This window comes from Lytechinus pictus, chromosome 11 (assembly GCF_037042905.1).
Source record: "Lytechinus pictus isolate F3 Inbred chromosome 11, Lp3.0, whole genome shotgun sequence".
NCBI classification, from domain to species: domain Eukaryota; kingdom Metazoa; phylum Echinodermata; class Echinoidea; order Temnopleuroida; family Toxopneustidae; genus Lytechinus; species Lytechinus pictus.
In genome coordinates, this window is record NC_087255.1 from 25851465 (window position 1) to 25995643 (window position 144179).

Genomic DNA, 144179 nt, shown 5'->3' on the forward strand with positions numbered 1-144179 from the left:
TCTGAGTTTCAGGTCACATGACCAAGGTCAAAGGTCATTTAAGGTCAATGAACTTTGGCCCTGTTTGGGGTTTTTGTTTAATTACCATCATATCTCTGTAAGTGTATTGGTCTTGTTCATAAAACTTGGACATAAGAGTCATCAAGTATCACTGAACATCTCATGCGAGTTTCAGATCACATGACCAAAGTCAAAGGTCATCTAAGGTCATTGAACTTTGGCCAATTTAGAGGTAATTATTAGACTACTGTCATAATTTTCAAAGTTTATAGATATAGTGTATAAAATGTGGATATAGGGGTAATCAAGTATCACTGACAAGTTTTAGGTCATATGATCAAGATCAAATGTCAATGAACGTAGTATTTTATCATTATATGAATGGTGTTATTTTGTGAACAATTATTTTATAGTAGATTTCAAATTCAGCACTGCTGCTATATTGAATCGCGTGATGCAGGTGAGACTGCCAGAGGCATTCCACTTGTTTAAACTTAAATAAATCATATTTTTGTACATGAATTATGAACACGATATTTCATTTCACTTTTTATCATTATTTTGCCTCCTCGACATTGAAAATAATGTTATCAATTTTGTCTGTTCGATAGAACTCGGCTCTATTTTGTCCCATTTTTAGCCACTACATTGTAAAAATGAAGTGCTAATTTATCACTTACAGTGCTTGTATAGTGACTGCAGGACGAGTGCTGATTTTCTAGTTCAAATTTAAACTAGAAAATGAGCACCCGTAGTGCAATACTCTATACAAGCACTGTAAGTGCTAAATTAGCTCTTCATTTTTTACAGTGTAAAGAAAACACTGATTCTTTTTTATTTTGTTTCCTTATTTCGCTTCCCTAATTTTCATTGATCATCAAGAAAGATTTAGACGATATACAATGAATTCTCACCCGTGTGTATTTTCCAAGAATGCAACCCTTGTGTAAATAAAACTACAAATAAATAGAATAAGATAATAAATAAAGTATGTGTATTTCAGATCTCTCAATCATTTGGTATACCATAAACAGAACTATACTAAATTAGTGATAGTAGCATCAAACTTCAAAGCATGAGTGTACCGAAATCTTGATCGGCTGAAACAAGTACCGATGGAAACCAAGAGTCGGTCATCAACATTACATTGTCTTTTTAATTTAACCACAGGAAATGGGGGACTGTCTCTTTTAATTCATAGACATTCCTTCCCTTCCATGCCCCCTCTTTCTATCATTCGATTCTTTCATGCCAAAGATTTGAAAGTCTATTGTGAGCATGGGTACGATACATGTATATTTACTAGTCTGCAGGCACAGACCCTGATTGGAACTTTGATCAATAAGTGTGCCTCCAAGCAAAGACTAGCACATACAAAACTTGCTGTTCCAATTCCTGAGCGAGAGAGCCTTCAGTACACAAGGCATGAGTAGGCTGCACATTCAGACCCTTAACTCGAGTGAAGGGTTTGCCCAGCAGACTATATATTTACCGTATCTTCATAAACATAATGATACAGGCGCGGGATACAAGCTGAAATATTGACAGATATACTGACCCGATCGAGCACTAATATTTCAAGCAATTTTTTGTAATCGTGATTGCGATACGTATGCTACTAACATTGGTGTTCAGATGGGGGGCTGCGGTACGGACCCCCAAAAAAAATCACAACGGGGAGAAAAAGAAAAACGAAGGAAAGTAAAGGGAAAAGGTGAAATATACTATTTTCTCAACAGACTTATTATTTCAAAATATGTATCACGAAATTAGAATTTGCAATTTAAAAAAATACATCAAAATTTTTGGTCGTTCGCTTCGCTCTCGTACAGCATTTTAGAATGTTTGCCCAACACGCCCTATGCGACCCCTCAAAATCTTTGGCTCATTACTGTCTCGGGCTCCTAAGGAAATTGGCCTACCCGAAGAGAGACTTAAATCAATGACTATTGTACAAATTTGTAAACAGTGTCCCAGTAACACAGAGACTCCAACTCTCCTGCTCTCGGCGGGAGATCTCCCGCCGAAAGCCCATTTCCCCAAAATCTCCCGTTCTCCCGCTTGAGATTTAATATCTCCCGCCCAGACTCTGTTTCTCCCGCTTAAGGACGTTCTACAGTTAAAGTGAAATCCATGTCATTTTCACCAAACTTTGCACATAGATACTTTAGAACCTTAATATTCGAAATATGCAAAAATTAACATAGGTCCATGTGCTTGATTTTTTGCTATAGAGCTTCAAAGTTCACCCAAATTGATGTTCTTAAGAATTGCGCATTCAAAAGAATTTGGCATTTTTAGACCGCCCAAGATTACTACAATGAGTTTAAACCTCCATTACTCATTCAAAATACATGAAAAAGTCATCAAATTTCGCAAGAGAGTTAATAATTGTATCGTTAGAATGGAGAATCTATTAATAGTGCTATTTGTTTGCAATTTTAAGTTTAACAGCACTGTCAGTTCTTAAAAATGGCGTAAAAGATAACAAAATCCCAATCTGAAAAATGTAAAATTTCAGTAACAAAATACAAACGTACAATAAATGCTGCACTTTATTCAAAATCCATGTCATTTTCACCAAAATTTGCAGAGTTGTAGAGGAAGGTATACCTAAGAGGTAGAAACATTAAAAAATAGGGGTTCATGTGCTTGTTTTTAAACTATCAGCATTTTTATTAGAGCAAATGTGTGCTTTTTAAAACACCAAAAATGGGCCGAATGCTTAGTATCTATGTGAAGAAAAAATCAAAACCACTCTACCATTTATTCAAACTCGGGCTAATATTCGTGATTCTTGGCAGCACTGCAGAGTAAAGTATTTTGAAATTGTAGAGAATATTTTTTTGAATGGTCCATGGAATAATTCATTTTTTTAGCTTCATGAAATAACGCATCGGATCTGCAGTTAAAGTGCAGAAGACGAGAAAAATCAGCTCATACCCGCAGCTAATTAATACCTGTTCATCCATTGTGACGTCAGCGCGCAGAGTGTAAACTATGCGCAGATCATAATGCGCACAAATATAACTGTGGAACGTCCTTAAGATGTATTTTCCCCCTTAAAATGATCTTTCATCCGCCCAAACACCTTTTTAAAAACTGCAATTGAATTTTCATATCAAGGTAATTAGAGCGTCAAAGATGTGCGCAATCTCGTTGCGGGCGCGAGCTATCTAGATAGCATCATCCTCCTATAGGCCCTCCTACGTTGCATATACCAAAGAATTGATAACATGACATGTATTGATGACTATATATCATTAGAATGTAAAAAGTGAGGAAATTCCTTCATTTTGGTTTCTAGGAATACCATGTGAAATAATTAGATTAGCAGAAAATTGCTGATAACCAGCTTTAAGCAATCTTACACCAGAGATCATCATCAGGTGTCCGTTTCATAAAGGACTTGCAACTGTTTGTTGTGACTTTGCCATTATCACGATTATGGCAACTACCATGGAAACCTTGATTATGATTGGCTGCTGAGCCCTTTTACCATGGTAGTTGCCATTGTGGCAAAGTTTCGTGTAAGTCCTTAAAAAACAAGCTCAATATGAGACAAGATGGATATGGAAATGTCAATTTAAGGTGAGGTAGTATTTATTATGTCTTTACTGGTTGATACGAATAAAGATATCGCAAAAATGTATGGTTTTGTAGATGCTTATCAAGTTCATATGCGTGCATGAATAATGATATATGAAAAGAAGTTTTGTAAAACCAAAATTTATGATATGATTCATTTAATTGTTATTTACTTAGAGCCATCATATATTGAAAATTAGCCTGAGATAGCACGGGAGAGCATCTAGGACCCTAGAGCTTCCAGGGCCCTTAAGTGGACCCTACACCCCGGCCGCAAGTGACTTTGCGCTCGTGATGTGCGCTTCGCGCAAATCAAGTTGGAGTCTCCAGTCTGCTTGGGGATCCAGGCGGGAGAATCTCCAGATCAGAAGGTGCTTGGGGTTGGAGTCTCTGGTAACTAACAAGCAAAAGCTCCATATAATATGAAGGGTATCTCCTCAAACGGGTGCTGCGAGCGCGAAGTGCTAGTGGAATTTTTATTTTGAAATATATCTTCTATTCATTTTTTTCTTGATCTAAAAAGAATCCAAACCTTAATATTAACATAAAACAATGAAGAAGTCGTCCTTTTTACTATAGCTAGTGGCGTATCGGGGGGGGGGGGCAAGGGGGCACGTGCCCCGGGTGCCACTTTCAGGGGGGCGCCAAAAAAAGAAAAAGGGACGAAAAAAAGGGGGAAATTAAGAGAAAAGGCGAAGGAAGAAAATGTGCAGTAAAGGAATACGACTGAAAGTGATTAATATCCCCGTCTTATGCTATTACCATGGTTATGCAGTTTCCAACACTTTTAGAAAATAATAATAATAATAATAATGATAATAACAATAGACATTTATATAGCGCCATCTATCTAGATATATTCTATTCCGAGGCGCACAAGAAAAGAAAGAAAGTTTGGATGAGTGTCAAAGTGCCAATAACTAATACTGTTTGAAAAGATAAGACTTCAGTTTAGATTTGAAGGTCTCCAGTGATGGTATAATTCTTAAATTTAACGGCAAATTATTCCATAGAGAAGGTGCTGAGGCAGAGAAAGCTCGCGCACCATATGCTACACGTGTCTTAGGAGTATAAGAAGTTGCTGGTGTGATGATCTTAGGCTACGAGCTGGTGTATAAGGCATGACAAGGTCTTTGGTGCCAAACCATTTAATACTTTCCAAGTTAGAAGTATTTTAAATTCATATTTTAAATGAATATTGCATGTCTTTACCCAGGGATGAATATCTGTGCCAACTTTGATTCATGATATATATTCTTACTCTCTTCAAGAATTCCACCAAACAGTCCTTAAAATATTCATTTTTCAAACGTAAATATCATAACTTTTTATCTCTAGCCGCAGGTTGGTATTTTGATACGGTACTCTTCATTAATTCTTACAAACAGCTCTGAAATACATACAATTCAAAAGTACACAAGTGATGCGTTTCCCTGTACAACTAGCCTATGTACAATGCGCCTATAGTAACATACTAGTAGTACAGGGAAACGCATCACTTGTGTCATTCATTTGAGAATGATGACTGGCCTCGTCGAAAATTTGTGAACATCAGTCATTTGAATGATATACGAAGTTTAAATAATTCGAGTAAAATCATAACACAATTAGGACCTACTCACTTTGCTAAGTTCCCCACCCCCTTGACGGGCATCAAACCACTAGGAAGTAGTAAAATTTTACGGAATACTTAATTAGGCCGATCCTGGTCACAAAACTAAACTTGCATGTACTTTTGCATCGAAAGGACCAATAATATATGTTTATGCCGGTACTTTCTTACTGTCTTATGAGTCCGGTTGCCGATTAATTTAGAATTTGTGCAGGTAGGAGCCTATTATACGAGACAAGTGAGTGTATATCTCGACCCAACCAATAAAAAAGAATTGATCGCTCGAATGAGACAAGCTTGCTGAAATGTTGTGTCCTTAACATGCTCTTTCTACGATAAAGTGGCCAACTATTTGATTTTACCAGTATATTTTCTTTCGACATTCCGTCACTTCTCACAGTCCTTCCTTTAAACAAGATTAGTGAGCAACCTGCCTAAGTTTCGCTCTTTTGAGGCATTTCCCTATCACTTTCGTTGTACATCGTTTAGCCGTTGTAGCTAGGCGAGGGGAGAAAAGGAAGATTATATCAATAATTTCAGAATAATAATAAAGAAAATGCCTATTCTTGAGTTCGTCACAAACATTTCTTCCACATCATTGGCGGATGGATTTATGGACAGGACAGCAAAGTTTACAGCAGAGAGGCTTGGAACACCGTCAAAGGTGAGTTGATAAGAGTCCAGTTTCCCAAAATCCAACCTATTTTACAGGGATTAAGTATCTGTTACAAGCTACTAAAGTTGTTTTATGCTTGCATGACAGCAAATTCTTCATATAGATTGTGTATTTGTTTCATAATTAGTTTATGAAAAGTTAACCGGGCGCGTTTTCCCAATTTTTTTTCTCAAGATGTTTGTTTTGATGTCTCCATCATCACAGCGCCTGATGATGGTGGTTATATACCCCAATCTAATTGTATCATTTAAATTGGCTACAATATGAAGAGGGTGTTTTCTTTTATAACTTCTTTTTTTTTAAATTTAATGGTATTGTAAGGAAAAGAAATCATGTTTAACTTGAGATTAATCTATAGATTATAAGTATGTTTGTGTTTTATGATTATATTCAAAGAGATTTCTAGAACATGCAGACGATTCTATTCTGTATGACTATTCCCTTTGTAATAAAGTGTTAAAGAAATGCAGATTGATTATAGGTTTACTTTTGGAATAATCAATTACCGGTAGGAAGTAATTCCTTAAAAAGCTGTGTGCGCTATGAACGCCTAGCTTAGCCGGGTAATATAGGAGCGCCTTGAGCACCTAACAAGGTGGATATGTGCGCAATATAAATACCCTATATTATTATTATTATTATTAAATTGTGTATGTATGAATTCTGATTCAATTATGTTAAAGATTACATGTTATTCGTTATTTTCACAGGTTATTTATAATAAGAAAGTAATAAAATATGATTTAAAAACAAACAAAAAACAAGATTGATTATATATGTCCCATTGATAAAAAGATAGAAATCAACTTAATTAGTTTTTTTTTAGAATCTTCCAGAATTCTTGTTGATTTTGACCAATTTGTTGGTCATCAGTTCGGCATTGACATATTCACCAATATTCTCTTTCAGAGTGAATAGTATATACCCGCTGCCGGCGGTGGTCTTGAAAGTGGGGGGGGGGGGGGGGGGAGAACTGTCCCCAATAAAAATGCTCTTGTTGCCTCTATTCTGTTGAAAGAGTATGAAAATGTCAGAGTCTACTTTTATTATCACCCAGGCTGTTGTCGTGATGATCAACCACGCGGACATGTTTAGATTCAACAGCGACGAGCCGTGTATGCTGATCAAACTGGCATGCGTCGACGCTTTCAACGACCAGGAGAAAAATAGAGAGTTTAGCAAGGACTTCATCGACTACGCTGCAGCAGAATTTAATATACCTGCAGAAAGGTTTGTATATAGATGATCTTTGTCTATTTTCTCAATCATTCTTCTCTGAAAAAAATAGATGTTGGCCATGTGTCCAAAAGTCTCTTGTGAAAAAGCGTAATTTTTCCATTAAAAATAATATATATATATATATATATATATGTATATATATATATATATATATATATATATATATATATATATCAAACAAAAAATAATTTCTTCACTTTTATCGTATCAAACGATTTGGACTTTTTTGCCTTAAATGTAAAATAACTAAGCTTTATTATAAAATGCGAGTGGAATGGGGAAAATATAAAGTGTGGGACTTCTTTTCCCGGGATCGGCGCATATGCTCTAGCCTATTTAGTACACCTTTATTTGACAGAAAAAGAAGAGTACTTTAATCAGCTTAACAAATATTCGGTAAATTGAGGCAGAGAACAGAATGTGGGTGTCTGCTTTTATTTTCAAATAAGAAGATGATGAGATGATAAAGAGTTTAGATTTAATACTCAAAACCAGGCCTGGAAACCAGAGAACTTATTTATTATGTCAGCTATATCGTTGCGCTTGGTTCTCGAAATCATAAGTGAAACGGATTGCTTGCGTAGTTCACTTGACTTGCTTTTGTAAAATGATAAATAATATGTTTATTTTCCTTGCATTTAATCCGAAATATTTTTATTTCTGACTGCAAAAGTTACTTATCAACTGATTCGTACTGTGACATATCAGACATAACAGGGTGACGTAACAGTGCAATTATGATTATGTCTAACAGAACAACTGTAATTCACGTACCGGAATCTTACTGTATTCCAAGCAAATTATTATAATAAAAGAATAACAACAAAGGAAAAATGCAGACAGCCAATAATTCACACGTAGTCGGGGTATCGAGGAGAAGTCCCTTTTTACCAGTTTTTGAAATCATCCATGACGCAAATTTTGAAAATTAGGCGCGATTGTGTTGATGTTCTTGAAGTAATTGGGACAGCTATTTCTTGATCAACATTTATTATTCCCTAATGAACGAGCTTGACCCACTTCCAATAAGAGAAAAGATGACGATGTTGATGGTGAGGTGGTTGTGGTTATAATGATGATGGTGTGATGGTGGTAATGATGACGATAATGCTGGTGGCAATGATGTTAAGCATCATTATCGTCACCACCACTAACACCATCATCATCATCAAATTGATTCATTTTTTGTTACTCATTTATTCTTTCATTTTGTATTTTTTTTGCATGCGCAGAATAAACCTCTTGATGGAAAACCAGTCAGTATGGCGAATCGGTTTACCAGACGGCCGTCTCCTTGGCGACAGGATAAAAGGCGGGAAATAACAATGGAACATCAGACTATCAATAACAAGAGATAGAGCGTCTTGTATAAGAACAGAACACTGGCCATGATGGCAGATTCGAACTGAAAACTTTTTTCGGAGAAATTTTTTTAGAGAGAAATTGAGACCTCTCATTCCCTGAAGTATATGATTATTGTTAATTGCTGTATTTTATAGATTTATTTATTCTGATAATTACTCATTCATCAATTTCATATAACTTTTCATTTTTGCAGATTCATTTGTTTCATTTTTTTCATGTATTCAACTTATTCGCTTTTTTTAATTCTTATTATTTTCTTACTTATTGATTTATATGCACCCACATATATCTTATTTTATCATTTGCTCATGTTGCCTCAGTTTTTCTCTATCTACTTGCTATTTATTCCTGTTATTTCTGTATGTTCCGACTTCATAACTGGTCCAATGATGCAAACATATTTGCACATGCTGAAAAGCAATGATCATCGAATTTATCTACAATGTGTTTAAGTGTTGATAAGTATTAATTATTCTTTATCTATTCATTTATTTATTCAGTGCTTTTTATTATACCTACATGTAGAAGCTTCGCGTTTATGCACGTTTATTATCTTTAGCACTTAATAGTTGGCTGGCAGGGTCCTGCCTTTATATTTAACTCCTCCCCATTCCAATATTCATGATTGTTTTAATATGTCACCTTGAAATACATTTCGTTCATTACCCGAACACTTTAGCATATTGATGGGTGTCATATTGGCAATATAGGCTAGGAATATCTGGCTATTAAGCCCAAGGATGAATTCATCAGTTTATCTTCTATAAATTGCCAGGTATAGGACTAATTGATAGATAATATACTTGAAATAGGATTATCGTTATTGGTTGACTGGAGCTATAGATTGCATTTTCGTTGAATTATGTGATGAGTGATATCCAGTGGATATATTATATGTCACCAGACTATAGATCACAGGTACGATTCCCGCCGAGGGGGGGTGATCACCTCCTGCATCACCACCCCTGATCTTCCATTGATAAGATATAAGATGATAAAGATGTGTAAGATATTAATGTTTCATTAATTGAATTACATTTTAATGTATTCAGTGATCTACAAATAAACATGTAAAACATTGGATTTACACTGACCGAACATGAGGGTTCATTCATTGAAGTACAGCTATTTCAACATTATTTATTATTTCATTCCCATTTTCTGGCACCATGACTTACAATTTGCGACATGAAATATAATTTAAAGGACAATTCCACCCCAACTGAAAGTTTATTTGAATAAAAAGAGAAAAATCCAACAAGCTTAACACTGAAAATTTCATTAAAATCGGATGTAAAATAAAAAAAGTTGATGACATTTTTAAACTTTTGCTTATATTCACAAAACAGTTATATGCACATCCTGGTCTGTATGGAAATGAGGGGATTGATGACGTCATCCACTCACTATTTCTTTTGTATTCTATTAAATGAAACATTCAAATTTTACTCTCATTGTCATGTGAGAGAAAGTTTTATTCCTCCCCGAAAATGAAGAATTACCATTGTTTTAACATTTTATGGTTCATTCAAGTTAGTCCTTATTGTGAAATTGGTAAAACTTGAAATGTTTAATTCAAACAATAAAAAAAAAAAATAATGAAGGACATCATCAACTCTCTCATTTGCATGTTGTTGAGTTGTGCATATAACTGTTTTGTGAAAAATAAGCGAATTTTTAAAATGTCATAACCTTCTTATTTTTCACCCGATTTTGATGAAATTTTCAGCATCATGCTTGTTGAATTTTTCTCTATTGATTCAAATCAACATTTTCCTGGGGTGGACTTGACCTTTAAATGTTTGATTAACACAAGTGTTTTTTTTTGCAGTGCAGTCAAACAGAAAATTTATTGCACGAGAAGGAACAATTTCTTTCTAATCCCAAAGCCTGTTCTGGTATTTTGGGAATAATATACTTTTTTGGCACGCATAGATATGTGCTAAAGAAACATGTAAGCTTTAAAGTAGAGCTGCATTTGTAGGGAATATAACTTAAACCTGATAACTATACTTGTGATCTACCATGCAATTCATTTTTTTACTATTTGCACACGATTGTAGGTCTATCATTTATATGGCAGATTACGCAAAATTGACACTATTATGAGGCTAAGAGAAAGAGAGAAAAAAATAGTGAACCGTACAAGAATGATGAGATAAATAGAACCAAGAATGATAATGGAGACATTAACACAAACAGATAGAGAGGGATGGATGGAAGAGAGATAAAAGAGAGAGATAGAGAAAGTGAGAGGAGAGGGAGAGGTGGTGTGTGTGTGCACACATGTAATAATATTTTAGCCTGGGACGAAAGTGTGACACTCTGCTATCACACTGGGGACGTTTTTTTTTTAAGGAGACAGTCTCCATTTTTAGCCTTTCAAATGACTGTAAATGAAGTTAGATGGCGCTTAAATACCTAGATAATGGCCCAAAATTTGCATGCATTTGTATGCTGTTTAATATATGGAAGTGTGAGTTCCCACTTGTATGTGGTTAAAAGATTGTATGTTGTGTGTTTTTTTACCATCCTGTATGACAGCATTTACAAACATGTAAGTGTAGTGAAAAGTAAACAACAAATATTTTAATTAAAATTTACCCGTTGGATCCTGATTGATATTATGTTTGCATTATGGAGCCAGACAACATCCCATTCCAAGGAGTTAAGATGAAATCTCATGAACCTTTACTGATTTTAGAACTGATAAAAGATGAACAAAGAATTGAATATATCACCAAGAAAAACACTAAAAACTAAAATATCTAAGAGCGAAGTATCAAAGATACTTAAGATGTATAAACTTTATTTCAAAAATCTTCTCAAGATGCTTACATATAAAAATGTTCATATCTGATATAATTATCTACATTATGTACATATAATACATGTCATACAATATATTTTATCTGAGATGAAAGACTAATAAAAACAAAAAAATTGTCCCCCCTCAAGCTCTACTTTACATATCTTTTTATTCCCCTTCCCCAGCTTCCCTTTATGAAATTACATTAGAGCTGGGTGGGAAAAACAAAAAACAAAAGTGTTTTCTGAGAGTATTCTGATTATTAGTTTTACCCTAAATCATGAAATAAATGTCATATACAATATTTCATCTTAGTAGAAAATACAAAAAATGTATATGTTATAAAAAAAGACTTTCAGCATAAAATTGTGTTATGTGACGACATAAAGTCCTGCATTTAGAAGGGAAAGTACAGTCTCTACATATATTATCTCTTTTACAATCACATACCTGTTGATTCTGAAAGCAAAAAAAAAAAAAAATTACTACAAAATTTCAGAAAATTTGAACATTCTTCAATTTCCTAATCAATACTAAAGACTTTTTCACAGAAATAGGAACGCACAAGTTGAAATGGATTTTCCCCCCTAAATAGGAATGTTCCTATAGACCAAATGCATATGACGTCATAATAAGAGGATATAGGAATACATATAAATGGAGTTGTCAGAGATGCGCCAGCAGCAGATCACCAACGCATGCAAGGAAATGGCTTCAGCCTCTAAGATGACGGCGTGATGAAGTCAGCACATAAGGTCTATTTAATAAGAACACTTGGCAGGTATGTGATCACCATTAAAGGGGAATGAAACCTTTGGAAAAAGTAGGCTTGTGTCGATATAGAAAAATCAAAGAATAAGAACAAAGAAAGTTTGAGAAAGATCGGACAAATAATGAGAAAGTTATGAGCATTTGAATATTGCAATCACTAATGCTATGGAGATCCTCCCATTGGCAATGCGACAAGGATGTGTGATGTCACATGTGAACAACTTTCCCTTTGATGGACTGTAAAATACCCCCAAAATGTTTGTTTTTGCTCTTTTTTATGGTGATACAAACTCTTTATCCATGATGTATTCTTTAAAAATCTGTATTACATGCCCTCCTATAGAAAGAACACGTGATCTACTGATAGATGTGATAAAAGAGGCAGTTTAAGTGAAATATATACTTAAGAAATGGGGAGAGTTGTTCACAAGTGACATCACACATCTTTGTCGCATTGCCAATATGAGGATCTCCATAGCATTAGTGATCGCAATATTCAAATGCTCATAACTTTCTCATTATTTGTCCGAATTTTCTCAAACTTTCGTTGATCTGTTTCTTTGATTTTTCTGTTTTCACACAAGCTACCTTGTTCCAAAGATTTCATTCTCCTTTAACACCAATCTCTGAGACTTGGACAGACTTTTAAGTAAAATGAAGTAGTAACACAACAATATCAATATAAGTATAAATTTGACTCTTCTTGTATCAAATAAAAGATATCATGGACGGAAAATGCATTTTTCATAATAAGAAACAAATCTAAACACATTTTGCAATGATTCATATTGCTATCTTTTTATACATGAAAACAGCACATCTCATACGAGATACATCTGTCAAGAACAGAAAATAGGGTTTGGAGATGAAACAAAAAAACTAGACAAAACCAACCACACTTTTTATGTTTTGTTCAACTATCAATATTGATCTTATATTCTGAGTTACAACTCGATGGCCCGAATTCACAAAGGTGGTTTTGAAAACCCACAGTTGAATCCATGGTTTACGCAGATTTCCTGTATAGATTACGCTTATTTGACCGCGTATCGGGCGCGTGTATAAAAAATGTCCAAACCTGATGCGCGCTTTTGTCACAGTGCGCCAATTTGACCCCTGTTACCATGGTTAGATACACTGTTTTATTCATGAGTCCACTGTTTGAAGAGTGGACTGGACTCATGAATAAAAACATTGGACTAATGAATAAAATAGCGTGGATAACCACGGCAACAGGCGTCAATTTGGCGCACTGTGACAAAAGCGTGAATCAGCATTGGACATTTTTTATATACGCGCTAAAATAAGCATATAATTTATACAGGAAATCTGCATAAACCATAGACTCAACCGTGGGTTTTCAAAACCACCTTTGTGAATTCGGGCCCAAATGTCAATGTTACAGAGCAGCCAACCTTTAAAAGTAAAAAGTAAAGTAGTAATCAAGAAGCTCAAAAGTCATAATTTTGACATAAGTCATAATTTCATATGTGCCACCCGGTATTATTAATTTCTTTGAAGAGGTAATATAAAGAACAGATTCCTTAAACAGAAATGAATCCTCTTTCTTTAAGGCTCAGATTCAGAATCATATCTGGTAATCTCTCTTTTGCGTAAATCTAAGTGGGAAAAAACACAAGATCAAGTCAGTATTTAAACGTGTAAAGATAACATTCAGAGGGATGTGAACAAAGATACTCAATCACGCGAATAATGAGCATTATCGGCCGCCTTCAGACAAGTTCACCACTGCCCAATGTACTACTATATAGTATTAATGTTAACATACTATTTGCCCTCAAAAGAGTAATAATTAAGGTCAAAAGCATAATGGCATAATTTGACATGAAAATTCTAATAATTATGACTTTTTTCTTAATAGTTGGCAGCTCTGAATGTACAGTTTCGTACATGTATAACAAAAACGGTGACAAACCCAAGGCAACAGACGGGTGTCTCATTTTCAAAGCTACGAAAGAAAGGCTGGTGACCCTTTCTTGAGCTAAATAATCTATCCCTACGTAGCTGACTCAGCACCTAAGAACATGTTCCTAATGATTGTAAAGTCATGAGTAACTTTAAGAATCGCTTGATGAAACACTCTACTGAACAAAGTTCTAGACATAGTATTTTAGTGGTTTTGATTCCACATCACCATCCTTAAATCCCCAGGCCCGTATTCTGAAGTCGGGTTTAATTAAAACTCTGGTTTAAGTTGTGGTTTAAATATGGAAAGCCAGTTGTTACATAAATCTCTAACAGTAGAGGTTCAATGTATCAGCTCATTTGACTCCACAAACTTTATTAACTGCCTAGGAAGGATAAGTATGGCAGTTGTCTTCACCATTACATAATTAGTAAAGAGCACAGTAAACATGAGAAGCATTCACTGTAAACAAAATTTTGAAACGTTTGGCTTCCCATAATTTTAGCATAGAGTTAGACCATGATCTAAGTTAAACCCGACTTCAGAATAAGGGCCCCAATGTTTTGTTAAAGCTGGAATTGAAGAATCTGGGGACTGTAACACAAGGCTCAGCAATTGATCTTACAGTTGATCATTACATTTGATCCATGACTTCATGGTTCAAACTCGGTAGACATACACACTGATCCAAAAACCTCCACGGATATCTCCCGGGGGGGGGGGGGGGACTCAGTATACAATGCATAGTGGGTATGTGCCGCGGAGGGGACCCCCATTTTTACACTAAAATTTCTGTTCCAAGGCATAGCATTTTTGTCTTATTGAGAAAAAGAACAAAGAGAGTCGCTCCAAAGCATAGCATTTTCTTCTCATCGAGAAAAAAGAAGAAAGAAATTCGCTCCAAAGCTTCGCATATTTTCCGTTACGCCGTTCCGGTCGGAATTTTGGTGAAAAGCGGCCGCAGAGCGTTGTCCGACCATCGCCTCTAGCGCGCCCGGCAGTCGTCGGGCTAGCTGCATGCACATTCCATAGGGATGCAAACGCACTCACACGCAGGCGACCCGTTCCGAGGACCCTCCTTTTTACAACAAGCCCGCTCCAAGGCCCCCGTTTTTTGTCTCGCCCGCGGCACATACCTACTACTTTTTTGGTCGAGTGCCCCCCCCCCCCGGGGGATATCTTAAGAAGAAACCCATCACACTATGTATAAACTAGCTCATCAATTATGTGAAGCTCATCCGGCATCTCGCAACGAAATTTAACACAATTTTGATTTCAGCCCAGTTGACACTGTAGTGAATTACATTGGTGACATAAATTGAGGATATAGAATTGAAATTGATGAAGAAATGACAAAAATTGCATTTTTTGTGATCTATGAATAAATTTCATATAAATTAAGCATAAATAATTTTCTAGTCACAATTTCTAAACTCTGTGTAGAACCTTGGTGAACCTCATGTAGCTCTCAGATGGACCAAAATTAAAGAAGAAGTGGAATTTTCTGTGATTTATGAATAAATTTTGCATAAATTGGTATAAATAATTTTCTACTGAAAATTTCAAAATTCTATGCAGAAGTTTGGTGAACCTTATGAAGTTCTACCAGATGGAAGAAAAAAAAAATCAAAATCGGTCGACAGCTAAAGAAGAAGCATTTTATCTGAATTTTTAAAAATACGCATAAATTAGCATATTTTATGAGCTTCAAAATTCTGTGTAGAAGTTTTGAATCCCCCACCTAATGCTATCATATAAAGCAAACAGAATTGAAATCGGACCTGAAATGATGAAGAAGGAGCATTATGAAATTCAGTCAACAAATAAAGAAGAGGCATTTTCTGTGATTTATGAATTTTGCATAAATTAGCATAAATAATTTTCTACTCCAAATTTAAAAATTATGTGTAGAAGTTTGGTGAATCTCATGAGGCTCTACCAGATGGAAAAAACAAATCAAAATCGGTCAACAAATAAAGAAGAAGCATTTTATGTGAATTTTTAAAAATATGCATAAATTAGCATAAAAATTGTTCTCGTCAAAAATTTCAAAATTCTGTATAGAAGTTTGGTGAACCCCATAAAGCTCTACCAGATGGAAGCAAAAAATTCAAAATCGGTCAATGAATAAAGAAGCATTTTTTGTGAATTTTGAAAAATGCGCATAAATTAGCATATTTAATGAGTTTCAAAATTCTGTGTAGAAGATTTGAGTCCCCCACCTAGTGCTATCATATAAAGCAAACAGAATTGAAATCGGACTTGAAATGAAAAAGAAGCATTTTGAAATTGTGGACGGAAGACAGACGACGCCACGCCACGGCATAAGCTCATCTGGCCCTTCGGGCCGGATGAGCTAAAAATGGTAGAATTTCATTTTTTTCAACCTCACCAGGGCCCCGTCTTATGAAGAGTTACGATTGATCCGATAAATCTCAAAAATATGGAAATCCAACAATGTCATAATTTTTCTTTGGAAATTTGTTTGATGTCCTTTGAAAACAAAGAGAAGCATACTGAATTGACAAGAAAACAGATAATGTATGGATATACATCATTTCTAGTAATTATTTTGAACAAACATTTTAGATGTTGGAGGGCGCCATTTTCCATGGGATGAGACAGTAGCCATGTGATAATGGTGATCTAAATTTCCACCAAAATTCTGACAGAGAGAAGATTCTGGCGGTAAGCAAAGTATTTTTCTGTCGATTGATGATCTGTGGCAGTGATTGAGTAGTAATGGGACCTATAAGACAGTTAGACACTCCTGAAAAGAATAACCCCAAGCTGACGGCCCCAAGGAAAGTTATCGTGCAAGATTCTGACGCGACTCATGCCAACGCCCCAGGGGAGGTTTCGGCGGCGGCGTCTGCAGGGGAGATGCTGGTCGGTACGGCCAAGCACAGTGTTGGTGAGATGAAATCTGACCCACCTCCGCATTGGTTCAGTAGTTTTGTTGATCGATTTGAGTCTCGCTTCACTCGTTTGGAACAGCGCATGGAGTTACTTCTTCTGGAGAGATTAGATGAAGTGAGCCTGAAAGTGTCTGAGAATGAGGAGAAAATCTCTGCATGTGCCATTCAACTTGATGATGTAGTGGCAGAAGTGAAAAAGCTCAAATAAGAGAGAGAAGACATGATTGCCAAGATAGACGATTTAGAGAACAGATCTCGTCGTAATAACCTTGTTTTTCATGGTGTGCCGGAAAGCCCTAGAGAAAGCTGTATCGAAGTACTGCATGATTTCCTCCATGGATTTGTGGGCTTATCTCCAGAAGAGTCTACATTTGAGAGATGTCACCGTACACCAACATCAAAGCGCTCATACCCAGATCAGAAGCCAAATCCAAGGGTCATACATGCGGCCTTCACATCATATACCATAAAGGAGCGAGTTCGTAAGGCATGCATCGCTAAATTGAAGGAGAATATGGGAAAGAAGATCTTTGTATCTGAAGATTTTTCTAAATGTGTTTTGCAAAAGCGGAGAAACAAGTTGGATCTCATCAAGCGCTTGAGAGATGAGGGGAAGAGGCCTTTCTTCCTCTACCCGGACAGGGTGGGCTTCAGAGCTCGAGATGGAAAGTTGCACATCGTTGGTTGACTTAACACGTTATAGTGTATTACTGTTTTTATTTTTTTTACTTCATCAGAAACTTTGAAAGAGATGTAAACTGATGTTGATTTTTATTTTGTATCTTTTCGTTGTCATGAGTGTAATATCACTCCCCAAGGCTGTATACTTTAATTTTTTTTTTACTTTCATCCATTGTAACTGCACTCCAGTGATCTTTAGGAATAGTATTTGATCGACATCACTTCATCTGTGTCTACTCTCTAGTCAGTCTTTTGGTGCCTTCATGTACATGTACTGTTTTGTTCTCAGTTGGTTTAGGTTATTTAATAGCACTCATACACAGGGCTGTGTTTTTTATTTGAAGCCCTTTGTTCGATCTTGTGCTTGCCTTGCTTTTTTTTTTCCATGTTTAATAATATGTATTTATTTATTTTTATTTTTATTCTTATTTTTTAACGTCCTTTTCGGTAATGGCAGATTGCATAACATTCATGTACCTTTTCTTCTTTGTGCTATGTTGTATTCCATATGGTGGTGATGGTTTTGGAATTGGGTGTATCTTAAAAAATAATGTTTATTAAGCTCAGTTCGTTTAATTGTAGGGGGCTACAGGAATATGTTAACAGGAAAAAAGTTTTTCATTTCTTGCGTTCTCTTAAATCTGATATTGCATTTCTCCAGGAAACCCATTGTGATATTAATGATGAACACTTGTGGAAAACCCAGTGGGATGAAATAGCTTTTTTTGCTAGTTTTGCATCGAATAGTAGAGGTGTGGCCATTCTCATAAGAAACTCGTTAAATACAAATATTAAATCCATCTTTAAGGATCCTCATGGGAGATTTTTTATTATAAATGCCATAATAAATGAACTCCCTCTCACTTTAGTAAATGTTTATGGACCAAATAACGATGACCCAGATTTTTTATTAAGAGTGTTTGCAGAGCTTGAAAAATTTGATAATGAATTTATAATAGTAGGCGGTGATTTTAACACAGTTGTTGATGACATTGATTATCAGGGTTCTAGAGATCACCATTCAAATATTAAAACTAGTGAAATGCTTTCTGTATTAATATGGCTTATGTGATGTGTGGAGATCTTTCCATCCAGGCTTGAAAAAATACACTCGACATCAAAAGTCCCCTAGAGTATTATCCAGATTAGATTTCATTTTAGTTTTAAATAACTTTTTTGATAATTGCAAGAAATCACAGATTTTACCAGGGATCCAGTCAGATCACTCAATTGTTTCTGTTGATTTTAATGATAATCAACCAGTGAAAGGTAAAGGTTATTGGAAACTCAATACCCATTATTTACACTTTGATACTGAATTTATCAATTTAGTTAAGGATATTAAGGAATTAAAAATTATTCATCAAGACTCCCAATGTAACAACAACATTATTTGGGATACTTTTAAATGTTTCATTACAGGAGTTTGTATAGAATACTCAACCCGTATGAAAAAACAAAGAAATTCAGAAAAAATAAATTATTGGCTGATATTGATAAAATTAAGATACAATTATCAAATAATGTATATGTAGCTGGTGACCCCTTGTTCTCACAATTGGAGGAACTTGAAGATAAATTGGATAAGATATACGAGTTTGAAACTAAAGGTTTGATTATCAGATTTAAAGTTAGATGGTTAGAAGAAGGTGAGAAAAGTAGCAAATATTTTTGTAATTTGGAAAACAGATCCTGGCAGAGGAAAAATATAAATAGGCTTAATGATAATGAGGAAAATTTGATCACTAATTCCACAAAGATCTTAGAAAGTATACATGATTTTTATGCCAAGTTATATTCATTACCAGATGATAATTCAGGCATAGATGATGATGATCTTAATGGGGCAATTTTTGCTAATATTTCAGTTCCAAAACTTTCTGAGGATGATAAGAAGTTCATGGAAACACCTCTTACCAAAAGTGAATTGTATAATGCAGTTAAAGCAATGAAAATGAACAAAACTCCAGGGTTAGATGGCCTGCCAGTTGAATTTTACATTGTATTTTGGAATGATATATGCGATATTTTAATTGATTCCTTCCAATTTTCATTAAAGAATGGTGTTATGTCGTCTTCTCAACGAAATGGAGTTATAACCCTTCTCCCTAAAAAAGATAAAGATCCTTTGTTCTTAAAGAATTATCGACCTATCACATTATTAACCACAGATTACAAAATTCTAGCCAAATGTATAGCAACTCGTTTGAAGCGTTCTTTACACACCCTTATACACAATGCCCAATCTGGTTTTATGAAGGGAAGAAATATTGGTCATAATATTCGTTTTATTTTGGACATTATTGAATATACAGATTTTAATGATATCCCTGGAACTATTTTGTTACTCGATATCGAGAAAGCATTTAATAGTGTTTCTCATAATTTTCTATTTCAAACTTTGAAACAATTTAATTTTGGCGCAAATTTTATTGATTCAATAAAAACCTTGTATTCTTCTCGTCAAAGCTATGTTTTGAATAATGGTTTCTTAACTAATCGTATTTCTATGAGGAGAGGAATTTTTCAGGGTTGCCCAATTTCCCCATATTTGTTTTTATTGGTTATTGAGATAATGGCTCTTTCTATTTGTCAAAATGATCAAATTAAAGGTATCCCCTTGCAAATCGATTCTGAAGTTAAAATCTCTTTATTTGCAGACGATTCAGTTTGTTATCTAGATGGCTCAAATAATTCATTTTCCAAACTCTTTGATGTTTTGTCAAATTTTGGTAAATACTCTGGTTGTAAAATAAACTTTAGTAAAACAGAGGCGGTCTGGATTGGATCTAAAAAAGGATGCCAAAATTTTCCTTATTCTAACCAGGGTGTTTCATGAAAAACTACAATTTAAATGTCTAGGTGTACACTTCTCATTAAACTTAAGTCTCTTGTATTGTTTGAATTACAAAGAGAGATTGAAAAAAATAGAAAATACTGTAAATTGTTGGCGGATGAGAAATCTCTCTTTAATAGGCAAAACTTGTGTAATCAAAACTCTTGTATTGCCACAATTGATTTATCTTTTCTCAGTTCTTTGTATAAAAATACCTCACTCCTTTTTCACAGAGTTGAACAAGAATTTTTACAAGTTTATTTGGAGTGGAGGTAGGGATAGAGTGCAGAGAAAAGTTGTGTAATGAGTATAGAAATGCTGGTCTTAAAATGATTGATCCCTTTTTATTCGCCATTTCCCAGAAATTGACTTGGGTTAAAAACCTTCTTGATGATAATTTTGATGCCCCCTGGAAAAAAATTGAGTTGACCTTTTTGGAAAAGTTTAATCAAGATGTTTATCTTTTGTGGAAATGTAATGCGCCAGAGTGTGTTTTGAACTCTCTTGGCAATATTCAGTTGGCTGATTTTTTACGTTTATGGTATTTATACAGAGAAGAAGCCACTAAGGAATTTTATGGTCACAAATTCTCAGAACTAAGTGCATGTCAGTCATTATGGTATAACAAATTAATTCGTTCAAAATCAAATCCTTAGTCTTATTATGAAGCATGGTTTAATAAAAACATCCTTACAATTTCAGATTTGTTTAATCCTCCTTTTCCCGGACATAAACTTTTCGAAGAGTTGGTACTTGATTTTTGTATATCCTTGAGAGATAGAAGAAAGTTTAACTTTTTGATGAAAAATATCCGAGAGCTGGCTGGTGGAATTTGATGTTGACATTGTTGGTGTTCATGATACTATTGTGTTTAATTTGTTACAATACAAAAAAGTTCCTAAGAGTGTTTACAACATCCTACTTAGCCCCCATGTTCCAATCAAGAAATATGCATACTGGAATAATTTATTGTTACCTGTTGATATTAGCTGGGAGAAGATTCATTACACTAATTTCTTTTGTACTATTGACACTAAATTAAGGTCTTTTTATTTTAAAATTTTTCATAAAACTATTGCAGTCAACAGTTTCCTATTTAAGATCAAGAGGAAAGATTCTCCTGACTGCTATTTCTGTGGAAAGAAGGAGGAAACCTTAATCCATATGTTCTGTGAATGTGAAAAGATTACTCCTATTTGGCATAACCTTATCACTGTTATCTCACACAAATTGAAATCGAACTTGTCTGTAACTAACTTTGAAACGCTTTTTGGCATCAGCACTGACAGATTTCTTTCATATTTATTTTTACTTTTGAAATATCACATTTATTCCTGCAAGTTTAGAAATATTCTTCCAAATTTTATTTCATTTAAATCTGTTGTTAAAAAACAAAAAGAAATTGAATATCCTTTAGCTAAAAAGAAAAATAAACTGCATAGTCATTTTAAGAAATGGCGTTTTGAACTTTAAGTATACTTTACAGCTAGTGGCCATGCTCCATTATTTCCTCTAAATTACAGAATTCTCTTGTAGAATTGTCCATGCCAACCTCTGTATTTATTCCTGTGACCCACGATTCTGATTCTGATTTTTTTACAGATTGCTGGTACCTATATTGTTCCCCTTACCTAATCATCTCTAAGTTAAAATCCATACTGCCACTGTATTATAATATAGTGATTATTGTTTGTACATTATTTTTATATGAAGAAAACCATGTTTATCTTTGAACTGTTATCTTTCAATGCATAGTACGATGTAAGAATGTGCTGCTTGATTTGTCCGTATATTATATACATACATGTTTGTACTTTCAAGGGCGACCTCCGAGACTTAATTTATGCAAGCGTATTCTGGAGAGTGTTTGACCTCCTGACCTTTTTCTCGAACTTGCAAAGTGTTTCCAAATTTATGAGATTGATGGTCCATATTTGGCAGGATCTCGGATTGGATGGAGCCACGTGGCTGAGGGTTTCCTCCCCTTTTCTTTATGTGAGCGTGTGTGTGTGTGTGTGTCGTATGCAAGATGGGGGGCAAAGATATTTGTGTTTGTACGGGGATAAGGTTCTAATTTGCGTGTGTACGAGTGAGAGGGAGAGAGAGAGAGAGGGAATTGGGGCGGGGGATCCTTCAGCTGCTTGTCCTCATTCTAGTCTGATTTCTTTATTTTGGCTTCTGTTCTCCTTTTTTTTAGGGCGGTCTTTTTTGTTTCTATCTCGGCGCTTCCCTCTTGAAAACTTTTAGATAATTATAATCTTATATCTGCCTTTTTTTATTGTAATGTTTCATGATTTTATGCTTTTTCATCATACAAATCATTTGTAAATGTTGTGATTGTTATGATTTATTTCAATAAAAACTTAAAAAAAAAAAAAAAATGTTGACATTGCTGGCTTTCCATAGTTGCGATCAATCAGATCAATCGCAACTCTTTGTAAGATGGGCCCCAGGGTTGCCACCAAGGATGGTAAAGTGGTCAAGATTTTATCATTCAATAGTTTACCACAGGGTTCAGGTGGAGAACTAACAAGTAGATTTTCAGAGCTTACTAAAAGTATAATTTTCATTTTACAATAACTAGTTGGTTTTTAGGGCCCCAAACAGTAAAGATATAATGTTCATATAATTTTCTTAGTCAGTGGGGTAATTCAATGCTGGGCAGGCAAGTGTGTTAGTACTGCATTGAGATTTGGTTTGGAGAGTTTGAGGGGCGGAGGATTCTAACTAGCGCCAACCATCACAGAGACAACACTGTACTTTGTCGTGTCGGTGCAGAAATGCCCTTATGCAATGCACTTATGCGCGCTGCTAAGGGTGTTTTTGCATGCATGTGATGCGTGAAAGTGTGGTGTTTAAGGGTATTCTTGCACCAACACGACAACTTACCCTTCCCCTCGAGTCTGACCTGAGGAATATTTCATGACAAAAATATTCACTGACTATTGTTATAAGCTACTAGAAATCTTGAACTCTGATTGGCTGAGAGAAAATTAGTCAGTGGAATCCACCAGCTGAACTCTTCATGAAATGCATTTAAGAAAATCATATTTCGGGGAGGGTGCGGTACTTGCGGATGGATTGGGGTACGTGGGCGAGCCGGGGGTCCCTCCATCTTGAATGTCCATAATCGTCGGTCAATCCAAGCAAGTCCAACTGGTCATCCATTCCGAGCTGTCTCCTGAGTCTTCTGATCTCATCTTTGTATCTAATCAAAATAAATTGAATTCAGAGTTGATACTGAATAACTGAACACATTCCAATAGTTTATTTATTCCACAAGAGAGGGCTTGTGAAAGTGTAAGTGGGTCAAACAAATTTTCATTAGTTTTATAGAAGCAATTTTCTTAAAGAATATTTCCAACATGCATATAATTTCATTAGTGTTTAAATCTATTAACCTTATTTCTGTCATAATCATTATCATTATTATCATTGTTTTTTTTTTTTGGGGGGGGGGGTATTTCTTTAAACCTAGTCTAATATATATTTACATGTATGGTTATGATATTGTGAATGAACTAATATTCGAAATGGATCACAAGTATGTATAATTCAACAAAAGAAAGAAGTAAAAGAATACTTGTAATAAAAAGGGGAAAAATGTTTATTCAAAACATGACCTTGAATCATACAAATTCCGTTACATGCATATACCACACATTATCTATATCATGACATACATGTAAATCTTACCTTGCCATATGAGTTTGTATGTAATCTTGACATTCGTTGAGTTGTTCTTCTAAGACGGAATTGTTGGCAAGGAGATTGGCCCTCTCTGCTTCAAGTTCATTCTGCAAAATGAGAATAGAAATACAAATAATGATATTTTTCTTTTATATAGCAATTAAATACATCAGAATGATGTCTCAAAGTTCTTTGCAGATATATCATTACAACGGTCATCAGATCCAGGATTGCCTGCACTTTCTCCACTCCCTTGGGAGAAATATCTCAAGTAACCAAGTAATATGTCTCATAGGTCTATCAGTCTGGACTAACTAAGGCCATGGTCTTATTCTGTATTAAAATGATGGAACACCAAAAATTTCAAAATTGTATTTACATCATAATGTTTCCTATCTGACTTGGCTCTTTCCCCATGTTTTATCGTTGAATAGATCTGTTTCAGTAACTATTTCCAATCATTTTATGAATGATTTGAGGGTCAAATGAGCTTTTAGAGATAACTGTAACCATAGGCTTTCCATAGTAAAACCATAACTTTATAACATAATTTACATTAAACCAGGTGGGTGTTTCATAAAGCTGTTTGTAAGTTAAGAGCAACTTTAAGAACAACTGGTGATCCTTTATGCACTAAATATTCATCAATGAACAGTTAGTGGTGACTATCATTTACCACAGAGTTCAGAATGTGGGCCATAGTCATAGTGTTCAATATGCAGTCAGATTTGCCTATTTAGGTTACTATAAATTAAGAAACAGAAATGTGACTACGATGGCCAGGTAGCATACCTATACAGGTTGTAAAATACATTTCTTTTTCGACCTTCAAATAATGTTACATCAACATAAATATGTGACCTTTCTATTGATTCGAAATAAAAAAAATATTCTCCATTAACACAATACAATTATTCTAATAATTTCTACAACATACATAATTTTTGCATGGTTGACAAAATACAAGGAAACTCCAGCATGTATCCTTTCTATAAAGGTTCTATTCTATAACAGGCATTTCATACTCTATTGAGACAAATGTAATAGCGGATTTGAAAAAAATTGAGAGCATCAAAATTGATTACAAAATAAAATCATTTCACGCTATTGAAGAGTGACTGTATTCTGATCTTCCATATATACAAGTGGAAGGATTAAACATGCAACTTTGTAATTACGTAGAACTTCAGTTGTTTCTTGACCAATTGACAGTCAAATTCTTGGATACCTGTAGTTTCAGGCCATATTTTTTTGTTCTGCATGTTATGAGTTTGGATAAATCCTAAATTTGGCGTTAAACAGTCAAGCTCTAGTTCTTTGCTAACTACAAGTTGAATGGTCAATTTATGATTTTGTGAAAGAAATAGAAACCTACCTGCGTCTTGAGAAATTCATCCTTCAGAGATTTCCAGTGTTCATCAGAAGATCTATTTATATAAAAAAAAGGAATAAAAATCTTAAATTCCAGTATTAAAGTCTATGGGAGATGAAATTCATAAAAGGGTGATTATTTTTCGTTCTAATCGGTCTGCCTAATTAATTTAGGGTTTAATTTAGTTGTTAAATGGTCTGTAATTATTTCCATCGAAAAAAAAACAATAAAAAACAAAAGATGAAAAAACAAAGAAATACATAAGAAATTCTAAAAACAAAGAAATACATAAGGAAAAAATTGGCTTTCACAATTTTTCTGTGTGGAAACCTTTTATTACAAAGATGAGATCTGCAAAAAAAGAAGAAAATTTGAAGTGAAATTGGGTGTTAAATATGCAAACAATGTTTTCATGAATAAATTTGCATATTTTATTCATAATAAATAAAAAAATAATTATTTTCAGATTTTTTTTAAACACCATCTTGTAGTTTATGTGGTAAGGAATGTGTGTGCCAAATTTTGGCATGATCGCGCGAACGGTGGCCGAGATCAGAAGGGGGGCCATCATGACCCCCCTCCCCCGGTCCTCAATAGATCTCAAATAGCCCAGTCCTTATAGGGTTAAAGGGTGGGTAAGGGGCAAGGGTTATGCTCCCCCCAAAGTCAGGACAATCAAATGGATTTCTTATGCCACCAATTTGATATCTCCTATAAGATGCAAGCACAGAAACAGCACCTAAAACAAACATGTCTATTTCTTCATGAAAACAAAAAGGATGTGATTGCAGACACCTGTAATGCCTGTACACACAGTCATTTCAAGTCATAACGTATGGACAAGCAAGGACAAAAACACCAGCATCGAAAAGTCAGAGCAAGCGCCATCACTGTGCCTACCCCACTGCCGGCTTTTGCTTGTCCACACTGCACCAGTCATTTTCAGGCGAAGACTTTTCTATTAAACCATCTTCGAACCCACAGGATTTGTTAAGCTGTGGTCGTCTTCGCAAGCGAAGGACGAACATCATCATCATCACTACCTGTACGCATCGTCATTCCAAGTCAACGACTCACACTGGTGACCTACCCTTCTCTTTTTATTTTGTTCAGTTCGGTTTCTGTTTCTCGGAGCTGTTTCATTACTTTGGTGAGTTCTCTCCTGTTGATGGACTCAACTTCTTCTGAATCCAACGTCAGTTGATCTTCATCAGGTCCCATGTCCATCCCAGGAAGGTTCTTCTCCTTCAACTGTTGTTTAAGGAGTCTATAGGGAGGAGAGAGAGAATTTAATAAGTGTTTTAACAATGAAAATTGTTTTACACAATACAATATTTGCAGATATACGTCCACTGAGGAAGTAGTCATGAACTCGCAAACAGAGTGGCATTGTTGCCTGAGCCCAGTCCATGCCTTTTAATCTGGTACAGATAGGATGCAGCACAGATAATACTTACAAAGGTATCATTGTTTAAAAGTTTTTCTTCTACTCACCTTTTCTGAGAAAAGTTTGTTATTTGCAGTTTAGAGTTGCCAACGATGAGGTGAAAATTATAATGAAATAATAGCAAGATGTGTTTTGAAGGTGAATTCAAAGTAGCTTCATCACACAGGGAACCAACTACCTTAGGTTCAATAGGCCCAATCTTGATAAACGTACATTTTCATAACACTATTGGAAATATATTGCAAATTTTAGTTAGAAAAAATAACAATAATAATATCTATTAAATCTTCATGTAGAAATAGGATTGCACTGCAATCCTATCATGCCTTGGAAAAATATTATGGTATCCGTGTTGTAAAGAGGAACATGAAATAATTCATAATTCTGGTGGGTGTATTTTGTAAGACCACATGATCAAAATGTTGCACACTGAATAAGAAACCAGGGGGGTGTTTCACAGGATTTAAGTGTGACTTATAGTCGCACTTAAATATCAGTTCTGCATTAGTCAGATCATGTGCACAGAACGCAACATCCATCTATAAGATGACGCATTAAATAACATGCGCACATTGGCCTTTAAGCATGACTCTAAGGGGGTGTTGCAAGAAAATATTTGCAATCAAACGCAAATATTCTGTTGCAATTTTACAATTAATTGATCACTTATATCTATGGTAAATCAGATTACACTCCTTTTTTCATGGAGCAGATTAGCAATCAATCACAAATTTACAATTAATTGCACGGCATATGCTTGATTTTGGGAACGAAAATAGACTTGCAATTGATCACAAGTTTCTTGCAATGCCCCATTAGTCACACTTAACTCTTTGTGAAATACCCCCCTGGAATTATTTCAGCAGTTTGGGCCATGAGCTGGTGCTTTTTTAAGTGGCAAATGCAAAATGACATTAATAGGGACCAATGCTCTTCCTGTATGTAGCCTCACCTATACTCTACAATGAGCTGTTGATGTTTCTTGGCTACCGCATCGGCAGTGCGTTTGTACTCCCTGGCTGCGTCGCTAAGCTGGGATTCCCTGGTGCGGTACGTCTGCTTCAGATCCTTCACCATGGCCGCTATCTGGCCGTTAAGACCGTCTCCCGTGTCTCTACCCGATGATCGCTGGGACTTATCAATGTGATCCTAACAGAAAAATAAGATTATCATCATTTTCATAATGAAAAAAAAAAGATATTTTTCTAAAACAAAGCTGAAAAGGACATCTTTTTCACTGTATTACTGTAAACGCTGTTATTTTCGCGGGATTAATTTTTCGCGCTTGGCGGCTTCAAAACATATTCGCAGGTTCTTGAATTCGCGCTGCACACTCCATAATCAAAAAGTCATGTCCTTTTTGCTCATCTGCGAATGGTTTTAATTAACATTTCAGCAACGAAATTGTATTTTCTGATCATAATTCTAGCTCTAAAGCGGCATAATTCAGCATTGTTTAGATCCAATCATGAGCTTTTGTGACATTTAGCGCAACTTTTCTTTGCGGGTCGGACATCGGGGAAGGCAAAACGGAGGCGCTGCTGGCCTGGTATGGACGGCCGAGCACCGGGTAAGGACCGGGGGAATTACGGCTATTCAAGGTGCATGGGATCAATCAACAAACGGGCAATCGACCCAACGTCTTCTTAAAAACTAAACAGATCTAAACACTCACCAATCAAACAGCAAAAGCAATTTATATTTCAACCAAAATCATAATTTAAATACCGATCTGCGACTGTTAAAAAAATGATCGTATTGCTTTGGAACAAATTCTCGCGATGCATATGATTTTGGAGCTCAAGCTTGCTTGCTTAAATGCCGCCCTCTATAGGTCAAATTATGCAATCTCTTTGCCAAAACGATACACGCAATTGAACCGCGGCTCAAAACTTGCATAAAAATAGATGCTCATAAATTCGCGCTTGCCGATCTTGCCGCGAAAATGTCCACACCGCGAAAATTTCCACTTTTACAGAAGTCTAGTAACATCTTAAACTATGGATGCTTTCTAGCTTCAGAAGCTACCTCCTGCGTCTTGACCCAATGACTTTTCAATGTGATCCTAAAAAAAAAAAATGCAAGAAATAAGATATTGATCTCAAACATGGATATAGTGGTCATCATTATCACTGTTTAGGTAGGTTGTACCTTTCACCATGGTTAGTTTTAAGTAGAAAACAATTAAATCGAGTCCACTCCTATATTTTTTTGCAATATGATCATTTGCAAAATTAAAACAAAGTTGATAAAATCTATGCCCTTTTTCGAATAAAAAAATTCAATGCTATCATTAGATTTAATCATCTGATTTTGTATGTAAATGTATCCACTTTTATACTTCTCTTCAGCATGGCAACAGTGGGCTGTAAAACCCTGGAATATCAAAATTAAAATAATTTGATGACAGCTTATGACAGCTATGACATAAGTGGCAACAATCTTTTGCCTAGATAGAGTTGTCTACAGGAATTAGGAAACTATTTTCAAACAATGTAAGGTTCTCATCATTGCAATAATTCTAATATACAGCTTTCTCAAGCTGTCCTTGATATGTTTAGTATTGAGGTTCAAGCTTTCAACACCCCAGATAAAATGTACATTCTTATTAAAGTAACAATTATCATTTTTACCGCAATATCTTGGAGGTACTTGACAAGCCTGGCTCTGACCTCCTCATTCTTCTCTTTCATCTGAAGCTGTAGTTTACTATTAGCCGACTGAAACTCCTTAGACTTGGATCGGAGCACCAGCAATTCCTGAAGATGAATTGTAAAAAAAAAAGAAAAAGATATGAATGCAGGATTTAATATACACTATGGCATCGATAAGTAGGTACATAACGTGTAAATAACAGTAAATTGCCACCTATATGTACATGTCTAGACAAAATACAGGGTTTTGGAAAATGTTTACACACACTGCAGTACAGGCGTATATGATCTGGGTAAATTTGAAAAATTCTTTGTTATTTCACATTGTATGAACTACCAATGTAAGCCATGGTGCCTATGAATCTTATTCAGAAGCAGTTCCATAAGAGTGTTATATTCATATTTTTTCTTAGACAAGTTGTCAAATCTGAAAACGTTCTCTGATGTTGACTGGCTGAGAAGCAAACTTCCTCTGGTAACTGTCAGATAAAACATTCCTTGTCTGATAAATTTCCAAAAAGTCCTTTCGCGAAACACTCCCCTGATGTCAGTTATTATGAATTGTTAATATGTTGACGTGTCATTGCAAGATCACACTTCTCATGACATAGAAATGCCCTTAAACAATCCGGAAATATACAGAACCAAGTCGCTTTTTAATGCTAATAATTGATAAGCAGTGCTCAGGATGTTCTTCCAGCATTCTTATAATTCAATAATGTTAAATCATACATTTGGCATGAGAGATACTCACAACTTCAGCTTCAGTGAGCTTCCGATGGGTCTCTCGGTCGGCCTGTCTCATATTCTGAACATCTTGGTTCAACTGAGATCTGAGAGAGAGAAGATTGAGGAAGGAGTGATAAGAGAGGAGATAGGGGTCATCATCATAAGGTTTAAAAACAATATCACCCTTAAAAAAAACATTATTGCCATCCGCATCATCATATAATTGATACAACTATCCTCATCAATCCAGCTAGTTACATTAATATTCTCTATACAACCCAAGTCATTAAAATCACCAATATTACCACCATCACAAAGAAAAAAAACAGCATTACCATCATCATTCCCATCACTATCATCATAATCAAAATCATCATCATCATCATCATCATCACCACCATCACCACCACCACCATCATCATCATCAGCAGCAGCATCATCATCATCAAAATCACCATCATCAAAGTCACCATCATCACCACCACCATCATCATCATCATCATCATCATCATCACTATTACCACCACCACCCCTCCCATCTCTACCACCAGCCTACAATCTAATCTGCGAGTTGACACTTACATAATGCCTTGCAGCTTGTCCTGTTCTTTGTCGTAATGGCTTTTCATTTGATTGATCTCTCCACGGAATCTATCGTGGTTTCCAAAGAGCTATCAAATCACAAACAGAGATACATTATTTATTTTCCCTATACTAAGGATGCTTCTGTTGGATTAGTGAGAAGCAATGTACATCATAAGTAGATTTGTCCATGAAAAACAATGTGGTGTTGTAGGTATTTTTTTCTTTTCTTATGAACATTTTCTTGTACTTTCATCACTTAAACCCCCGTCACACTAGAGGCGGAATGAGCCGGAATGCCGTCGGAATGAAAATTCTTGGTACATTCCTGGATATTCGAAGCGCATTCTAAAAATTATGACTGCATTCTGAGTGCATTCCAGACATTCGAGTCCATTCTTGTGACCGGCCCGAATGTTTTGCTCATGTTCAAAACTTTCGAAGTGGAGAAATATCGAACGACATTTGAAGTGCAATCTGACTGCTCTCTGACTGCATTCTAAATATTCTTGCTGCATTCTAACAGCGTTCTTAATATTCTTCCTGTGTTCCGACTGTATTCGAGCTGCATTCGACAGTCAATACACCCGGAATGTGCAAGAATCATTCGAGGCGGGATCAAAGGACGTTCTAAGTATTCGAACGACATTTTTGCTAAAGTAGTGAAAATTTCAAATTCCCTCCCGAATGTGGCACAAATTTTGAAAGTTCTTCGTTCCGGCTGGTTCTGCTCGGTTCCGGCTGGTTCTGCTCGATTCCTGCTGATTCCGAATAAGTGTGACGGGGTATTACCGGAACTCTGAGCCAATATTTCTCTGTATTCTCAATTGAATGGGAATGGGTATTAACACATATATTCTGTGTATTACTTCTTGTACCTAATTATTTCTCAGAACTCAGTGCAGGACTTTCACCTTGGTACATTAATAACAATTGATTCTAATGCATATTTCATTGCCCAGAAGATTAATTCTCACATAAATTACATTTTTAGATCAAGGATATGATTACGAAGATTTATATGATATACTTACCTGCTTTTTTAGATCATGTCTATCATTATCAGTTGCAGCAACCTAAAGAGATAAGAAAATAGAGACAAGACAGAAAGTGAAAATGACCTTCTATGGACATTCCATCAATTAAAGCTAAAAAATACAAATATTAACTGGTGCAATCGTACATGAAATAGATGCAAAAATACAGATCAGTAAATGTGAAAATTTATAGATTTCAATGCTTGCATGCCAAACTGGTGACTGGGCTAAAGACAAGGTATCAATGATAATTGAACATATAGCACTCAGGACATTACATTTTATCATTATGTTTTTTGTAGGTTTTATTTTGTCTGTTATCATGATCATCCTCATTATAATCATCAATATCATTATCATTATATTCATCATTATCATCATTAGAATTATCACTAATGTCATCATCATAATCATATTGATCACCATCATTACCACCACTACCACCACCATCACCACCACCACCACAATCATCATCATCACCATCATCATCATCATCATCACCACCACATACCTTCTGTCTCTCAGCTGATAACCCTAGAGCAATATCCCTGACCCTTGATAGATCATCACTGCCTCCATTCCTTGCGGCCTGTCCAGCCAGTCCTAGGTTGTCTCTCTGCTTCAGGAGGGTCACTTCAGCATTCAATAGGTTCAGAAGCTCCAGACCAAGCTCTTGGTTTCTTGCAACCTTTAGAAATGAATTCATTGATATTGGTTAACCTTTTTAGAATAAAGAAAGCTCATTCAGCTATCTGAAAAAAAAATGATGTACTTTATAAATTCCAACCTAATTATTGTAATATCTTGAAGTATTTTTCAAATATTGACAAGTATGAGACAATATGATATAGAATTTCATCTATGTTGGCAAGAAATATTCCATTTTTTAACTCAAAACATAAGAAAATTTACCAAAAATTATTCTGCTATCCACTACACAAGTACAGCCCTTAACAATATAAGGTCAGATCGGATCATATTTTTGATAAAGGCTACAATGGATTGCCAAAAATTTCAAGATAAATTTTCTAGTGTGTTGAAATCAAAGGTTGACTATCTCATACCAACACAAATGAAATTATTTTTAAATTATTAAATATGAGGAGGCAACATTTGAAAAACAAGGCAAAAGCTATTTTGTGTCTCGCCCACTTATGAAAATAACCAGAAATATCGTGATTTGCGAGGGCACGCAACAGAATTGTATTGAAACTTCATTGTGAAATGACTGGGTTGGAATAACACTTGTCATAAGAGCCTTGCACGTAAACTTTAATGATTACCTGAAAATGACCTTTGACCTTACCATGTGACCTCTGACTGCAGTATAACATGCAAGTCACCTAAGTACATCGACCATCCAAGTTTTGTTGAAAAGTGACTTACGGTTGCAGAGTTAGGTGTCATAAGAGAGGCTTGCATGTAAACTTTAACGTTGACCTGAAAATGACCTTTGACCTTACCATGTGACCTCTGACTGCAGCATAACATGCAGGTCCCCCAAGTCCATCTACCAACCAAGTTTGGTTGAAAAGTGACTTACGGTTGCGGAGTTAGGTGTCATAAGAGAGTCTTGCATGTAAACTTTAACGTTGACCTGAAAATGACCTTTGACCTTACCATGTGAACTCCGACTGCAGCATAACATGCAGGTCCCCCAAGCCCATCTACCATCCAAGTTTGGTTGAAAAGTGACTTACGGTTGCAGAGTTAGGTGTCATAAGAGAATTTTGCATGTAAACTTTAACATTGACCTGAAAATGACCTTTGACCTTACCATGTGACCTCCGACTGCAGTATAACATGCAGGTCCCCCAAGTCCATTTACCACCCAAGTTTGGTTGAAAAGTGACTTACGGTTGTGGAGTTACGTGTCATTAGGTTTGTGACGGACGGACAACATTTGGATCCCTAAGTCTCGCCTTCACCTCTGGTGGGCGAGACAAAAAAAATCATTCTGTTTTAACTTCAAATTCTTGTAACAGCAGTGTTAATTTCATTTTTAGAATTGATAAACTAATTTGTCACTTAAAATAATGTTAACATATGATTTAGTGTTCAAGGAATCTAATCCAATGGTCTAAAGCTGAAATATCCATGGGAGGTATCTTCAAATAGTGAAAGTCTTAGCAAATATTAAAAAACAAATATGCAATCTTACCTCGCTCTCATATTTTTTAGCCAATGCCTTATAGTCTGCATTGAGGTAGACATAGCGATCTCCAACATCCTGCCTCTCCTTGTCAATCTCATCAAAATGGCCTCTGATCTGACGATAGTCTCTAAGAAGTCGATCCCTCTCAGATTCTGCTTGAATCATACGGTTCTCCAGGGCCAACACCTAAGCATCAGTGAATGGGATCATCATTGTTATTATCAAGGATATCTTTTTTGTTATCAATATCATCATCATCATGTTATTGTCTTCATCATAATCCTCATCATCATCATCACCCTCCTCCTCTTATCATCATCACCATCACCATCACCATCACCACCATCATCATCACCACTACCACCAACACCACCACCACCACCATTCTTATTCCCCTCTTCATCTTCTTTATCATAACCATCACCATTAATATTGTTTTCATCATCAACAACACCACCCTCCCATCTCCCTCATCACCAGCACCACCCTCATCATCATCATCATCGTCATCATCATCATCGTCGTCGTCATCATCATCACCATCATCACCACCATCATCATCATCACCACAAACACCATCATCATCATTTCTCCCCCTCCTTATCATACCCCTGGGGAGTGTTTCATCAACAATTTCATCCGACAAGTTGTCAGATCTGACATCTTTCTCTGATGTTGATTGGCTGAGAGGTACAGTAACTATGGTAACTGTCGGATAAAATGGGACTTGTCGGTTAAAACGTCCGACAAGTCCTTTCATGAAACGCCCCCCTGATATCCCTTCTTTTATCTACCTCTTATTCTACATCCCTCTACATCACCTCCTGTTATCCCCCTTCTATCTATCCAAGTGAAGTATCTTACCTTGTTTCTAAGTTCAAAGTTCTCTTGGGCTCCCCTCTCTTTCAGTTTGTTGTTTTCAATTCTCTTGTCAACCAGCATCTTGGAAAGCTTTAAAAAAAGGATACATAAAATGGTGATATTCAACACATACAATGAACTTCAATCATGAATATGACAGCGGATTAACCAGCAGTGGCTTCAAGTTATGTATGCTCTCGTACAAAATATCCAACAATGAACGATAGTTTCATGAAAGTTGTCTGCACTGACAAGTTGTCTTTGTCTAACCATTACCATAGAGGCAGTCAGATACTTGTGCCTCTCAGACAGTCAACACCAATATCAGCTATAACAACATGTCAAATGATTAATGTTGAAGAACATACCCTTCTCAAATGCTCGATCATTGTACTCGCAATAATAAAATCAATAGATGAGGAAATATTTTCACTTTACTGAGTACTTTGTCAGCATTTTTAGGAAATACTTTAATGCCATTTTGACTCAGAATTATTGTGGAAAGCAATTAATCTTACACATTTTCTAGATACTATGTAGAAAAGGGAAGCCACTTTATAGGCCTACTGTTTTTTTTCCTAATTGTCATTATTTAGAACTTCAAAATATAATTTCTTAATCTATGTAAGATAGAGATGGTTGAAAGTGGGCCTTGAGAATGAATAGCAGTAAAAGGTTAAAAATTTCTTAAGGTATGACATATAAATACAATGCACACTATCTGCAAGAGTTGCAATGCAAACTGAAAAAAGCCCCACTATATTGTCTTACCTTCAGTTTCTCTTCCTCACTGCCAATTAGTCTAGATGAAAGGTCAGTCTTAGCTGAGGCAATGTCTCCAAACCGGCTCTGAATCTGATCCAGTCTCCGCCTTAGGTAATCATTCTCTTCCTTAAGCTTTAACTATGAACACAAATTTTTTTAAAAGTATGATATAAAATGTATTAACTTCCTCTGTGTTGTGGCATGCGCGTGTAATCCAAGCTACGTGGGTAAGTAACAAATTGATGCAGAGGTTCGAGCCCTGGTCACGTCTTTTGGATGGCGGCGTTAAAGGTCGGTCCCAGACGTAAATAATCATATCTGATTGATACACGTCTGACAAAACACAAATACACACACACACCCCATCAATGAATGAGGTATAATATAATTAATACATTTAATCACTTTAAAACCAAGGAATTAAAACTTTGTGATAAGGATATCAAATTATTGCAATCACATCATTACTGTTTTCACAAATTGTCACAAGGGATTAAAATCAAAAGAAAGTCAAGAAATAACTAAGTACAAATCTTAACTTGACTGCTTATGGTCTATAATCTCACAAAATCTCAGTCTATAAAGATATTATGAATATTGTACTCCCAAGATATGAAAAAATAAATTGATTTATATAATTTCAGTCCTCCAAGATAGCAAAAAACAAAAGTTATAAAACCTTAAACACATTTATCCACTGAAACCATATTGGACAATGAATGAAACTATATATCTTTGCATGTCCAACTAACTAAATTCAATTTACCAAGCATTAAAGAAAGATGCCCATCCGTGTTCTTAGTTTCAATTTGAGTTTGATAACTCCGCATACCTATATATTATTTTTCTTTGTAATCATATTGTATTTCAATTCATAAAATGATCCCTTTACTCTGTGCTACTGGTTGATATTTTCATATCAAAATATGAATACATGAATGGCTGAATAAATGAATAAATAAATAAATAAATAAAATATAAAATAAATAAAGAAATATATATAAATATATATATATATATATATATATATATATATATATATATATATATATATATATATATAATGAATAAGTAACTTTACTTTTCAGATGTATTATTATTACTATCATTATTATTAATAATTTTATCATAATTATTATTATCATTATGGTGTTTACCAGAAGAAAGCTGTCTTGCCGAATTCTACGGGAGTTACCACAAACAGAAACAAACAGATAAACAGAACTATTATTATTATTATCATTTTTATTACTATTATCATTATTATTATTATTTTCATTTTCACTGTTATCATTATTTTCATTAATTTTTCATTTTGGATATATCTCGATGGTGACCTACATTGTCTCTTGCTAACTTGGCTTGGTCCTCTGTCACATCGTCTCTTGCCAGCTCGGTTGTCATGGTGACACCCAGTTGACCTTGAAGGCTGATAAGCCTCGCACGATACTGGGTAATGAGGGCCTACACAAAAGAGGCAGGTGATTAGATGGTATATCTTTACAAATAACGCTAGCAACAGTAACCATGACACATCCTGTCTTTGAAAAAAAGTATAAAGCAATATCCTGAGGTTTAAGAACATGCATTGGTCCATGTGGTTTCATCTTTATGTAGTTCATGCAGCAATGAATTTATGTGTGTCATTACGCTTCTCTTTCTGTGTTAAACATCTACATAAGTTCATTAGATATTATGACATGATTTGGTATAAAGCACAAACTTCGGGGGGGGATGACTGTCCCATTTAATGGAATATAATTTTCATAGACCAAGGGCAAGATATGTTTCCAGTTGTGTGTAAATACAAAGTGTTGGAACTCTATGAAAAAAAAAATTGTCTCACCAATCAAATCACACTTTCCAGAGCTTTTAATAGTAGTTTATAACCTGTCACTGAGAACAAATCTCACCTTAGCTGCCATATCATTCATGATGAAAAAATTGTTGATCCTTACAGAGTTGCCCTATACTGGAAGTTAATGACAAGTTTGTCTCATCCAATCAAATCACACTTTCCAGAGCTTTTAATAGTAGTTTATAACCTGTCACTGAGAACAAATCTCACCTTAGCTGCCATATCATTCATGATGAAAAAATTGTTGATCCTTACAGAGTTGCCCTATACTGGAAGTTAATGACAAGTTTGTCTCATCCAATCAAAATACAGCTTCCATAGCCTTTTAACAGTAGCTTATAACTTGTCACTGAGAAAAAAATCTTACCCTAGCAGCCACATCATTCATAATGAAGTAGTTGTTGATCCTTGAGAGTTGTCCTGATACGATGAGAGATGTCTTGAGATGGAGAGGTTGGGGGTTTGGAATGAAGTGCATGATGGCCTTGGTCTTGCAATTGCCTCCAATAGCATTCTCCAAAAGACTGGTCACTTTAGATTCACTGGAACAACGAAGGACATAATGAGGTTTATGATAATGATGAGCATTATTTGCATCAAAGGCGTTGGCTCCAAATATGTCATATATTATTCACACAGTTGTTCAAAATGACAAGCCATTCGTTCAGATTAAAAGGTCTCTAGGTTGTTACAATTATGAGGTTGGATTGTTGAGAATTGCTAAGAGATGGAGCAACCAATGAAATACCAAAACATACAATTAGTAAGGAGACAAAAAAAGATAATGATCTAAACCATCTGGACCATGTGACATAAGAGATACAATCAACTCTATAATCAAGTATAACTGCAAGTCTTACGATGGCACGACCATATACAAACACTTACAATAAATTGTAAATATCAGTTGTAGTTGTATCTTTTTATATGACACCCCCTGCACAAGCTTTCTTTCAAGTTGGCTAAATACAAATGAGATAAGATTAGATTCAACAACGATCTTCTCCTACCCCCAGTTGCATAATCTTTTCTTTACATCATCAAGATGTTTGTTTCATTGGTGTTATAATTCTATTGAACAAATAATAATGCCAAATACTAGCAAATACTAGATATTCATTAAAGGACACCCCAACAAAAAGTTGATTTGAATAAAAAGAGAAAAATCCAACAAACATAACACTGAAAATTTCATCAAAATCGGATGTAAAATAAGAAAGTTATGACATTTTAAATTTTCGCTTAATTTCACAAAACAGTTATATGCACATCCTGGCTGGTATGCAAATGAGGAGACTATGACATCATCCACTCACTATTTCTTTTTATTTTATTATATGAAATATGAAATATTTTAATGTTCTCCTTATTGTCAAGTGATACAATGATTAATTCCTCCCTAAACCTGTGGAATTAGCATTGTTTAATACTATATGGTTCAGTCAAGTTGGTCCTTATTGTCAAATCTAAAAAAAATGAAATATTGTACAATTCAAACAATAAAAAACAAAAGAAATAGTGAGTGACGGACATCATCAACTTAGTCACCTAGTTGTGAATATCACTGTTTTGTGAAAAATAAGCGAAACTTTATAATGCCATAACTTTCTTATTTTACATCCGATTTTGATGAAATTTTCAGCACTATGCTAGGTTGATTTTTTTTCTATTTATTCAAGTCAGCATTTTCCTGGGGTGGACTTGACCTTTAACAATGTATATATTGATACCACACCCAGATCACAAGTACTAACCATGGAATTAATTTTCTAGTATCACATAGCAATTTGCTCCACGTTTTAAAGAATGCTACATAAAAAGGCTTTTGTGTAGCAGATCCTTACTGAGGACTGTACATTTGCTCTTATGACCAAAAATGCTAATCAAATTTGGTTATCAAAATTATGCCATGATTACCTGTAATTTATCACCCTATCTGGATTCTGTCTAGTGGAAAGGTTGCTGATCAGCTGACCAAATGATGATATCGATCTATTTTGAACAGCGCCCTCTTTCTTGCGGAGCTCCTGCTGGTTTAACGCTAGTTTTTCGACACCAGGCAGCTCAACAAACAGGAAGGTTGATTCGTGGGGATAACCAAATTCTTCTTTCTCCTAAGAACATGGATAATGGTATTGAATTTAACAAGTATCTTTAGTTTTAGTAAAACCCTCAAAAGGTCACATAACTATTCCAATTTATTACTAGATTATATGAATACATATGACCATAAACAGTTATCATGTGCAGGATATAAATTAAACAAGCATTTTATTGGATATTTTTTTTGCGATTTTACATCAAATTTTATTTTGCTTGGGTGTCGATCAAAATAAAATATCTGCGCATTTTTATCTTCTTTCAAATAGAAAGCCTCTTCTCAAGCATGGAATGGACTGAAAAAAATGTTGATTTATATCTTTTTTTGTGCTTTCTAACATCAAATTACTTTAATTTGTAAGAAAAGTACTCAGAAGCCATTTTTAAACACAAGTCCTACATGACATTTCAGAAACCACAACTCAGAATACTATGTTTGTTAAATAGCTTTTGTTGACAGAAAATTATGTCTCTGAAAAGACAATTTCCGAGACCTTGATCTCAAAAGTTGAGAAGAAGTCTCACTAAAAACCTATCTGAAATTTTTCATATGACATCTAACTTACTCCAACTCACTCACCATCTTCAATTTAACCTCCACAAAGAGAGAAGACTTGGCTTGAGTGCGTCCATAGTCTGTAGACGCCTGTGTTCTCTCATTCAATCCCCGACTCAACTCGGAATATGCATCACTCTCAGTCCTCAATGTAGATTGTGTCAGTTCCTACGGTAATACAGGGTTAAAGGGATACATCAACTTTGTCAAAAGTAGGAAAATATGCTTCTGACAGAATAAGAGGCAAACCTTGGGGATGTGTCAAAAAGAATTAAGTGTGACCTATGGGGTGTTGCAAGTCAGATTTCCATCCCAAAATAAATTAGAAGTGTACATTTTAACTCGGTGGCCCCTTTTTATAAGCTCTGCTTTCTCCGGGGTCACCAAACCATCATTATATTGTTACATTTAGTATTTGCATAATTATCTATATTGGTATGTATTTATGTAATTGTTTGTACCTAATGATGGTTGAATAAATAAATTAAATTGAATCAGTCTTAATTAATTGCAGATAAGCAATTGATTCATGGTCTGCTTCTTGCCTCACCAAGAATATATTGATTTGCCTTATTTAAATTTGATCCATCACTTGTGAAGTACCAATAGAAATTTGCAACTGGTTGCAACTATTTTGTGAAAACCGTACCTTGACATGAACCCATTTCTTTGCATTGACAGTGAGTTCTCTGGGTCCTCCTCCAGTTGGAGTGCCTTCTGATTGCCCAAGAAGATCTCTAATGATCTCATTGTAGACTTCGTACATGCTGATTGTAACCTTACCATTCATCAGGGCATCATTTCTGCTAGCTGTAAAACAGACAGGTTGATAAATTAATCAGTAATTGCATAAATACAAGAATACAAAATAGAGATAAAAAGTAATAATAATAATATTCAGTACTTGCATAATGCCATTTAACGTCTCAATACCCTGCCAAAGAGAATTCTGTCTATGCCGCTGTTTCAATGCTGAACCTCTGGGCAGGTATTCGTTAAAAACATTGATAGAGCAAATAGTTTGCTAAGTATTTTACTTGGCTTAGAAATTTACTGACTTTGTATGACAGTTCAATACTTAGCAATTTACTTTTATTGATTCAAAATATATGGCTAAATTCTTACTTAGAATAATTGTGACATTATATCATAGTGCACTAAACAAGTATTGTTGATTATTATTATCATGTTTTTTTGTGTAGACGAACCTAGAATTTGATGCATTAACTTTCACAAACAACAAAAGGAATGATTACATGTACATGTATAATAATAAATGTGCTAATTATCTACTTGCCTACCGTATTTTCTCTTAGTTAACAGGAATAAACACTTCTAATCTTGGGTTGGTCTATCTTCTATACTCACCCCTCTCTCTGGTATTGCCTAGCTGATCAAAGATCCCTCTCACGGCCATGTGGACCACACCCGATCTGGATTTCCCATCGCCAAAAAGGGTGTGGCTCTTTCCGGAACCGCTCTCTCCAATGCTCAGCAAACTGCAGTTGAAGCCTGCCACCACGAGGTCCACCATGGATGACACCGATTCCTTGTAGATTGTATCTGTGGTGCTGTCATCATCGAAGATGGCATGGAATCTACAGGGGTGGGAGTGGTCACAAATAAAAAGATCTGAAAAAAGCTGAAGTGTACAAAAAGTCTGAAATAATACTACTACTACTAATAATAGCTGGATTTATAAAGCGATTTTGCCTGAGGATACAAAGCGCTGCTTTTATTAATATTATTATTATTATCATTATTATTACCATTATTATTTCCATTGTCCACAACTTGATGTTCTGTTGGTATATTAAACAGCAACCGGACTTCTTCCAGAAATCTAGGGTTATTGTTCTATATTCTATCAAATGGGTCCTCTTCTCATTGTTCACTTCTCTTTCTAATTCAAGACCTTCCGTAAGATATGAGCTGTTCCAAGCAAGCTTGCCTTCTGTATCGTTTCAAAGGACACCTCGACTCCCGGAACAGCCAGAAAGCTTCTGTGTCTTGTTGTCACTGTTCCTAAGGCTCCGATGACTATTGGTACCACCTTCGTCTTCACCTTCCATATCCTTCTCAGCTCCCATGCCAGATCGTTATACTTCTGTATCTTTTCCTCCTCTTTACGCCAAGCTCTGCAGTCTCCCGGAATCGCAATATCTATGATGAGACATTCCTTTACCTTCTTCTTTAAGAGAACGATGTCTGGTCGTCTAGCTTCAATGACCTTGTCTGTCTGGATATTAAAATCCCATAAAAGTTTTACATCGTCGTTCTCTACTACATGCTCTGCCCGATGTTCGTACCATTTTTCCGCATGGGGTAAATGGTACTTCTTGGCCAGACCCCAATGAACTGCAGCTGCTACTCTGTCGTGCCTTCCTTTGTACTCTGTCTGTGCCATTTTGCTGCATTCACTCACCAGATGAGACACCGTTTCGTCTTTGTCATGACACATTCTACATGAGGGAGATGTATGCTCCTTTTCAACTTTGGCTCTTCGGTAATTTGTTCTAATTGCTTGGTCCTGAGCAGCAACTAGCATACTTTCCGTCTCCTTCTTTAAACTTCCTCGTTTCAGCCACTGCCAACTCTCTGGTCCAGCAAACTCCTCTGTCTGTCTTAAATGCTGCCCGTGCATCACCTTCTCTTTCCATCCTTCCAGTCTCATTTTCCTTTGATCAGCCTTCAGCTGTTTCGCTGTCACATCCTTTCCTTTCCTCATCGACTCTTTGACTGCCGTCATGATGCTATCAATCTGGCCTTTAATATAGCAGTATAGGCTTTGTTCCTCATATCTTACAGTCTCCTCTATTCCAGCCAGACCACGTCCTCCCTTCTCTCTTGACACATAAAGTCTATCTACATCAGACTTTGGGTGAAACATCCCATGCATAGTTAGCAACTTCCTTGTCTTCCTGTCCATGGTTTCGAGTTCAAGCTTGTTACATTCAAATATGCCAGCAGCATATCTCACTAGGGCTACTGCCCAAGTGTTAACAGCCTTCACCATGTTTCCAGCATTTAGTTTGGATTTGAGCACCTTCCGAATTCTCCTGATATACTCTGCCTCAATCTTCTTCTTCATTTCTTGATGTTTCAACTGATCTGCCTCTAATATTCCGAGATATTTATAGCTACCACCGTCTTCGATTCATCTGATCTCTTCTCCGTTCGGCATCTGGAAGTTGTTGTCATTGGCTGGCTTACCTCTCATGAGAGTAATCATTGCACATTTATCCATCCCAAACTGCATACCGATGTCTTCGCTGAAGATCCGCACAGTGTTGATGAGAGACTCCAAGTCACTTTGTGTCTTACCAAACAGCTTCAAATCGTCCATGTATAATAGATGGTTGATTTTTGCCTTGCTCTTGAACTCATATCCTAGCCTGGATCTTCTGAGTACCTTAGTTAATGGTGTCATTGCCATCACAAACAGCAATGGAGATAGACTATCTCCCTGAAAGATTCCTCTCGATACCAACCTCTCCAAGCACTTCACCATTACTTTCCAACTTAGTTCTCCATCTCGTCATACTTGTAATGAGGAACCTTCTGATATTGTCTGCTACCCCTAACATTTCCATAGACTCGATGATCCAAGAGTGTGGAACCATATCGTATGCTTTCTTGTAGTCAATCCATGCCATTGCGAGGTTCGTTTTTCTTTTCTTGCTGTCTTTCATAATTCCTTTGTCGATGCATAGTTGTTCTTTTGTTCCTCTACTTCCTTTTCTACATCCCTTCTGTTCCCATGGTAGTATGTCTTGATCTTCCAGGTGTTGATATATTTCTTCTGATATTATGCCAGTCAGTAACTTCCAGAGAATCGGCAAGCAGGTAATTGGACGGTAGTTTGACGGAATGTTGCCTTTGGTAGGATCCTTTGGGATGAGAACCGTTCTTCCTTTTGTCATCCAATCAGGGGGGTTACCATTCACGACAATCTCGTTCATTTGCATGCTCAGCCTTTCATGAAGATTTGTGAACCTTTTAACCCAGAAAGCTTGCACACCGTCTGGACCGGCAGCTTTCCATGGCGCCATTTTCCGAATGATCTTTTCTAGCTTGCTTTTGTTGATCGTCAGATCATCCTGTGCAACTATAGTTGCACATTCCTCTTTCGTTGTTTTCAACCACATAGCTTTGTGGTTGTGATTGTGTGGTTGGCTCCAAATGTTGCTCCAGAAGGCAATTGCTTCAGCTGGATCTGGTGGTGGAACTTCGCCTTTCATCTTTCCATTTATTTCTATTATTATTATTATTACCATTATTATTATTATTATTATTATTATTATTATCATAATTGTTATTATTATCATTATTATTATTACTATTATTATTATCATTATAGAGTTGATATTATTATTTATTACATAATAAGAAAGAGCTCCTATAATTTTTGTACAGAGGAAAGCCAAAAATAAGCTGAAATTAAGCTGAAAATCAAAACAAAAAAAAAGCTAAAATCAGCTAAAAATCTCACACCCCTGAATCTACGATAAGTTGCAGAAATAGAAGTGTGTTCAGAGAGACATAGTGAAAAGCAAAACTGGTCTTGAAAACACAAAATTCTTAGCAATTCAATTTAGCATATAAAATATTCAAAGAAATATTTAGAAGTGATGAATAAGATTGCACCAGGTAACAACCAAACATTATGTTAGCCAAATATTTACAAAGTGATAAACCAGCTGAATAGACATATGTATTGATCTGTCATGGTAATGATTTACTATGGGGTTCAATTTATCACACAAGACATTACCTGGAAAATTTACAAATTAGAGCATAAGTTTAATAAAAGGAAATCTAAGATTTTAGACCAGTGCAACAAACATTCTTTGACAGAATTGCAAATTCTCTAATTGTTTAGAAATGATCATGAATGATGCCATCAGGTTTAATACCACTACCATTATAGAACTGATCTTAAAGTAAAGATATAAGGAAGAGCCTGTCTCATGAGAAAGTGAGGGGGGGAGGTTTCAATAATATTACAAGAATGTGGGGTAACTCAGACCTGCCAACCTTCTAAAAAAAAAAAAGGATTCTTAGAAGGAAAAAAAAAATTACAAAAAAGAGTACCGTTATTTTAAAAATTAGTCTCAACGTTACAATCACCAGCCAGTTGTAGTGAGATTGGTGAAAAAATATGTGAAATGACTCTACTTGAAAACTTGATAATTCATCCTTTAAAACATGTGCTCGAAGGCAAGAATTTACTTGTTCTTTTCATGCAACAAGTTACTGGCCCAACAGTGATTTTTACTGGTCTGGGACTGTCGGACTGGCGCTAGTGTCACACGCTGTATATAATACATACTCAATGGTCAGAAATAAAAAAAGGAACAAATCATACAAAAAAGTATTGGTTGTATTCAGAGCAAAAAAGAGGAACAAATACTCTAAAAAGGGAACGATTGGCATGTCTGGTAACTGCTAATACTTTTACCAGGAACAGAGAATACTTACGCATGGGCAGTATTTGTCTCATCCTGCTTGATTTTGCTGCCTTGTATTTTAAGATTATGTGCACCCTCTCCCCTCTGCGGTGGGCGAATTCTAGCAAGGACATCTATGTTCATCTTCTCAGTGGCACCTTGGATCAATGTTGCGTAGATGTCATCGTTCTACTGGACATCTGTGACTTTGAGAGTCGGTTGAAAATAACAGAAAATGAAGTAAAAAATTATGAGCTCACTTTCACCTTCTTGGGAGTGTTTCATGAATCTTCTGGGGCCCGTCTTACAAAGAGTCGCGATTGATCCGATCAATCGCAACTATGGAAAGCCAGCAAAGTCAACAAATAAAATGCACGTTTGCTCAAATATTTTTCTAGATATGAATGTATATCCATCCATAAATTAATTGATTTCTTGACAGTTCAGTGTGTTCTCCTTTGTTTACAAAAGACATTTTGCACATTTCCTGTATAAAAAATTATGACACTGATGGATGTCCATAGAGTTACGATTGATTCGATCAATAGTAACTCTTTGTAAGACAGGGCCCTGGTGATTTTCACTAAGCAATTGTTTTGAGACAGTAAGATGTAATGATTTCAAATCAATAACTTATACCGTAACAGTTATTGGTGGAAATAACTAACGGTATGTCTATTTTTTCTTCACTTTTTTAAAGATTTGGAGATGTAAACCAGTTTGAAAATGAATGAGGGTTGTTTAAATGACATGTAGGCCTAGAGTGAATCTGTACTACAACACATGAACTCTTTTGAACTTTTTGAATTTGAGAAATCTGGGCATATAAAGTTGAATATGTCTCAGAGGCAGTTAAATCAGGCCAATAAATTGCTATATAGTGCGTTTCAGAAAAAAGGTAATCCAAATCTAGAGGGCCAATATTCAGATCTTATTTAATTCTATGAAATTATTCTGCATGGATATAAAAGAGAAACTTGTCAGCTTTCCATTGATATCTTATTTGTACCATTTGCGCCACACATGACCAAATTAACTGATGTTGAAGACAAGAGGTGCAGGTACCACTTTTTCCAAGTTTTAGTTGAGTGGGTATAATGTGTGCTTGATAGAAAAAAAATGTAAAAAAAGTAATTTTTGGAAAGAAGAGTCAAGGCATTCCTCTGAAATGATGATTTAAAGGTTAATGTCTTATTCACCCACACCTTCAACATGTCCTCTTCTCCTTTGCACACAAAACCAGTAGCGTGGGGGAATTAAGGATATCTTGGACAGCTTGTCTAACCATTGCCAGATCATTGCAAAAAGAGCATCCACCTCATGTCAAATTTGGCCCAGCAAATCACCAAGATCTTGAGAAGGAATTACAAATACCTTATTTTAAGTGTCTCTAAAGGAAATAATCACAGGGCGCGAGGTCAGGGGATCTTGGTGGCCATTCTATGTCATGGTTGAGGGCAACAACTGGATGTCCAAATAGTTCTTTGAGTCTATCTCGAAAGATATTGGATCCAAAGACAGGAGTGCTAGTCCTGAATCCACTAAAGATGCAGGTACACTCCTCGAACCTGCCTCTCAAAATGTTGGTCCAACGACTGTGGTACGATCTCCTTGCAAATCATGTGCAAGTACATTTGCCCACTTACACTCCTTTTGAATAAAAAGGTCCAATCAAGATTTTTTGCCAACTCAGGCATCGATGAAAGTATTCACATTGTCATCTGCCCTTTCAGTTTCATCAAGTTTTTGAAAACTTGGAAAAAGTGGTATCTGCACCTGTTGTCTTCAACTTCACTTAATTCGTTCATGCGTGGCACAAATAGGGTATCAATGGAAAGCCGATGAGTTTCTCTTTTACATCCATGCAGAACAATTTCACAAAATTAAATATAATTCGAATACCAACCCTTTAGATTTGGATTACCTTTTTTGTGAAACGGAGTGTGTTTGTCTAATTTAGAGTAGTTTTTCATTGTATATTGTGGGGGTGTTTCAGGGTTTTTTAGGACAAGAACTTATAGTCATACACATGTTTCATCCCCGGAGGGCTAATTATAATGTATGATACGTGTAACATATGTGCCGTGGTCGAGAATCCCATTGTCAGCCTAAATTCCCGTTCAAGAGCATCATTAATTTAGAAGGCCATAGAAATTCCTATTTCTCCCTGTTCCAGCAACCCTCAAATTTGTGGTTTCTCGTTCCAGTGCACACCAATCAGGAACTTCTTAGCCAGTCAGAGCGGCGAGCTCGACCAGCGCGGAGTCATACATGTATGCTGAAGCTCCCTGCGGCCGCAGCTGGCTAGCGCTAGCCCATTATGAATCTACAGCATTACGAATTGCATTTTTAGCAATCGTTGATCCAAGAGTCGTTCCGGAGATCCCAATTTTATTTTAAGACCAAGACCGAAGTTCAAACTCGACCTGTACAGGGACTCAATGGCCATATGTTTATGTATTAAGTTCGGATAAAACAGAGAAGTGAAGTTGAGCGACAGCCAAAGTAAGTCACTGTTTTATTCCCTTTTAAGGTTATTTTTCCCCGTTTTGGTGCATTTCAGGCCAAAATGGACTAATAATCTTTATTTTGGTACAATTCTTTTTATATATATTTATGAAATAAAGACAAAAATCGATGAGCCCCGTCGGGAGGATTTTGCATTGTTAACCCCCTAATGGTGGCTGCACGATAGCCAGCTGTCTGTGTACGAGGAGAAATAAAAAAAAAAATTAAAATGTTAAAAACTCCTCGAAACAGACAGCTGGCAGCTGTCTATACGTGTGAGTGAACCGACTGGCTGAGGCCACTCACACGTATTGCGAGGTATTAGTATACTAACCTCGCACCATGAACCGCATTAGGCAGTTATTTTTAACTAGTGGGTCGCGCGTGCTGCGACCCCACTTATGGAGTCCACAACACACGACTTTACTAGTTCTATGGCTTGATTTTTCTGTGCGCGGCGGCATGTAATGAACCCTTGAGTGACCTGAGCCGAGGCAGCCCGTCACACAGAGCACTCAGTCTCGGCTGAGCCTCTCGGACTCGGGCTAACTGCTCGAATCAGAGAGGCGACATGAAATTGGCAGCTTAAAAAGGTATGAATGTTTCCTAAGTCATAATTTTTATCGCAGTTGCACAATGATATCAATCAAATAATAAATCACAGCTCGACATCTAACGTACTTACAAAACACTGCAAAATATGCAAATTGATTCAACTCCAGCTCCCAAGTTGTCACGCAGCTGCGTCTCCTGTTGTCATGATACGGTAGCTTCGAGCAATGCTATGCAAGGAGGAAAAAGTGTGTGGATTGGGAGAAAATAAAGAAGAAGAAAGGGGGGGGGGGGGGGAATAAGATGTATGGGGTAAATGAGAGGAGGGGGTAATTTTCGTTTGAAGTTTGAACTTAAAGAACACATTGCATTTTTTTCCATAAACCTTTTAGGTTTAAGTTTTATATCATGTTTTGAAATATTTAAAATATTGTGCCCCCTTCAAATCCGCTGGTGCATGGGTATCACGTTAATGGTTTTATGTGAAATAAATTTGAATTTCATTTAATTGAATAAACATGATAAAAAGGATTCAATTTGTGTTAATTTCCTCGAAAAGAGACAATGGCAAATAACAGACATACATGGATCTTTTTTCATACAATAACAATGAAGTTTATGTGATGGAGTATCGATTTCATCTATGACAAACAATATTTCAATGCGAGAATAGAAAATGCACTTCTGAGCAGGTTGAAGGAAGTAATTTGGCAAATAACCCTCCCCGATACCCCGCACATGAATTTAATGAAAAACAAAGGAATTTCGTCTCTTGCCGTCATTAAAGTTTCATCAAATTTTTTTTTCGAAAAATACTTTTCTTATTCAAGTTTCCATCCCCTAATTATTTGAATGGGTTTCTCAAATAAAATTCCATATCAAGCGGTCGGTGTAAAGAGGGCAGACGTAAAAAAATGGCAGTGGTAATAATCATGGGCGGATTCAGGGGGCGAGGGGCCCGCCGCCCCCCTCCCTATTGGCGGAGCAAAAAAAATATAAAAAAGGGGAAAGAAAGCAAAAAAAAAGGAAAAGAGAGGGGGAAAGAAGGGAAACATAAGAGAAAGAAGACGAGTGATAGAATAAGATGAGGGGAAGACTTATGCTTACAAGCATTCATGCTTTCTTAGCAATCAGGTAAAAAATCACCACCACCTAATTGGAAAATAATCTAAAAAATATTTTATGTCACTGTATAAAATTTTCGCTCGCTCTTCGCGTTAGGAAGAGAAATAGGAGGATAGTCATTATTTTCATGTGATGACATAATGTTCTTAAAATGTCCCAGTCGTATGTCAAAACTCAAAGTAATAATAATGAAAAATATCAGCTCTTTTTTTAACTGTGATCCATATCTACCTCACAAATTTCCTACAAAATGCTTGAAATACAGACCTTAAATTGACCCTTTTTCAGATCGGAATGCTAGATGTTTTAAGCTCGCGCTTCGCGCTCGATTTTTGATTTTCATGATAAAAAAAGGTCTTCGACATCTGAAACACGCGCGCGCATGTTTATTCAGATAAGCAGCTTGTTCTCTATTTAAATCATTATCCAGTTTTAGATCAGAATATAAAAAATTTTCTGCTCGTTGCGCTCGCATTATTAACGTAGGAAGATTTCCAATTACTCATCCTTTTCATGATTTACAATAGAGTGTCCCAGTTTTGGATGTAAAAGTCGATTTTTTCCGCTCGCGCTTCGCGCTCCCATCCCTAATACCCTTCCAACCTAATACTAACAATAAGTCGCTCAATCTTGATTTTGAGGGTTTTGGTGTGCTTGAAAAAACATTTAGCATCTTTAAGCCTTCAAATTATATATAACTTCTTAAAAGAGTAGCCTTCTCTGACAAGTAGGCCCTACTTGATTGAATGGAGAAGAAATTCAGAGAGAGCCGCAAAATATAATATAAGGAGAAAACAAGGTTTGAAGTTTGGGTTCACTCAAGCATGAGATATACACACTGTGCAATCTCAATGAAACTCCCAAGTAGTCCAGAAAAAATGGTGTTAAAAACCCTCCTGTTTCTTGTTTGTTATTTAATTTTACCATTTCAAATTTTACAGTATGAAGAAAAAGAGTAATCATTTGTATAAGCTTTTTTTTTCAAATTTGGAGACCAAATTATTGTTTTATCTATTATCGAGAAACTTCCCTGGCGATACATTATTGGTTATTGGGTGACTGGTCACCTAAAATATTATCTGCCAAGTTTCAGAGGAAGACCCAAGGGGGTCCACTTCCATTGACGAGTGGATACCACGAGTGACGTACGTAAAAGGGATATCTTTTTCAAGATAGGGCACCTTACGTGCTTAATGTGGGAAGAGTGTTTTCATGCGACATGAGGTCCTTTTTTATTCATTGTCTGCCTGAAGCGCATGTCACGGTTAGGCTCAGAAGTGCATTTTCTATTCTCGCATTGAAATATTGTTTGTCATAGATGAAATCGATACTCCATCACATAAACTTCATTGTTATTGTATGAAAAAAGATCCATGTATGTCTGTTATTTGCCATTGTCTCTTTTCGAGGAAATTAACACAAATTAAATCCTTTTTATCATGAGTATTCAATTAAATGAAATTCAAATTTATTTCACATAAAACCATTAACGTGATACCCATGCACCAGCGGATTTGAAGGGGGCACAATTTTAAATATTTCAAAACATGATATAAAACTTAACCTAAAAGGTTTATGGAAAAAAAATGCAATGTGTTCTTTAAGTTCAAACTTCAAACGAAAATTACCCCCTCCTCTCATTTACCCCATACATCTTACCCCCCCCTTCTTCTTCTTTATTTTCTCCCAATCCACACACCTTTTTCCTCCATGCATAGCATTGTTCGAAGCTACCGTATCATGACAACAGGAGACGCAGCTGCGTGACAACTTGGTCTTGGGAGCAGCTGGAGTCGAATCAATTTACATATTTTGCAGTGTTTTGTAAGTACGTTAGATGTCGAGCTGTGATTTATCAAGGAGATATCATATCTCCTTGGATTTATTATGTGATTGATATCATTGTGCAACTGCGATAAAAAGTATGACTTGAGTTACAATAATTACATCAGAGAAGCAGACAAACACACAGCTTTTTGAGCAAGTTTCCCGGGACCGCCCCATCTCCCACAGGACCCTAAACACGTAGTTTTGGTGCAAAAAGAGAACATATTTTATGATAGCATTTTAATCATTTTATACCCTCGCAATTTGGACCATAAACACGTAGGTTTCCTTGCAAAATATATACTCATTATTATAACTCTTTTAACACCCTTATTACGTTACGCACGTAACTCAAAATATTAAGTGCATGTATTTTTTTAATGAATTTTGTTTACTGTTTTGTTGGAAATGAGAAAAAATAAAACTAAAACTGAAACTGAAAAGGATTGCTGCTAATGGGGCTGTTAAACTATCGCTGTACTTGTTTAGGGGGTCAAAGTAAGGGAATACTTGTCAAAAGTATCGTTTTGTTTCCAAAAATTGTTAAGGGTAGGTTTTCACACGCCAGTATTTGTTAAAGGGTGCATTTTCAGAAGATGGAAAATACTTGTTCAGGGTGCTTTTCAAACCCCATGGCCAGGCGTGGTATCCATTCGTCAATGGAAGTGGCCCCCGGGAGGAAGAGGGATGTAATGCAATTCACGGTTGAAGAATTTGGTTGATTCCATTGGCGATTTGTTTGTCTGGTTTATATTACAAAATATCATCTTTTTGTTTTTGGCGGGATTGAAATGTGGGAAGAGTGTGTTTTCATGCGACATGAGGTCCTGTTTTATTCATTGTCTGCCTGAAGCGCATGTCACGGTTAGGCATTTTATTATATCATTATTTCTTCATCGGCCTAACAATGCTATTTACGAATTCGGTGGAAGTGCATGTATCGTGAGGGTTTTTAAAAAGAAATCAAAGGACAGATATCTTTTTCATTCAATTTATCAGAAGCAAAATGAAACTGCACTGCTCCCATTTATATATATTGTTTTTAAGTATAACATTCCTTTCTGTCTGACCGGTTCTTTTGATCCAAATTAAGCTTCGCCAGGTTTACTGATATAGTCCAGTAGACCGCCCCATAGCACATGTAAATGATCTGGAGAAGTTTTTCAGGGCAAGGTCTTTTGGTTGATTTGTTTTCTAGATAGCATAATCATGTAAAATAACATACTTCTTTTATGTAGTATGCTACTAAATATTAAACCAGAAATATGGGAAACTTTACCTAAATGATACAATTTTTAAGGATTCCAGTGACAATGAATTCATTCATAACCTTAGTTTTTATTTTTAAGTAAAACAGTCATTGTAATAAGCATAATTAGCATAATGAGCTAATTAGCATAAGTGTAATATATAGACCCTTTTATGAATGTATATACAGAAAACACTAAATTATAGATAATACATCTCTTCTAAGGTTTTTCTTTGACGAGGAGTTCATTTATGACAATGATTTTTTATTCAGTGAAATTTACGTAATTAGCATAATTCACCAAACATACGCAATACATAGAATTGGTTGTCAAGTGTTATTTAGAAAACCTGATAATACAAATACAACTCTTCTATGGTTTTCGACAATGGAAAAATTATACTAATTATGCAAATTACGACAAATTATTCACAATTTAACATTATGTAATATACAAGGATTTCTTTGTCATTTTATATCTAGAAAGCCTTAATCTGTGAATAATACAGCTCTTCTATATAGAGTTTTCTATAATGGGCAAATCATTTATGACACTATTTTCCCTTTCGAGCCTTAGCTAATTTACTAATTAACCTATATGTGCAACACACACATTTCTTTGTCATTTTATTTCCAGAAAGCCCCAAAACATGAATTATACAGCTCTTTTAGAGTTTCTTTGTGATGATGAATTCATTTATGACAAAAACATTGCTTAAAAAGGAAAGCCATTGTCATAAATTAATTCATTACCACATTAAACTTTAAAATAGCTGTATTATTCATGTTTTCAGGCTTTGTGAGTATATAATGAAAAATAAATATATTTATTGCACATGTATGTTAATTTGAGAATTACGGTAATTATACTTATTACGTAAATGTCACTGCATAAAAATCATTGTCATAAATTAATTCATCGTCAAAGAAAACCTTAGAAAAGCTGTATTGTCTATGTTTTGGTGTTTTCTGCATATACATTTACAAAAGGGTCTATATGTTACACTTATGCTAATTAGCTCATTACGCTAATTACGCTGATTACAACCACTGCTTTACTTTAAAAAAATACCAAGGTAATAAATTAATTTCTCGTCACAAGACCCCTTAGAATAATGGTATTTTTTGTATTTTTTTCAGTCTTTCTCGTTTAAGATTTGTAGCATATACATAAAAGAAACATGGTACACATGATTATGCTAATTAAAAAATTCTAAGCTTTATAATGGTAGGTCATTTGTCTATTGTATTTGTGATTAAGTTATTATAAATCATTGATAAATCTCGGTTTCGTTTTTTTGTGGGACGCACTGTATAGTCAGTAATGATAATTGAAAAGATTCCTTGGCTTGCCAGTTTAGTCAGCCACAATGATGTCTTTAATTACTTGGCAAAGATTGAAAGTAAATAAATGAATAAAATTCATTGATCCTCCCTCAGAAAGTCTATTAAAGGTGTGTATAGATTGATAGGAAGACAAGACTTGGAACTTACCCAGCTTTATCACGGGAGGTCCTTCCCCACATTTTAAAGGAAAACAATTATTAGATGTTTTTCGTACAATAACCCATGATTTTTTTTCCTCCACTAGTAAAAAGGATTGGTCAAAGTAACCAGTGTTTTTGTGAATAGTAGATGGTAGATTTTAAACAATAATTGGTTGATATTGATAATTTGTGTCAGTCGGACACATTCGAGGCAGCTGATCGTATAGCCTAAGACGTCACAAATGAAAAATTAAAATTTTCTTAATATCTGATGGATGTTCTTCAAACCTTCAATATATATATATTTTTTTTTTCTGCTATTAAAAAAAAAAAAAACTTTTTGTCAGGGTGACACCCCCTTAAAACAGGTCAATGCGTCCCCAAGAAAGAAACATCCACAGTAAATTTGAATTCCTGATTTGCAACCCATTTCCACATACAGGCGATAACCGTTACCATATACTTGACAAACAGTAAGCTCAACAAAGACAAGTTTGGGAACCTGACATCCACTTTAGACTAGCTGCTATGAGGAATACCAAAATGGACACAAATTGCTATAATTGAATTAGTAACATACAACTATGCGTGTCATGTCAAAATCTATTCGGTAATTTGATTCATTATGATGTGAAAAATAATAGAGAATTACTTTTATTGAAGAATGTCTTGTTATATTTTATGTTATCCATGATCAGTGGCGTAATTAGCAAAAAAAAAAAAATTGCGAGCGAAGCGAGCGAGCAAAAATTTGAAAATTATCCAACAGAAATCCAATTTTGTGATAATTTTCACATAATATTTAGAAAATGATATCATATTTCACCCTTCTCTCTTTCTTTTTTGCTTTTTTTTTTCTTGGTGATGAAAATTGGGGGAGAGCCCACTCCCCCCATCTGTACGCCAGTGTCCATGTTCATGCAAACCTTTTTACAATGGCACTCTTCACATTGGCGCGTATAACCTGGCGGGAAGATGTCATGAATTAACTCGTGTAAGTGGAAAAATTATTCCGAACCTGTCAGTTTCAGTGAGTTCATGGTAGCTCACATTGATGTTTAATATCATTTGATATGCATGGGGAATGCTCTTCTACTTACGAAATCGCTTACTTAAGATAAATGCTTTTATCACTCACTTAATTTAAGTCTTTTTGAAAAGAAAGTGTTGGATAAAGTAAAGACCTATCACGAAAAAAAAAATAACAATACGAATAAAATATATTCAGCCTATTTCGCCCAAAAGAGTCCGTTCAAGACTTAATGTCAATACGATATCGACAGGAAAGGCTCACTCTTTTCCTCGTATATGTAGCATGCCATTTTTACCTGTGCCTTTTTTCCTCTGCCATTTTTACCTCTGCCATTTTAACTTCTGCTAGTTTTACCTCTGCCATTTTTACCTCCGTCATTATTACCTGTGCCAGTTTTACGTCTGCCATTTTTACCTTTGCCATTATTACCTCCGTCATTATTACTTCTGCCAGTTTAATGTCTGCCATTTTTACGTCTTCCAATATTACCTCTGCCATTTTTACCTCTGCCAGTTTTACCTCTGCCATTTTTACCTCCACTATTTTATCTTTGCCATTATTATATACATCTGCCATTTTCACCTGGCATCATATCAAGCTACCCTTATGATGACGCTTTCAAAAAGTGTCCCATAACAAATTGTTAATACCCTGACAGGTGCGGATCAGGGGGGGGGGGGGTGGAGGAGGCTCAAGCCCCCCCCCCCCACACACACACACAAACTCACTGACATAACACCAACTATTCTACTTTGACCTCTCGAAACAGATTTAGATCTAACGAATGGTTTCTACAAAAAAATATAAAGAGGACGAGTTCATTATTATCTATTATGTTCCACCAGTGCGAGATGGTCTAATCGTCTAACAACAAAAGTCATTCCCCGTTATAAAGCAACAACCTGTCAATTATATTAGTGACGTCTGAAAAATATCATATAGTGTGACGAACCGAATGCAATAACAAACTGTTCCTGAAAGAATCCCTCATTAATCAAGCCCTGGTTCCACTGGCGTTCATATTTTGTGGCGTAGCCCCTGAGGACTTGCAGACAGACACATTTAAATAAAAGAGTGGCACAGCTTTCTTACAGGCTTTGGGATTAACTTTAATCACTTGATTCGTAGTAGTCAACTTGCCAACCGTCAGCCGTGAAAACTATGTAACCAATCATATTAAAAAGAAAGCAAACAAAACGTTACACATAATTCAATAATAATGATGATAATAACAATAATAGCTGGGTTTATAGAGCGCTTTTTGCCTCAGGATACAAAGCGCTGCTATTATTATGTGCAACGTATTATCGTGTGCAATACATGCACATGAATACAAGCCAGAGCCTTTACTCCCAGAAACCTGGCAATGATGTTAAAGCAAATGTCTGTTCATATCATTCATACATCCCTATCAATTCAGCAAAATTACAATGTTAAAATCGAGTCCAGAAAAACTTCAGGCATATGCATAATACAATATGATCATTGAAGAATATATTAGTGCAATGCTAGCACTGCCATAACTCCACCTTGACTGGTAAAATGTAATACGTGTATCAAACTAAACTCCTCAAAAAAGTTCGGAAATCTGGCTTTGATCGATAATTCCCGTTCGCTTTTATTAAATATCAATATGTAATTAATATCAATGCATAGAACCTTAAATTTTCTTTAAAATGATACCCTACATGATATGATTATGGTTCACATGGAGGTGCAGTGCCTTGGAATGTGGGGCAAGGTCAAAATTCAAAAGTTGCAAAATGACACAATATTGAAAGTCACTGTTCTTTTTTCCGTGGTGATGAGTGAGTTTCTCAGCGGTTTCTTTTGACTTTGGTCAATAATTCCCTGCCCAACGACTTTAAAGAATCTACAAACCTTAATATTTTTAAACGCAAACTTTAAAAGATGCTCATTTGTCAATACTCCACACCAACAAGTCAAGCTAACACATAACCTAAACTAAAACTACATAATAACTTAACCTTTAACTGCCAATAAATTTGTCAAACTTTACTTATAAAAACACCAACAACACTACAACATGATACAAAACATTACGACCTGTGCACCTGCCATGTTCCTCTTTTCATTTGCACTTTTTATTTGCACCTCCCTTGTCTCCCTCTTTCTTTCCTTTGCCACTTTTCCCTCCCTATTATGATTTTGTAAGTACTTTTTTGTTTGTGTTACCACTGTAATTATTATTATTTGAATTACTTTCTTTTATTTTTGTTGTCGCTTATTCGTTTTATTTTGATATTTGTGGATTACTTGTTTTAAGTTTGTCTTCTGTGTCCGTCTCGATTTTTGTATAGAGTTGTATATAAAGATTGTTTATAATTAGTATTGAAACTAAGTTTAGGGGCTTGCCTTCTCTACAAGCTTTTGCTTTTCTTGGCAAGTCCCTCCGTTCATTTCTTGTTTCTTTTCATTGATAATATTACTGCAACAAATTGTAGATTTGTTAAATTTATATTCAACATTTGTTACGAAATTTCATTGATTTGTCTGTATTATCGATTATATTGAATATGTATTGTTACTTTGATTATATTTTGAAAAAAATTGTTGAACGGAAATAAAATCTAAATCTAAAAAAAATCTAAATCTAATTCCTCATCGGCTTTGTTAAATATCAATGTGTAATTAATATCAATGAATAGATCATTTAATTTTCTTTAAAATGATACCCTACATAATATGATTATCGTTCACATGGAGGTGCAGTGCCTTGAAATGTGGGGGCAACAGCAAAATTCAAAAGTTGCAAAGTGACACAATATTGAAAGTCACTGTTCTTTTTCAATGGTGATGAGTGAGTTTCTCAGCGGTTTCTTTTGTTTTCATGCACCTTAACATCAACATTAACACGGAATCAAACACACCTCTGCGCAAGCAATCACATAACAAACAGACAAACAAACAAACATGCATGGTATTTCAAACCACGACTCAAAGTCTCACACCATGTTATCTCACAGAACCTTCAGCAGGGGCTTGATTTGAATGGATATTCATCTCTATTGACACAGACAAAAGAATCATGTTCTGTATGACTATTTCTGCTCGTTTTGCAGCTTTTCAATTCAGACCTCATCCAACACTTGTGAATCCTGCTCTTTTTGTGAAGGCATGATCATAACAAGCATGGTATCATTTAAAAAAAAATCAAATGATATTTTGAATGATGTAAAATATGCGTTGTGTAGAATTGGGAGTTGGTAGAAATTAATGGCCAAACTCAGCTTTCCAAACTTTTTTTGCTCGTTTTGCAGCTTTTCAATTTAGACCTCATCCAACACTTTTGAATCCTGCTCTTTTCATGATGGCATGATCATAACAAGCATTGTATCATTTTATAGAGAATCAAATGATCTTTTGAATGATGTAAAATATGTGTTGTGCAAAATTGGGAGTTGGGAGAAATTAATGGCCAAACTTAGCTTTCCGAACTTTTTTTGAGGGGTTTAGAATTCAAACCATCAATATTTAGAATTTGTGTTGCCGGCCTCATAACGATTTCAATCTTATCTGTAATCCAAAAATGCAGTATAGGCCTAATATTATGGTAAGTATTAATATTGTAGCGTATTTATCCATGTAGCAATTCTTAAGCTTTTCACTAACAATAACATCACTAAATGCATGCCTTATCACAACATACTGAACTGATCAATAACATGTTATGCGTACTTTCTTTATTGTACGTTCGCGTGTAACGATAATCAATCACTGCGTAACAAGCGATAAGCACAAATGTTTTATAAATATACAGTATATTCATTACCAATTAGTTTGCCTTTAACTCAAACAATTGATAAGATATTATTAAACATACCACTGAACCTCTTGTAATCTGTATTTTATGAACTAACCAAGAATAACCTTGAATCTTGGAAGTTTGGGTTACCATGGTTACAACCATAGTAGTTTAATGAAATTTATGCAAGGTATGGGAGGCGGATAGCTACAATATCTTTTTTAAAATATTATAGTATAGTATTTATTTTCCGTATAAAAACAAAACGGATGGATAGCCCATGTTCAGTTTAGTCGACATGACAATACTTTTCTTCCATGGGGTCCATATACAATAAAAAGTAAACACATATGAAAGAAACATAACATATACGGTAAATCAAACAAAATAATAAAAAGTGATATAATATATCATGTTACTAATAGGAAAAAGATAATAAAATTCAATAGTTTGGCAAGAATTTACACGAAATATTTTATAAAATGAATGAATTTAATGAATTAGGCTGCTATCATATTATTGGAATAAGTTTTCGCGAGGAGCAAACGACTGTTGTAGGTAAGGAATAATAAAATGAATATATCAGGGTTAATGAGAGCCATGTTAAAAACCAATCAACAACAACAACACGCTGTGAACAGTCACACTGTTTGGGAGTCCACAGTGTGAAAATATCTTCACACTGTTGAATTTGAACAGTGTGAATAATATTTTGACATAGTCCACACTGTGAACACACTGTGATCACACTGTGTGACTTTGTGTTCTTTCTAGCTGCAGGAAAAAGTCAGTGCAAGTTTTGTTTACAAAATGCCCACAGGTCAAGGATTTTCGCGCCAAATAACTATTATCTCCTCGCCTTTGAGAAAGAGAGAATATTTGTTTGAATTCAATCTCAGGACTTCATAACCGCAAATAATGAAAATTATGGCCTTGCCATTCTTCATACATAATTGAAATGGTGAATAAACTTATAGCGCACGTACGGGCAGGTTCATATGTTGTAGCTTATAGTGCTTCAAGATAAACAACAACAACAACATGGAACTGAGGACTATGGGAATTAAGTTATGATTACAATATATTTACAGCCTCTCGCTCTATTAATAAGGCATTGTCATGCCGATATCAGTTCGCTGTGAAAATAAGCCTATAATATTTAGCCTTTACTTTAGAACTATTTAGGACGTATTTGCGGTCGTATATGTTTGTGCACGATTTCTCCGTTTATACCATTGAAATTACGCCCTAAATCAGTTGGGAATTAGCATAACCAATGTTATATTTTATTCAATGTTACAAGTTTGGGACCCAAAAGAAGCAGAGCTTGTGAAAGGGGCCCCTAATTTAGAACATTATAACAAGTATATATTGATGAAAAAATATTTACAATGAAAGTCTAAAGAGTAAATGAGAAAATTATTACCAAAAAATCTACACACACACACACCGCACACACCCCACACACACCCTCTCCCTCACACACATACATACACACACATGGTTTATCAAGATTAAATTAAAAATATTATCTCACAAATAAATAATTTTGAAAATAATATTTTTCTGACGCGTATTGTACATATGGACCTTTGAGTAAACAGTTACCCTTTTAATCGAACAAATTCTGATTTTAACCGGGGTCTGATACTGTATCTACCTCAATAAATCAGAATCTATTTACTACAGGAGGAGGAAGGGGTGGTGTTGAATAGTACTGTTAATAAATTAGAATATAAATAAAAAGCAGGACATCAAAGCGTGATATTATGTTATACTTTATGTTTCCAAGAATAGAATGCACATAATAAGAGTAGAATGAATAAAGTTGAATCTGTGAGCACAAACTTATTCTTTTGAAATGGGGCGTCGTTTCGATGCACGGCGCATCAATCTTACCAGGCCATTGAAGGAATATTCATTAAATAAAACTCCGTCCTGAACGGTTTAGCTTTGAACAAGCTATTGATCTATTGCGCTCCCACAGAAGGAAAAAATATCAGTTCTAGCATTCTCCAACCTGGCAAAGCATTCAAACTTCCGTAGAAGCCAGCTATTATTGATCGAAGAAAGACCTAAAAAGATTGCGAATCCAAACGAATTTTACTGTCAATTTGTCTCACACAGCTTTTAAGTGATCAGTTGTCTGAGACTTTAATTTGAGAACTTGTAGTCACTATAAGTAATCAAACATGGCTGATACAGAACTGGGAAGAAATGGTGAAGGAGATTCCCTGACACAGCGTTCGGAAATGGAAACATCATGTCAGAAATTAACCGAGTTTCTCTTCAAGAACCTGCTCCTTATTCTCATGATCTTGTCACTCGTTCTTGGATGCTGTGTTGGTTTTGGGATCAAGCTTGGATCTGATCGCGATTTCACTTCGGACGAGATCAAATATATCAGCTTTCCAGGAACAATCTTTCTCAATATGCTCAAGGTATGGAATGACTATTAAAGAAAGGGAGAGAGAGAGAGAGAGAAGGGGTGGTACCTTGAAGCTTCAAAGCTATTCCGGGATGAAAGAAAGAGTGAGTAAAAAACAACAACAACAACCAAACAAAATAAAATGAGAAAAGAAAAAGAAACATGGGGATGGGTAGATGAGTCGACGAGGCGTCATACCACAAACCTCTGCTGGTGAACGATTTCCTTTATAAGAAGCAACTTTCATCATTACTGTTATCATTGTTATCAATTTTATTATCACGGGGGGCGACTGCCCCTGTAATTATTAGAGAAGTGAGAAAAGAGGAGTAAAAAGGGGAAAAAGGACGAAGAAAGACAAACGGAAAAGCATAAAAGAGAAATTGAGTCTTTACATAAAAAAATTATGAGTGAAAAAATGACGTCATCCTTAGATCGTCTTGCCCCCTCTCCCCTTTTATTTTTTGGCACCCTCAGTGATATTTATCACTATTAATAAATTGTCATTATTATTTTGTTCCATCATTATTAACGTCATAAACCTCATCATCGTCATCATCATCATCATCCTCCTCCTTCTCCTCCTCATCATCATCATCACCACCACACTCCTCTTCCTCATTCATTCCCGCTCTGTGTTAGGTCATGATCATCCCCCTGGTCGTTTCAAGTCTCATCGCCGGTATGGCGTCGATCAACAGACAAGCCTCTGGCAAGCTGGGTCTCCGAGCTGTCCTATACTACTTCACGACCACCTTCATCGCAGTCGTCCTCGGGATCATCCTCGTGATGACCATCCGTCCAGGGGCTCGTCACAGCAAGGACGACATCGGTACCACGGGAAAAGTCGAGAAGGTGAATACGGTCGACGCTTTCCTCGATCTCATCAGGTAAATTGTAATTCCATGCTTTTATCTGTAATCTGATCTGCATTATATTTACAGAAGTTTTCGAAAAAGCGAATCAGTCGCTCTTCCTGCATGAATTAATTCGGAAGAACAACGGAGATTAACAATGATAGAAGTTCTCATGCGCCAAAATCTTTGATGGCCCTGAAAGGACATCGCAAGTAGACCAAATCGCAAATATTGACGACGAAATTCAGGACATCGTGAAATTCGCGACGATATTCACGATGTCGCCAATTTCGTGGGCAATTTCGTCGTGAATTTGTTTTGCTTGCTTGGGCGGTACGTGTAGATGGAACTCTTGTCGAGACTTTTAACCATGCTCTCTGTGAAAATGGCCGTAGGTTTAAAGTTATCATTATGACCCCTTTGTACAAAGTATGTAGATTTGTCAGATCTAAGGCTGCCATCGCCTAGACTAGCTAATTCTAAATAAGTCGTTGAAGACTACCGGTAAGCTAGATCGATATTCAATTCAGTGCCAAGCCCATGCGAACATGCACGTGTTCGACTCGAAATCATAGTCGTCTTCTGGCGCTTGTACGAGGACCGCCCAAGCAAGCAAAACACAATCACGACGAAATTGGCGAAAAAAATCACGATGTCGTGAATTTCGTCGTCAATATTCGTGATTTGGTCTATTTGCGATGTCCCTTCAGGGCCACCATGAAAATCTAGTTGCCTATTTAATAGTGCATCAATGGGCGAGGGGTTGAGATCGCGTCTTGGCAAGAAAATCGTAATTAAATTGAAGTCTTTCGTGAGAGCTATAAAAAGTTGATTGCAATAATTTCACCTCACCTAGGTTGATGCAACACAATATGGATCATTTTCTTGCTGAATTACGACATGGCTGAGGTTCGAATTCATAACCCTCTGTTTTCCAAAGGCGAAAGTCAGAAACATCAGAGATCACAATTGCTGACAACGGAAAATAATAAGGAATTACATATTACCATATTTTTTCTCTTTTTAAGAACATAATGGTTAGTCGCGTGTATTTGAGTGTCCGAAAGTCCACTGTTATATATAAGTAGAATTGTAAAAGCAATTACACTCATTTATTCAGTTATTTCCTCTTTAAGGATATTCATAGCGCATAATGATTAAGGATATTCCAGAATGTCTCAGTTAAGCTTTGTTAGGCATGCTATTTAATAGGCTGAATAATCTTTATTATTTCTGGAATGTACTAAGATAGACAATAGACTGCTAGTGGCAGTGAAAAGGACAAAAGGATTAGCTATATTATTAATTTCACTGAGGTCATTCAAGAGGTTTCTAGTAGTGGACTATTCTAGAAAGAAGGATAATGTTCTTTTTAAAGACAATACTAGAAGCTTCCAGAATAGTGGAAATTTGTATATATAGGCTGGCAGTTTCTTCAAGGAGATCATCACATCAGATCAGAACTTAGAGTTTCACACCAGACTTTATGTCAGAGCATAGTTTATTTCCAACTGGAATACAACATTTATCTTCTGTGTAATTATTTGCAGGCCATCAATAAACTGTAATAATTGTGATATGCGCTATACAAGAACTGTATATTATTATTATTATTATAAATATCCTTAAAGAGGAAATAACTGAATACATGAATGTAATTGCTCTTACAATTCTACTCATATATAACACCACACACACACAGTTTCAAAACATTCGTTTTTACGAGCGTAATATTGCAAAAATCCGGGTATATCTTTATAACTATTAATTTTCTCACACCAGATTGATAAAAGTGTAAAATTTGTATCCAATTCCATTAATTTGATGTAATATTATTACAATTAATTAACTATTTTACGTCTTGCTGTTCATTTGAAATTGTCCATGTTCACAACTCTTTTTATGGCAAACGGTCCGAAACCACCCATATTTTCGAGACACTGGCATCTTTGTTTTCCCACTGAAATATCCATAAAGGTAAAAAAGGTCGAGATTGATTGTCATCTCAATGCTAAATAGATTACCTACATGTTGATGTACAATACTTTATTACTGGTATAATGGTTACATCTCATTTTTCTCCCAAAATTTGAGATCGAGCAGGCAGAACATGGCATATTTCTGTGTACAACGTCACGTGACTAACATATGATAGTTTCCGTTCCTAGACACTTTTCATTTGGAACAATTAATACAATCCAAACAAAATTAATTAACACATTTAATGTTCAAAATAACAATGTTCTTGTACTATATACAGCTTTGTCTACTGATATTTATAATAAAGCTATAGTTTGAGGGGGCAAATATTTAGTAATATCGAGTCCGGAATCCATTTTGATTTGTAATAGGGTCTGCGTATAATTATGTAGTATAAACTAGCAGGCTGCATCGTATGCTACGTGAACCAAATGAGCGAACATGACCGAAACTAACCGTTATGTGAAAATAGAGCCAAAAAAGTCACAAAACATTTTGAATAGAGCGTGGAATGCTTTGGCGGTATGCATCAGCCACGGTCACAGCCGCGGGGGCAAGGGGGGGGGGTAACTTGCTTGTTACCCCGGTTAGGGGTCTGAGTATAGCCTGAGAAACCGTTTATATTATAACTTTATTTGCCTTCTTTTTCATGAATAAAGAATTGATACCATCATCTATAATCTTCCCTTTTCCACAAAAAAGAGAATTCGGGTTTCATAACAAAACAATAAATGATTGGTATTGACGCATAATAATTGGGGTATGAACAATCAGCAACAATTGGCTTCCAAGCTCTCCCATCGGGTTATTGAAATACAATATTACTGCATTACAATGGTATCAGTGGTTCTTACATTTTGATAAGCATTTTTTACTTGATTAGAATTGCCTATTAACCTCCTGCATGCGCTATCATATCTCTTAAAATCTGCTCTCATCAAAATCTTATGGGCGCTCATTTTCCCCTACATCCAAAAGTGTTTTAGGCCTTTTCCAGTATCCCTGGTATGGGATCCTTCACCCCCCCCCCCTCAGCAAGCGAAGTCGAAGGGTCTCAGCTTTTATTATTTCTATTTTTTGGGGAGGGGGGGGGGTAGATTGATACAATCATGCAGGTCTATATGGTCTATCTTTCTTAAGAGAACTATATATAAAAAGTTGATTGCATTTATACAAATTTGACATTGCATCGGATGCACCCACTACTCCAATGAGAGTAATAAATTACCGCCCCAGACGATGCCCTCAAGTGATGAATAACATAAAAGTTGAAATTTGTGAATTATGAACAAATGTGTTATTCTTATTATTCATTCAGCCATAAAAACATAAAAATCGTGCAATGCAAGTTCAAATGCAATATTTTGCATCATCTGTATATAAGGGGCGTAGAGAGAGAGAGAGGGGAGGGGGGGGGGGTGGGAGAACAAACTGAATGATTCGAAAGTTTGCATGATTGAGAATTATTTTAAAGTTGAAGTTCAATGCTTGTTTGTGCTTGTTGTAAATCCAAATAATGTGTACTTTTCTTTTAATGGAAGACGTCAAAGGGGTGGGCAATTTGTGCCCCTTGAAGTAGTATTACTTCATGTTTTTATGTTTTATCAGATGTGTGTGTGTGTGTGTGTGTGTGCGCTCTCGCGCGAGGGTGGATGCGCAGGTGTGTATGTGTGTGAAGGAAGGAGGGTGCGTGATTATTCATAATCATAATGCCGTGTGTGGGAGAGTACAAAACAGATACATGGGAATATGTGAGATGTACTTGTAACACAAATTGAATACAGTTCAATGCATGCCCAATAGAATTTGAACTGTATTAGTACAGTAAGTGACGCTTCTTCTCTGTGTTATGTTCAGTCTGCTAGAAAAAAAAAGATTAATGGTACTATGGTACAAGGAAGTACTTTTATCCATTCCGCGAGAGGAAAAGGATATCTCTAGGTTGCATTTCTATTATTTACCATTTATAACTATACTATAACTACAGTACACCTCTGCATTTTCTTATTTCATAAGTTTCCCGCCCTTAATCATCTTGCTTGATTATGGTCAAAGGTCATTTAGGATCAATAAACTTTTGCCATGTTGGGGTAACTACATTTAAACCTTTACCAAACATGTGATTATGATTTTTTTTTTTTTTTTGAAAATACAAATCCATATTCTGAATCATTATAAAGCAGGACCCTGGGAACAATTTTTTAAGTGGGGTGCTGATGTGAATTTCAAAAGCAAAAAAAAATAGAAAAAGAAAAAAGGGTTTTCACTACAAAATGGAAGTCAAAATTATCCCGAACAATCTGAAAAGGCAAAAAAGGGCTTTCAGTACATAATGGAAGTCAAACGGGTCCCGAGAAATTCGAATAAAAAAATAGAAAATGAAATTTAAAAAAAGGGGGGGGGGAAATAAAGGTTTTCACCGCTAATGTTAAATTGGTCCCGAGAAAATTGAAAAGCAAAAGACAACAAAAACAAAATTAAGGTCATTTTCGTTACATTTTTCAACTTTTTCCACATCTTCTAGAATACATGGGGTTGCTGTCTAGGAAAATAATACACGCAGGGGGGGGGGGGCTTCAGCACCTCCAGCACAACCGCTTTCCATGGCCATGTTATCAAGTATCGGCAAATTATTTTGTATTTGATTATCAAGTGAATGTTTTTTTTTACATATTCTTCTTTTTGAAAGTTTTCACTGCTGCTATATTGAATCCCAGAATGCACTCAGGTCATACTGTCAGAAGCGCTCCGCTTGTTGTGGAGTTGTTCACTTGCCCATGCTTCCATGGTATTTTATAATTTGTCATATTATGAGTTTTGTTGAATGTCAGAATGGTTGGGGCAAATAATTTTGGCAGCTAGATGTATTTCAAATTTTTACGGATTAATTCTAGTCAATATTCGATTTTGAAATATTTTCATTTTTTCCCTAAAATGATTTTCAATGACTTTATTATCTTTTTTTTGCAGTGTCACTTTTTGCTTATTTGCAAGAGGCATCGTTATTAAATATATATTCATAGGGGAAGGTCTGTGCTGCGAGAAAGCAGAAGGGGCAGGGGGGGGCTTTGAAGAGAGAGGTAGTCGTACAAGAGTAGATATATGCTATTTCCTATTGTGTGCATGAATTAAATTGGAAAGAAAAGTTCTCAGCCATTAACACGTATACTGTAGGATGAAGGCCTATAATTTATCCCCGGTCCCTATATAAATGAATGATATTTGAATAAACGGAAGGGGGGCGAAAGAAAAACGAGAAACAGATTTACAGAAATTCGCATGAATTCTTAAGCCAGCAAACGTAACTTTATCTAATGCCGTCGGAGGTTGGGAAACTGAATGAATATTAATTGTAAATATTGTTCGCGGATCGATGCATATCATTTAAATCATATTACACAACTCCCAAGAATGTTCTGTAATGTGATTGGTCCAAATCGGATCACATGATATTCAGCGAACTGCACTATAGCATCCAAAATGCACTATCCTGCACTCTGACAACATATACCAAATGTACTATCCTCCACTCTGACGTCATACCAAATGCACTATCCAACACTTTGACGTCAGAGTGCAGGATAGAGCGAGGTCTGCACTTAATTCTAGATCTAGAATTTAGATCAAATATAGCATCCGGGGGAACTCAGTAAATGGGGGAGGGGTGTATAAAACATACAATGCTCGCATTATTGTGCATAGAGGACCTAAATAATGAACTCTGTGCTCGACTCTCCGACTTGAAATACCGCTGCGATATATCTATTCCCGACCTTTCGTTGGAAGAACGCGAACGCTTATTTACGACGTTAGTTGATTTTGGAAGAGACTTTTGGGCCCGTCGTCATGGTCTTTAAACTCTGTCTTGCAATGCAAATTGTGTGACATGAGAATTTTTTTTCGTTTCGCATCTGGAACGGGAACATTCAATTTGCGTTTCGTGTGCAAAATTCTGGTTGCTACTATGGTAACAGCGATATATCTGATTTAGGACGACTTTCCAAATCCACATTTGGTTCCTCCCAGAGTTCGAGAGGCCGCCCGGGGGGCCCACTTCCATTGAAGAGTGGATACCAGGCGCAACCACGCGTAAAAAGGGAAAGAGTGGGTAAGTACGTTACGTATAGGCCTATGTAACGTTATAAAGGTGTCAAAAACGATGATTAAAATACTAAAAAAAGGGATATATTTCTAATACTTGTAGGGTTTCACAAGCCAAATAATTGTTAAAAGATGCATTTTCATAATCTGGAAAAGACTTGCTTCCCTTGTTTAGGGTACTTTTCGAAACCCCATGGTCGTGCCTGGTATCCACTCATCAATGGAAGTGGTCCTCCCGGAATTTGAATCTAAACCCCATTTCTGGGGAAAGTAAAACATAATGCCCATTACATCGTGTGCTAGAGGCGTATCGTTTGTGTAGAAGGAGTAAACAAAAGAAACAAAAGAACCCCCCATGTTCAAACGTATTGCATACGCTGTGTACATATCAACGCATCCGAAATGGGTTCGGCTGGAGAGGTGATCTGACCCATGTAATCAATTGCCAGTCATCCACCAATAATCCACATTAAATGCAATATCGATTCGATGGACTGTAAGGATCTATATCTAAGCCTTAATTCAGTAACTTTTTCCTCACTCAATATGTACTCGATTTGTTTGAAAAAACACTTTCTTATCCATGTCATATTCTATTTTAGGTCCTGCATTTCGAATATCTCCAGCCATCAGTCGTAAAACATGCACGTATGGTGCGGGTGTCGCGGGAAAGAATTTTGCACACGAAAAGCAGATCTGTATAGGGCCGCTGTAACCCCCCTGTAACACAAATCTTAGCATTGATTGTAGAGCAGTTTTCTACGTTTGATTCTATTGACTATAATGTACAATCAATCTTAAAAATCAAGTGTATGATTAAGCGTCAACTTTTGTGTTAGGGGACCCTAATTTTAGCGTCCGTGAGGATTGCGAAAGGTGGCAATTGGCTATTCTGGCACTCGTTCATTTAGCCCTGCATGCACGCGCTTACGTGCATTATTTTGTATAATTTAGGGAGTTTTCGCAAACAAAAAGTTTTCGCGACACCATGCATGCCTTTTCAAGATGCGATGTTAAATCCCGCTTTCATGCATGTACGACTGGTCAGCAGTGTATGCCCGCCTGAGCCTGCGGTGGGCTTCTACTCTGGCAGCTGGCTGGAGATGCGAAACGATAATTAAGCCTACATGGTAGATTATAACATGGATAAGAAACGGGTTTTTCAAACAAATCGAGTACATATTGAGTGAGGAAAAACTTACTGAATTAAGGCTTAGATATATAGATCAGTACAGTCCATCGAATCGATATTGGATCTAACAACTTTTGTTTAATTTTTTTAAACAACTGCTTAAACTTTTAAAACAACTGTTTAAACTTTTAAATCAAGTTGTTTAAATAGTTTAAACAGTTGTTTAAAAAGTTTAAGCAGTTGTTTAAAAAAAATAAACAAAAGTTGTTAGAGTGACGGGCTTAAACAACGTGCTTAAAATTTTAAACAGCGTTTTTACAGTGTAGGTACACAGCATATGCAATAGGCCTATCCGTCTGAAAACCATCCGAATTTGCGGATTTTTTTTCTTTTGCTCTCTCCTCCTACACAAACGGTAAGCAATCTAGCACACAATGTAATGGGCATTATTTTTTACTTTCCCCCGAAATGGGGGATTAGATTCAAATTCCCGGGGAGACCACTTCCATTGACGAGTGGATACCAGACGTGACCATGGGTTTCGAAAAGCAACCTAAACAAGGGAAGCAAGTCTTTTCCAGATTATGAAAATGCAACCCTTAACAAGTATTGGAAATTTGACCAAAAATACGTAGCTATCCTTACAAAATATATCCCTTTTTTTCAGTATTTTTAATATCGTTTTTTACACCCTTATAACGTTATATAATACGTGCCCACTCTTGAAAAAGAAATATCTTTCTACACATGGTCGCGCCTGGTATCCACTCGTCAATGGAAGTGCCCCCCCCCCCGTGCGGCCCCTCGAGCTCTAGAAGCTCGTCCTAAATCGGATATATCGTTGTTGCCATATAGCAGCAACCAGAATTTTGCACACGAAACGCATATTGAATGTATCCGTTGCGGATGCGAAACGTAAAACGATGATGTCACATAACTTGCATTGCAGGACAGTGTTTTACGACGGGCCCAAAAGTCTCTTCCAAAATAATATACCGTCGTAAAGTCCTTCCGCGTTGCACAGCGAAAGGTGGGGAATATTTAGTCGATATCCAACCCCGGGGGGCCACTTCCATTGACGAGTGGATACCATGCGCGACCATGGGGTCTCGAAAAGCACCCTAAACATGTATTTTCCATATTCTGAAAATGCACCCCTTAAGTATTGGCGTGTAACCCACTACCCTTAACAAGTATTGGAAACAAAACGATATTCTTTGCAAGCATTCCCTGAATTGAACCCCTAAACAAGTACAGCGATATTTTAATTGTTATATGTCACGGACGTCGGTTTTACCTTTACCTACATCTACATCATTGGGTTTAGTACGGCCCCACCCCCACACCTCGCCGCAAATCGGACTCTAAACACGTAGTGTTGACTGTTGGGACAGGAAGAACATCCTTTATAAAACATTTGTCTTTTTATATTCTCGCAAATTTGACCCTAAACACGTAGCTTTTCTAGCGAAATAGATAACCCTTTTTTAGATATTATTTTAGTGCTTTTGACACCCTATTACGTGACGTACGTAACGTGCCATATCTTGAAAAAGACATTTTTCAAAAAGTAAGGCGTGTTTTTTTTTGGTCGCGCATGGTATCCACTGGTCAACGTAAGTGCCCCCAGGTATCCAATAGAAGTCGGGGGCGCTGTCATCTTCCGTAACAACTTTTCTGAAGCGAAGCCGACAAACTTGATCTGTCTGATATTCGTATTCTACAATGCAATTTTTAAATACCTGAAATGATACAGCGAATTAATTTATAATTATCATTGCATTTTGTGTGATATTTTCATTGTGATTATGAAATAAACCAGCCCACCTCGGACTCCCTATAAAATAGAATTTTATATGAACAAACGGCGACGATAAGACGATGAACACAAAAACACATTAACAAATACTGGCATGATTTATTACACAAACAATGAATTTTGGTAGCTTTGTGTATAAGAAAAGTTACATCCCGTTGGTACTGGAGGGTGAGCAGCGGAATGAATAGGAATTTGTTCACAGCTTGATGCATATTATAAAAAAAAATCATAATAATACATGTATAGTTAATATTCAATAGAATTCGGGGCTGCCGTCATCTTCCGTAACAAATATTTCTAGAGCTGACAGACTTGGTTTGTTTTTATTTTTAATGCTTTTTGTGATTTTTTTAAACCTGAAATGATACATTGCATGAAGAGATAAAGGACGGCATTTTTTTATCTTGAAAACACCGTTGCATGTAGTGCGATTTTGTGTACTAACCCACCCCCGCATACGTGAGTTGTTTGTTAAATATTACAAATCATTCATGAGGCACCAATTATATAGCTGCTTATTCAATAGACAGGAATAACCGTCGTTTTGGGGGATTTATTCAACAATTTCTGACATTTTACTATAATCCCCATTTACCGACGGTAGTGTGTTAGTGCGAGCCTGCATGTGTAATCTGGCTCGACAATTCGGAGGGTGGGTTTTGTCCACATTTTTCATTTCTTTTAGATTCTAAATGACATTATATTATCTTGAACGAAGGCCCACTATTTTCTTTAGACTCTAATCTTTCTATTGATACGATGTAAAATCTATAAAATATCGAAAATATACGTTACCGATGAGTTATTCCCCGGGTTATTCCTTATTTTTTAATTTTCTGCCGGAGAGGAAAATATGGCAGCCGTCAACGAGTTGTGCTTTTATCAAGGCTTTCCGATTAAATTTTCGATATCTTGGCCAATCAATGCGAGCGACAAGTTCCGAACGCACGCACATCTACATGTACAAGCGCAAAGCAGCGGCACAAATCGTGATATATAGCGACTGGTAAATACGTCTGTAAGGATGATGACGTCATCCAAGATGGCAACTTTCGTTGACCAACGAAAGGATCGAAGATGACGATGTTTCGATCATCGTTTGAAAGGAATTAGCGGTAACTGCGGTCTAAGGTACGATATTTCTGATTTTTTTTTTTTTTTTCGTAAATATGGATTTTCATAATGTGACATTTTATGTACATAAAAACGATCGGAAAATCGGGTTTCCGCTGTTAGATCTAACGTAACTGCTAAAATACGTTGTCTGTACGTACGGGCCTCCAAGCTCTTCAGTCTATGTATTGGTGAGTGAGCCAACGCAGTTCAGCGGAACAACCAAAATACAGAGACTGAAGCTTTTGGTCTACTTATTCAATATAATCTGGGGCCTTTTCACACGTGAATCTTCAATGATCATTGTAATGATGATTGCAATTCGTCTTTAGAATCATCGGACCTTTAATTCACACGCTCACTCGAAAACTGTGATTTGAATTCGCATTCCCGAGCGAAGGCGGCATGTGTCCTTGGCGACTTGTCAATCAAAGCGCTGCATCGCAAATACAAACTACGATGAGTGCATGACAATTGTATGAGCTACGGAAGTGCTTGAAAGGTCATGTAAGCTCCGCCCCCCCCCCATAAAAAAAAAGAAGAAGATGTTTTGGAGGTCAAGCCTTTCACACGCAAAATTTGTACCGTAATTTGTGTGAAACTTAACTGGAATGCACCCCCGGAGTAGAATTTTAAATTCGTGATTGTGATAAGCGTTCATTATTCTAATCATGCATGTTCTAGTTTGGTTTCACACGTGCTAATAATTCGTCATTAGCCTTAATTTTCACTGGAATCATCATTCAAATTACGATATTTTTTTACCGTGAGAAAGAGCGGCTGGATACTTTTTTATACAAGGAGGTCAATAACGTATTTTGGGCCCCGTCTAACAAAGAGTTACGATTGATCCAATCAATCGTAATTCTATGGAAATCCATCAGTGTCATAATTTTTTTCTACAGGAAATTTGCACAATGTCCTTTGTAAACCAAGGAGAACACATCAAGTTGTAAAAAATTAATGAATTTATGGATACACATTCATATCTATTTTTTCAAAACAAACATGCATTTTAGATGTTGACTTTGCTGGCTTTTCATAGTTGCGATTGATTGGATCAATCGCAACTTTTTGTAAGACGGCCCCCTGGTTATTATACTGTTTTCATGACTCGATTTCTTATTCGGTTTAAAATAATAGATAAGGAAACAGACTAATGGAGAAGGATGCTACGCTGGAAATCTAGTTAGCCAAATTTTGTTAACCTCGGGACGCGGACATTAGGGTCCAGTAACGCAAGATTAATCGTACACTCGATTTTACGATTGATAGTACATTATAGTCAATGGAATCAATCGTTGAAAACTGTTCTATAAAAATTGCTAAGCTTTGGGTTACAGCTAGGCCCTAGATCTGCGTTTCGTGTGCAAAATTCTTTCATGCGACACCATTCATGCCATCCCGTGCTTTCATGTACATGTACATACGACTGGTCAGCATGCCCGCCTGAGCCCGGGGCTGTACTCCGGCAGCTCGGCTGGAGATATGAGGAACGCTTGCCTTACGTGGTAGATTATGACATGGATAAGTAAAATGGTTTTTCAAACAGATCGAGCACATATTAAGTGAGGAAAAACTTACTGAATTAAGGCGTAGGTATATATCATTACAGTCCATTGAACGTGCCCACTCTTTAAAAAGAAATCTCTTTTTACGCGTGTTCGCGCCTGGTATCCACTCGTCAATGGAAGTGGCCCCCAGGCGGCTATCTCGAGCTCTGGGACCATGGAGTAGGTCCATGCTGGGACGAACCAAACGTTGCTCTGGAAACTCGTCCTAAATCGGATATGTCGCTGTTACCATAGTATTTTGCACACGAACCGCAGATTGAATGTTTCCGTTGTGGATGCGAAAGGTAAATAAATTCTCATGTCACACAACTTGCATTGTAGGACAATCTTTTACGACGGACCCAAAAGTCTCTTCCAAAGTCAACTACCGTCGTAAAGGTCCGTCCGCGTCTTCCAGCGAAAAGTTCGAATGACACGAATAGGAGATGAGAGAAGATCGCGCCATCATTCTTTTCTTCAATTAAATCCTGGGATTTTGAAATTCCTTTTAACGGTGTCCTGAGAATTTCTTCACATTTTCTTGCTTTGACTTTATTTTTTCAAGACATTGAAAAGGTTGAATTGATACCAGATATAATTCATAAGATTTGTCCAAACTTACCACGTTTATCGCATTATTATGGTAAAGTAGAGTATAATAACTGTATAATCATCTATTACGAAAGTCACTTTTCTCATGTACTTAACTCATATTACTCTATGATTCGCAAGATTCCATAGTTTTTCCATAGCATTTTAGATATTTATATGTTGTTTTTGACATCTTATTTCATATTTTTATTCAGGTTTTGTTACCATGTATTACTTTATTCGTTTTCGTACTCCGAAAAGGGTTGATTAAATAAAGAGAAAGTTTAAGCTCATAGCAAAATATGAAATATTCAGCCAATGGTCAGACCCAAACCAAATTCTTGCACAACCCAGAATTATGATTATCACTATCTGTAGTTGCTACTTTAGCATTTTCTTTCATCTTTTTCATTCTCCGACAGAGTGATGTTTCCACCGAACATTATCGAGGCTACCTTCAGGACTGTAAGTCTATTAATTGATTGATAATATTAATTAATTAATTAATTGATTAATTAATTAATTAACAAAATTGATTTAAGTAAAAATATTAGCGGGCATGTATCATGATACTGTTCCAGTCCGTGAGGTATTATGTTGAGCAAACGCGGGTGTGAACTGGGAGGGGGGCAAAGGGTGTCTCCTTTTTGCTAAAATTTATAAGCCTAAATTATTACTACTCTGATGAGAAGTTCCCCACCTTTTATTTATTTATGTTTTGTTTACCTAAGATATAGTCTTTTTAGTACGAAATTGTTTAAGAGAGCCATAAGCCCCAAGTTGTAAGTAAGTGTGGAAATCGGGTTATTTTAGCAGTGAAACCAATTTCTGCTTATAAAAACCCAAATAAAATGTATCACCTTTCCGTGCCCCCTAAAATTGCCCTCCCCCTCCCACGAAATTTGGGTTCGCATCTGAATAGTAGGTTGTATGGTTGATTTCAATGATTTCAGTACAAGACACGACAGGTTCCAGTGGACGTAGAACCGACAATGATGCCGATGATGCAGAGTACGGCCACGATGATGAACTCGATGATGAATACCACGGACACAATGGCGACGGACTCGATGATGAATACGATGATGAACTCGACAACCATGAAGACCCCGATGATCACCAACACAATATCGGTAGGAGGATACGAATTCAAGTCCAACATCCTCGGCCTGGTCGTCTTCTCCTGCATCTTCGGGGCCGTCCTCGGTCGCCTTGGTGAGAAAGGGGAACCCCTGAAGGATGTCGTCGAATCGCTCATGGAGTGCGTCATTGTCCTCATCGGCTACGTCATCTGGTAAGTGTTGAATCTTCGATCCATCCTTTTGGCAAGGTGGTAATGTACACTTATTCAGTCTCAACCCAAGTTGTACTCAGTAGAATGTGAAGATCATTGTAGCTTTGTGGGTGCCTAACAAGTCAAGGCGACAGGCTGTAATACCCCTCAGTCAGAGTGGAGGATGTCAAATATTGTGTTTAGGAAGGACTGTTTGAATCCGATGACCGGTTAGATAATGTATATTTAGCTTTAGCGCGCTATAAACAACCATAACTATGTTTCGGGTTCATTTCCTAAACAGAAGGTGAGGACAATTTCTTGTATTTCTTTCAGAGAAAGAAGATCAGGGCCCCATCTTACAAAGAGTTACGATTGATCCGATCAATCATAACTCTATGGAAATCCATCAGTGCCATATTTTTTTTCTACGAAAAACTTGCCCAATGTCCTCTGTATGCAAAGAGAAGCGCAGTGAATTCTCAAGAAAACAATGAATGCATGAATATACATCATAGCTAGAAAATATTTTGAATAAATATGCATAATACATGTTGACGTGGCTGGCCGTCCATAGTTACGATTGATCGGATCAATCGTAACTCTTTGTAAGACAGGGCCCTGGAGAGCTTTTCATCAACATTTTCGTCCGACAAGTTGTCAGGTCTGACAACTTTCCTTGATTTTTATTGGCTGGGAGGTATACTGTTACACGACGGATAAAACAGTAGGCCTACTTGTCGGATAAATCGTCTGACATGTCCTTTCATGAAACGCTCCCCGGATATTTGATTTAGACGAGAGATAAATCTTATGCTTTCACCATAGATTAGATAGATGATGATTACCAAAGTTAATTTAGAGAAGCCATAATGTTGTATCCCGTTTATCTTCCTTTTGAAGTTCAATCTACTTGAAAAGCGTATTACTAGTGTGATTCTGAACGGAGTACGTACAGCAAACCATGGACCTACTAGCCCGGCTAGTAGGTCCGTGAGCAAACCAACGCAGAAACTGATCAAACCAACGCAGAAATTTATCTCTATATGGGGGGGGGGGAGAGAAAATGTGATTCTGAACGGAGTACGTACAGCAAACCATGGACCTACTAGCCCGGCTAGTAGGTCCGTGAGCAAACCAACGCAGAAATTTATCTCTATATGGGGGGGGGGGGGGGGGAGAGAAAATGTGATTCTGAACGGAGTACGTACAGCAAACCATGGACCTACTAGCCCGGCTAGTAGGTCCGTGAGCAAACCAACGCAGAAACTGAGCAAACCAACGCAGAAATTTATCTCTATATGGGGGGGGGGGGAGAGAAAATGTGATTCTGAACGGAGTACGTACAGCAAACCATGGACCTGCTAGCCCGGCTAGTAGGTCCGTGAGCAAACCAACGCAGAAACTGAGCAAACCAACGCAGAAATTTATCTCTATATGGGGGGGGGGGAGAGAAAATGTTCGAAAACATATGTAAGAGGGTGAGCAAAGCGACCGAGCTTCTCAGTGTGTACCTTTATAATCTGTATTGCATTGGACCCTGATTTATTATGTTGAACTTTTAAGAAAAATAGTGAAAATAACAAAATAAAAATAACACCGACAGGTTCAATGATCATCCTTTTTTGTTCCTCCTTTCGACAGGCTATCCCCCATCGGTGTGTTCTTTCTGATCTTGGGTAAGATCCTCGGCATGGATGACTGGGCTCTGGTCTTCCAACAGATTGGGTTGTACTCAGCCACAGTCATGCTGGGTCTCTTCATCCACGGGTTCATCATCCTACCGCTCCTCTTCCTCATCTTCACCCGGTCTAACCCTTTCGCCTTCCTGAAGGGCGTGGCCCCTGCCATGGTAACGGCCTTTGCCACTGCATCGAGGTAAGATGATATCCTACCAAGGTTTTCTTTCGATGATTTTTGTACTTGTCACTCAGCGGAGAATGGAGCATTCGACGACAGTGCATGAAGTCATTGGGAAGTTTCCTCTCAGCAAATCGATTTGCGTATTTTAGCATCCACTTCGCGGACGCTTTCTGCAAAGTTCATTAACTCTTGCAAATGCCCGTCAAATCACAATGGACAGATTGGAGGTCATTGTCGAAAGTGGGTGTACCGGGAGAGCACATCGTCTTTATATTCAAACCGGACAAAAATATTGCAAATATGTCGTTTATCCAGAGTCCATCACGACACTGCTGTTTTGATTCACCAATTTTCGACAAAGACTGCTTTGTTATGAAGGGCTGTTGACAAAAGATTCTCTGCGTTATAGAAAGCCTCTGCGAAGCGATTGCTAAAATGTCCTTTTCACATGACGACGGGTGCCTATTAAGCCTTTGTCAAAAACTGAAGAAACAGAACAGCAGTATAACACGCTGTATCATCTTTTATATATTTCATCCTGATTAAGATCGAACGGACGAAATGTCCGCACTGTATTCAGGACGAAATGCTGTTGCGGTTTTTCTTCTGTCTTTAATAATAGACTTACTTTGTAAATTGACACTGCACTACGTTTTATGAATACTCTATCTTTATCATATTATCTATCTTCTATCTATCTATCTATCTATCTATCTATCTATCTATCTATCTATCTATCTATCTATCTATCTATCTATCTATATATATATCTGTCTATCTCTCTGTTTGTCTGTCTGTCTATCTATATATCTACCTACCTACCGACCGACCTACCTTCCTACCGATATATCATTCTGTCTGTACACGCTTTTCTAGTTCATATGACTTTTGCTTCTGGTGGAAACATAAAAGCAAATAGGCCTATACATGTAATGGTCTAGTATCAAATCACAATTCTCATGTATTATCCCTTTTTATTCGTATGTTTAATTGACGTTTATGATTACAAGCAAAAAAAAGATCACACAATTACCGTAAAAAAATGGTTTAAAATCTTTCTCTGCTTTTCATCCTCAGCTCTGCCACTCTCCCCGTGACCATCACAAGTCTTGAGAATAATAATAAGATTGATAAACGAGTCACTCGTTTTATACTCCCTATTGGTGCGACCATTAACATGGATGGAACAGCCCTTTACGAGGCAGTGGCAGCAATCTTCATTGCGCAGATCAATGACTACGACCTAAGCGTCGCCGACGTCATCGTCGTCAGGTATGAGCATGGAGTCTGATTGAAAGATTTTAAAGTTCGGGGTACACAAAGTTGACCGATTGTTTTTTGTGGAGTGATTTGACAACCCCATATAATTCTCAGAAGCACTTTGTTGTAAAAATCTTCTGACTAGCCACCCCCCCAAAAAAAAAATGAAAAGAAAATGAAAAAGTAAAGAATATTTTCCTCAGAAATACTATTTTAACGGATTGAATTTATCTATTCCTCCCAGTATCACAGCCACTCTTGCTAGCGTTGGAGCGGCCGGTGTCCCGCAGTCTGGCCTTGTGACTTTGGTGATCGTCCTCAATTCCTTAGGTCTGCCAGCCGATGATATCACTCATATCATTGTCATTGATTGGTTCTTGTAAGTGACGTCATTTTGAAAACATTCCATTTAGTAAACACTACCCTAGGAGATACATATATGAAAAGCAATAAAAGCGTGAGAGATTTATTTTTTGTGAGAGGTTACGTCACGAACTCAAGAGGTAGCATTTTTCGCATCTCGGGATTATTGGTGACATCACTTTCATGGCAACGAATAATTGTGCAACATATTGTGCATCAACAACAAATTGTGCGACAATATATTGTGCCCATTCTTTAAGTTTCTTTACCAGCCTTTTATTTCTTTAATATCGTAGTGGGTAATATGTAACAACATTTTCGGTATGGATGGAGACACGGTGACTAAAAACAAATTATTGTTTGAATTGCAATCTTATGACCCCCCAAAAAAAAATCACAAAGATAGTCACAGCAATATGTTTTCCTCACCAGTTCTCAATTGCGACTACGTGTATTCGTTATTCATTTCATTTCACTCTCTCGTATTTGTATTATTATGTGACGTAATCAAGTCAAAATCATGATCATCTAACCATGACCCATATACCTTTGTGACCGTCCTTTCCAGGGACCGTTGTCGCACCACTGTTAACGTAGAGGGCGACTCATTTGGTTGTGGCATCATCTACAAGTTCCTCAAACCTGACTTCGATCGCATCGACGAGGAAAACATGACCAAGGCTATGATCAATGGTTACGCCAACGAAAAGAAGATCCCAATCGACGTCCAGGAAGGGATCAATACCGGAGAAAATACCCGCTTGTAATTCGACTTCGCCGTTGACTTCAAAGTCCACTTCGATATTGGCACAATGAGGCAAAAATGAAAAAAATATAATGGTTGAATAATTAATCACGAACACTATCTTAGAAAAGCGGATAATTTTTTTAGATTATATATCATACGTTAATTACAACAAAGTATATATATCTTTACATCTAATTTTACTTGTTTAGTGGTTACGTGTTGCATTAAGGAGATTTATATTGATTCTGGTGATTTTATTTTATTCATTCATTTATCTATGTTTATGATAGAGAAACATTTTGGGATAAATAGTCGTTTTGTTTTAATGTTCTCATGTTCCCCGTCCCATCAATAATGTGACCATATTCTAGGGTCTTTTTAATTATTTTTAATTATGTAATATTTATATTACAATAACATAATCAACTTATTGATAAATTAATTTTCAATGAATTTTTTTCCATCATGAGGTACTTTAGTTGATTTATTCTCATTTTAGTAACTCTTACATCATGTCCAAACTGCCTTGCTTACGTCAATAATGTGACCATATTCTAGGCTCTCCTGAATTATGTCATATATTAATGTATAAAATGTATTTGTACTCTAACAGTTATTTTACACGGTTCCTTTATCAATCTTCATACATCAGAGTGATGCAAAACAATGATGTCATGGATGTGTGATTTTATCAATATAAATCATGCCTACTATTTTTTTTTGCTTTACTCTAATATGTGTACTTTCATTATGTTTTTACAAAAACTGAAATAAAAAAGTAAAATAAAAAAGTACACTGCCACTCAATCATTTGCATGCATTATTCGCGATTCTGTAATCATTGCAACGTGAATATTCAAATGCCATGCACTGTTATTTTACTGTGTGCTTTATACTGTCATCGGATTTTATTTCGGTATGCTCACGATTTTAATTGGTGTATTATCAATCATATGAGAATATATAGTGGTATTTTCGCGTACCCATTATAGTTTGAGATATTTTAATGGGGTGCTGAGCTTCTGATAATCATCTGGGGCCCATAACACAAAGGTTAGCGATTAATCGCGAATTTGAAAGAACAACAATTCTGATTGGTTCCTGTTCAGTCTACTGAGTAAAATGCGCATGCAACGATGATCTTGATAGGCCATTTCTTTGTGTTACGGAAGCTCTGGACATTGTATCAATAAATGACATGCCTTTTTCTGGAAAAAAAGACATTATGATCATGGTTGAAAATGATTTTTTTGCTTTAAAGAATGATATAATATTATTTTATACTCAGTATGACAAATATTTATTTTTTCCTATTTCTGGACTGACAGACGCGATCGCATAACAAAGTAAGATTTTTAAATGTATATGAGTAAATAGATGAATTGATATTCTAATTTCAGTCTTTTCATTGAATAATCATTCCAGGTACATGGATGCATATAGATATTTCTAGTCTATATTCACTTTACATCCACTTTATAAGACGACATAATTAATGTTCCCATGTTCCTTCTAATATATTTTCACAAGAATTATCATAGTTTTTTTTTAACTGATGCAACAAACAAAACTCCCCATTTCATGTCTTTATATGCTTTTAATGATTATATGCCAATTTCTTCAATCTTGAGTGCTTTGTTTCTTTTTCTTTTATTTGAATTAAAATTCAAATTAATCATTTTAATCGCATCCATGTAAGAGGGTTCTGCTTTTATATACAGAAACAGTATACTCTATGACTATGACCAAAATAATTATGAAAATAAAACAAATAATTTTATACAAATATTAACAGTGTCTTAGGAATTTAATTTCATTTGCATTTAATAACGTAAACAAACCATTTTAAATGCAACATATTTCATTGGTAAAATTCACATCCAAATTCCGAAGTTGAAAAAAAAAAACCACCTCAATTATGACTTTGGCAAAAATAGATCAAAGATTGGGGAATCAGTGCCATACAAAATAGAGGTACTGATAATTGAGGATGGTAACTACTGCTAAATATGACCCTATTTTGCACCCATGCAGGTCCACATGTTTGATTCGAAAATCACTGTTTACAATATTGATTTCACAAGTGAGCGCAGCGAGCGAGAAAAACAGAGAATTTTGACTATCTGAATTATTGTGATTATCAGTAACTAATATGATTTTAATGAACCATTCCTCTAAACTTAAAGCATAGGCCGGGGGACTTATCCAGGGGGACTAGAGCCCCCCCCCCGAGAGTTTCAGGGGCTCTTATTTATTAATTAGTTCTCCGAGGACCAAACGCATATTTTTTTATATCTGTACAAAGTGGTGTTATGCCAACATGGGCATAACGTAACGATACTGGAAATCTATAGACAAAACTGGAATTGGGCTGAATAACGAGACCGAATGGTATACCACATGTGGAATAAGGCCCCCTGGGCGCCTGATAGGCAAGGTGGGTGGTTAGACCAAATGGCAATTTGCCATGGGGATCCGCTGGTAAATGCAATGCAGTTCTAGAAGAATGACAGTCGGCCATTAAAATCATAATTGACAGATTGAAATCTCCGTTGTTGTCAATCGTAATTTTAAAGAGTGTGGATCTTGCAACATGACTGTGGCGCGGGGTGGGGGGGGGGGGGTGCAGAAGTAAAGAATAAGCGACAGGGGATAGTATTGATCTACTCAAGGCATTTGATTAAATCCATCTTTAATAAAACGGCAACAATAGAGTTAGGCTAAAACAGTATACCCGCAGAGGGACTACATAGTGGGGCATTTCCTTTTTTTTGCTGTCCTATACCAGTGCAGTATGCAGCAAGACAATTTCAGTTATAAAATGAAGAAAAAAAAAACGGGGGAAAAATCAAATTAATAATAGGCCTATACGGTACTCCCCAATTTCCTATTTGAGATCCACTAGAATACTCTGTCTGCCGGCAGGGGGTTCGATTAAATTGGCCTTTGGCTGATGGGGGAGGGGGGATATCGTCCCACCTAGATTATGAGGCTAGTACTAGTATCTTAGGGGAGGAGGGCGGGGGTTGGAGGGGCAATACAAAATTCTTCGATCGAACTTGCCAACCAGTACGACAATACACCAGACGGTGGACTGTAAGGGGCCCGTTTCTCAACACCGTCATAAGTCTAACTTCTTGACTAAATCGGAGATAGTGAGCTACTTGTCCGCTAACCGTTTCACGAAGCCCTCTTTACCAAGATCGGGTACAACAACCTCACTAAATATTTATGACACCTCCGAACCTGTCATAACTTCTTTCTTAATGACGTAGTGGCATCACGTGGGTAGACTATGACATGCGAAAGTGCCTAGATATTTTAAAATTATAATCTTACGTAATCAATCATAGAGGTTGAAATTACATCACGAAACAAGTGGGTTAATGCATTCAATGATAATTGTAATACAAAGAAACTATAAAAACTGTTGGTAAACGCCACAGAACCATTCATTTTGAAATAGTTAAATGATTTAATCGATAAAGATTCTACCACGTCAGGCCATCCATAACTGAACTCGTATTTGCTGTTTTCAGACCCCTATAAACAGTTGGATAAATTCTATCTCTAATTTATGCATATGATTTGTCCAATATCGTATCTTTCGGTATCAATGATTAAAAATATTTCGTTAAACTATATTTTGATGACGTTTGGAATCGTAAAAGTCCGTATAATTATCATCATTTTACAGAGAAAACCGTTATGGTTTACTTTCGTAAACTATTAAAATTGGGTATCCCGGGGGTACCCATCTCAACGTCCACAAGTGATTTTTTAGTCATGAAATTAAGTATTCATAATTTAATTTTCTCTGCAATTGAATGCTCCAGTCTTCATGGTCTAAGTATGTATGATGCATAATTCACCTGTGCTATTATTTTGAAAAGATTTATTTCCCAATTCATCATAATATTTGCAATTTTGTCATAATTATTCTTTTGGAAAATTATGCTCTGTTGTGACTAAGGCTACGTCTCGTCTGCTCTTTTTACCGATAGTATCGATATCAAGGTATTCTAGTTAGGAAGCCTTTCGAGAAACAGGTTTAGAAAGATTGGAACTAACTCCGTGGTTGGTGGATAAAGATATGACTAACTTGTCCATGTGTTGAGAAACGGGCCCTTAAGAAGAGAGCCGAACGCACTGCACTGCACTCAAGAGGGCGTTCTCACATTACGAAATCAACAAACGAAGCTAGGCGAGCCAAAGCCAAAAAAAGGCGAAATTGTTACTACTTATAGTCTTGACTCTTGTATTCTCAATTAAAAATGGCTGATACAATTATGAAATTCGGTGTGGAGCCATGGAATTTTGCCGAGCTTGTCGAAGCCTTCAAACAGGTAAAATGTTTTCCCTTATAGGTCTATAGCCGGTCGGATAGATCGATGTGCTACTGGAGTATTGATGGGTGAGGTTCGGTTAGTCCCACATGTGTATTTTTTTGTTTTTTCATTATTTCCTTTTATCAGTTGTCAACGTGACGTTGCAGTCTCGTATTTCTCTTTTTTGGTGTCCATTATCATTACCACCGTAATAACACGTTTCCTTGATATATGTACATACAGCATGTCCAATTAACAGAGTGCGAGTGCGACTTATTGTTGCAACAAATTGCTACTTTTTGCTAGTAAATCATTGAAAATAATGTTCAAATTAGAACTTGTAAAAAGTTGTAATATTTAATAAATTATCATTCAGAATATGTTCAAACACACCTAATTTACATAAAAACAACATTTTTATAACACAGAATGCTAGTTATGGATAAAAGTAAATTTTAAACCTGCCTACCTTGACTGGAGTTTTTCAATTCTCGGAGTGGCAGAAATTTATGAACCTACGCGACTCAATAACATTACGTCATCCTATTCCTAGCGAGCAACACGGCAGCCAACGCGAAATTTGTTCGCGGGCTCCGACGGGGCGCGAAATTTTCATAATCTTGTAGATGCAAGCCCTTTTTCATGCAGAACGAGCAATCAGTGAGCATTGGTGAGTACGATTGATTTTGGTTTCAAAAAACCAAAAAACATTTCTGAATTATTTCTAATCAGTAGAGGCGCACGGCCAATATGGGAGACTCTTCCAATAGGGGAGACAATCTCCCACATTGGAGACTTGCTTTGCAAAAGGACAAAAGAAACAACACCAACAAAAGCATGATTTTTTCCACCCAAAATTTTGTCTCACTGAGGTCAGAAGCCCATTTGTTTTGTGTGTGATTGAAAACAAAAATCCTTATCAAAACAAAAGTAGACGGTGAATTTTTACAGTAGACGGTGAAAAGGGGTAATTTTTTATGAGGAATCTGCTTATCACATTTTTATTTGCCGCCAAGGTAATCCTTTTGCAGCAAATGTAAACAAAGGAAATTGGGCTCCAAAACTGGCGACTGTCTCTAAAATTGGATACCAAAATTCTTTACAAAAGTCTCTGATATTGGAGATAATCTCCCACATTGGAGATAGTCTCCAATATTGGTCGTGCGCCTCTACTGCTAATACAGTCTTTTAATTGCCAAATGTTGCCAGATATGGATAAGTGTACAAATTACACAAACTTAGTGTGAAAAGTGAAGAAATTTTGACATACCTTGTCAGGTTGAGTCGCTCGCGAGGGGTTAGATCAATGTGAATATGGAAAACTGCATATCGTACGAAAGAGAAAATAGTTTAGGTTAATGATATGCGGAGATTTTGGAAAACGACCCAATCACTTTTAAATGAGAATGGTATCAATCCGCACATGTTGAAACACCGATAGCAGAGAAGCTCCGTGGCTGCAGCAAAAACCTCCGCACACTCTACGTACAAAATATAGTACGAGCGTGAGAGCGCCATCTTGTGGTGAATGACGATGGCTACTAAAAATATATCCTGAGGCTGAGGCTGAGGCTGAGACCAAGTCGATCCGATTCAGTCTTTTTCAAGAAATGTCTCATAATGATTATGTTAATGTGAAATTATGATTATTGTCGTTGAAAATTTTGGCAAGAATTCCATTTGCACCCAACTTAAATTGAAAATAAAAACATGTCATGGAGAAGGTTCAGAATAATATATCTAGCCCTGCCTAGTCTAGAACATGTTGGGGGAGTGGAAATTTACATACCAACATATGGCTTTATTCCGTCAAATTTCGAGCAGGATCAAGTGCGTATAATTGTCCACAGACATCGGTTTATTTAGTCAGTTAAGGGTCTGAGATTCTAGACTAGTCGAACTATCAGCTGAACGTTAAAATAAAATACCCCTTCCAGTATCAGCGCTTTTAAATCTTGCTAGCCTTGCGGGAAGAGGTCTTGACTGCAGATAAAACAAGGTGAGTTCGAGTCCCAACTAAGGTAAGCAAGAGTTAAAAAAATGATAGAAAAATCTGAAATGAACGAACTGGAAGTCTCAACAATCTTTCGTTATTTTTTGGTGGGGGTGCATATGGAACTCTTCCAAAATTTTATTGGACCTACAGTGTATTCCTTGAAAAATTGTAAATTGTTACATGTATATGTACTTTATAAAATGCGAAAATCGTATTCAAAGTCTACTGAATGAAGCAAGGCCAATTTAATTTTCATGAAGGTCACAAAATTGAATGGATTTTTCTACTTTTGAGTGCAAAATTGTGAATAATAGTTAATACTTGATTTTTAACATATTCAACAGGTTTAATATCAGAGGGAAATCTTTTCTTGGACATGCTGTATTCAAATAGCACATTAGCCTAATTGACATGTAAAATTATTATTGAAAAATACAATAAGAAGCAAAATAAGTTTTCCCCAATCCTTTCTTATAATAAATATTGAATTGATATTTAGTTTGATGTAAAAAACTTTAAAAGGCATAATATCTCTGTTTCTCAATTCACAGGCTCCACTCTATCACTTGGCGTTTGAGGTGATTCTTGTTGTCTTTATCATTCGTCTGATCTTCTCAAAGAGCTACTCAATTGAATCAACTGTCAAACTAACAGAAGCAGTAAGTATTTGTAACAAAATAAGAAATAAATTGACCTGGAAACTGTCTAACAAAGAGTTGCGATTGATCTGATCAACCACAACTATGGACGGCCAGCAACGTCAACATCTAAAATGCATATTTGTTTAATATATTTTCGAGATAAGATGTATATTCATACATTCATCGTTCTCTTTAATAAAGATTCAGTGTGATTCTCTTTGTTTACTATGGAGATTGTGCAAATTTCCTGTAGAAGAAATTATGGTATGGATGGATTTCCATACAGTTGAGATTGATCTGATTGAACTTAACTATGGAAAGCCAGCGATCCCAACATCTTCAGAACAGTCTATGTCTTTAAAAAGTGTATGGTGTAAAGTCATGCATGCAATTGATATGCTCACTCTCTTTTTCACAAGAGAAGATGTCTCCATTTCCTGTATGAAATGATATTGCTGAGATTGATCCAATCAATTTGGTGGATTCACAATATGATCCGCCATCTATCAGTTGCAGCGAACATGCCAAATTTCTAACTTCGGGGTCGGCTTTCCATACAGGCACACATAGCGCACAGTTCTACATGTAGTCTACTGCAATGTGACTGTGATGCTTCAAAAATGATAACCATATAGCAAGAATGAACCAAAAATGGCCTAAGTTTCGCAAAGAAATATGCAGGCAAATTTCTCTCCTACATCCTGGACCCTAGTAAACAGCATATGCCAGCCGGTCGAGCCACGTCAGCCAGCACTGAATAATCGCATGCATGCATCATGCATAACTGCTAGCGTGCACACCACAATTGTCGTCTTTTTCCCATGAGGCATTGCAAATTTTGGCCTGTCTGCTCCAATCGAAAGATGGTGCACCCGAATCGCATCTCTTTGTAAGACAAAATCCAGGTTATTATGAGGCTTGTTCCATTCTTAAAAAAAAGATGATGATAATATTAATCAGGTAACTTAACTAAGGTTAGACTCATGATTATCCTGGCCCCCATGATATTTATAAAATGGTGGAATGGTTTGAAAACTAGGAAAGATTTCAGAAGATATCCTCACTAAAATAATCATATTTTCTGCTGCTTTCATTCCCAGGAAAAAGAACAGCTTATCCAGGAGTGGCAGCCCGAACCCTTGGTCCCACCTGTAGACAAAAACCATCCAGCCCTTCACTATAAAGTAATTACAAAGTAAGTATTTGTGCAAATTGATTTTTAACAAGCAGTATACTGTACATGTATAAAAAAAAAACCAGACATACAGTAATATTGGTTAGTGTTCATGTATATCTAGATTTTTTAATGTACCGGTATGTTGAAACATATTTTACACTTTGATTTCTCTGATTACATACATGAAATTGAAATCCTGGTATGTAAGTACGGTATTGTTGTATTCAAATGTATGTTTGTTTTAATCATTAGCGTTCCCCTTCATGTATTAAATTTACCCTTTTGACCAGAATTATTTTCTTCTCTTTTTAAGAAGATGATTTTAATGATTGACATTTGAATTTACATTTGTGGAGCAAGGTCAAGCTGAGTGAGACACAGTCATCCACTAAACACCTATTCAAACTTTTGATATGTTTTTTTTTCATGAAGGAGATTTTGTTACCATGGTTCTAGCCACGTCAGGCAATTCTGGGCGGAGCCGCCCAGCAAGGCAAATAACTGTCAGGCTGTTGGGCTGAAATTGAATGCACTGCTCATCACAAATTTTCCATAAAAAGAGATAAAATTACCAATTCTGTCTTATTTCAAGGTAGCAAATTCATAGTTTTTGCACAATGCAAATTCTGCATGCATTATTTTGCCAAAGACACTTACACTGTACCATTGATCTTAAAATTATTTTTGTTGCAAAATGTCTGCTCACTCTGCTTCACAGCTTTGTCTCTTCATATTTTACTTGGCACTGAATTGGTCGTAGCTAGAACCCAGGTTTTTGTGACAGGATTTACATGTTCCTTTGTTTATCATTTCTTTTCATTCTTTTTTTAAACAAAGACAAGGCAACAACAAGCTTATAGTGGATGGCAAGGAAGGCATTAATGTTGGGACTTTCAACTTTTTAGGAATGCTTGGAAGAAAAGAAACAGAGGTAAAGTTTGCGAAGAACTTGAACAAACTAGAATCAAACTTGATCAATCTAGGTTAACTAACTATCAAACATCATTGTTATGTGGATGATGATATCAATGGTGACTTCATATATTTTTGTGAGTTTGGCGATTAAAAATTAAATCATTGAGGTTTTTAATATTATTTTGGCCTTGAGAATGTAAATCAGCAATACCATCAATATTGAAAAATATCAAAAATGTTTTCCGATAGAAACAACATTTTCAACTTTACTTGACAAGATACATTTGTTATTATCCAAATGATTAACTTTACACTGATTGAATAATGAATAAATAGATCCCATTAATAGGACTTACACATTAGGGAAGAGAAGGTTCCATAAACCCTCTATAAAGAAATATAAGCAATATACTATTAACATTGTCTAGCAAACAAAAGTTCTGTATTCTTCATAATTTTTTTCTTACATGTAGGATGCAGCAATAGAGACAATGAGAAAGTACGGAGTGGGTACTTGCGGGCCTAGAGGATTTTTCGGGACCATGGGTGAGTCTATAGTGTACCAAAGTGTGATGTCATGATTGTAATTTTTTTTATGTATTTCAACAGTTTCATGACCATATTTTGGTAAAGCGTGATGAAAAATCTGAATGCAGTAAATTTAAATGAATTGGTTTATGGTGGCCCGATGCTGATGCTTTTTGAAATAAAGTTAATTTAACATTAATTTTTTCTGGGTATTTTCTTGTATATTTCATAATTGTACCTTTAGGGCCTCAAACACAAGCACAGGCTGCTTTTAAGAGGTCCTGGCTCATTTATATTTATCTATAAAATTTTTACTATGTAACTTCTTGATCGTGATATTTTGCTAAATAAATTGAATTGAATTGGTACATGTATATGGCCAAATGAATACCTAGAAGGCCCTTTTGGAAACAGTGGAAATTAGAATAGGTTGGTATCACATCATTCCAACTAAATTTGGATGTAGATCATGTTTTTTGCCAAGGTCCTCTGAGAATCGTTTCAAAAATGCTGAAATGCAAAACAAGGTTTTTTAAAATAAAATTGTATAACAACAAGAAACTTGAAACCATTTTCCCCACAAATAAAATTAAAACGGTAAATAGATACAACATAGCAGACAAAATCACATAATTGTTTCGCTCAGGTTGCTTACAAATGGGAAATATACAAACCTTGTTCCTGTACATAATTTTGTATAACAGATGTACATCTAAACTTTGAGGAGAAGATGGCTCAACACATGGGCGTGGAGGAAGCCATCTTGTATTCCTATGGATTCTCAACGATTGCCAGTGCTATCCCAGCCTACGCCAAGAAGGGTGATCTGGTCTTCTGGTGAGTTTTCAACCCATTACCAGGGGAACATTTCATGAAGAGTTCTGTCTGTGAGTTTCACTGACACATGTTACCAGCTACTGAAATCTGCATGTCTGGTTTGCTGAAAGCATATTAGCTGGTAAAAATCACTGAGAAAACTCTTCTTGAAATGCCACCTGCTTACTTTTCCTTTAAGATAAAAATCATATAAAGTAAATCGCATATATCGTATGATGTATATCGTCACAAATAATTCCTGCAACTGCTGACAATTTGGACTTGGTCCCATGCATGTTTATCTGTGTGCAGTGCATGTGACCTGCAGAAGAATCAAGTGAGGTTGATACGGTTAATCATAATGATGGTTTTCCATTGTTTTACAGCAAATACCAGTGTTTAAATGTATTCTTAACAGCCTTTCAGAATCACAATGAGACAGATTTCTGTATTTTATTACTTCAGATCCAGAACTATAAAATTGTGTGTTATGAACCTGGTTCTGGACCGATGAAATTGTATCAAACAAACTATTTTCTTTTCTGTTTTGATCCCTTGTCAGTGATGAAGGGGTTTGTTTTGCCGTTCAGATGGGTCTGTTAGCCTCTCGAAGCAAGCTCAAATTCTTCAAGCATAACGACATGGAAGACCTAGAAAGACTCCTGAAAGAGCAAGCTGTAGAAGACAAAAAGGTAAGTTGATATAGCTACAGTAAGACTTTCACATTGGCTGATTTCAAGTTTTAATCTTTTGGTTTTGGTGTTTGGTTTATTTTACATCAGCAAAGCAACAAGAGTAAAATGAAGCTGGTCGTGGGACACATCACGCTAGCTAGGTATTGAGCTATCATTAATGTTATTTGGATAATTTTTGTCAACTAACGTTAGGTGTTAGGGCAAGAAGGCAATCTGAGTTGTGCTTGTAATGGCATCATCAAACTTGAAATCCCCAATGACATATAGCTGCAAGGTTGATAAAACTTCTAACTCAAAGTGGGTAAATGTTCTGCATAGTGATTCATATGAAGTCAAAAGTAAATATTTTGGCTATTTGAATGTACTCAGAAAATGCATGGGGACCTATTTTTTATATGAACTACTTGTAGATGGATAGATTTATAATGGATAATTCCAAGTGCGTAACAAGCATATAAAATGCATAAAATACTTCCATACTCAAGTTTGAATGATAATTTTTTTTTCATTTTTTTTTTCTTCTTCAGAATCCTAAGAAGGCTAAAGTGATGAGGAAATTCATTATAGTAGAAGGACTATACGTGAATCATGGAACCATTGTCGATGTGGAGAAATTGGTAGGTTGAAAACAAAGATTATTTCTTGTCATTGTGTGAATTGTAGAAGAAACTGTCTTGTAACATTTCGAACCAGGCCAATAATACATTAGGTATTCATGTGGTCATATCTAGGGCCCCTACGAACCAATTCCTACTAAATTTGAGGTGTTAGTGTTTTTCAGGATGCTTCTTTTAGGTATGGTATAAAAAATGCTAAAATGTAAAATCTGTTTATAACATCTCCGTTCGCTACTTTATTGTTCTTGGAATGATTTCAACCACTCTTTACTCTCCCCCCCCCCCTTCATGCAGCTCTGGCTGAGTGCTTCAAGGACGTGGAACAATTACAATACTGTACTGCATTTTAACATCATTTGAATATCTCTTTCTTTTTATTTGTCATTTGATATATCTTTAGATTGAATTGAAGTACAAGTACAAGGTGCGTATCTTCATGGATGAATCCATGTCATTCTTCGTACTTGGAAAAACAGGGAGGGGTGTCACGGAGCATGCTGGTGTTGATGTGAGTACTATGGAACTGCTATTTGTATTTCATGTGAAATAGATAAGCCTTTTCTAATATCAAAGTTAGAAATATAAAAAATGTTTCTGATAGAATAAAAGTAATCAACAATATCTAGAATTTGAGACAAATTTGAAATGATAACCTATCAAGTTAAAAGTAGATGAGTTTCACCATACACCATGGTTGAAAGCACCCACTGGACACTGAAAGTGTGTGACTTTGCATAGTCCACCTTAAACAGATAGAAGTAATACCTACTGGAAGAATCTTTTATGGGTTGGAGGTTTGAAGTCTATCATGAATGTATTTATGAATATCTGGTTTGTAAGGCCCATGCAGTTCTGAGCCAAAAGTTTGCAAACATGATTATAACAGTAGCTGTAATGTTGACTTTAATAACTGTTGAATCCTGGACAAAGTTACTAATTATCTTCAATGGTGCTTTGTAATGTTTGCATTTGATCCAAAACGCAACACATCACCTAAAATTGAATAGTGATTTGTCTGTTCTTGATCCCTTCCGAACTACAACAATAGCAAGGAGGACGAAAACAGAGGTGAATATTTCACATACTTTGTTATATCAAGTAGCCAACATGGATGTAAATGTAGGGACATGATGAGGATTAAATAAGAATAGAATTAATTGATTATATATGTACATGTATGATTTGATGTGTTGATCTGACTCTTATGTATGCCTCGCAATTATTTATCTTTGTGTCTTTGTCATTACAGATAACAGACATTGATCTTATATCTGTTTCAATGGAAGCAGCTTTAGGCACCATGGGAGGATTCTGCCTTGGTACTAGATATGTAGTAGATCATCAGGTACGTAGCCACTACAATAAACTATGAATATGAGAAATTTGCTGATCTATTTGTGGTCAGCATTAGTCAAATAATTGCTAAGACTAATACCTCGGTCACATTTGCTCTACAGCGGCCGTATGCGAGTCAAAGAAAACAGCCATTTTATTCATTTTTATTCAAACCGCTATATGTAGCTGATACAAAAAATGTTGTAAATGGCTGTTTTCAACTCGCCGTACGGCCGCCGTAGAGCAAATGTGACCGAGGTATAAGTTAAACCAAATTTTCAGAAGAATGTGATGATTGTGATACTGGATTATGCAATCCATGTGAATTATAGCTCTTCTCAGTTAAATTTCTCCTAAGTTGAACAAATTTCTGTGTTCTCATAGTATTCAACTAAGGCAAATTCACTTGTATTGCCATTTATTCATGTATTTTTGAGCCTGTCTAACAGACTCCAGAATTAACAAAACTAAGGATAACCTTTCTCATATTTCTCCTCCAGCGTCTGTCCGGTCTTGGATACTGTTTTTCAGCCTCCCTTCCTCCCATGCTTGCCACAGCAGCCAGCACGGCAGTAGATATCACACAGAAAGAAACAGATATATTCAACAAGCTGAGGGCAAACAGCGAATTTGTTCATGTACAACTTTCAGGGTGAGTTTTATTGGTCATTGAGTGATTTTCAAGTTTGGTGTTGATAGTGGTGTTGATGGGCGAATCACAAGTCGATGGTTTCCCCTAGTTCTAACATATTTAATTTTATTACATTTCATCTCCAGGAACACAATTACACTCATTACAATAATAAATGTCAGTACATTGAAAATAGTCATCATACAATATTCAAAATACAATATCAGCATGAAAGAAAGAAAAAAAAGACTTAAAAGGAAATAACACCAGCTAATGCCTGGGGATTTAATATCAAACAGATCATAAAGACATATGAAGACACAATTCGCAAATGCAGGCCTACAGGTTTATCAAGAAAAAAAGAAAGGAAAAAAGATAGAAAGAAAGAAATGAAAGAAATGAAAGAAAGAAAGAAAGAGGGGAAAATAAAGAAAGGACAAAAGAAAATAGAAATAAAAGGAAAGAAAGGGAAAAGTAAAGCCGGGTGAGAGTGAAAGAGGAAAATGGTGAAAGCAAAGTAAGAAGATAGAGAGAGTGAGAGATAAAATGGGAGCAGAGGCAGGGAAAAAAGGCAGATCACTGATATGCATAATTTTGATAATGTTTGATGGGTTACGAAAAAGAAATTACAATGTTTAAAATGCCTTTTCGAATAGTGGAGTTACATAAGAGCTCTTGAAGAGCAATAAGTATTATATTGACATTTGGTTCTAAGCACAGATCTCTCTCAGCCCTAGGAATAGTTTCCCAGAAGTGGGCCAAACTATGAAAGCAAGTATATTTTAAGGTATTACATTGGGCAAATTCATGAGTAAATCACTTCTCTAGAAATATTTTTATATTTCAACTACATTTCTTCTTTCCGTTCAATGTGATATTGTTTGCTTTCTTTGCCTTCTTATATGCCCTTCGCTTTCGTCTTGACATTCTATTTCCTGAGTGATTCACCGAGCTCGATGACGACCGTTAGATTAAAAAATTGGTACGATAAAAGTGGTGTATATGATGTTAGTTGCATTGTAGAAGTATCATTATTAAGTAGAATTTTAGTTTTTAAATATCAGCCCTTTTGTAAATGTCTAAAATGAATGGATTCCATAGAACCCCTGCGTGAAGATGTAGAAGGGCTTGAATGTTAAGTACACACAATACATACCGTAGAGCCATTTTCAAATTTCCAAATTATTTTGTTCAAATATAAATCCAATCGAATCTTAAAAAATCATTGCAAATCAGTTCCACAAACTCTCACAAAACATACAGAATAATCAAAATGATGAAATTAGAGGAAAGATTATGAAACGGAAATAGTAATTTCAGCTTGGTAAAAAAAAATCTCAGGAGGAAATAACAAAGACGTAAACCTGCAAGAGCACCACCAAAAGAAAGAAAATAACATACATATATATATTTATATATATATTTTATTTTTGGCTGCATGCTTGTGATGTCCTATATATAAATAGTAAATAAATATATCAGGCTTTGAGAAAGTATAGTGGAATTATTTATCCGAGGTTGGTCTGGCAATTACTATTTTTCCCGAGGGGCGAAGCCCTGAGGGAAATATAGTAGTTTTGCCAGTCCAACCGAGGATTAATAATTCCCACTATGCTTTCGAATGAAACGCCTGGTATATTTGTTTTATATCCTACTTTTGATAATTTACAACCAAAATCTATGTGTTGAGCTTGCAAAGTCCGGTTACTTGAGTTGAATTACCTACTTTTCTCCGAGCCACCGTGCTCAGCGGAAAGCAGGTTAGTGCCTGCGCCGACGCATCGCTGGACTTGCCCGGGAGAGAGAGCGCGCTGGCCGGTGCGCCCGAGAGTTAAGCTCGATATCCAGTTTTGCGAAATAATGACGTCAGACCTCGATATATCCAAAAATATATCGAGGTCTGACGTCACGCAACATCATAGTTGAAATATATTAGGTCACATGATGCTACTTGAACCAATCACTATACAGGATTTACTCTATGTAGGATATAATGCTAAATAAATCCAGCTATCATTATGATTACTATAATAAAAAGAAGATGTGACCTCTAAATCTTTGTGGACATTAAATATGGAGGGGTTGTTACAAATTTCCACTGCGAAATCATATAAATTTTCCATTTTATAAAACAAATAATACACAGGATTAAATTTGTAATGTTAATGCCAATGCATACATCTTGCGTATAACCAATAGAATGTGATTGAATATGTTGTGATCCCATCTCACTGTCTCAGGACCAAGGGAGATTGGCAGAAATAGAAAGTGTTATTACTGTTATTATTATATATCCAATAACCTGTGATATATCTGTTTCTGTTACAATGCCTGGTCATCGGTTGGATGGTGATTCCATTTCGCCCATCAAGAATCTCAGGTTAGAAGAGACTGGTAGAGATTGGGAGAATGGTAAAGATTGTGATCATTATCGTTATTATTGTTCTTATGAAATAATTTCTAATATATCTGTTTCTATTAGAATGCCTGGCTATTGGTTGGATGGTGACTCTATCTCACCCATCAAACATCTCAGGTTGGAAGAGACCAGCAGAGATTGGCAGAAGGCAAAAGAGTGTTATTACTATTGTTATTATAACATTTAATAATCTCTAATATACATGTATCTGTTTCTAATAGAATGCCTGGTTATCGGTTGGATGGTGACTCTATCTCACCCATCAAACATCTCAGGTTGGAAGAGACCAGTGGAAATTGGCAGAAAGATCAAGCTTTCCTAGAAAAGATTGTAGTCAAGGTAAGACTATAGAAAAATTGAACATACATGTATATGACATATGAACTGCTTGCCATAAATCTCACAATTTTAAACAGTAATGTAATATACATGAATGATTATGATATGTATATGGACGTAATCAAATTCAGGGGGGGGGGCGCAATTGTTAAGTCAGTAGTCTAGGATCCTTTTTGGGGGGGGGGCATGTATGGGATATTGTCCCATCTGTTCAGTATATCCTCAATAGCAGCAACCAGTAATAATAATAATAATGAACCATTCTTTTATAGTGAATATCAATTTAGTCCATTTGCGCTAAGAAATAGAATAAAACGGTGAGATAAAATAAAAAGACAATACCTCCTCTTATGTTACTAGGACTCTGAGGGTTTATATATTGTTTGTTGGCTGTACATCAAAATTAAAAAAGAAAGGAAGCTTCCTTTGTATAAAAATTTTCTCTTTTCTTGATTGAACATTATTATGTGATTAGTGATAATTGTCCTTTCAATTTGACACCCTTGCAGGCGCTAGATGAAGGTGTAGTTCTTACTGTAGCAAGATATCTAGAGGAGGAAGAAGCTTTCTTACCACCACCGAGGTAAGTCTAGTCCCATTTTTATTTTGGGGGGCAACGTTTTGTGTAATAAAATACAAATAATTAGTGTCTAACATCATCAGGTATCTCTGTTTGCACATCATTTTGGCTGTGCATATCATTTTGGCTGTGCATTTAAACATTTTGTGAAAGTAAGTACAACTTTAAACTGAACACTCTGAAGGGCGAAATTGACAGATTATTATTATCATTAAAGTGTAATAACTACCTCACTTGAGACTTGATTATAAAATTTTCAGTGATATGCAGTTTTGTGTATCTATTCAAATGAACTTTTAGGGGTTCACTTTACCTTTGAAATACGTAAAAGCTAATTGCAATGGTCAGGACTCCTCTTGAATTTGAAATAAAGGGAGAAAAGTCATTTCATGTGCTGAAATGAAACTTTCCAGAACTATAATTTTCACTTTAAAGAAAATTATTTGGTAAAACTTTAGATGTTATCATGCTTTCAGACAAGACTCATCCCTCTTTTATTTGTTGACACAACCTTATCGCAAATCCACAAGCTTTAAAAATGTATGAAGCTTCATTCATATGGTGTAATGAGTATTAATGTACAGGCAGCAATGGGCTCTATACTGCACAATCATTCACACAGGAGTATGTTTTTGTGGAAATAACCATATCGCAATATTGCAATGCACAAGATTTAAAGGGATATACAATTGATATTGTGCAGTGATATTCATAGCATTCAATTTGTGGCTGGTACAGAAAAAAGGTTAATTTAAGGCTAGTTTGTGAACCTCACATTTGTCTATATCGTCCTGTACGACATGCAACGATTTCACTTCTAATTCACCAATAGACAACATAATTTTTGTTGGTTGTCATTTTTTCACATGACTACCCAGTAATACTCTATTATTACCACAAAACAAATTCGATTTCTTGTTTGTTTGGACAGCTGGTTGAAAAATGTTTTGAAATTGACTAATTTTTCTAGCATGGAATCACCCCAATGATGGTTGCTCGTAAAAGATCACAAGGCCGCTAATTTGGGTGTAGCATTGTGCCTGGTAGTGACAAGCAGGCACTCATGTAAATTGTTTCAAATATTAACCCCAATTACACAGCTTTAGGTAATAATTTCAATATCTACTGATTTCTAAAAGAACAATATTGCCCTCGTCTAAAGACTTGAGCCAATACGATTATGTTGCAGGCAATATGTGCGATGTTCCCCTCAAGGCCAGTCGATATCATACTATTGTTATTATTTTATTTATGATCAATTTGTTCTTCTAGTGTACGTCTTGCGGTCAATGTGACGCTGACTGATGACCAGCTAACCAAGATTACATCGGTCATCAGACTCTTGGCGGCGGCTGCTCTTAGAGAGAAATCAGGGGAGGAATAGATACGATTGAGGTAGAGCAAGAAAGAAAAAGAGAGTGGGATAGAGAGCAAGAGATAGAGATAGAGAGGAAGATTGGTTGATAGAGATAGAGAGGTAGACTGATAGAGAGAGAGAGAGTTAGAGAGTGAGGGAGGTAGAAAAAATTGGGAGAGAGGGAGAGATAGGGAAAGAGAGAGAGGGGGAAGGGAAGAAAAGTATTCAGAGGTAAAGTAGAGAAATAGAGAAAGACAAAAATCACCCAAAAGACAAAAAATTTCAATGAATACATGTACAAGGTTTCGCTCCTCACCAGCATATTATTGTACACAGAATCATTTGTAATAAACACTCAGATGTTACGCAAATTCAAAATGTATTTTTATATCAAACTTGTTGTTATTAAGATGTTGTCCCCCCCCCCCCTTTTGGTAATGAATATCTTTAGGAAAACAACAGTTGGATTAGTAGACGAAACATATTACTCATACCTGAAATATCATGCACATCTGCATGTACATGTGCTAGTACCTTCAAGTGCTCCTTTGTTAATGTTAATTATTTATTTGTTTTAAGTGTTTTGTTCTAAGCATTTAATTGTTTGAAAAGAGGTTGACAAATTATATTTTAAAAACCACTTCTTTCATACAAAGGCATTTCCAGATAATTACTGATAATTATTGATATAATAATAATCAATTTGATATACATGTATATCAAATTAATCTGCTTACTAACCCTGCATAAGCTTGGAAGCGAGAAAAATATCCGATTAAGTATTTTTATATTTCCCTGTATTCCTGGTCAAAGTTTATTCCTCAGAACACTATGTGCTTCAAACATACAGTATGATGGGCAAGTCATGGTATTTCAGTGGCATTTTTTGTAGTTTCCAGTTATACATTTTCTTCTTTTACAAGAAATATAACTTGTTTCAGTGTGCCATTTGAACTGTTTTCCACGGGTTTCATACAGGGATGACCTGGACCTTGTGTCACAAAAAACTGTGATTAATCCAATTAATCTAATCTGTAATAATCTCATCTGTAATCTCATCAATAATGAATTTTGTTCAATTTCCAAGGTCTCCCATGCAATAAAACTGCATGTTTAACTTTCACAAAGGCACCTTAGTACTTCATGTCTCCCATTCGTTCTGGTCATTCTGTCTTTCCCTTCTTGAAATGATATCCAAAGTATGTATTTTTATGTGAGATAAGCAGGTATTTTGATTAATACTTTCCATGCTTAATAATGCAAGTAATATATTCATTAACTTGTATTGAATAGTATTTGATAAATTGATCTGTTCCTTGTTGCATAAAAGTTTGTTTTCTTTTGATATTGTTGCATAAAAGTTACTCTTCCTTTGCATAAAAGTCACTTTGCCTTTAAATGGTAATAATAATGGCAATCGTGCTCATCATCAACCAATCACAATAAACCATTCCATGCAAATTACCATAATTGCAAAGTTAGCAATAGTTGTTTGTCTTATGAATTGGGCCCCCATATCAGTTTTGTAGGTCATATAATAGTAATGTACTTTAACTTCCAGTCATTTCAAAGTCTTATTGCAATAGGGTACTTTTTTATGATTAAGTTTGTAATCTAGATGACCATGTATTCTCAAATTTTCAACTCATTAAGATTCTGCAATTATGATGCATTATGTAGATATATTGAAGTTGAAGGTATTGATGAAATTAAATTTGATGATTTGCACAAAGGGTTGTATATACTGTATTTATATATTTAAGGTTTGTATGGGTTACTTTGCATATGACATGGTTGAAAGTTAAAAGCTGGTGTAGAAAAATACATCGTTTGTTAACTTAATGATGCTCTTTGATATGGACTACTAAACTGAATAATGGTGTTTCCTGATTTGGGATTACTTTCCATTCTTGCAACGTAGAATTAATTGATCAGCACAAGTTGAAAAGCTGTGCTGTAATGATATGACTGGCTGTTGTCCCCCTTTCTTTGATTGATGCTCATGGTGTATTTGTATATCTGAAATGCTAATATGATTTTAACAAGGGTACACAAATGAGAGACTTTCTCTCTGTCATTGTATGTTATGAATTTTGTCAGCTTTGATATATGGGAGAGCCCCCTCTATGTCCAATCCTTTGATGTGTTGCAAGAACAAATAAATTAGACTTGTTAAGTGTTCATGATGATATACATACTAAAGGCATGACATCTGATCAAAGAATATTATGCTTTGGCAAACTTGAGGCAAGCAATCCACAATAATCTCTGTCTCATTTTGCGAGCAAAATGCCACAACTTAGTTGACCCCAACACTCAAGATAATAAATCTGTCAAGACTTTGCAAACTTGTCTAACCAGTTCTTTGAGATCTTTTATAATGTCCATATGTTCAAGATCTTATTCGATATTTGCTTAACCTTAATTCAGTTTTTTGGCAGTAACCACTTGTATGTAATTATATTTCTCAATTTTATTACCCTGCTTAAATTTGAAGCAGTGTGGGGAATGGCATTGATAGATGTATCGTATTTGAAAGGAGAGGGTACCGGTACATGTAATTAAAAATATAGTTTTAGCATCTATGATATTCAACATAGAGGCTTCTAGGTGTACCACCTAGGAATAGCTCTAACCAATGTGTTCAGATCACATCTGTGATTTTATTTCTTATTACATTCATTGATTTCATAAATGGATGGACAGAACTATGATATGGTAGTAAAGTGCATAGTTTTTTGCTTTAATAATAATAATAATAATAATGCTCAATTCTTGTATAGCGCATCACACATAGCATAGCATGTCCCTATGCGCTTAAAGAAGAAATAGTGTAAGGTAAGAATAAAGTAATATATTGGACCATTAGTTCAAAGTGCTTTCTTTGACAGTTTTAATCATTTGTACTCAGACAATTTTCGACTGCTCAGAGATATTGGAACACTTATCACAAAGAGTTCTTCCGGCTAGAGATGGCCTCCAACATTTCGTGCTAGAAAAGGAAACCTGTTTTCAGAGACAGATATGTTAATCATTAAATACACTTTGATGGTAAATTTAAATCACTAATAGTGAAAATGAAAGAATGCATGATGGATAACAGACAATAAATACTGAGGCATGTCAGAAGAACAGATTTGTGCTGAGATTGGTGGAAGAAAATTACAAAAGAATGCAAAAAAAATGCTATTGAGTCATCCTTTTTAGGAAATGTATCCTTAACCAATCTTCGTCAGTTTTTCTGTGCAAGTTTTCCTACTGATCCATGTGCAAACATTTCTTATGCTTGAAAATGAAGAAACACTCAGTTTAAATAATGCAAGTGAAATAATGTGAATCATTTGCCTTTGTTGAAGTGATAATGGGGAATCCAGGTTTCCTTTTTCCGGGGTACAACATATGCTGTTCTATTGGTTAATTGCATTAATGCTACCATTGAGTTCTGTCTGCATGATGCCTTTATGAATCATATTATCTACAGACTGCTGTATTGATACTTTCACATTGGGGACTTCATGTTATAAGTAAGGTAGAACTTGACATTTGAAATAGATGAAATAATTAGATGAAATGTTAAGACTTGATTTTATGTATGGTGGTGTGGTAAGATATTTGGTATCTTAATTGAACATATTTATATGCATATGATCATATAAAATCACTGGACTGTGATATAATGATACAATTTGATAATGATATGATTTAAGTATAATGGTTTTGAGGAATGATTTGTTTTTTAATAAAAATTAAACTACATTTGAAAATACAATATTTGATTTATATTTCATGAACATCTTATCATTCTGTGTGTAAAGTGTAAATGAGTTAGCCCAGCCCATGTTGATGCAAATGCAAATAACAATTTACTATCCTTTGATTGTTGTACAACTTCCATGAAACTTTAATTTTATTTGTTCCATATTATGGTCCCAGTAATGACAACTGTAGGTTGAAATTGGTAACAAATTAAGATGAATTTATTACCTAAAAGTAATAATTAGAGGAGAATGAAAGCCCTAAAGTAATCAGAATCATACAATCATTAAAGCATTATCGATGATATTTGATTAATAAACGAAGGAATAGAAGACATATGGATATTTAAAATCCTAATTCTTGAATTGTATGATGATCTGAAGTAGGAAATCTATATTGGTAATCAATCCAGTGGCATATTGGGCCAAAACTTTTGATGAGGTCAGCCATGGCATACATGGCAAAATTTCTAAAAAGCTTAGAGAAAGCAAAGCAAAAATCTAATTTTGTAATAGCTTTTTACATAATATTCATAAAATATCACATTTCACCCTTTTCCCTTTCATTCCTTCTTCTTCTTCTTTGTGGTCTTGAAATTTATTATTGTTATTATTATTTTTTTTTTTTGGGGGGGGGGTGTCCGTGGCCCCCAAAGTACTCATCTGTACACTAGTGGTTGTCTTTTTCAGACAACTCATTTCATGAATTTATTTTACTTTCGTTCATGAATCCCCCCTCACAATATACACCTTTAAAACAGTTTAATATGACAAAAATCCATTCTCTTTGTTTTGAAGCTGCTGATTGTTATTGTGTATTATTGTCACTAGGATCAAATGTGTCATGACGTTTCATTTTCAAATTGAGTACTTGCCAAATAATCATACACAAAAAAGTCGATGATTAATATGCTGCATAGCATGAATTCAATTTACTTTATTTGACACTTCAGAATAAGAAATAGAATATTTACATGATTTTATTTAGAAACAATGCACTGTCAAATACGTCATGAATACAAGTTTTCTTGATATGAATGATCAAGCACATTTAGTCTCCCGAATAACTCATTGCATTTATAAAACATAGCATATGTGCAGTTGTGGCTAAAAGGGATTTTATTTTCATGGTTAAGGAAACAGAGTTATCATACATGAATATATGATGGCATTATTAAGCAATTAAAAAAAGTCAGATATGATATGTAGGCATATTGTTGTCAAAATTTTACAGATTCTTTAGACAAAACACCATACCTAATGAATATTATAACTGCAAAGGAGTACACAAATGTGAACATTAATTTCATTTGATATTGAGAATTTACATTTAGGATGGCTAAGAAGAATACGGGTTGTTTTACAATATTTATCTGAAAATTGTATTTTGTGTGTTATTGTAATAACCTACAAGTGGCAAAGGCGAATAATTTGTGGGTATAGAAGGAGATATAAACATGGGCGGATACAGGATTTTTCAAAAGGGGGGGGGGCACATTTTTTGTAGGAAAAATTTGACAAGCAAAAAAAAAAGGGTCTTCACTTTCGAAAGAGGGGGCACACCTCTGTTTTCATGGCATTTTTACATAACAAATTTTAATTTTGCTTCTTAAAGGGATCCGCCAGTGGGTATAAAGATATTTGAATGGAATGGGCTGATAAAAAAGTGAATATTCACAGACGTTAGATAGAGAGAGAGAGGGATGGGCAATAAAAAGTAGAGAGAGATCAGATTCGAAGAGTAAAAGCTTTCATGAACTTTTTGAAAAAACAATTTGATTACTCAAAAACATGCTTGCTACCCGTCTTTGGAATTTTCATAGGGACTTTCCATTACAGGACGGGAACTTTAAAAGGACATAAACATACATGTACAATAGAAGTCAGTCAAGCATGTACGTACATCATTTAGGCCGACAGGCAATGTATAAGATAGAAATAACCACAGTTGTGATGTCTTATATCCTTCACCGACCAACGCTATTTTGTCTGAATGAAAACGTCATGAAAATGCAGAAGACGAGAAAAATTTCGATGGCGCATGCGTGGAAGTAGAATCGATTTGGCGGATGAGTTTTTGCTCCATTGAATCACATTGCAGTATTAAGCGTTCTGAAAAAAATCCCATCCTTTATGCATAAATTCTCTAATATCATCACCACGACAGAGGTATCTGCCACCTATCCAAAAACCCATGATAAAAGGGAAAAGATGTTATTAAACACTTATGATTTTCAAGTACAACTGAGCAATTACTTTGAATAATTAATATGCAAAATATAAGAAGTAAAATCTCGGGACGAAAGGCATGTTCATATTAGATAATTGAATGTAGAATAAAAGGACCTTTATTAGGTCAACAGCACACGGCACAAACAACGAACATTGAATAAAAATAAAGTGAAGCTACAATATGCTGTGCACGTGTGTTACATTAACTTGCATCACATTATGTTATTTGGTATGGTTTTGCATTCCTTTTTATTGTTTTGTATTTTTATTCTTTTTCTGTTTTGCATTTCTTATTCTAGCGATTGGTTTAAATCGAATAAGGGCGAGACAAAAGATTAAAAAAGAAAACGACAACTAAAAAAGGTTCCTTGTTTAATTCCTTCGCTCTATTCATGTTTCAACAATAGTTATATTATGTACCGCTAATGAAAATACATCAAGATGGAGGTTATGATTATTTTCATCTCTGTTGTAAAATAAACTTCTCCTGTAAAGAAACTTTTTCTCTAAAGGACCCTAACTTTCACTTAATCAAAACGAAACGGTCCATCTGTCGTTGGCGCCCGACGCGGAGGTGTGTACCCAATGATAGGTACTTCAGGTCTTGACGAATCTAAGGCATGGGAAGTTTCAAAAAGTGTCCAGGAAAAAAGGTCTCTGCGAGGATTCATCACCTCTGTTCGTGATGACAGTCATTCATATAGATGATTCCTTTCGGCCGGTCTTTGCGTACGTGGTTCTTTTAGACGTGATACTCGCTGGTGGCACACTTTCTTCCGGATCTGTAGGGACGCGACTGTACTCCCCTTTCCTGTTCTTTCTACTGCCACCCGTTGTACTTGCAGCGCTGCTTTTGCTGCGGGTGGCGTTGACGTGGTTCTGTATCACTGGCCCATTCGCCACCGGAAAACTATTTGTCACTATGAGCTTTGTCTTCTGTTTGTCCGTACTTGATATAATAAGACGGTCCGTGACAGACGAAGGCGGTGTTGTCACCGTGGTCGGTGATCGCGGGGTATTGGTTGTTGATGATTTGGGAAGAGATTTCACCGATGATGCCGATGGCGATCGATTTGCATTGTGTATGGAAGCGGTTGACGATGACGATGGGGATCGTGGAGCCTCTTTTGTGGGAGACCTCGTCGATGATACTGTGGATGATGATGAGGAAGATCGAATTCTACCTCCCGGGGATGTTTTCGAAGCTGTTGTTGGTAGGCGTACAGGAGAATTCGCCGCTGATGGACTGAAGTATAAGATAAAGAAATGCGCAACAATGTTTTGTGAATCTTTTGAGTTATACATGCGAAATATGATACTGCAATTACAAAGGTATTGTATTTGAAAAGAGTAAAAGGAGTATTAAAGAGTATTTTTTACCATGAGATAAGGACTGAGTAATTATTAAAGTGGCATAATTGTGATTTTCTTTCTTTTCAAATGTAAACTAAATATATAAAACTAGGGTGTATAGTACATTGTTCCAAAAGCATTCAGTATAGACTACAAAATTATTCAATTTTTACTACATTTTATTAGGAAATGAAACTGTATTTGCACCACAATCATTAGGACGATACGTCCATGATTCCGTCAGTCCCAAACAATCCTCCTTGTATATAAACAAAAAATGACATATAAAACCAACCCAAAATAGAAACCCTTGAATCCCCTGTTTAAGGACATCTACCAAATTGACCGATGGTAAGAATCAAATGTCTGCGAATATACATTATATATTAGACGATACTAAGCTTCGGCTTCCCCATAAAATCAATTTCGCTATTTCAAGAGGACAATACCAGCGCTTATACGACAACTAATTACCTTTGCGGAGAGCGCCCATTAGAGACATCGTCTTCCTTGATGAAATCGAGTTTTTTCCTGGCTGATCGTCCTCTTACTGGTTCTTCTTTACTCGAGCCATCCTGTCTACCGACGACCGCGTAACCATCCACGTGGTCGTGCATGACGACATTGACGTGGTTGCTCGTTCCCATTGACAATGATTCCCGATGGCTCCGGACGTTGGCTTCTCGAATACAGTCGTGACCGCGGCCTGATGACCGCCGGCCGCGGGTACTTCGACGGCGTAGGCTTTGTCTTGAGTAGGGGACGTCCCTATATGCAGGTTTTCTACAGGTAAGTCGCATCCAGATCTGCTCATGGCACAGGATGTACAGCCAGGGACAGAAGGCGGGGTAGAACTCGGCCCAGTGCATGGCAGCCATATCCTTGAAGTGGTTGATTCGCTGACCTGAGACATTAGCTATTATCCTCATCTAGGTTGATAAGAGAACAAACAAAACTGTTGACCTTGGCAGATTGAATAGGAATCTTACACGCTGACATTTGTTGACCATTCAATATCGAAAAGAAAACATTGGAAAAGGATTTCTAATCTTGCTTTTGTTGATGAAATTCAATTAACCACATCAGAGAATCGAAGGGTTTATTGTATATCCACTATGAAACAACCTCTAAGTTTATAACTTATCATGCTATACATGCTTTAATTGCGATGAAGCTAGGATTATACCACGCTATTTCAATATATTTCCTCCTGACCATTATTCTTTTAATTACTAACATTAAAAAACATAAGAAATGAGGCAGAAGACCTGCATTATACTCACCACTATTGGAATGTAACAAACTAAAAATCCACACGCGAGAAGAGCATAGTGGATGGTGGCCCATAAAAGAGCTCTATCAGCTGCAAAGAATCGCCTTGGTATCCGGTGAGAGTTATCATCAATCGTCAAAGTCAAACTATAGCGCCCTCTCTCATTCTCTTTACCTGCCGTAGTGTCTTTGCACCTCTTGCAAGTCCTTAATATCGCCCCGATTGTCGCTGCTAAAATGGAAACAATCACGAGCAGGATGATTGCGATGATTATTGTTGCGAGCACGCTACTGAATAAACGACCGACCGTCTCTTCGTCTCTCCAATTGATAAAACACCATGTTGAAGGGTAGTGTAAAGAGATTTGTCCGAACCCTACAAGAGGTAGGATTCCTGTGAAAACGGAGACGACCCATAGCAGCACAAGTACGAAGGGTATCTTCCGGGGTTCAACCTTACGATTGTACGTTAACGGCCGACAGGCAGCGAGGAAGCGCTCAAACCCAAGGAAGCCTGTCATGTAGGCCAGGGACATTCCAAAGGATAGGACACAAAATCCATGAAATTCACACATCCTTGATCCTCCGATCCAGTGCAAACCATTGATGTGGACAGCGATTATAATAGGATAGATAGTCAGATATCCGACAAGACTGGTAATGAAGAACCCACGAAGGATACCATAAAAGGCTGTGGCTCGATGCCACGATGATGAGCAGTAGTACACTCCTAAGGCTATTATATTTCCTATCAATCCTATGCTAAACATAATGATCGGTATCAAGATGGTGGTACTGGGCTGAAGGGCCACCATTGCTGTAAAGTTTAACCCTGGTGGCTCCGCAGCCGCTCGACGGCTCAATTGCAAAACATTGAATCCTTCTTGTAGATCAGGTAGGAGCCCGCCCTCTCCTGCCTGCAGGATGGACGAATTCAAAGTTGTAGGCGACATGATGAAATCAATTATCCGGCGAACTCTTGAACTGAACTGAAATTGAACTGAAAAATGATATCATCCAAGAGGACATCGTGTATAGTCTGTATAGATCTGCTCTGTATCTATTTCCAATGCATGCTTGACTTTTGTCCCTTCAGGAGGTAAGGCGATGTAAACATAGCTGCTCTATCGTCTTTCTTTTTTAATGCGAATTCAATAACGTTGACCCAGAAAGGCAGCAGATGTCACTCTCAACCTTATGTTAATCTACACAAGGCGATGATCACTCCTTGTATCAGTTTCTTTCGATTAAACCCTTCTAGTATGGATTATGTTCGCTATATAGAAATGGTTTCGCTCCTTTCCTTTGACCTGTACAAACTCCGAGCTTCTATGTGTTCAGAGAAGGATAGAGAGAGATTATGAGAAAGAAGACGAGAAGGTGAAAGCATCACTTGCGAAATCACGGCACCCTGAACGTCTGGTGTACCGCCATGCATAGTAATTTCCGAAAGCCGCCACCAGGCTTTACTGACAACTCCCTGGTGGTTGTGCCGCAATATCTACCGGGTCGATCAGCGCGTTGGTAAACGTAGCTACGCTCAAGACAAATCGCCTTTTCTCGTCAAAGTATGGCTTAAGGGTACTCAACCTTAATGAATATCCTTTAAAAAAATCCTAGATATACAAGCGAGTAGAGGAAATATGGCCCATACGCGTAATGGATAACGTGTTTCCTGTCCTCATGTGGAATCAGATGCAAAGCGGCTTGGCAATCGCTAATCCAAATTCATAATAATGGTGCCGGGTAGCTTCATCTCCTCGGCAAATTCTGATTTCAGTTTTTCCAATGAAAGTGCAAATATCATAGATACCCAACTGGGAATAAAGGATAAGTTCGTGTTTCTCTGTCGTGGATGATAATGAAATAGATGGAAGTATCCGGTGCAGCCTTCCTTCGGTTCTCAAGCAGTTTATGCCGCCTTTCACATAACTGATTTGAAGGTTATTCCCGTTTTAAAACCAAGGTCAGTCCGCTATCCATTTCATTTTACTTAAATGAATAAAATATCCGATTGTTCACATCTGAGGTACTTCGGACAGGTCTTTATATTGACAGGAATACGTCCAATATTCAGATTTTCTGTGGAAAGGGGGAGAGGGAGAAAAAAGAAAAACATTAATCATTGCTTCACTGAAAGTATCAAGAGCATAAATCCTTATAACCATTATTGCAGAGAAATGCGATGTTTACGAAGATGGATGGGGAGGGGAGGGGCTAAGAGAACAAATGAATTGATGTGATTGACGAACATTATCTTCTTAAAGTTGCAGAAATGGGAGAGATACTTTATCCTCATTCAGCAAAGGATAAAGAAACTTGAATAAAACAAACATAGCCTTGGTAAGGTATATACATTACGAATGTCATATACATGTGTAGTGTTGTTTCCTGATAATTTTATAATTATTTCTTGTGATTTATGCAAGAGCGCGGAAACAAATTGAATAATCAGACATTACCCTTATGTTCAGGATAAGCCCATCTTAACAATACTAGCATGACAAGCAATCTGCTAAAATATTGTACAAAAGTTGCAGGAATACGATCATATAATGATTAATGACATAATCCGTTTGAATATTTGCCTTCGAAAATACTGAATATGTTTTACGCACGTAATCTCTCAGACATATACGAATTTAAGTTAATAAAGAGCAGGCTTAACTGTGTGTATAACCTCGCTAAAATTATATAGTTTAGGTGTGAGTATTAATGGGCACCCTTTTACCATGGCAACATATTGAATAATAGGCTTTCAGAAAAGTGATTTATTTTTGCTGTCACCTAGAGCAGAATTGTCTGAGCAAGACATTTTAAAATAGTTATTCCGAGATGATTATAAGTGTAATCAAAATCGAGCAAGAACATGTAAAAAATGTAGCATTAAAATCTATATATGACAAATGAATATGGAAATGGGCTACCCTGTCTACACACCTCTTTCATACACTACACTCTTACATATCCCTTTTGAAACGTGTTTTCAATTCGCCTTTTGAAGTATATTCTATTTTGTGTCACATTTCTTCATATTATATCCTACAGAATACTGTGAAAGTCCGTAAAGACGACAGTGGATTTTTTTTAAGCAGTTAAAGTAAACAAGAGGACGAAGAAGGGGGATGAGGAAATGAGAAAGCATAAAAACGATAGTCATTATTCAATCCAGGGGAAATGACGTCACATTTAAGCTGTCTTGTCCTCTATTAAAAACACAGGTGCCGACCCTGTATATATACAGCTATTATTATAATCAATATACAATAAAACAGTTAACCCTCTCTAGATTATTAACCTAACTCTCGTCAATATTTGCATCGATACCATTTATTGTGAGAAAACGGGGCACATGAGGGCATGTTTGTCTTAGACATCACCGATACCATGTCCTTTCTTGCGTATTATTGATTTCCTGGTTGATGAAAATTTAATCTACATTGTAAAAAAAAAACGGATGAAAGGTCAAAGTGAGGAGAGACAGAAACCAATTTTGCGAGTTATTTATTCATTTTTATTATTTATTATTTTTTAATTTTAATTTTTTTTTAATTATTATTATTTTATTTTATTTTATTTATTTATTTATTATTATTTATTTATTTATTTTTTTTTTTTTTTTTGGGGGGGGGGCGGCTTATTGTTTTAAGCAGTTATTAGGCTTTTCGTTTTGGCAGTGAACGTTCTTAAAACAACCTTTCCGGGGCATGGATATACTTGAAATAGGTAAAATGAGTTAACCAGGTGCAATTTATTCTCGATATATCCACTTTTGTCTTAAGGTACGAAAAGAGAGCCTTGGGCCATGTTCGGCTAACTTCGGATCCACAGATCCATGTCACATAATGTACGTCTGACAACAACAGCAGTGGGTTTAGCAAAACACCGTTGCACTCTCCATTCCGGATGGATTCATGTTTGCCATGCTTTATACCCAACCGTTTGACTTTAGTCCCACACACGGCGATAAGTGTTGTTTTCACCTTTTCACGCTGCCTGCTATGCCAGTTGCTCAACTAATTAGGAGCCGTTGAAATCTTAGCTTGAAAATGCCTTCCGCGGTGGTGGAAAACTATGTATGTAGAACTGCGACCAACTGACACGCGTGTGTGCAAGAGGGTGGGTTCATATAAGTGCGTGCTTACACTTTTGTGATTGATCAAACATGTCATTACGCGTTCTATCTCCCCTTTACAAGTTCTTACGAAAATCGAACATTTTCCTTGAATCTGTCTATATCTTTGAAATACACCAAGGGAGTCTCTAACGATAGGTGATAACTTAATCTGCGAACAAATATCTCGATATAGGTCTCTTTTAAAGCTAACAGATGGCACATTGTTGGATAAATCAATTTAATTTGGGAATTACTATTGTAGATTAGGAACAGATTGCTTTCCGTTGAATCACGAAATGGCGAGCTGCCACTTATGTACTATAACTGCGTTGGCGAAACCCCGGGGGTTGAAATAAATAACCCAGTTCTACAATTCGGTAGTGACCTACACATTGAAATATTCATGCTGTCTAGAAGAATTTTTTTTTGAAAATTGCTATGGCAATTCCTTGAATCCTTTGTAAGCAGCGATCAGTTAGGAGTTGATGAAGGTATCATAATAGGACAAGCCGACATAGTTTACATAACCCATCGATTCTCTATCCCTTTGTAAATTGTCTTTGTAGTCACCGACATACCGACACGCCAGCACACGGGAAGCCCTTTCTCATCCCCGCCTCTCCCTTTTTTCCAGTGAAGTCGAGATGGCTACTTTGACGTGATCACGTCACATTTCGAAAGCTATTTCTCCAAACGCGTTGATACATCGCCATCGCATCAGGCATTTGGAAAAGTCATCGACATGCTGATTGATCTCCTTCCGTGGAAACATCCCACCAGTGGTCGCAGAAAACTCGAGCATCGTTTTCACTTTAAAGAGAAATTGGAGTTTACTTGAAATCTTATATTTGAAATTGTTATAGAGTGATAAATTGCATGAGCATTCAATATGAGCAGTAAAGAATAAAAATAAACAATGATGGAATGTCAGATAACTGTCAGGTGAAAAATGTTAATGAAAACTCTCCTAGATTAAGCAGTAGGGGCTCACAAGGGGACCATCCTCTGTTAAAAATCACCACATTGGGAACACTTTCCCGCGCAAATTATCTGACAAGCCTCGCAATTCTCGGATCGGCCACTGGGTTACCTCATGACATCTACCCACATGAATATTTTATTAAAAACTTTTTACTAACAAAATAACTCCTATGAATTTAGTGTGGAATTTTTTCGATTCAACTGGAAAATAAGAGATGTGAAATAACAAGTAAATTACAAATTGCCACCAGAATTGTTTTGAATTTTGGGGGATATTTTCGGTTCGGAATACGGGAAACCATTCTTCATTGTTGCCGACAATGTGCTTAATGTCATGATAAGAATATCTATGCCAGAGGTATAAATGCGTAAATTACCGTGACGGTTATCAGGTAAGCTCATAAAAAGCTGGTGAATGTAATTTCCACTATATGTAAATCATTTATAAATCATTGTTCATGAACGTTACTCAAACGAAAACGAACTCATATTAATCGTTCTGCCCTAAACTTTTTCAATTCTATCGCTTACAATCCTGTAAGAATAAATTAAATCATGGTATTCATATTATTAGAATTCTAATTAATCATCCATGTATGTCTGTTTGGTCTATTTTGTTTATTTTCAGGTTTGTTTCATTTTTTTAATATGAATACCTTATAATAATAAGGAAAATGTTTGGATATAGCATCTTTCAAAGGGCGCTGTTTAAGACTCAACACACTGTTTACAGAACCGTTTAAGGCGCAAAGCAAGTCGAGATTTACTACATAATAATGCTCCTTTTCAGTAGGTCAAGTGATGTGCTGTTGCGTGAAATTGGAGAGAGTTCTCTGTTGTATCATCAATATTAATTGTGTGGTCATCCTCCCTAGAACACTTAAAGTCAGTCAGAAGTACATCCACATTCCACGCATTCAGCGACCTTTGATTCTATACGATAATTTCAGCTTAGAATTTAATAACGCTTCAGTGTTCTTGACCGACAGTAATGTAGAGTGTCTTTAATGTCGCAAGACGGTGGGGAAAATAGTTTGGACACATTAGCACGTCAGCCATACGTGATTTTGGATCGTCGGACAGAGAGAGTGACCTTGCATTCCATGTGCGAAAAATTAGGGCAGATCTGTCGAGCAGGGCTTTGCACTTGGAGGGAATGCTCCAGATAAAACCTGCAACTATTCTTGGGGATTTCCTCTCTTGCTTCGTTGTGCAATGTGCATCATTCTGCATCATCTATCCACCTTCTCCCTTCATCTTCCTCTGAAAGCTCTTCGACTTCGTTTCTATAATTTACATTGGCATCGCATCTACCATCTGTTAGGATCAAGCAAGTTTAGGCTCAAATAACTATGCTCTCTGTATCACTTTGAACATTCTTAGAGTCTTAAATTGCAAAAAAAAAAAGATCGACACCTAAATCACTTATTTTTCAAATTATTTGATGAGGTAATTAATGAACTAATTAATTCATTTATTCATTCATCTATTCAGTCAGTCAGTCAGTCAGTATTCATTGATCTCTTTATTAATTTAGCATTTTTAAAGACATTAATTTATTGATTTTATATTTTGGTTAGGGGGAGTCTTGAGCAACAAAATCGTTTGACTATCGAATTGGTAATATATATCGATATTTTTGATCATTCATAAACGTCAAAATTCATTTATTAAAAAGAAATCCATCAAACGAACTTTAGCCATCGGAAAATAATCTCATATTAGTGCACTAACTTGTGGTTTTGCCATATCAGTCAGTGGTATAACCGCAGTTATAGTGAAGGGGTATGATTTACATCCATGCAAAAAAGCAGCTGAGCTATTATGATCCAAGTATACGTTCATATCTACTCAAGATGAGTGATCAGGTTACAATACCTATATCTAATTTCCATACAAATTAAGGTACCCGCATAGAACTTCATACTCGCATCATCCCCCTGTCCCTTTCACACACACCCCACACCCTCGCTTTCACCCACACACACCCTTACACACACAATGCACCAAAACACACCCTTACCAAACCATCGTTCAACAACCACATGTACGCTAAGAACACACAAGCACATATTACGCTCTTTTCTCTCAACAACCCACCTTCTCACCACCCACTCACACAAATCTCATGCACACACCCACACACACACCTTACACACATGAACGTCACCCGGTCCTTTGGAATCAAATGCCACAGGTCTCTGAATTTAAAATGTTTGTGTCACATCCATGACACTTTGGAAATTGAAGGAATTTTTTTTGCTGATAGGAAGGGGAATGACATCAAAATTAGGACGCCAAAATATTATCATAAACAATTTTGCTTCATTATCAATCTTAAGTAAAACAAGCATTTTCTATTAACACGGTTAACTTCAACAGCGTTGCTCAAAATACCCATCATTTTCGAATGTAAAATGTCATGTGCTACTACAGTGGGAATCGTCATGTACCTATTAAAGGACTTCTCCAAATATGGAACAAGGGCGAACGGCATGGAGTACTCTAGGAGGGGGATATACATGAAGAGCATGTGTGCATCGATTTCTGTTCTGACCTGACTTCGCCCTAGATTTGGTTTGGAAGTCCAAATAAACATTGTGACTGGGTAATCACAGATAATGAGCTGTCGTGATAAGACGAACTTGATGAATACCGCTTCCTACATCCTCTTTTTTAAGATAACAGACCCCGGCATGGCCCAAAAGAGGAACATCGAAACAGAATTTAGTCAATACCGATAATAAAACCCAACCACTTAAACCCCTCTAATGATTCCATAAATTTCTTTCACAAAGATCAGTTGAACAAGGAATGTACAAATTAAAATATTTCCACATTCTTCAAAACTAGAAAAAATGGAACACTTCACAGATTTTGTGACCACGATTTGAGTGTCAATTTCAATATCGATTCCAGGGGCTATTTGTATAAAGTTTTGCGTAATGAGTACATAGAATTAGCGTTTGAGAATGAAAATAACGATGAATGCTATGATGTAAACAATGTTCAATCTATTGACTTTGCGTAAAAGGCAGGAGGATGGAAATCTAGGGAGAGGGGAGAGTGTTGGTTTTCTTTTCTTTGGATCCTATCTTGTGATAAACGAAATAAACCAATCGAAAGTCTTTTTAAATGAAACTCAATGAACACATCACGGACCTTCTTTTCATCATATTATGATGGCAACATCAGGCCCATATAACAATCTAAACGCACTGTCAGTGAGAAAATGTACACCAGACTGGATGCTACGGATAAGTACATGGCCACAGGAAATTTGATTATTTGCCATGGTAACAGTTATTTATTTTTCTTCCAGCCAATATACTCTGCTGCAAAGAAGAGTGTTAGTTTTCATGCTAATCAACGGCTTAGCAAACGACTGAGAAAACAATGTCGACAACTGACTTTGGGCACACGTGGAGATAAAAGACTTAGTTTAAAATATCTTTCTTTCACAAGCACGATAATGGACTTTTCCGGCAGTTTCAATATTTTCAAAGTTAAATGTCTTTCATTAATGTATTTTCGTATCAGATAGAGACAAATAATGTTACTTTTTTTTCTTAAAACAGAAAGTACAAAAGCTAGTGCCATCAATATAAATTTACATATTATGGATAAAGTTTCTTTAAACTCAAATGGATAAGTATGTTTCCCAACGTGTTGAAAGACAAAGTTCTCATCATTCGTTCTTTATTTTTGAAAGATACTACGAAAGGTCTGGTAATCTAAAAACTTGCAACACAACCACCAGCGTCAGAAATGGCGGCGAAAGCTGACAAGTGACCGACTTATGCAGCAAAGTCGAGATGAAAACGCCGCTTTTCTCTCTTGTATTTTTTTGGCAATTAATCTTCAAATGACATCCTTTGCCAATCCATCTCCTCCGAGTAGGCCATTATGAACGCCAAGAGCCCGTGAATAATTCATACACCTATCCCCCTATCGTCGGCCTAGACAGCTGGATGGTATTGATACCCTGTCAAAATGGAAAAAACGAAGAGATGTCAACAAATCCACCGACAAGGAAATTATGATAATGTCAAGCTGCGTTGGACTAGGAGGAGATCGGGACTGACAATAAGACCTTTTATCTTTTGCATAGTCTTCTATTCTTCTTAGATGTATATCTGTCAAAATCTAACACATGACGATGTGATATTATATTCATGTGCTTTTTCCCTTCCTGAGAGCGCATTTACCAGCCTTTGGCAATATGTTCGAAAGAGGCGCATATTTTACTTTCCCTGTGGATGTGGCAGCAAGACCCAAGATACGAAGGAGGTATTGTAGGAATAAAAAAAATATATATTTGCAATCAAAATCAAACTTCTTGTGCAGTTTTAGAATTGATTGAACAATCCTAGCTGTAGCAAATCAGTCAAAACTTCATGTTGCAAGAAGCTGATCAACAGTCAATTATACATTTCGCAATTAATTTCAATGATATGATTGAATTGGGTATCCAAAACAGATTTTCATATGAATGCAAGTTTTTTTGAAAGCGTCCGATAAGTCCCCCATCCCCCATAGTTCATGTATCATGTATCATAATTATCCCAATGTCATAAGGACTGAAATATGATAATTCATTTAAAGCAAAATTTTGCTGAAGCCAAATTGGATAGCATCAGCTGGAGTTCTAAAGAGCTCAAATAGTTCCCGCTTCTTTACCCACAATGCAACATTTCGATCATGTATTCTTTACGAAAAAAGAATACTCATATATTTGTCTACTTTACTCATAACAGTATTCATATGCTAAGAAGCAAAGGAAAAAGATTACCTTCAAGCATTCTCATTTACCAATAAAGTTGGAATGGCCATATAAAAATCATAGCAACCTTTAAAAATACTTTTTAATTTCTTATCGAAAGGTACGTGCAGAAAGACTATTTTACTTTTCAGCACATGAATCTACTAGGTTGTTTTCCTTGTAGGCGAAGTTGGTAGCAACAAGCATAAAAACATCGTGTATTTGCTTCTATTAATATGAACAAACGAATTACAGCCATTATTATCTGGTAAAGAAATTATACACCCGGGTTAAGAGCGACACTAATATTTAGAATGATTTGTTAGAGACCTTGGAATATAAAATATACAGATTTTATGAACTTGCCCTTCCAACTCAGCATTAAAACATCGATAAACCTTAGCTTACAATCACTGATGTGAAGCCATTGTAACGAAAATATACTCACAAAAATTTAATCGCATTGCTTCCCAGGGGATGTATTTTGTGGAAATGGTAAGAGTAATTCAAACAGATCCCTGTTCGATCATTTGTCATTTGGGATAGAGAAATTGATGCAAATGCATTTAAGTGTCGTTTCCTATCAGGAATACGCTCGATCTAACATCGAGACCCGCTCTGCTAGCTTTTATCTCTGTGTACTTTATGTTGAAACCAAATTTTTTGTAACCAATAATGGCAAAGAATTAACAGAGATAGATAGGAAAAGCAAAGAATGATAGATAAAAAGTGAGACACATTATGGAGAGCGAAAGAAAAAGAAAGAGAAGAGTGAAAGCGAGCGAGATAGTGTGGAGGGAGAGAGGGAAAGAGAGAGAGGGAGGTAGGGGTTTCCGTGTGAGTGAAGAGAAATCGGAGATTTAATTTAAAGAGAGTGCGTGTGTGGGACGGTGCAGGTTCTGTGAAGGTGTGCGGTTCGTGTGGGCGGATTTGTGTGTGTGTGTGTGAATGCGTATGTATTTTTGTACGAGTGAAATCGTCAATCACGGTAAAAAGTTTGCATTTCGTTACAACAAATCAATAACGGATGGGGTAAATATGTTACAGTCACGAACACGACTCCAAACCGAGTCAGTTTGGAGTTGGTTTCATTGGTTTTGAGTACAAATGCATTATGTATTGATATACATGTACATACTTATGTTACTAAACAATGCATTTGAATATTGCGGACCAAATGCTTTATCAGCAATAGTGAATTATTCATCCCCACTAAGCGCATTCAACTATTTTCTCTTTATCAAGTTTACTTTGCTATTTTGAAATTCATCCCCGTCCAAGATATTCACAAATTATTCTAGTTGTTTTACCAATAATACATAATGCTACCGAGAGAAGATTTAAGGAATAATGATCACAATTGAGACAAAGAATAATGATTATACAAAAAATGATATTCCGCTTTTAAATAGGGCATTATATAATATATATATATATATGTATATGTATATATATATATATATATATATATATATATATATATATATATATATATATATATATACATATATATATGTATGTATGTATATATATATATATATATATATATATATATATATATATATATATATATATATATATATATATATATGTATGTATGTATATATCGGAATGAGGTCTTTAGGAGCTTTAAAAGATATATAATTATCTAAGTCAACGGAATCGGGCTTTTCAACAAACAATGCACGTATTTGTCCACTCCCCAAGGAGCATTCCAGAAAGATTTTTAAAAACGGTGAGAGTTATATGCTGAAATGAGTAGCTTCCATTATTAATCACTGTTTTTTAAAAAACAATATCGATGCCTTAACGAGTGTGAGAGTCAAAGTTAGGCGTTCCCTATAGCCCGATATAGCCTAGTAAGGTATATGGAAATGCAGGCAGAAATTAACGCAAACTGTTTTTTAACTGGAGATAGATTCCCTTCCAAAGATAAATTTGTTTTTATTCCCGGAGTAACCATGGAAACAAAATCTTGTTCCAGGATGTGAGGGTGCCAATTTGAAGAGGTAATCTCTACAACGGAAGCTTTCCTACTTAGCTGCAGGGGATTCCTGTTCAAAATGGTGAATTAATTCATGAAGAATAGGAGAATACATGTTCCGTATCTACATGCATATTCTGCGATGATTACCCTACAGAGTAAAACGGTAACAAATGGATTTTAAAGAGGTCAGAAAGACGGTGTTTAAGATTGTAGCAGGAGTTGTTTACAGAGGTATAGATCCTTCATATTAATCTTGTGTGATAAATCGTTACTAACTCATTAACTGTCGAATGATTTTCAAAGCAATAAGATGTATCATTTGTATCATGATTATGATCATATTTATTATTACCACTTTCGAAATTAATACACATCAACGCTGTGATACGGTAATGTGGAAGACATAACTATCAAATCAATATATCGATCAGCATCCTTCTCATCGCTGTCACCACCAGACTAATCACCGTCATCATTGTCACGATCATCAACGTCGACGTTTTCATCATCACCCTCGCCTATACTACCAAAATCATCATCGCCATCTCCATCATCATCATGATGATCATCATCATCGCCATCATCATCATCATCATTATCATCTTCATTATTGATATCACACTAACATCAACAGGGTTCATGTGTAACTACAACTATCTTACCGATATCACTATGAGTATAGAAAAAGACACATCGTATATGAAGCTGCAATAATTATTCAATTTCCTTAAAATTCAGGACAATTAATGTGGACGAAAAAGAATGAAAAGTAATATAGTTTAATCATCTTTTGAGATTATCTGACATTTGTAAATGCCATTATAAGCCGAGCTGGACTGGCCTGCAGAAAAATATTCCTGCGTATGGCGCGAAGTTTAGAGGATGGAAAATGATTATGCATCCCTGTAGAATTTGTGGAGACAAATTTAATTAGAATATTGTCTTCTCTCCAAGAAAAAAAAGCTGTATCCTGCAAGGGTTCCTCAAATCATTACATGCCGAGATCCTCACGCTATATAGGAAGAGGGATTTGAGAAGAAGACGTATTTACAGATGGTGAAATGAATCTTGTTTTTAGGGTCTATACGGGGACAGGATTTGTTAAACCTTGTATATTGAGCTATTATATTAAGGACAGTAGGAAATAAGGACGAGTAGGAGTTGGATGAAAGGAGTTTTTTAATGATGGAAAAAAATGAAGTCAGAGGAAGGATACGACGGCCGGATGAGAAAAATACGTGGTGATAGAAAGACCAAGAGTATACTCAGATAGACATTGCTAATTAGCGACGTTGAACATTGTTGAATAAAGATGGAATTTATATTATTATTTAGGCCCAAGAATAAAAAAATCGGTTTCATAAACACATTCTAGTTGCCAATGCTCAATGAATTTGAAATGCTAATAATCATCTGTTTAATATTTTTTTCTTCATGTATGATAGATTACTATCTATAAATATGCACTGAAGTTTCCAACATTAATCATGCTAATTTGGTAACATATTATTTGCACTCATTTAATGTTGGTAACGACATGCGGGGCGGCATATGGGAACAGGACACCATAGGATTTTCGAAGTGATGAAAGCTTATGCGAAAATGCGAACCGACATCTTTTATTTGATCTTTTTTTTTTTTTTTTAATGAATGTGAATTTTCTATAAATGGATAGAAAATCCGCCCCAATCTTTTTTTGCCTATTCATCTTTTAGCTTTAAGTATAAACAATTTGCAAATCTGAATTTTATCAAATTAGTTTGACAGCACAACAAAGCCTCACATTTTCACCTCACAATGAAAGATTCTTTATCTTACCTATTTTGTTTCGACATTCTGTTCGTCGACTTTCCGTAAAAGACTGAATTCTTTCATCAACATCGATTGCTCTTTTTTTTCTTCGAAGAAAATCGATAATTTTGTTTAGGTGGTCTTTTTCTAATTACCAGTTATCGCTTTCTAATTTTTTCTCTACCCGCTGGACGACGTGCAAGTCAACTTTCAATTACTAGGCAGGGGTTCTGTCGTTAATTTGTCCGCCCGATTCAAACTCCCCCTCTCGTTTTATGCCTTTTGGTGCATTGTTGTTAAATAATGTCCAAGGCTAGTCCGAGACACGATGTGGTGGAGATCGATAAATAAGTAAAGAGTGGAGTTACATGAAGAATAGGGCATTTACTCTCTATAAGATAATCACACTGGCGAAATCGGTCGGCTTGCTGTTAAGACTGTACCATAAGCATAAGGGGTAGCCTTTTAATTAACTTAACATTGGAATAGTTTTTAAAAGGTGTTTATCAAACATCTTTGAAAATATATTTTGCAATGAGTTTTACCATATTTACTGCAACTCATGTATAATTTAAACTTCATGGACCTCTGCAATTGCTTCCATGCCTTTGATGCAAGTCGAATATTAAATGACAACACAGAATATCTCATAACTATTCACGCGTACTCACTTAAAATGTTGGGCAATATACTGTCCACTGTGTTGGGTAAGTATGTTGGTAAAAGAAAATATACTGTATATATTCTGGGTAATCATTATCCAATTGAGCGAGTTATTACCCAATTATTAGTTTCTATTACCCGATTTGGACAGATTTTAACCATTAGTTGTGTGGACAGTATGTGGCCCAGTGATGGTTAAAAATTTGGCTCTTTTTTTGCCCGACCTTTTTAAGAGTGTAAACATATTCCACAATCGAATTTCATTAAATCATCTTAGAGGAAATGCGTTTTAGGATATATGATAGTTTTGTGTTCCGGACATGATTTTGATTTAAATTCGCTTGTTTAGGTGTGAAGTATTTTCTGACTCACTCGGTAATATGACAAAATCAATCTTTTGTAATGTTAAAAAGAAACAAGTGCCACGTCCTTATAGAACATGTTTCGCCATAAATGCTGTTTTTAACATGTTTAACGATGTAATTTCATATATCACCTATTTCACTATTTGACTTGATTATATACCATCACAGCTAAACATTTTAATCGCAAATACATTGCATGACCAAAAGATGCACAAGAGGTTATGTGTGCGTTATAATGCCGCAACATGATATCCTTTAGTCGATGTTCCTTCATATTTTCCTTAAGATGCAGCATGAAGTATTACTTATCTTGCAGGTGCTTTCTGAACATATCAATGCCGGGAATATTCAATGTTTTCTCCCCTCGAGATATTATAGACAAACCTCTTCTAGTCGAGCCATCTGTAGATTGAGTGTCCGAGGTAAAGAAGACATAACGCTACATTGAGAGATCCCTTGGAGTCTCCACCACAAGATAGCCACAGGCGACACTCTATATTCCACTAAGATTAAATACTACCCTGAAAGTTTATATCGCTTATGATTGTGGTGACATAAGTGCGTTCAGATACGGCTTGGTAAAGCCGGGACGGCTACTTAGGCTAATTTGTTAAACCAATGCTCTTCTTATTTCTGAATGGTGGCGGATCAAATATTAGGCGGGAGGGACAAGCAAACTGTTGCGGGTGCATTTTGCCGTCGGAAAATTAGAAGCACAAAAAAGGTAATCACCGCTTACGGGATGCGTGTTCCTTCGATTATACTACCGCACACCCTCACATGCATACAACATACATATCATACTCACATTGACAGCCCCACCACACACTCACACCCTCATCGGCATTCTTACCATACACAAGCACACCCACACCCACCCACACAAACACACACATAAAAAAGATAGGTACAGGATGCACATCCGCATTACCTCCTTAAGATGTTCATTCACATAAGATCACACACACCCACACGCACCCACACAAATCTCCTTTATCGTAATCACAGTACTAGCTATCAAATTTATCGGCATTTGAAGAAAATTCACTCCAACTGCAGGTCAGCGCACTAGGAAACCGGTCTCTCTGATCTACCTGGAGTTCTTCAAGCATACGGTGACACCTGTAGTAGGTAAAAGCGCTTCGTTAAAGGCATCTGTTGATATTCTTGGAGAGGGTCGGGAATGAAAGCAAAATCAATCTACTTGAGAGTTGAGGGTATGCATTTAGAGTTGCTTTGACAGGTTTCCATTCAGTGAGTGGATATGGAGAGGTAGACTTAACAGGTTTCGATCTCATCCATTGTACATAGAATGCTGCTAGAAGGTCACAGGTAGGCATTCTCACATCCCCATAGTGACCTAACCACCCCACTCGAAAAAAACTCGTGTATTCTTTATAGATAATTTACGATAAAATGTTACAAAACGGGACTGTTTTTGCAACCAATTTCGGAATTAGCATCCTTCCGTAAGACGTCATTCTATGCTTGCCACTCCCCATCCACATGTCAAAGGCGTATCCTACAAGGTTTAGGAAGCTATATAGTATGCAAAAGATTGAAAAGCATTTGAACGTAAAATGTTAAAAGCTCTTGCTGGAATACTCCACTGGGAGAGGAGAAAGTGCATATATTGAGGGCAGACAATGATTCCATAACTAGGACGATGAGATACATACATACATATACGTACATGATTAATAAAGCGCAGTTACAGTGCAGAGAATTATGAATATCGTTATCGTAGAATGACCGGTGTGTTGGCTCAGTTGGTAGAGCGTCCGTCTCACAACCGGGAGGTCGGGGGTTCAAACCCCGGCCGCGTCAGACCAAAAAGACGTTAGAAGATGGGAGTTGCTGCTACCCTGTTTGGCGTTCAACGATTAAAGGATAGAGCCTCGTCGATCTGGCGCTGCACAGCGGCTGCCGGGCCCACGATCAATCGGGCAAAGCAAATTTTCGGAGTATTTAATTTCATGTCTATTTCCAACAATGAATTATGGATTTACATCATTTTCATTTTTATCATCTGAGTCTCGATATGACAAACACACATAAAGAATACGTTTGTTTGTATATATCTTCGATATTATTTGGAGATATAATTGGAGATCATGAAAGCTTGATCGATTTCAAAGTCAATATTGTCGGTTGCTTGATATTCATTCCATTTTAACATGCTCAAAATTAGAAATCTGCATCATGAACAATTTGTTTGTTTCATGACAAGGTGAAAGATCAATTCGCGTATAATCTTGTTACAATGGGTCGAACCATATTTTTATTTTTATGGATCAAAATTTTATAAGAATATAACAAAATATTACTGTGAGTGTGAATTTAGTGATTATCTTCAAATGTACACAGCTTGTTGACTATAATTACTATCATGAAATAATGTTAATCTAAATAAATTACTGCTCCCGTAAACGATGCATTCTACTTTGACCATTTTCACTTCTTTTGTTTAATGTTATTATCTTGATATAATATAATATGCTGTTTAAGGAGGCCTGCCACAACATAAACATATATATAATAATTTCGAGATTCAATGTCTTAGAAGTCAATGATTAGAGGTAAATTAATCCCAGGAGGGCATCCAACTTGGGTATTCAACCTATTGCAGGTTACCTTGTAAACTACATGACAGATTTTTCTCGTTAAAGACACCTGATTGCCTCGGTATGACAATACATAATGTATAAACCATGCCGGCTCTATAAGACTATTCATCTGATAGTAACAACGAGGAAATTGAGAATACAGAAGTCATGTATAAATGTATGCATAAATGTAGTAACAATGTAGATATTGAATTTTAACTACACTAGTGAATATTTCGAAGGCTGCAGAAGAGGGGGTGTATTGGGGAGAGACATGGCAGGAAAGGCAAGAAATTAATATCAGATTTTCTAATGACTGAATTTTGGTTTTAAAGATCCCTCCAAATTTGTTAAGGGTTTGGATTTTTATATAGCTTATGCTTATTTCCTCGAATAGGAGGGCCCTACTCACAAGCTTTGCTTTTAAAGGGGTCCTAAAACCGATTCGTCTATGCTATAATCTAATTGATGTATGTTCATGTACTCATTTGCGTTATATGTATATCTATTTTGATTATGACGTGATGTTTTTGGTTTTGAATAAACTTGAACTTGAACTAGATAGAAGGAAGAATAGTAATTACCGTATAGGTATCCTTTCCTGCCAAATTGACCATTAAAAAGTGATCCAGTAATACTGTCTCATCGGCATACTCAATCGAAAATATGCGAGTATATACCGGGGGGGGGGGGTAGAGGTGTCGAAAGCAAGTGGGGTGACTCCTGACCTATAAAATGGGATGGGGGTAGTAGAATGATCAGCAAAGGGGTGGGGTAGAGGGGCAAAACTGAACAGAAGAGGAATAGAAATCGGACAGACAGGGATGAGAAAGGAGAAAAATAGAGAGAGAGAGAGAGAGAGAGAGAGCGGGGAGAGAGATGTGTGTGCGTTCGTTTCTTGTTGTGAAGGAGTGTGAGGGAAGGGAAACAGAGAAAAAAAGAAGGAGATAGAAAGAAATGGATAGCGAGAGAACTACTCTCCTGGCTATAACCAAGAAGGGACCATCGATTTGGGAAATGGGTTATTTGCTAAACACCGTGTAACCTCTGGGGTATGTTCGCAGACTTAAAAAGCTGCCTGACGTCATACTTGACAAATCTACGCCGTTAGTTCCGAGCGGCGTGGACGCCAGCAAAACATGGTGCATATTGTAATTAGGGGTCAGCCTGCCCTTTCCCGAAATAACATACATAAAGTCCCCAAGAGCCTAGATAGTTTACCTTGAGACTTCCAAGGCAAAATACACTGTTGCTAAAAGGTCAACCCGATCTTAAATTGTACATAATGCTCAAAGACATATATGATATTTCAATTGCAAATTTTGTGAATAAGAACCTTAACATAGTATGACCCCTTTTGGGGATATTCTTCAGTGTATCCTCATACTTTATTACCCTTTATTTCAGATGATTAATTCCAGTTAAAATTAGTCGATAAAGCTTAAAAGAACTTCACTGTGATCTTTCATGCGGAGTTGTTTTATTTTATTATCGTACTTAAAGGGGAATCCAACCCAAATAAAAACTTGTTTTTATAAGGAAAAGAAAAATCAGACAAGTTGATAGGTGAAAGCTTGAACAATATTGGACAAACAACAAGAAAGTTATGAATTTCTAAGAGTTGTAAATATTTATAATCACTATACCCATGGAGACTTCAAATTGGCCACATATGAGATGTCATAGTGATGTAAGGCAAGGACTATACTCTTCCATGTACTCCAATACATATTATGGCTAAAATGTAATTTTTCCCAAAAGTTTTATTTCAAATTATATTTTTCTTTCATGAGGACATAAAACAATATACTACCTGGGTTATATTTAGATTACTACCCCAGGGGAATGGGTACTTAGGAGAAAACCTCAAATCACTGATAATAAAGTACGTGGCCTATGGGAAAGTTGTCCATGCCCCTTGTCATAATTTACTTACCCAGTTGCCAATTTGAAATCTACATAGTATTAGTTATCTCAATTTCAAAGCAGCTATAACTTCCTTTATGCTTGTCCGATTTCTTTCAAACTTTCACCATTCTGTTTAATTTATTTTTCTCCTTCCCAACACAACATTTTATAGCCATGGCTGGATTCCCCTTTAAACAACCGGAATATTGACAATGCACACTCTATAAAACATATTTATCTAATAATTTGCGTAAAGAGGAAAGTTATATGTTGTGTAATTCAAAGCAAAATATTGTGAAATTTTACACAATAATTGCATTAATTTGTACACATGAAACATGCAACGTAACAAAATACTTTACTCTTCTAACATGCATGCTCCGATTTTACCCACCATTTTGTAATTTCATTCTCAACTCTTGTTCTGAGTTAACGGTGGGTAATATCACATTTCATTCTAGTTTTGGTTGGTGGGGTCACCTTTGTATATTCCAGAATTAAAGAGAAAATGGAAGGAGAATGACCAACTGAAATGAAATCCATTATCCTGTTCAAGATGGTCGTTTCCTTCCATTTACTTGTTTGGAAATCTCTGTAGCAGTGTATGGCGATATCCCTTTTCGAATCGAGTCGTTTATATAGGCCTAGAGCCAAGAGCCATTTTAGCGCGGTGAAAGGCGTAAACACAAATTTATGCATGCATTTATGGACTGTTTTCCTATCAGATAATCGAGCGAGGATTTCTCAGGGAAACTCTCCTAATAGCACTTAAAACGTTAAACGAGGGTGCGCATATTCATGAGTCAGGCCTAAATCTAAGTTTTATTATGGAAATAATAAATCACTCCTTGGTAGCTTAGGTTAAATGAGTCTTTTCGAAGAGAGCGAAATGGATGTGCACTGGAAGATCTACGATGATGATAAAGAAGTGCTTGACCAACAAGATATAAACAATTCCCATATTGTAGAAAAATTTGTATTTTAAGCTACAAGTTTCTGGGGACGTTCAGGCGAAAGCGAAGGGGCTGTATTTACTTTCTACTTCAATGTCCGGCAATGTTTCACTCATGAGGCAACACTGACTCAGATGATAATATGTGTTTGTTATTCAAGAATATATAAATATTTCCAAATTACACCATTATCTATTGACAGGGGCGAGGCCAGGGTATTTTGACAGGTGGGTCAAGATGACCGAAAAGTATCGTCGGTTTTTCCCCCATTGGATAAAAAGTTACACAACCAATCAATCGTTGATTACCATTAATCGCCCTAGATTTAGTACGTTGGATAACAAATTGAGAGAATTTCAATTTAAAATGTTATACAATATCATCTTTCTGAATCATCACTTATACGGGTTTCATTTTATAGCAAGTGATAAATGTTCTTTCTGTAGCAAATACGAAGAAATATATAAGCATTTATTTTTTTAATGTGAACAGGTAGGAGATTTGTGGGAACGGAGTAGTAATTTGTTCAGCCTTCAAATTCTCAAAAAACTAAGCTGGATGGAAATCCATATTGGTCTCGAGGAAACAACCGAAAACATACAATTACTTAATCATATCATTTTGCTAATCAAATATTTAATATATCAAGGGAGAGGGAAGGGTAAACCACCAACTCCTGAAGAGATAAAGGAAAAGTTACTTATTAGCAAAGAAGAAGAAAAGAAAATTGCATTAGAGCGTAATACGTTAACGCGACACTATAAAAAATGGGAATATGTAAAGGTTTTAAACATTAACCAAAATAAAAAGGATGGGGAAGGGAAGGGTGCCCCTCGTCTGCCCGTGCATGGAATCGATCGATCACTGTCACTGTAAACTGACCTCTGTCTTGTCTGTTATTGGTTCGTTTTTTTGTTTTTTTGTTTTTTTCCTTTTCCTTTTGTTAATTGTTCCTGTCTTTTGTTTTGTTTGTTTGTTTTTGCTTTTTTTCTTTTGTTAATTGTTCCCGTTTTTTTTCTTCTCTCTCTCCTTTATGTGTTTGGTGTTTTTTTCTGTCTATTTCTCCTGTTTGTTGTTGTTGGTGTGTTAGTTTGTTCAGCTTTGGGGTCTGATAGGGGGGGGGGGCTCATGGGACGGGAGAATGATCATATACATTCATTCTTTCAATTTGTGTAGTTGTTACGTCTTTGTTTTATTATTTGCTTTAGCTGCATACATTAGTTGTTGAAATTTTATTTTTGCATGATTTCGGATTATGTCTCTGTTCTGATACAATTTGCCTGCTATGTTTATTACACTGTTATTTAATTTGTGTATTGCACTGCTGCAATTATCATTTTGTTTTATATTTTCTTGATTATGTATGTATGATATTTATTTGAATGAATAATAAAGATCACTACAAAACAAAATTAACCGCATTATCTGAATTGTGAATAAAGGTGAAAAGAGTAATTAAAAGTATTTAAGGACGAAAAACGATTTCGCTCTAAAGATGGGGATATTTAAATAGTCCCTCTGTTATTAAACGCCATCTGATATTGAAGATTGCCTCTTCAATATTAATACTAAGCTCACATTGGGACTTAGATGATATCTCATACCGCTCCTTGTAATTAACCATTTCTCGTCCGATATAAGTCACAAAGGCCGGGGGCCTTTGAATTCTCATTTGCTTACATCATGCTGTAATAACATCAAATTACTTAATAGGACGCAATTTCTAATAAGAGCGAATTATTTGTGACATCGTAATGACTTCTTTCAAGAGAAGGTTTTCATAAAAGCATAATACCTTGACAAATTGGTCATGACATTGAGGGTCGATTGGGCGCCGAGGTGTGGGGGATGATGGGAATTCACTTTACAGCGGATTTGCGCTTTGCAAGTATTATATTAATATCTTGTAAGTCGGCGTTAAGATCAAACACGGGTCTTGTTGCCATGGTCCCACTCATATTTTCCGGCATTAATTATTTTAGAACAAGAATGTATAATTAATCTCATGAATCTTCTGTTAGTTATACAACGACAAAGTGAACACTAGCTGCAACAGCTCAAGCGAGACAGAGACAACGCAATAGCTACTACTACTACTACTACTAATACTAATACAAATACTTCTACTACAGGACTGCTACTACTACTACTCATGCTGCTGCTGCTGCTGCTAAACTATTACTACTACTACTGTTACTTCTTTTACTACTACTACTACTAATAATAATAATGATAATAATAGTAGTAATGATAATCAAAGTAGTACTACTACTACTACTACTAGTAGTAGTATAGTCCTGCTTCTTATAGTGCTGCTGCTGATTATTATAGTAATTATTATAATACGCATATTACTAAAATGAACAAGAATTATTTAGATTACAAGTGGGTTTGGTTCCATTTTTTTTTCAAGCAGATATATATATATATATATATATCGTAAAAGATATGGTACCCATGGAAAATTATATACCATGACTAGGGAATATGATTATGAGAACACAATATATGAAAATATTAATATTTGGACATGCTATCAAATATCGTAGCATGTACGCATTCGATTGCAAAATGAAGAAAAACAGTTTGATGAAAACCCAATTTAATCAAAACTCAATCTAGAGCAGATGCTAAAAATTCCCAAAATGAAAGTAGAATTGATTTGATACTTGATCAAACCGTTCAGATTGATACAAACTAGCCCAACTTAAAAAACTGAATGCAAAATAGAACATCATTTTAAATACACTGTAAAAACTGTGGTGTTAAAACTGACACCAGTTGGTGTTAATAGAGGACCACACCCCGAGGTGTTAAAATTACACCCTAGATTGAACATAACACCAAAGAACGTAAGTGTAACAACCAAAGGTGTTGTGATAACACCTATAGGTGTTAAACTAACACCATCAATTTAACACTGGAGTAAAATAACTGGTGTGGTCCTCTATGTACACCGGTTAACACCACAGTTTTTGCTGTGTACTATTCGCTCATGTTCATATCTGAGCTGAATACTCTCTAGCTGTAAATTCCCACTCCTCTGCAGAAAAAAAATACCACTCATCAAAAAGATTTATGTCCCTGTAATTTCATGAAATCAAGTAGAAGATTAAAATTGATGAATGAAAGTAATATACTTGTAATAGCTATAAGTTGAATTGAATAGATAAAAATTATGGTTTGCGTATATCTCGGAGATCAGATGTTGGAATCAGGTCTTCGCCTGATCTCAACGATGGATAGAGAAAATACTCTGGTCTTCGGTCCGTATTTAAACAAGCCTTGCAGGATGCAGGCACTAATCCTATATGGTGTTAGTAGGGACATCAAGATGCACATAATACAGTGGGGATTTCTATGAATATTTGCTTGACGGGAAATCTTCCATCGGTATCCTATATCTTACAAACACCCTCTCTCACTTTATTTTGGCTCTTTTCTCTCTATCTCTTTCCCCAGCTTCGTAAACTCTAACACACACAAGTATGCGCACTCACTCATTTCTTTTTTAATCTGTTCGTGCCCCTCTCGTATATTGGTATTTTTTTATCATTCACTGATTTATCTCCCCTTCTCCATCTCCATCACTCTCAGTCTCTCCAACTGCCTGTCTTTGTATCTCTTTCATCTGTCTTATTCACTCATATTATCTCTGAATTTACTCTCCGTCTCGCTCCCCCTCTTTCTCTATCTATCTCTCTGTCTGTGTCTCTGTCTCCCCATCCTCTCTTCGTCACCCTTCCTCTTACTTATATAGATTTCATTTCTCACGGACGTCTATCCATATTCTCTAATCTCTTTCCCATCTATCCTTCTATCTCCCTTGACAACGATCCCCTTTCTCCTTCTCATCATCTCTCTCTCTCTCTCTACCCCCTCTCTATCATTCATTCTCTGGTCATCTCCGATTTGCCTGTTTGCTCAGCCCATATGAATGCGGCGTGTAAATTGAATGTGGGAGCAGAGGACATAATAAGCCTACGGGAAGACGAAAGAGGGGTAGCAATCCTACGTGTGCACTTTTAATCAGGGGCATGGGCATCGCTGAAATTGTTCACACTCGACAGAAATAAGAAAGCTACCGGAACAAAATATTCAGAGTAAAAAAAATGAGCAATCAAAAAACAGTATAGGAGGGAAACTGAAGATACTGATATGTGCAGCTAAAATGTAAATAATTAGAATTACATCTCGATTATTTACAGAATAACACAATCTGTTAATCAAAATTAAGAAACGAGGGGGAAGATCTGAACGCTGATATGGCAGTAAAAATAAATATAAAAAGGATAATGTAAGGAACAATATTGTGTTTGTGATATCAATCGATTAACGCTGAACGAGATAAAAAATTGGTACGGGCACGTCTTTGATTATTAGAAGAAAAAAATAGATACTGGGGATTAATTGGAAATGATATTCATTATGATTTCTAGGTTCACGTGACCCCAAAAGGGGATAAAACCCTAACTTTATGATAATAATTTCTCATTGGGAAAGTATGGAATTTCCATCCCCACAAGTCCCCCACGCTTGCATACTCAGCATACACCTCACCTTTCTCTCAGCTGATTCCCAACAAGTTAATTAGGATTGGCACCTGCGGAGAGAAGTCAGCCAACTTTAACCCTGAACATACTGGTGTTGTACACCTTTTCGTCACCATCGAAGCATTTCCATGTTGTACACAGATGATCCCAACGGTTTAATTGTCTGCTCTTGTCTTGATGACGTCATAACAGTGTGGTAGATGGTAATACAGACAGACAAGGCGGAGCTAATAAAGACCCCTTTATGCTTACAACCATCATATACTGTGCCAGTGAAATAAACTCTCCATATTAAAATGTAATATTGCTATGGTGTGTGAATTCATATGCTGACTAGTGTTTGTGGTAGCTCGAGCTATACACCCGAGTTGCTAAAAATGATTCGCGGAATTCATGCCAATCCCCCAAACACGCCAATGGTAAATCACCTCGAAATGTGAAAATATCGACCGTTTTAGGACTTGAAAAACATTGTTTTTACTTGCCTCTAAGCTAATGAAATTGGTTGATTTGATTGGCTGAATTTAAACTTCTGCATTTGTTATGACTTTGTGAATATCAATCAAATCTACCTCCATGGTTGACCGTCTTAGTTTTAGATTAGAAACAACTCAAAATAGAACCCTTTTCTAAAGAAAAGATTGCACGGACGTGCAAGATGATGTATCCAACTCCTCTGTTAGCCACTTTTTATTCCTCCTCTCTCTTCTGAATCGTTCTCTCTCCTTCATGATCTCTTCTATGTTATGCTTAATCTCTTTCTCACCTCCTCAATATTCATTCCCTCGATCACTCTCAGGAAATCCAGATCTAATCAAGAGAACCAAATATTATGACATATCAGTTCTTTAAACGATAAGGAAGGCTAGTGAGATCGTCAGCGCGATTTTTCTTGACGTAATGCCAACCCACGTTACGTACCTTGAAACAAATGACAGTGATTTCATTGGACATCCCTACATTTACACGCATGAAAGTCGTTTATGTTACCACCCTACTCTATATAACCTATTTGTGACGTCTAAATGTGTTTGCTCCTTTATTTTTTCTTGCTTGCTTGAATATAAATATGTCTACATTCTTAGAATCAAGGTTTATTTTTACTTCTTCCTGCATCTACTCCAACATTTCCCTTTTCCTTTTACCATATTGAAATGATAAACATTAACAAAGGGCTGCATAATTGCTACCACTACTCATCATCATCATTGTTAACGTTATTAGTAGTATTATCGTGGTCAATATCATTAACATTTTCATTATTTCTCTACTCGTGTTGTTATCATTAATAAGATCTATACAATGAATATATGCCATGACGAAGTTTTAGTTTTCTGAATTTTCGTTCCAGGCATGTGCTGACAATTGCGTTTTATATACATTTAAGAGCTTTGATATGTCTATAAGCCTATAACAGTCATGACATTGTTGTCGTCATGAATACTTGTCAATAGCTCGTTGTGTTCACCAAAACACCTACGAAGTTCAGACTTATGTATCTGGTAATTCGATTTTCGTGATACAGATATATAATTCTGTAAGAGGTTTAGGGGCTGGACACAACTGATCATAACACAAAATATTTGATTTTGCTTAGCATATGCCCCAAAAATGAAATGAATAATTATACGTGTAGAACGTAGAAAGTGTCATTACACCCACGTATATGTCTATGTATTTATATATATAATTATATAAGTGAAAGTTACATCACGTCACATTTTAATATCTGCAATTTTATAAATACAACATATTATGAGAAAAACGCAGATATTAAAATGTGACGTGGTGTAACTTTCACTTAAGGAACCCTTCAAGAATCTGAAAACCTTGAAGACGTGTTTCTATCACACCTAAGGCTACAGTCATACCAACGAATTCGACTCCAGAGTGATCAGGGTTATCTATCTAATTTGAATGGCTCATCAACGGGCGGTTTGGAGTCTGTTTCATGGGTGTGACTGAGGAAGACGCATTAAATCTTTCTGAACCATGAATTTCCATGACTTATTCATGCCATCCTTCACCTTTCCTAGATCCTTGCAGTCCTTGAAGGCAATGTCAAATTCGATTTTTACATTCGAATTTCAAATCCAAAATGTAAAAAAAAAAGGAATACGCGTGAGCGGCTCCTACGGTCATTAAATTAGGTTTATTTAATCAATAGTGCATTCCTCTCCCACGCATCATACATCTTTTGAAGGATTTCACACTATTTGAAAGCATGTTTTTTGTGTATTTTAAACCTCCAGAAAATTTTTTTTAGAAAAGTGTTCTTTAAAATAAGAAACCCCAAAGTCGTACTATATACAACCATCAGTGGTTTTACGAAATCCTAGATAATTACCAGAACAACATTTCGGATGGGGGATTATAATTCTCTATTTTGGGGAAGCGTGGAAGTGTATACATACACCTACATTAAATGTCACATAATCCTTTCTATTGAATTTCGGTAAACATTAAGAGAAGTATCATTCCCCTTTTTTTCCAACATTGCACCCTAATTGGTAACAGACTTCACTTCTCTTCAGACTTTACTTTTTACATAATGATTACTTGACATAACGCTCACCAACTTACGAAGAGCAACGCACAAACTACAGACCGTTACGTGATTATTTTAAACGACTATAACAATTTTTCGGAGGTGGGGGATAAGGTGACGTGGATGGGAGTAGGTATTTTTTCTCTTCATCAATTCATCTATATATCTTTCGAATTCGTCTTCCTCCTCTGCTGCATTAAATGCGTTTTGGGAGACAAACCGTTGTGGCTTTTGTGGCAAACTTTGTGGTGAAGAGAGAAGAGGCATCATTCAATTACCTGGTAGTCTATCTTCGAGAGAGCATGCTCCAAAATATTCGACATTTAACAAAATTAATGCCTTTAAAAGACAAGATAAAATCGGTAGCAAAAATAGAATGTCTCCTCTTGATATGCACAATATAATAAAAGATCTTAACACTGTGATGATTGAACAATCGTCATGTGGAGGAATATATTAACGCCTCATTCCGTAACCATGGTAACAAACTGAGATTCTATAATTTACGCTTGATTTGTATATACTTGATAGTAAGGAAATAAAATATTCAGTATAGCCTTAATCATGATTATCATGTTTATGTGCTATAGGATGGCATGTTATCATTAATAGCACGTGATCGGTTATATTTGATAATATTTGTTATATATCTGTAATATGTCATGTAATTTTGAAATTCTTTGAGACATTAGCCCTTCCGATGAACTGAGGGTCATAGAAAAGCCAAATGTTTTAATTATTACACCATCTGATCTTTATGGTACTTTTTATTTTTAGCGCCTTTAAAGATCCATCATTATTATTATTATTATTCCATGAAAGCTAATTGGAGCACTAAGCAGAATAGATACGTATCTCTTACTAAATATGTCGACATCACTTTCGACCAGTGATATCCAGTTGTTGTCCTTTCTTTAGTAATATGCCAGTACCACATCTACCTTTTTGTATCTAGGCGAAATAGAAGTTTGAATATTGATTGACACCAGTCAACCATTAAAATTGTGTCCAATACGACTGCGCAGTCAAATAGTATTCCTCTATACCTTCTTAATGGATGTGTCTTAACACGAGTTATGCACCGCTTGCTTTGTCTTAGATAGGCATGCCCCACATTGTAAGACAATGTGTTTTCGTATAAATCAATTTTCATCGATTTTATATTGGTGGTTTAATGACTGAAGAACTATTATAGTCCTTTGCACAAACATCTAAACTCTTATAAAAGAAAGCAAAAGATTGGTATCGCAAATAACATTAGTGGCACTTTCATGTCTTCTCCAGTGATATAAATTCATAAAACATATGATACAAACGAAAATAGGATTCATAGTGTATATAATATAATAAAGGCTCCTTAAATTGTGGTATTTGATTAGCTGATAACAAGATGTCTAATATACATAATGCATACATTTGACATTTGTTATGAATCCAAAGCTTAATAAAAAGTTGTGCGACCTCAACAAAAACAGCTACAATACTTAGACTTGAGGTCCAATCCAGATCAACAAAATCGGGTGCCAATATTTCATCACTCACTTAGCCGTAGTGCATGTTCTTCACTATCAAGTTCAATCAGATTTAACTAAAATGATCAACGGTAAGCTACTTACCAGATAGAGATTTTGAACACTCCATTATTCGGTTTGATCCTTATATGATAGTATCGCATTTATATAATCCTTAGGTGAGAAGTGCGTGATTACTAATAGTTATGAAGATCCAACAAACATAAGCAATGGAGCAGTTAAAAAGACATTAGTAAAGTTGTAGAATAGGTACGCACAATCTCGTCGGGGAGAAAGTCGTCGAATGCCTACGATTTTACGATCAAAGCGTCGCCGTTAATATTCCGAAAATGCAAACGTGATTAAATCCAGTGGTAGCATTAAAAGAGGAATCCGATATCCATTGATGCAATGCAGGGTGACGGAGATCACATCTTTAGGTTTGTGTTCATACTTTTGTTCCTCGATTGTAAGCTCCTTTTTGTCATCTGCTTCCAAGCTTTAGCTCCAAGGAAGCCTCTTGAAAACGAAACATACCTCTTCTCTAGTGTTTAATAAGCAAAGTTGCTCCTCCTCCTGAAAACAGGAGAGTAAAGAACTATCTTCCCTCGGGGTCCAGCAACCCATTCCTTGGCTCGATCTCTCTTTCTTTGTATAACGCCACCAACAACATAAAACTCCCTGGGTAAAGAAACAGGAGCCAAAAGAGTGCACCAGAAGCAATCGATCGGATTATTCCAGATGGAGTACCAACAATGGATGACGTTAACAGAACACACCGTTAGAGGATTTCGGAAGATAAAGCAGTATTGACAGTTTTTTACCTCTTGTCTTTTTGCGCCTCTGTACTGCGCAAACGGTGAGCGAAATGTGAGTGCTCAATACTTTTTCAGGGTATCCGAGCCATGTAAGCGAATCGCATGACAAAAACAGACCTCTCTCGTACGCTAACGGACACCCACTGATGGCGCAAAAGCCAACCACTCCCGAGGATGGGGGAAAGCTCATTCTCATACACTCCGTATATCATTCCGATGGTGAAATATATCAATTTATAATATCGCTGTAATTCCCAAACTATTCACTCTGTTAATTGCATATTCATATTTTTGTTGCTGTCTTTTGTCTATTGTATACCCCGATGATGACATTGATCAATTTATAAAAGAAGGCCTACTTATCCCTGTAATTTACAAACTATTTACTCTGATATTTGCATATGTTTTATTTTTGGGGTCCTTCGGATTGTTCTCTGGTTTTATTGTATACCATCCATGACTGAACACAGTGTTTAAAAGTTTGTTCAGTTCACAGTACAGAATACAACAATGTGAAATCATCATCTTGGTAAATGAACATTTTAACGGTCTAAATCCCATCTTCGCTTATAGACGACTTTGTGAACACACCGTGAACACTCACATTGTAGAGATGTCCACAGTCTGAGATTATCTGCACACTGTTTTTATTTATTTTATTTTATTTCATATCATTTCCAGGAACACGATTGTACTCACAACAACAGTAAATATCAGTACATCAGTACATTGTTGAGTTTGTGTGTACCACTTCATCACATAGTGGACACACTAAGAAAACACATATTGCGTGTAAATGTAGGGATGTCCTCAGTCTATAAACAATCTGCATACTGTTAAATTCGAGCATTTCAGTAATGTGAATGACACATTCACACAGTCCACTGTGCGAGCACTAAAAACTATGTTCTTTCTAGCTAGCCAGTATATTTTTTTTTATTACCCCTTTTTGTATAATTATGCTCTTTTGTTTCAATTCTTGTTTTTATATTCCATTATTTTCTTATCGCTGAAATGGAATATGGAATTTGATAAAAGGAAATGAAATAAATGTAACTTAAAAACAATGGTACTGTCATTACACCCGCGATATCTACACGATAATGCCAGTGTAATTTATCGCAACTGTGATGTAGGAATGTTCCAAAATAAACCATGGAAAATCCAATTTTATAGAACGAAAAAGAATGGTTGACAATAGTATGAGCTAATAAATCTGTGATTTTACTACAAAGTTATGAAACACTCGCGATATCTTTTGGCCGAAAAAGGATTGGCGGAAGCAAAAATATATTCTTATTCATATATTCTAGAAGACAACGTAATTTGCATCTTCTCAATCGTTTTTCTCTGGCATATGTTATCAAAAAGAAAACAATGCTCCAAGAACATAAATTAGTCAAAAGACGCTAATAATAACTTGGTAAGTTATAATTTCTGCAATACGATTAAACTAGTCTTATTACACGTATTAATATAATATATGAGACTATACTTCTCTAGTTTAAAAAGTTAATGATGTTATTTCGGTATCACTGTGCTTGCAGTAACGTGTGTTTGCAGGTGCATATCGTATGTCTGACTTGTGGGAGTTTGTGTTTTCAGACTGAAGTTGAATGACAAAATCATAAAATATGCAAACATTCCTTGAAAAAAATCCAGGATTGTCAGGATGCGCGCGTTTTACCTTTTCCCGAGATAATTTCCGACGGTCACTTCGAATGCGAATGAAAGTAGTACTAGTAGATAAAAAGGAAATAAATGAGAGTGGGAGAAGGAGAGGGGGAGGAGAAGTGAGAGAGAGAGAGAGAGAGAGAGGGGGAGGGGGAGAGAGGGGGGGGGAGATAGTGAGATGGGTGTGGGGTAGAGAGATACAGAGAAAGAAAAATATAACAAGAAAACAACGAGAGAAATGAAAGGAAGACATGTGTATTTGTGCATGAGGTGTGTGTAAAAGAGGGGCGAAGAGGGAAACGGTATGTGTGGATGAGAGATAGAGCAAAAGAAAAAGAGAAGACTGGCTTGGGGAAGAGAAAATCGCTGATGGGAGAGAGAGAGAAATGAAGAGTAAGCAACAGAAGGAAGATATGTGTGCTTAGGAAAAGGGGAAAAAAGGGGTTGAATATGGTTGAGGGAAACAGAAAGAGAAAGAAATTCTAAATACGTAAAAGGTCTTCAAGCTCGTCAGGGGGGCATTGAAGGTCTTAAAGCTCGTCAGGGGGGGGGGGCAAAAAAGGTTTTTCAAGCCCGTCAGGGGGGGGCAAAGATACGTTTTTGCATGGGTTGTGACTCGTCAGGGGGGGGCAGAGTGCCCCCCCTGCCCCCCCGTAGGTACGCTAGTGGGGAGGGGGGCAGAGAGAAAGCTGAGGGTAAAGATAAATACCCCATAGACCATAATCATGATGCCAATAACTTGCGTTGGCAACCAATTAACACTCTGACTGTTGACAGAAAACCCGGGAGACGAATAAATGTTTGCATTAACCTGGCAATGAGGCCTGTTGCACAACCCTTTGCGTCAGGAATGTGAAAATGGCTGATGCTATACCAGAGAAAGAGAGAGAGAGAGAGAGAGACAGAAAAGTAAAAGAGATGGGGAGAGAGAGGGGGAGGGAAAGAGAGGGAGGGAGGGGGCTCGCCATCACCTTCCTCCACTGTCTTTATCTTTCTCTGTAGCCATCAATGCTGTATTTCTTCTCCTTTCCTGACGTCGAAGAAATAGCGTTGGGTGTGACTATGTGAATATCGTCTCACACCTGCCCGTCTAGAATAAATGAGCGAACGGGACATTGGCGCTCAGCACTTGTCTCGACGGTGTCGGAGCGAAACGCATTAAACACCCTCGTGGACATGTGGAGTGTCAAGAAGTGTAAGGACACAACTTACTCCGGAGTGTACCTCCACTGCAAGCGATCACTGAAATATCAAATCATAATCAAATCATAATTAGGTTATGTATGATTAATGGTCGTACGAAGCGAAAACTTACATTGTTTTACTTAAAGATTTTCACAAAATTCACAAAAAAATATGCACGAAATCCCTCAAGCTGGGTTGCTTCGCTCCCTCGTTTTCAACTTTTTCGAAAGAGTTTACGCGTGGCGCCCCCAGCTAACAAAAATTATGCATACGGCCATGGTATAACTTTTTAAGTGTATTGTCGTTAAGAATCTAAAGCTATACTTTTCAAGGTTTCTTCCACAATAAAGCTATTAAGTCACATGATTATTGTTTTATACAATTCAACTACTTTAATACATTCTTGAATGGTGTGTATCAGAGTGTAATTTGAACTGCACTTTTTATAATGATTTGGAAATATGAAAGTTACATTTATTTTGCTGTTTTTGTGGAAATAAACGAGAAAAAAAAAATGAAACATGGATCAGTATTTAATTTGAATGACTGTTGCTTAAGTGTTGCAATATTATGATATCTTTTTATACAGATTACTTTCTTTAAACATACTAACTGTAGATATGTCGGCGATCCAAAGTGGAAGGGGGCGATGGGAAACGCCCGTCAGAAATTTTCAGGGAGAATAGTCCTCCGAAACTCTTGAAGAATGAACCAAAATGTTGCACATAAAAACCGTAAATGCTCTAAAAGTATCATAATTATTCACGCCATAAAGGGCTTAAAATGTTACTTTCCCCCATTGTTTTTTTTTTCTTCAGTCGGTCGATTCTAGTTTCCATCCTTTACTCCAAGCTTTATCAGATAAAGATCTCTAGAAAATGCACTGGTAAAAAGACATTTTCAGTACATTACAATGGAAATCATAATGTTTAGGCCTATTGTGTAATAGTAAATATTGTAAAGGTACAATGTACGAATGGTTGTTTAGGTCTACTCACATTATTATGTACACAATGCGCATCATTTCAGTTCTAAATGTAATGTTTTTATGTTTAATATGATCTTTGCTGTTTAGAAATTCTAGATCCCAGGCTGGTGTACTCTTGTTGTTCCAAAACGATATCAAAAGTGTTGAAATTTACATCAAATTTATATTGAATTTTGCAATGAATCATATTTCCTTCTCATGTGAATATACTACTTACAATAATAAGCAAGCTATATTCGGTAGATATATAATTACGTTTATTTCAGTTCAGTGATATACTCTTGTATCAAATAGCCAAGCGTAAGCTTAACTTCCCCCAACCAAACATGCATGTATCAAACAGTGTTTAAAACCTTACCAATAACCAAAACTACGATGGTGGCGAGAAGACGAAAACATAAGAAGAAAAAAACCTGAAACCTCTAGGAGAAAGAGTCTTAGAATGACACTACTTTCGTCACTTTAGTAACAAGATCCGTTTCATTCTATTTACCAACCCAGCTCGAAATTAAATAAAGGATTGGGCCGGTGGGAACATACTAATAATAAAGTCATACCACCAAACCTGACTACATACCGACCGATGATACGTCATTTGAAATAATGTAATAGCTTTGGTCGGCCTGGAGACGGCTTTGCCGGTGAGACTGTGCCACTGTGCCACCGCACATTGAAAGGGATGAAGATAGAATTTGGGTTAATTTCCCGGCTCGTTTGAGGAGAACGTTACCCGAGAATGCACCCACCTGACTCCTGTTAATCTATCTCTGATTGGCTACATGATCGTGATTATATCAAGCCAATTTGAAACGAAATACTTGAGCTACAGTCGCAACAACGAAACCAACTCGAAATCAACCGATGATAACTATACGAAATAACGTAATAGCTTTGATTGGTCTGGAGTCAGTTTCCGTGGTGTAACTCTTGCATTAAGCCAATGGCAAGATTTGTCGCGGGGCGATTCGAGAACCGGTTGCAGAAAAGGTTTCAGGCAAATGAAACTTCGAAAACAGAGGGTAGCGATGGAGTGAATAATTCCCATTTTAATGCTCTAGTTTACTACATTATTTGTTAGAGAATTCAAGCACTTGTTATATGGAAGGCTGAGATGATAAAAAACGTGTTTTCTTTTTTCCATTGGCGCACAACATGACAACATGACCCTATTCTTTCGCCTACGGATAAAAACTTAAACACATTCTAAGATGATTAAATTATTTTTATTGCAAGATCACAAGTAAAAAAATGATAAAGACATTTGAATAATGATGATGACGATTTAGTGTTATACAATGTTTACTAACCTTTTTCGCAAAAGTAAAATCATATGACAGGAAGTTTACACAAACTTAGAAGAAAGATTTGTTCTTTAGAATTTAAGTAAAGTTCAATTGCAATTTATTTTAGTATATAATTATTATTTTAGTAGTAAAAAGGAAATACAATTCATTTAATAATTCAATAATATGACATAATCAGATACAGCATCATTATCTTCCCCTTTCTCTCATGATTTATATCTTCTTTCTTTCTCTCGCTTTCTCTTCCTTCTATCTCTAGTACGAAAATTAGATATGCAATACGAGTATCAAGTGTACAATAATGGTCATGTTTTCTGAATCCCTCGTCAAGTATTCACAATGGGGTTTACAAGCGTAGCTATTCCGCTCATTTTCATAAAATGCCATCTAAGTATAAGAATGACCCGCAGAGTGAAAGCTAGGAAGACTATTTCATGAACTCCATACACGGGCAGCTGATAAAACAAGATTCCTTCATCTCTCTCACACCGATTTCAAGGCGAGGCTTAGAAGAACGAAGGTCTTGAAAGATATAAAGACGAGTGAGGGAGCAGGGTGGAAGGGAGAGAGAAGAAGAAGAAAAAAATAGAAAGATCCAAGGATTAATGGCATGTGCGTGTGTGTGTGTGTTTGTATGTTATGAGAGGGGACAGAGAGAGAGAGAGGGAGTGAGAAACAGACAGAACGACAGAGGGGAACATTATAGGGAGAAGATAGAAGGAGGAGGAAGCGGGAGGTGGGGGCACTTTGACGCATTAATTATTTTCTTATCATTTGAATTTGGAACAAAAGAAATCAATCCCCTTCCCTAAATATAATACATAAACCAATAAATGAATCTCCAAAACACTATTTAATCAAAGACAATGAATTGCGTCATTCAAAAAAAAATACACCTCTTTATACAACACGATACCAAACATATAAGGCAATTGATTGCGAGTAAAAAGTGGTTAAAATCAGATAAGTTTCCGCCAAATGTATATAATATGGTTATTTCAAACAATCGAATAGGATTTGCGGAAGAACCTACAACATTCATTTTTGTGGGAGCCTTACTGCACTGCTAGTTTAATATTGTAAAGCAGATTTGAAGAAATCAGCATGGTCATTTTCCAATGAGAACACGCTTTCACACGCAAATTTTAAATCGCAACTTCTACCTGAACCTAAAACATGCTTATACACAGAGCAGAGGATTCCAAGCTTTGCATTTATGCAGAGACGACTCCCGGACGACTCTCTAGCACAGAGACAGAACAGCATAATGTGCATGATGTGAAAGACGCTTCTCCGGGAACGCCAAAATCACCCATGCTATATGGCCTACATCTATTTTATATAATCTCATTCCAAAAGAGCTTTATTGATTGAGAGCTGCTAGACAAGGCAAATTGGGAGGGTACATAAGTATATTTCCTTCTATGCTATGTCTTTTACATTTGATAGTGAATGTAATCATCCTGATCATGTGGCGGCTCACGTGATAATGTCATATGACCGATCGCCACGATGCGGTTAAGGTGAACAACATTTGAGAAAAGTACATTCGGTGGCACAAAGGATTCAGCTCGCCGTCAGGGCCAGGGTGACGCTCTGTCGAGTATTTGCGGTAGTAAGAATTGCAGTGGATTCATACCGAAAAGAAGAAGAGAAAGAGACAGAGAGAGGGGGTGAGGGGGGAGAAGAAAGGGGCAGTAGAAAGGCAGAGAGTTCAAGGATTCGTGTCATCCCAAATTTAGCCAAATGGCAAAGAATTCGGGAATAACGTCAATAAATATTCATATTTCTTGCTTCACTTACGCAATATATACATTTATAAGAATATGAAATATTAAACAAAGTAATCAAATTGATTTAAGTGTTTAAAAGACAATAATTGTATTGAAAAGTTAGATCCATTAGCAATGAGAGATAGATAGATAGATAGATAGATAGATAGATAGATAGATAGATAGATAGATAGATAGATAGATAGATAGATAGATAGAAAGATAGATAGAAAGGAAAGAAGGGAGTGAGAGACAGAGATAGAAGGGATATTGGAGGGAAGGGAAGGGAGGAAAGAGGGGAGAATACTTTTTGCAGTAACAAGACCAATTACAAGTTCAACCTTGATTTTGAATTCCTTCAAACGATTTTAAACGAGAACTATGGGATATGTTTAAAAAAC

General features: G+C 36.2%; 5 protein-coding genes across 10 annotated transcripts; 3 read left to right on the plus strand and 2 right to left on the minus strand.

The window, feature by feature from the left end:
* Nucleotides 1–5465: 5465 nt before the first annotated feature.
* On the plus strand, nt 5466–9569 carry LOC129271598 (uncharacterized). Its single transcript, XM_064106216.1, has 3 exons — nt 5466–5864; nt 6934–7106; nt 8348–9569. The coding sequence occupies exons 1-3, from the start codon at nt 5757–5759 to the stop codon at nt 8436–8438; spliced, it is 372 nt and encodes a 123-aa protein (XP_063962286.1). The 5' UTR covers nt 5466–5756; the 3' UTR covers nt 8439–9569.
* Nucleotides 9570–16399: 6830 nt separating this feature from the next.
* On the minus strand, nt 16400–48974 carry LOC129272036 (coiled-coil domain-containing protein 78-like). 5 transcript variants are annotated; one of them, XR_010295009.1, is made up of 22 exons: nt 48872–48957; nt 45710–45878; nt 41597–41826; nt 40878–41038; nt 40253–40396; nt 39490–39686; nt 37940–38114; nt 37056–37178; nt 35721–35852; nt 34953–35039; nt 34095–34274; nt 32445–32621; nt 31931–31972; nt 30897–30985; nt 30340–30418; nt 29565–29690; nt 27884–28080; nt 26575–26751; nt 25488–25539; nt 24119–24219; nt 22805–23630; nt 16400–16578 (listed from the first exon to the last, which is right to left on the minus strand). XR_010295009.1 is itself a non-coding variant. In XM_064106219.1 (21 exons), the coding sequence occupies exons 2-21, from the start codon at nt 45820–45822 to the stop codon at nt 23468–23470; spliced, it is 2745 nt and encodes a 914-aa protein (XP_063962289.1). In that variant the 5' UTR covers nt 45823–45884; nt 48872–48974; the 3' UTR covers nt 21488–23467. The 5 variants fall into 5 exon arrangements, 4 of the variants coding, with proteins under 4 accessions (XP_063962289.1, XP_063962287.1, XP_063962288.1 ...); XM_064106219.1 differs by lacking the exon at nt 16400–16578 and having other exon boundaries at nt 21488–23630; nt 45710–45884; nt 48872–48974; XM_064106217.1 differs by lacking the exon at nt 16400–16578 and having other exon boundaries at nt 21739–23630; nt 48872–48964.
* A 12167-nt stretch (nt 48975–61141) lies between these two features.
* LOC129272037 (excitatory amino acid transporter 3-like) lies at nt 61142–82096 on the plus strand. Its single transcript, XM_054909276.2, has 8 exons — nt 61142–61666; nt 62296–62543; nt 75222–75264; nt 75753–76093; nt 77717–77950; nt 79013–79207; nt 79440–79574; nt 80127–82096. Exons 1-8 carry the CDS (start codon nt 61418–61420, stop codon nt 80323–80325), a joined length of 1644 nt encoding a protein of 547 aa, XP_054765251.2. The 5' UTR covers nt 61142–61417; the 3' UTR covers nt 80326–82096.
* Nucleotides 82097–84463: 2367 nt separating this feature from the next.
* On the plus strand, nt 84464–102449 carry LOC129271079 (serine palmitoyltransferase 1-like). Of its 2 annotated transcripts, XR_010295010.1 has the most exons (15): nt 84464–84652; nt 87182–87289; nt 88372–88466; nt 89286–89379; nt 89837–89909; nt 90596–90728; nt 91270–91399; nt 91930–92019; nt 92420–92527; nt 93269–93364; nt 93855–94006; nt 96626–96743; nt 97253–97326; nt 98596–101420; nt 101557–102449. XR_010295010.1 is itself a non-coding variant. In XM_054908435.2 (14 exons), the coding sequence occupies exons 1-14, from the start codon at nt 84581–84583 to the stop codon at nt 98705–98707; spliced, it is 1455 nt and encodes a 484-aa protein (XP_054764410.2). In that variant the 5' UTR covers nt 84468–84580; the 3' UTR covers nt 98708–102449. The 2 variants fall into 2 exon arrangements, 1 of the variants encoding a protein (XP_054764410.2); XM_054908435.2 differs by having other exon boundaries at nt 84468–84652; nt 98596–102449.
* An 890-nt stretch (nt 102450–103339) lies between these two features.
* On the minus strand, nt 103340–109374 carry LOC129271081 (prostaglandin E2 receptor EP1 subtype-like). The gene is made up of 3 exons (XM_054908436.2): nt 107304–109374; nt 106495–106949; nt 103340–105913 (listed from the first exon to the last, which is right to left on the minus strand). The coding sequence occupies exons 1-3, from the start codon at nt 108243–108245 to the stop codon at nt 105364–105366; spliced, it is 1947 nt and encodes a 648-aa protein (XP_054764411.2). The 5' UTR covers nt 108246–109374; the 3' UTR covers nt 103340–105363.
* Nucleotides 109375–144179: the final 34805 nt, after the last annotated feature.

Excerpts from the sequence above, each read along its gene's own strand:
- LOC129271598 (XM_064106216.1), top strand. The coding sequence starts at position 5,757 with ATGCCTATTCTTGAGTTCGTCACAAACATTTCTTCCACATCATTGGCG. Across the intron at positions 5,865-6,933 it reads GGCTTGGAACACCGTCAAAG|GCTGTTGTCGTGATGATCAA; the intron begins GTGAGTTGATAA and ends ATTATCACCCAG. Across the intron at positions 7,107-8,347 it reads TTTAATATACCTGCAGAAAG|AATAAACCTCTTGATGGAAA; the intron begins GTTTGTATATAG and ends TTGCATGCGCAG.
- LOC129272036 (XM_064106219.1), bottom strand. The coding sequence starts at position 45,822 with ATGAACATAGATGTCCTTGCTAGAATTCGCCCACCGCAGAGGGGAGAG. Across the intron at positions 40,397-40,877 it reads AGAAATGGGTTCATGTCAAG|GAACTGACACAATCTACATT; the intron begins GTACGGTTTTCA and ends GTATTACCGTAG. Across the intron at positions 23,631-24,118 it reads ATACAAACTCATATGGCAAG|ATACAAAGATGAGATCAGAA; the intron begins GTAAGATTTACA and ends TATTTTGATTAG.
- LOC129272037 (XM_054909276.2), top strand. The coding sequence starts at position 61,418 with ATGGCTGATACAGAACTGGGAAGAAATGGTGAAGGAGATTCCCTGACA. Across the intron at positions 79,208-79,439 it reads GCCGACGTCATCGTCGTCAG|TATCACAGCCACTCTTGCTA; the intron begins GTATGAGCATGG and ends TATTCCTCCCAG. Across the intron at positions 79,575-80,126 it reads ATTGTCATTGATTGGTTCTT|GGACCGTTGTCGCACCACTG; the intron begins GTAAGTGACGTC and ends CGTCCTTTCCAG.
- LOC129271079 (XM_054908435.2), top strand. The coding sequence starts at position 84,581 with ATGGCTGATACAATTATGAAATTCGGTGTGGAGCCATGGAATTTTGCC. Across the intron at positions 89,380-89,836 it reads TTGGAAGAAAAGAAACAGAG|GATGCAGCAATAGAGACAAT; the intron begins GTAAAGTTTGCG and ends TCTTACATGTAG. Across the intron at positions 89,910-90,595 it reads AGGATTTTTCGGGACCATGG|ATGTACATCTAAACTTTGAG; the intron begins GTGAGTCTATAG and ends TTTGTATAACAG.
- LOC129271081 (XM_054908436.2), bottom strand. The coding sequence starts at position 108,245 with ATGTCGCCTACAACTTTGAATTCGTCCATCCTGCAGGCAGGAGAGGGC. Across the intron at positions 106,950-107,303 it reads TTTGTTACATTCCAATAGTG|ATGAGGATAATAGCTAATGT; the intron begins GTGAGTATAATG and ends TTATCAACCTAG. Across the intron at positions 105,914-106,494 it reads AATGGGCGCTCTCCGCAAAG|TCCATCAGCGGCGAATTCTC; the intron begins GTAATTAGTTGT and ends CTTATACTTCAG.